At 50.7% G+C, this 105080-nt stretch overlaps 2 protein-coding genes and 1 long non-coding RNA gene across 4 annotated transcripts; 2 read left to right on the top strand and 1 right to left on the bottom strand.

The window, feature by feature from the left end:
* The first annotated feature begins 401 nt into the window (after nt 1–401).
* On the top strand, nt 402–29192 carry LOC116879954. Its single transcript, XR_004385140.1, has 2 exons — nt 402–495; nt 28341–29192. It is a non-coding gene; the product is annotated as an uncharacterized LOC116879954 (long non-coding RNA).
* GPR68 (G protein-coupled receptor 68) lies at nt 25909–27082 on the top strand. Its single transcript, XM_032878640.1, has one exon. It carries the CDS (start codon nt 25993–25995, stop codon nt 27073–27075), a length of 1083 nt encoding a protein of 360 aa, XP_032734531.1. The 5' UTR covers nt 25909–25992; the 3' UTR covers nt 27076–27082.
* A 4127-nt stretch (nt 29193–33319) lies between the features above and the next one.
* DGLUCY (D-glutamate cyclase) lies at nt 33320–104878 on the bottom strand. 2 transcript variants are annotated; one of them, XM_032878637.1, is made up of 13 exons: nt 104707–104878; nt 73363–73491; nt 69328–69481; nt 67375–67573; nt 64104–64251; nt 62857–62979; nt 58896–59099; nt 54724–54984; nt 50248–50347; nt 46698–46846; nt 43892–44011; nt 38991–39142; nt 33320–33826 (listed from the first exon to the last, which is right to left on the bottom strand). In XM_032878637.1, exons 1-13 carry the CDS (start codon nt 104795–104797, stop codon nt 33677–33679), a joined length of 1980 nt encoding a protein of 659 aa, XP_032734528.1. In that variant the 5' UTR covers nt 104798–104878; the 3' UTR covers nt 33320–33676. The 2 variants fall into 2 exon arrangements, with proteins under 2 accessions (XP_032734528.1, XP_032734529.1); XM_032878638.1 differs by lacking the exons at nt 69328–69481; nt 104707–104878 and having other exon boundaries at nt 73363–73443.
* Nucleotides 104879–105080: the final 202 nt, after the last annotated feature.

Below are 105080 nucleotides of genomic sequence, written 5' to 3'. Positions count from 1 at the left end.
TGGCCGCACTCAGACCAGTCCTCCCCTTCCCAAGTTCTGGCTTTTCCGTCCAGCCCACTGAGGTTAAGTTTATGGGCGATCACATGGCCCCGGCAGTCCTTGTCCGTCTGAGATCTGGCCGAGCAAGGCCAGCCACCTGCGCCCCCCACCATCCCCTCTCCCAAGAGACCCCTAATAAACAGCGGGCAGGAACCCCCCCGGGCCCCTAGGTACCGGCAGCGCGGCGGTTCTGGAGCAATGGTTCTGGAAGCCGCTCCCTCCCGGGCCCCTGGAGGAGCCCCCGCCCCCTCACCCTCTCCCGAGGCGGCGGGCGAGCCGGAGCCCAGCGCTGCGCAGGGCCGCCCGCACCACGCCCCCAGCCCGTCCCCGCCGCCCCCGCCGTCCTCACACGGTCCCCGCACCGCCGTCGCCACCGCGCGTCCCTCCGCTGCCGCCCGCCCGCCGCGGTTCGTGCTCAGCCGCCGCCAGGCTTCCTGCGCCGGGAACCCGAGAGAGGTGAGTGGCCCGGGCAGCCGGGGTTTGGGCCCGGACAGCGGGGCAGGTAGCACGGGGGTGACGGCGGCCGAGGGGACCGCTGGCCCTTCGGCAAGACCGGCTCCCGGACATCTCCTGCGGCGGAAAATTCAAAATCCAGTCTCTGGATAAAGGCCTTTGTGGGGAGTGGAGGAGGAGAAGGGCTGGGAAGCAGGTCCTGTCATTCCAAGATCCACATCCATAGCTCTTTGGGGGCTCAGGGACCTACCACCCAGAGGATGTGTCACAACGCTGGCATTTGGGGGAGGGAGCAGGAGGCCAGAGGGGGCTGCCCTGCCCAGGGTCCCTGCGATGGGGGCAGATCCCAAAAGTCCAACACCATTCGGGTCCTCTGGGGACATGCCCTGACCCTGCATAACTGCAGCTAAGGCCCTGGGAAGGAGCACTGCGGGCAGAGTCGAAAGACCAGGTCCCAGGCTGGAGACTCTCCTGATGCAGAGGCGGAGAGAGCAAACTGACATCTCCCGAGTGCCTGCTCCTTCGGTGACAGTACTTCTCCGTCAGCATTCCCACCTGCCTCAGCTGTGCCCCCTCCACTCCCTATCACTCATTCAGGAGATGGGCCCTCTGCCAGGCGGAAACACGAGATGGGGGAAGCTGATCCCTACCCATACAAATCACACTCTAACTGGTAGAACGTCCGCTGTGCTTCTCTTTCCTGCCCTAGGGGATGAGAATCTAAGGCAGTATTATCCCTGAACTGATGAGAAATTCTTAAGCCCCTACCGTCAATATTCACAGGACCCCTTCCACAGCACCCACACACCAGTCACTGGGAGGATTCCCAGGATGCCTCCCCATCCTCTTGCGTGTTTCAGTTTAAAAATCACCTATTCCAGGAAGGCTACCCTGACTGCCCTCCTCTTGATCAGGCACCCTGGCCCTCCCTGCCCATCATCCTCTATTCATAGCTGTAATCAGAGTATTGTCATTGCTGTGTCAATCCTAGTTTTCCCCGCTAAGTCATTTACAAAAACTTAGTCATTCGAGTTCCATTTTATTATACACATAATATTTTTCTTGAATATTTTACTTTGGAACTGTATTATGGCAGAACCTCTACTCAGGAAACAGAAGCTTAAAACTTAATCTGTCGCTGCCACTATTTTCAGATCTCCTCTAGGCTGCTTCACAACTTCTGATGCAGAGTCCATCAGTTTTTTGGTAACTTAGGGACAAGCCCTGATACCCCAGAATGACCCCTGGGGCACCTGACCGAGGACAAAGAGAACCTATATTCTGAAGACAGGACAGGGACCAGGGCCCCCTCCTTCTCATTCCTCTAGGGCCTGACTCCCTCTCTTTATTGGGGGCAGGAGGGGCCAGGACCGTGTCCCATTTTGCAGGCTTCCCCTATCGATGTCCTCTCACTGTTGGTCATCCCTTCTCTGGCCAACCTGCACTGGCCCTGATGGCCCCTGGGTGGCTCCTCGGGGACACCATGCAAAAAACCCCTGGAGTCTCCGTGTTGTCCAGATCCCTGACACGGCGCCTTGGCTCCCACCCCACCAGACTGCCCTATGGGAGCTCAGCTCCTGTCCTCCAGATCCACTTAGCCACACCAGCCCGCAGGACAAGTAGAGGACATGCAGGGGTTCAGTCTCCCCTGGCCGGCTCCTGCCTTTCTCCAGGCTTCTTTTCTTCCTGACCAAAAAGGCACACCGAGCTGATTAGCATCACCTGCTTCAGCAGACAGAGCACTGGGCTCCTCTCTCCGGAGCCCCAACCCCACTCCACGAGAGTTCACTTGGAGAATCTCAGCCTCTCAGGGCTCACCCTGAGTTCCTGCTCTCCCTCCCCAGCCCTGCAGATGTGGACCAGGGACCCGGATTAGCACTGGAAGCCCTGGAGCGGTCAGGCCCACTGCTCAGGGACATCCTGGGTGCTCCTCTTGGTCTTCAACTGGACCCCAGTGTTCAATTGCAGAACAGGAGGGAGAACCTTCCCACACACACACTCATGGTTCTGGGGCACTTAAATACCCTTATTTTTAAAAGGAAATTGTGTTCCACTCAGAGAAGTAGGAAATCAGTATCCTCTGCCACAAAAGCAAGGTAATTGAACAAATAAAAACAAGGAAAACCAAGCAGTGTTGGTTTTAAACTTAGATTAGCACCTGTTGCCTGCAGAACACACCTAAGGCTAGTTCCCTAGCTTACAAAGGGAGATTAACAAGAATTAAGAATTAAAGGCATACGGACACCCAGCTGAGACTTCCTCCCTAGTGCAGAACAGGTTAAGAGAGAAATGGATAGGGAAGAACAAAATACATGGCCAAACTTCTATCAGTCCGCCCCTACTGAGTTCAGAGCACCACACTACGCCTGAAGTGATGCAGAACAAGCCTTCAGTGTATCCATCCCTGAAGGGTCACTTCCTCCAGGAAGCCCACCCAGATGGGCCTCCTTAGCCAGCTGTGCTTCTCCTGTTTTAAGGGTCATTATGATTCACTGTAATGGGGTATTGGCTTCTACTCCCAAGCAGAAGTTCATAAGAACCACCACCAGGTCCGTCTCACTCACTTCACTATCCAGGTGTCTGTCCCCACGGGGCCTGGAGCACAGGGGTTGAACAGGTGAATGAATAATGAATGCATAGCTGAACTGACCTTCTTGACTTTGGTCTTGCTGCCCCTCCCACCTCCGGCAATGCTTTTCCTTCCTCCTCCACTTCCTCCTCCCTGCCCAAACCCCACACCTTCCATCCTTCAAGGCCCTGCTTGAGAGCCCAGTTTTTCCAGGCCTTTTTCAACCCACTGAGCCCATCCCAAGCACCCCTGCTGTTGAATCTTCGATCCCTGGCACTGCCTATGCCCAGGGGACATTCGGTTCCATGGTACAGTGCGTTCCCCACACATGCACGGGACAAGCAGTATGGGTGACACCACAGAAGCTTGATATCTAATGTGGAGTGGCTCAGCGTGGTTCCCCCTTCAAGGACGTGGCTGTGTTGGCTCGGGACACTGTATGAGTTCCCTAGCGTTGCTGTGACAATCACTATAAGCTTAGTGGCTTAAAACGCAAATTTAATCTTACAATTCTGGAGGTCAGAAGTGGGTCTCGAGCTGTCAGCACAGTGGAGTTCCTTTATGGAGGCTCTAGGAGAGAATCCATCTCGTTTCCTTTTTCAGCTTCTAGAAGCTGCCTGCATTTCTTGACTGGTGGCCAGCTCCCATCTTCAAAGTTGACTATTGCTGATTGTGTCTTTCCCACCCGTGGAAAATCCAGGATACTCTCGTCGCAAGATCCTTAAATGAATCACACCTGCAAAGTCTCCTTAAGAAAAAAGAGAGAGGCCCATTTATTCATTAGAGAGAGAGAAAGAGAGCAGGGGGAGAGACAAGCAGGCTTCCCCTGAGCACTGAGCAGACACGGGGCTTAATCCCAGAACCCCAAGATCATGACCTGAGCCAAAACCAAGAGTCAGACGCCAAACTCACTGAGACACCTAGATGCCGCATCTCTCTCTTTTAAATTAATTAATTAATTAGTTGAGAGAGAGCGCTCATGAGAGTGGGGGAAGGGACAGAAGGAGACCATCTCAAGCAGACCTGCCCCCCTACCCCCTCCCGCCGCTGAACGTGGATCCAGACAGGGGTCTCCATCCCATGACCCATGAGACCTTGACCCGAGCTGAGCTACCCAGCCCCTGCAAAGTCCCTTTTGCCATGAAAGGCAACGCAGTCACAGGTCCAGGGGATTGGGACATGGACATCTCTGAGGACGAACATTATGCAGGCTGCGTAACAGCTGTCCCGGTTCGTCACAGGGCACTGTGGCCAGTGGTGTATTAATAATAACTGCCATTTGCTGAACATTGACTCTGGACCAGGGACTGTTCCGAGCACGTTCCCCAACACCCTGAGGCGGGTGCCATCATTATCACCCTCACTGTACAGGAGAGGCACCGAGAGATTAAATACCTTGGCAAGTGGCAGAGCCAGGATTTGAACCCAGGCAGTCTGGCTCCGCCATGTGCATCCTCCTTACCTCCTCACCTCCTAACTGCCACTCTGTCACCACTCTCACCTCCAGGATCCCAGCCCAGAGCCTGGGAGAGACCAGGCAAGGTCTGAAGCCCAACACAGAGGGAGAATTGTCACCGAGATTTCTGGGGGAGACCCCATCTGGGTCACAGATTCTCTGCCAGTCCCCTCCCATGTCAGCCCTTTCTCCTCCCCATTAGAGGCATCCAAGCCTATCCCAGGGAGCAGCAGGGAGCTTTCAAAGGTTCTCTTTGTGGGGTGGAGGCAGGTGAGTCTGGAAGAGCTCCTGGATGCCACCTGCCAGTCAAATTAACCTCTGCCCTGCCCCCACAGCCACACCCCAATCATATGAGCCCCACAGAAAACAAACCAAAGACACTAAACCACACTTCCCTAGCTCGCCATCACGGAGAAGCCTGCATACTTGAGCCAGAGGGGAACACACAAGCCTTCCACAGCCACTGGTTGGAGAGGGGTGCCCTAACATCCCCTGAGCACCCAGGAGGGGCAGGCATATTTCTAAGAGTTTTATACTTACTAATTCATTGACTACAACAACCCTGTGAGGTCCTGTTATTATCCCCATTTTACAAATAAGGCAATGGGGACAGAGAGCAGTCAGGTAACTTTCCGAGGTCCCAGAGCCAGTATGAAGATCCAGGATTCCATCCATTCTCCATAAGCAAGAGAACCAAGGCAGAGGCTGGTCAAAGCTGGCTGAGCAGTCCCGGTCTGACCCACCCGATGACAGTGGCCAAGCCCCCTTTGTGCCTTCCTACCATAACCTGCTCTCTTAGCACCTGCTGGGCTGGGCTCCTGGTTTCTATGTCAACAGATTTCTTGAGAGCACTTTTATATTTCATGCTTACACCGACCTTCATTATTGCCCCCATTTTTAAAGGAGGAAAAGCAGGCTGCAGGGAGCCTGAAAACTTGCCAGAGCTCCCCCAACCACAAAGCAACAGGTTTGGGATTTGAACCCAGACATTCCGATGCTCCCCCACTCCCTCTCCCAACTGCCTGAGACAGAGCGAGCCTAGCCTGAAGGCCTCCTCCAGAAGTCTGCAGTCCAGCCAGGCACGCAGCAGCGTTTCCCCAGCGTGCCAGATGTGTGCACTCACACTTCTTCTGGACTTGCACTCCCTCTCCACCAGCCTCAGAGTTTCCTGCCTTCGGGTGGCCCCATTAGTCACACTGTCTGAGGGCCCAAGGATTATCTGAGTGGGAGCGGAAACAACCTTGTGTTAATCCGGTCAGTCTGATCAATCAGTTCAGGCCCAAACCTGCCAGAGTATGGCTGGTGCCAGGAAAGAGAATTCTCAAAAAAGCCAGCTTCTTGCTGCTTGAAACTGTCCAGGGAGGAGCCTGACTCTACCGTGACAAGCATTTCTCAAAAGGAAAGTCAGACACACCAAAAGGAGTAGCTAGGAGGCTCACGGCCACAGGAAGCACAGGGCAGGGGAGTCCGCCAGAGGCGGAGCCCCGCAGCTAAGCAGGGAGGACAATGACGAGGAGCTGGAAGCAGGGACCTCATTCTGCTATTCCGGGGTAAAGACAGATTTCCTCTGAGGCTGGCCAGCTGTGCTAACTGGAAGAACGAACTGGAAGAAATAGTAATTTTTAAAAGTACATAATCTGTGCACATTCTAAACTGTGTGCATGTTGTTCCATTCGTGCAAGTTTGCAGGGAAGAGACATCTGGTCTCCACATGTGTGTATCAGTCAGGGTCTTGGCAGGAAGTAGAGGCACTGTCGGGCAGGGTGACCGAGGAGAGGTTAACCCACGCACGGTTTTTCCGAGGTGTGGTTGGAGTTAAGGGAACCGCGGCAGGACGGTGCACAAGCCTGAGCCAAGCATCTCAGGGCAGTTGTCACTCCCCCAGGCTGGAAGGAGAGGGAAGAGTAGTGCCGGACAAGGACTCCAGCACTAGCTAAAGGCAGGCAGCCAGCCTGGCAGGGGGAGAAACACTCCCTCCTCTCCACTCTCCTGCCATCCTCTGATCCCAGTTGGCGCCTCCCATTGGCCAAACCCAACAGAAGCCAGAGGACAAGGGAGGCCGCGGGCGATCCAATCCATGGAGTTAGGAAGGAGAGAGGTAGAGAGGGGATCTGGATGGGCTGATAAGAAGTCCTCGGCACACTTCTGGCCCTGGTGCGACCGTCTTTCATCCATCCCCTCTGCTGCCATTTCTGACCACCTGCAAGGGCTTCCCTAACCAGACACTGCGAAAATGCAAACGCTGAGACCAAAAATTCAGGAGAGGCTCTTAAAGAAGCAATGGACATAAACGTCACTTATGCAGGGTATGGAGAAATTCTGCCCACGTCTCTGGAGGCCAGCCCATTGTGGGAGATGATTGCTGTGGGCAAGGAAGATGGTTATTAGTACAGTGTCTCAAATCAGCATTCCAGGAGCATGGGCCATAATTTGCCATCCCCTAGAACCAGGAAGATTCTGGAAAACAATGCATGCATCATTTTAACTTAGTGAGCTGTTTGTTGTTTACAAGGCCAGGTTTTACTTACAAAAGAACAAATTTTGCTGCCCCTGCCAAGGACTAGACATCTTCACACCAAGAAACAGAGCAAAGTCTAGCCAAAAGGGGACATTGTGGGCAGCCTGATGAATCTCCACTTCTCCAAATCTAGCATCTTCTTAGGGAGAGCAGGGCCAGAGATGCCAGCCCTTTTCCACTGGCCAATTTCAGATCTTTAAGTAACTAGAATAGGTGCCATGCTGTTCTGTCTTTAAAAAGTGAAGCATGAATCCAAATGGAGCTTGTTTTCATTGAAGAGTATTGACACTTGTAAAAGGTTCTGGGTTTGGAGATCCCTACTACTAGGCGGGGAGAGAAGGGGCCATCATCTTGTAAGTTACAATGTGTATGCCTCCCCGCACCCCCCACCCTGAATTGTGCACCTGGCAGCCCACAGGGGATTCACTTTGTAACAAACTTCCTACACAGCATGTACCCTTAGGAGCCAGAATCCTGGATCTGGCAACTGACCATGGGCTTTAAAACACCCCACTTGCCTCCTGGGGGGATAGGATGAGGCAGATCATAACTGCTACATGAAGCAGCTTTAGTTAGGGCTCTGTTCAAGTCCTGGTTCAGACACTCAGAACTGAGTGCCCTCAGGTAATTCACTGAAGCTCAGTTTCCTGAGGAGACCATTCATAAGCACCAGGAACACAGTAAGCATTCAAAAGTTAAGAGCCATATATAAGAGTGTGTGTAGGGGGGACAGTAACAGCGAACATCTATGGAACTCTAATATCTGCTGGGTGTTGAGCTAAGAGCTTGTCCTGATTTAATTGCGGAGTCCTCTCAACTCCCTTTTGAACAAGTGTCCCCACTTCCCACATAAGGAACTAGGCATAGAGAGGTTAAGGGATTTATCCAAGGTTGCCCTACTAGTAGGTAGTAGAGCTGGGGCTCAAACTCTAGACACTCTGGCTTTTGAGGGCAAATTCTTAACAACTATTCTCACCTTGGTGATTTTTCAAAAGCAGATGTGCATTTTTATGGCAAGCATAGTTAATCCAGAAAACTCCATTTGTGAAGATTTTGCAAGGAGGAGGAATTTCAAAATGAGGACCAGCCAATGGTTTCATGCAGCCTCTGAGAAGAGCTTGCTGGGAGGTTCTGGGTTCCCTCTGCTTCCCCTGCCTCCCTAGCCAGGGTAGCTTCTCCCCTCCCCTCTTGTCACTGTCCATTTCCCTCCAGAGACTCACTGGGTTCCCTCTGCTTCCCCTGCCTCCCTAGCCAGGGTAGCTTCTCCCCTCCCCTCTTGTCACTGTCCATTTCCCTCCAGAGACTCACCGAGCAGGCAGCTCTGAGCCACCCGGAGAGCTTAGCTGAAGGTGAGACGTCGGTCGACTTCTCTCTTTACCTCTCTGCCTGCTCTCTGGTTGCCCTCCATCCTGCCACCTGATCATCAGTCCTGATGACCATGATGGCATGAGATTCTGCAGACTCCCATGGTGACACTCCAAGACACTCATTCTGCAAACAGGAATAGGGTGCTCTCCTTGGAGCCAGGGGCTAGGCCGGGAGTGAGTGTCCTGCGCAGAGACCACTGGGTGCCAGTGACCCCAGTGGAAGGTGCAAAAGATGCTGGAAAGGGAGCCAAGAGAGCATAGCACAAATTGCCTGGGAGAGCCAAGAAGGCTTGATAGGGAAAGGGATTTTTGGGTCTAAAAACTGGGGCTGGAGTTCCAGAGATGAGGACAGGAGACACAGAGTTAAGATCTGCAAGTGTGAAAGAGAAGAGATGCTGGAGGAACAGCTGAGGGTAGCTAGACTGGGTAGGATACTGGCTCTGGACTCACCTGCCTGGGTTTGAATCTCAGTGCCTCCACTCACCACCTGCGTGGCCTTGGGCTCATTACTTGACCTCTGTGTGCCTCATCCCCCTATGTGCAAAATGGTGATGATAACAGCACGTACCTAAGAGAGGGGCGAGGATCAGTTGTGTTCCGTACCTCTAAGTGCTTGGCATGGTGCCTGGCACACACTACGTGCTCCACAGCGCAAGCCCTGGCTATGGTTATTGCTGTTCTCTGGGAGATTGTGGGGCAGAGGGCAGGCAGACCAGCTCTAACACCTCCTTGAATACTCAACAAAACCAGCAGGAGGTCCTCTGTGTTGTGCCTGGCCACCCATGACTCAGGCATACTCGGGCCAGGAAGCACCAGGGCAGGGATCCAGGAGGCAGAAAACCTAAGGGCAGACTCCCAGGCTGGGCCACTGGGGCTGAGCTAGAGGCTCAGGGCAGCCGCTACAGACTGCATTTACTGAGTGGCTACCAGGTGCCCGCGCTGTGGATAAGGACTTGAAAAGTACAGAAAGGTGCTTCCTGTTGACCTAGGGATGTGGCTAAGAAGGACCCTTGTCCTTTTGCAAGCAAGGCCCGTCTGAACCCACACTCAGGCGCTCCAGAGCCTGTGCCGGGGACACAATGGTAGCGGGGGTGGGGAGGGCTGTACCTCTAGGACAGGTCTGAGCGACTGTGGTTTTTTCTGGCAGGCGCCTAGCCTGGGGCCTGTGGTCATGAAGGGCAGGGAAAGGACCTGCAAGGGCTTGGTGTGCCCGACGTGGTGGGGGGGAGGGGCAAGGAGGGGAAGAGGAGAGAGGATGGGAGAAATCAATCGGGACACCAGGAGGAGGAGAGCCCGGCCAGGAAATGGACCCGCCGGCGTACCCAGACCGCCTCTGCCCGCAACCAGAGGACGCAGTGCCCACCCTGCGTGCTGCGCGCTGGCCCTAGGAGGGGGCGCGGACAAGGCGCGCGGGGTAACTGCGACCGGCACCCCAGGCCCTTCAGCGCGCAGGTACGTGTTCCCCTGAGCCAGACCTCTTCCCCTCGCCACAGTCGGTCGCAGAGTCCCTGGCGCCCCAGGAAACCGCTTGCGGAGAGCGGCCCGGTGCCAGGCACGGGCAGCCAGTTCTGCGCCTTCCCCGGGCCTGGCCCCGCGAGCGCGCGCTGAGGCTGCGGACCCTTGGGGACCACGTGTACGTGCGCTGGGCGCACCGACCAAGTGCGGGAGCCACCGCGTGCGTGCGTGGGTGCGCGGGGCGGGGCGGGCCAGCGCGGGAACGGCGGCGTGTGCGCGTGCGCTCGGGGCCGGGCGGAGGCGGCCAAGTGCGGGCGCACCCGGGATGAGCGCCGCGGGCCCCTAGCGGAAGCGGGCAGACGCGGTTGCGGCCAGCCTAGTGTCTGCCCCCCAGCGCCGCCGGCGCGTCCCGGTCCCTCTCTGGGGTGGAATGTCTGTCCGCGGTTGCTGCCCGCTTTGGCAGCCACCCCCTCGGCCGGCTCTGTGACCACCTGGTAATTACACACACACACACACACACACACACACACACACACCACCCCCCCACCCCCACCCCCCCCACCCCACCCCACCACCCCCCTTCATTTCCCAGAGCTCGGCAGGCAGCACAGTGACGCAAAGATTCGCCAGGTTTTCCTTTCCTTCTCCGCACACCGTGGAGGGATGAAGGGCAGGTGTCGGCCTCAGGGCAAGCTTGCCTGCGACTGGCCGAAGGAACGCTGGATGGGGTTGGCGAGGGCTCCTGCCCGGCAGTCGGTGGGCTCAGGTTGTCCTCAAGCTGGAAAAGAGTGACGTGGTGGCCAAATGGCAGAGGAAGACACTTTGGGGATTTAGGAGGAGGAATAGAGGGAGCGCTGACTTGGAGCCAGAGGCTGTCACTTTCTGGCGCCGGGCCTCTGTGAATCAGAAATAACTACTAGCCTGGGCCACCGCATGGGCATGGCCGGTGGTGAGGACAAAAGAGATGTGAGAATGGCCCAAGTGTCAGATGATGTGATTGTCTTGCTCCCCCTGCCTGCAGGCACAGGTAAGCTTCCGAAGAAGAGAAGGCTTAACAGAGGAGTAGGGGCTAGAGCAGTGTGGAAGCTATAGACTAGGACAACTGTAGCTGAGAGCTCCATTCCAGAGCTAGAGGACTCCAGTCCACATCTCAGCGCTTCCTTTTATTAGCCCTATTACCTTAGGCCAATCCGAGACTCTTTTTAAGCCTCAGTGTTACTTTCTGTCAAATGGGCATGATGGTGGAGCCTGCTTCCTAGGGTGGTCCTGAGATCACACAGCTGCAGACCTTGCCTTGAAAGCCTTGCAGTGCCCCCTAAACATTATGTATGAATATTGTTATTGCCATTATGTCGCACCCTTCTGGGTACAGGAACACTGTAAGGAGAGAAGCCTCATCCAACAACAAACAGTGGGAAAATGGGTTTTGTCCTTCCTAGTTGACTGGTTTTAAACAAGATGCCTTCCCTCTCTGAGACTTAGTAGCTCATGGGGAAAATTATTGTTATTGTATCCACCTCACAATGTTGTTTAAAAAATGAAAATAACTGTATGAATGAATCTAGCCCATGATAAACCTTCATCTGATTTTGGGAAGAAAAAAAAAAAAACCTAGAACTCGTATTCTAGTTATCGCCTCCTGTAAAACAAACCACTTTAAAGACAGCAGCTTAAAATAAGAGCATTCATCTTTTTAGCACAGGATTCTGTGATTGGGCAGGGTTGTGGGGGTGGGGTGGTGTATCTCTGTTCCTTGTAGCATCGGCTGATACGGCCAGCTGGGGCGGAAGCATCTTCTTCCAAGATCACACGCTCGTGCAACAAGCCAGGTGATCCTGGTCTTCATCTGGGACCGTCTTTCAGGCTTTGTGTTCCTGTCAATGTGGGCCACTCCAAGAGGCTGCTTGATCCTCCTCCCAGCATGGTGGCCAGGTTTTAAGGGCAACTATCCCACATGATAGGAGATGGGAGCTTCCAGTCTCTTCAGAGTTGGCCTCAGTAGTAACAGAGCCCACTACGATTCAAGGGGAGGGGACTTCGAGGCTGTCTCTCAATGAGAAAGGCATCACATAATTTCTGACTATCTTGAATCTACCCCAACTTGAAAGCCTTCCCTGTGCATTGGCTTCCCCCCTCCCCGCCGCTGCTGGGTGCCATGGTGACAAATTCATTCAGCTTTGCAAAGAAGACCAGTAAAGATCCAGATATCCCTAACGAGGGCCTTATCACAGAGCCTGTTTTGGTCAGGATCACTCTCTGGGCCTGATTCCAGGCTGATGAAACAGGCCCTTTAAACATTGGCTTCTCTAGTGTCTGTGTCTTTGGACCCTTGGAGGCTTTAGTCCCCAGCTCTGCCAACCCCTTGTCTTTAAAACAAAAGGGAGAAGCCAGGAAGAGGGTAGGTAATTTGGATTCAGAAAAGTGGATTTTAGCAGGTGGCTCGGGCTTAGTGTAATGAGCACTGACGTATCTCTCAGTTCCCTGGAAAAATCTGTTTGTTTTCCAAGAGGGTTGCTGCCTGGGTGTTCGGAGTGACTGTTGTCCTACATTATTAGGTTATTAACTGATGGGTTGGAGCACCGTGGGTGGGGAGGCAGGAGGCCGGAGAGGGCAGCAGGCCCCGGGAGTAGCTATGGCAACCTCCAGGACTGTGGTTTGTGCTTTGGCTCCAAGCAGGAAGGATGTCCAAGACAGCTGAGACCTTCTCAGAAAGACCACAGACGCTCCAAAGAGAGAGGTTTCCACTGTAATGTATTTTCGCACGACCACCCACCCATGTCCTCAGAGTCAAAACCAACCCTCTTTCCTGTTGCCTCATCCCAGAGCCTGACTGTCTGGCACAGTCCGTCATCTCCTGACTTCAGTTTCAGCCACACTGGGCTGAAGGAAGAAGTGGATTTGAGATGCATGTATTCATTCACACATTCGACACTTTTGTGTCATGTGTTTATTTGGGGCTGACCCACCTCTCCCTGGGAGAGAACAAAACAGACCCCGCTCCTCCTTCCTCCTGGGGCTTACTGTCTAGAAGGGGAGAGGGGCATGAGCAAATATTCATACAAATGCCCACTCATTGCCTTGTTAATCTTTGAAATATAGTTAATTTAGACTTGACTTGAACCCCGGCCCTACCATGAGCCAGCTCTGTGACCTTGGTCCCTTCGGTGGTAAGGCCAGGATAATAATATTTACCTTACAGGGCTGCTGTGAGGCATCACCAAAGCACACTCTGGGATGTGCAGTGTCTGGCACATAGCAGTAACTCCAAATATGTAAGAATCGTCCCCCCACCCCCGGCGTCCCCTTGTCCACCGCCGGATGGTCGTTCGGAACTCGCCAGCCGCCTTCTCTCTGTAGGAGGAGCCCTGGTCCCAGCTCCCTGGCAGTCAAGGCAGTGGAACACCCAGACCTCATCTTTCAGAAGTCTCGAGTTGGCCAAGGCAAGACAAAAAGAACCCAAGGAGGGCTGTGTGGAAGAAGTGGCATTTGAACTGAGCCTTGAATAAGCTCCGGTTCTCAGATTTCGGCATGTGTCAGACAATCCCGAAGGAATTGCTCCAAGGCCAGACTCTTGGACCTCATCCTGAAGTGATTCTTTTTGAGGGAATCCAGAGCAGGCCCAGGATACTGAGGTGGGCTTCCTAAAGTTCTTCTGGGAGCTGCTGCCTTGAAGACCAGAGCAGGCATTTGGCCTTGAAGAGTCGGAAAAAGAGGTCAGGAAGTGGTTGGCCATGGGCTGGGCCTCAGAGCAAGGGCTGATGGGGCCTCCTCATTTCCTTCACACTTTAGCCACCTTCTGCCCATCTTGCCCGCCCTCCACTGTGGGGTCACAGCTCCAAGCCCACCCCCCTGCCCAGAGGCTCTATCCTAACTCCCCACGCCTCTCCAGGTGGCTCTACGGATTGGGCACATGGCTTTCGTTACATCACGCTCCCTTCTTGGTCCTGAATTCAGGGTGGGTATGGGGGAAAATGCCCAGGTCTTTGTTTCCTTCCTTACCTCCTCCACCCCCGAGCCCCTCACCCCAGCTGCGCCCCCCCCCCCAGTTATCAAGCATTTATTAGAGCCAGCCCCTTGGGCAGCATGGTACCAGGCACTGTGGGGCTACAAAAGAGGGAAAGGCAGGCCTGACTCAGGGGCCTGGGAGCTTGTTAGATGTGCTCAAGCCTCACCCCAGACCTACCAAAACAGATTCTGCATGTAAACGAGATTCCTGGGAGATTCACACCAACATTTGTGAAGCACTGCTCTGTAGGGTTTTTAATAAGGGCAATGTGGAGGCATGGTCGGCAGAATAATGACCCTCCCTCCAAATGATGTCCAGTTCGTAGCCCCTGCAGCCCGTGAATATGTTACCTTACGTGGCAAAGGGAAATTAAGGGAGCAGGTAGAATCAAGCTTGCTAATTAGCTGACCCTTAAAGAAGGAAACATGTCCTGGATTACCCAGGCAGGACCAGTACCATCACAAAGATTGTTAGAAGTGGAGGAGGGGGGAAGCAGGGTCAGAGTCAAGAAGGAGGTATGAGGCTGGGAGCAGAGGCCAGAGTAAACAGCTAGAGACAGGCTCAACCCATCCCTGCTGTCTTGGAAGCTGAAAGGGGGCTGAAAGCCAAGGAATGCCAGAAGCCTCTAGAAGCTGGAAAAGACAAGGGAAGGGATTTCCCCCTAGAGCTTCAAGAAGGAACGCAGGGCTGCCAATACTTTGATTTCATCCCAGGGAAACTATGTCAGACTTCTGACCACTAGACTGTAAGACAAGAAATTTGTGTTGTCTTAGCTACTAAGTGGGTAGGGATTTGTTCCAGCAGCAACAAGAAACTCATACAGTGATCCAGAGTCTTTGGGGTCAGACAGCTCTGCTCTTCCCTAGTGTTGGGGCCCCGGGCCAGCTGCTGGCACTCTTGAGTCTCCGTTGCCCCAGCTAGAAGACAGGGATAAACCCACCACACAGGACTGATGCAAAAGTTATAACAGGAAGCATCTGAAAGCACATGCTCCCCAACTGGCAATGACCGTGCTCCTTGATGCTCTTCCCTGACCCTACCAGGGCTATGGTGCCAGGCACTCTGGGAGGTTCCCTACTGGTTCTTTTTTTTGGTCCTTGAAGCCATCTTAACCTCACACCTGGCCACCTTTAAATGCAACAATATTGCACCTTGCATCAGCTCCTCTGATGTAAGCCTGTGGGAAAGTAGAAGGCCTGGGGAAGGCCAAGTCCAGCCTTCAAGACCCAAGTCAACAAAGGTCCTGCAGTCAAATAGCAGATGGCTCACGACAAGACACTTGTACTTGTCTGAGCCCTCAGGGAGCCTCCAAGGCCTTTCCTCCAACTAGCCCCAGATTGGTAGAGTAGCCAAGGGAACCAGGTAGTGCACTGTAACAAACACCTCACCAAGCTGGCCTGCCCACCCTTCACTCCTCCCAGGGTGAATCAGATCATGGGGCAGGACCTCCTATCCTTGTTTCCACCATCATCACCAGGCCCATCATCACTGTATCCTGACTAACATCTAAGGATCTTCTAGGTGCCAGGTGTTTGCTGGACCTCATCTTCTTTGGTTCTCACAGAACACCATCGGTCAGCAAGGTCTGAGGTTTCTCAAGGTCACTGTCAAAGCTGGACAGTGGCAGCAGGGGATTGAGGCTGTGCGGTCTGTCCCAGAGCCTCCGCTCTTGACCTTCACCTCTTGCCCCGGGCTTGCTGCCACGTGCTACCAGCTCAGAGCAGACTCCACGGCCCTCCCTATGGTGATTCTCAAATTGCCTGGACTTCTAGGGGCCAGTGAGTGCCCAAGAGCCTTACGGCTTACGGTGCTATTGCCCTCAAAATCATAGGCTCCAGAGTGGCTCGGAAAAGTCCACCAGCCCTCCAGAGTGAAGGTTCTTGGAGGAGATGTTTATGTTGGGGGCAGACAGGGATGCCCAGGGCTCAGTCCGACCTTCTGGGTTTGCCATTCTCGTGGGGACCTACAATGCTTCCTGACTGCTGTCACCGAGGGCTGAGAGCAGGAGACCGTGATTATAGGTGGCAGGCCTGGCGCAGTTTAGGCCCTAGGTCTTTCTAGGATGGAGGGAGCCACAGAGGTGTACCCTGGCAACCCCTGGGAGGTCACCGTACCCCATGGAGCTCAGGCGCCCTTGCCCTTCACTAAACTCCCCCCTCTGCTCGACGGCCGCTCCAAGATACTGTCACTTTGGGTGTAAGGACAGAAGTATGAATGGGGGCAGGTAGGCCAAGGGCTTCTCTGGAGGCTGTGTTTTTATTACAAACACATTACTTTGCACTTAGTTGTAGGTTTACTGAGTGAGGTTTAGGGGAGTTGAAGTGATGGGGTCCCTAGGACCCCTCAGGCCACTGCTCAAGACGTGGCGTCATCACACTTTCTAGTCGTTCTTTCCTGTTTTAGGTTAAAGACGAAATCGTGGCACCAAAATAGAACACAGCACGGGCTCCATTTTCTCTTCCTGAGTGGGTGTCTCAGAGGATGTGGGCTCAGCTGATTTGAGTTAAACTAAAGTAAGCATCACCCCTGCACCTACAGTCCTGAGGGCCCACTGGGGAGGAAGAGGGGATCTCTGGCCCTCGAGAGAGGAAGGTTCCCCACTCCAGGTAAAATATGGTGTCTATGGCTTGCAGAGGGGGCTGGGCAGCCTGGAGGCAGCTCTTCTGGGGGTCCTGGGGTGGGGGAAGGGAGGCAGTGGCATCTGTGGCTCCCGCAGGTACAGACAGTCTGTCTGGGTTTGTCTGGTTAGGCAGGGCAGGCCTATAGAGAGAGACAGAGGCGTTCTCCCCAGCCTGTGTGTCCGCCGGGGGCCCGGCATTCACCACTAAGTTCACCATGCTCCCCTTGCCCACCCGCTCCTCCTGTGACATGGGGGAATGCCAGCCATACTTCCATGGCTCGGGAAAAACCTCTGGGTCTAACCTGCTCCACCCCTCTCTCATGAGATGCAGCCTTTAGCAGCAGCTGGCACAGAAGCATTTACTTGGAGGGCCCAAGCCCCACAGGAGGGGATTTTTTTTCTGACTCTCCTACCAATATAGCACCACCCCCCCAAGAGACTGTCACAGCAATTCGTCCTCTGGAGAGGATGAGTCCCACAGATCACCCGATGGGACAGAGAGAATGCACTTTCTCAATGGCCCCAAGGCATGGTGGATGTTGGCTTTCTGGCTCCAGCCATGTATCCGACCAGCAGCTTCCAAGGAGATCACGTCAAAGGGAAGGAGGCTCTCCCGACCCAGCACGGCGCCTGAAGCCAGCAGCTCTCTCGTTTAGCGTAAGGCCCTGGTCTAGAGCCTTGGCCCCTATGTGCCCGAGTTTCCCCGTTTGTAAAATGAGGAGCCTGACCTGGGTCACCTCCCGGGGTTCTTTCAATCCCGCTGCACTGAGGAAGTTTAATAAATGCTCCTGAGAGATGCAAGGCCCCCGTGAAGCCAGAGCCCTGGGCCGGCCCCCTGCTCGGGGTTTACAACACTGCCGTTTGCCTTCTTCAGCACCCAGAAACTTCCTGTGCCGCCCTGGCTCTGTTGGTCCACAAAACAGGACCCAACTCACTTCCACCCCATCAGCATGGCTGCACCTGGCTGCCAGCTGGGGTTGTCCAGAGACGTTTTGAAAAACCCTGGTGCTCACGCCTCCCTTCCAGGAACGATGACTTCATCCATCCGAGGTAGGGCATGGGGGCTGGCATTCATTTTTATCAGCTCCCCAGGTTTTTTCTTAGGTGAGTTGTGACCCACTGACCCAGATGCTCTTTGTGAGCAGCTGAAGGGTGACAGGCAGGGAATGGGAGCAGAAATAGCCATGCTCCCCTGTCCTTGGCCGTTATCCCATTGTCCTTGCCCATGTCCACAGTACATTCTAGTTGCCGGAGCCCTGGCTTGTCTGAATGGCTCAAGCAAGGACCCCTGGGGCAGGGGTCCAACCTCCTGCACCCCCATTCCTGGTATTGAAGGTGCTCAAGGTTTGATGGGTAGAATAAGTGCCCTTGGCTTCTCCCGGCATCCCCAGGCCCCCTGCCCCTAAGTGCAGCTTGAACAGCCCTGGCAAGGTTTCTCCCTGCCCACCTTGGGGTGTGTAACAAGCATTCCGAGGATGCAAGGATGCAGTCCCCTGCTCTCATCCTTGGCTGGGGAGTGTTTCTCGGCAACCGCCCAGCCTGATACCAGATCGGAGTTCACATGATTCTGCCTCAGCTCAGGAATGGGCAGCCTCCAGCTGGGATTTTCTAGACCGAGCTGGGGAGGTGTGGTCTGTGGAAAATCTCCGGAGGGGAAGCTCGGGTCCTGGGTGCAGGGTGGCCGGCTTGGGGCGTCCACCGGGCCCAGCAAAGTGGGTCCGGTCTCCTCCTCCAGGCTTCTCCGGAGCAGCTGGAGGGAGCCCGGCTGTTTGAGGTTTGAGGGCAGAGCTCAGCCTGGCTGGACAGTCAGAGAAAAGCCAGATTCCCCCTTCGCCTCTGCTCCCTGCCTGCTCCTCACCTGGTGGCAGAGATTGTCATCGCCTTCCTGGGGTCTGGAGGCCGAGCAAGGCGGGGGATCAGCCCAGCTGTTTCCAGACTGTTTCCAGACTGAAGATGGTGACTCATTAGTGGGTCAAGAAATCAATTTAGTAGCTAACGACCTGCATTTCAAAAATGAAATAGAAATGATCAGAGCGCGTGACAAGCAGTAGGGTAAGTATTGCTTTGGGGAAGTTTGTTTCTCAGTATGCATGTGTATAACGTCTGTGCGGGTTTGGTTACAATGTCAAGTGTGTTCTTGCTGTGGCTTGTGGTCGAAAGAGCTTAAAAGGCAGCAAATTCATGCCGTGATGCTGGGTTCTGGATTCAGATCCACCTGACTTACTGTCTGAACTTGAGCCACTGGGTTAGGCTCTCTGGGCTTCAGGTTCTGGGAAAGGGATAGTGGTACCAGCCTCACCCGCCTTAGAGAGACCGCTGGAGCCCCAATGGGACCAAACTTCGAAATAGTTGCGAGGGCTTTAGAAACAACATTGTCTCCTCGTTGGTGGTGCTGAAGTGAGGATATTTGGGAGCCAGATGGGACCAAGGAAGACTGCGGGCTGATTTTCTACTTTTGCCCTGGAGGGAAATATCAGCCTCCAAAAGCATGTAGAGGTTTGACGGCTGAAGGGAAGGGAAGCTGGGCTTGCCGGAAACTCCCCACTCCGTGGGCTCGGGGCTCCATGAGTAACTGCGTGCGTGCCTGTGTGCAGCTCACGGAAGAGAGGCGAAGATTAGATCACTGTTTAGGCATCAGATCAAGGCCAGCGTCAAGCCCCTCCGCCTTCTGACTGGGAATGTGTAGGAGACTCTGAGTTTGCCTCAAAGAGGTGCTTCCTTCCTCTCAGGGCTCATTTCTCATGGTCGTTAAAGTCCTCGGAGACCTCCCTGCCGATGGGCATTTGTGTAAAGATTTGCCTCGAGGTGTTGGGTTGTTTTGTGTGGAGTCTCTCGGTTTCCTAGCTGCGTGATGAAGCATTCGAGGTCGACGCAGGGGCTCCTTGTGTTGGTTCTTTGCCCCGACCTCCACCCCTTGGGCAACCACGGACTGGGCACACCATGGGCTTTCCTCACAGGCTGCTGAGGAAACAGTTGGCCTGGTAGAGCACCTGCCAGGTGCAGGGAGCTAGCCCAGGACTAAGCCTGGGGGCCTTCCTGGTGGCATCTGAGGACTGGGGCTCTGGGAGGCCTGGAGGTGGGGGGTGACTGCTCAGTGATAATGTGATGGAGAGAAAGAGAACGTGACGCAGAAGAAAGTGTGGGCCGATCTGAGTTCAAAACCTGCCTGCCACATTGTGACTGTGGAATCTGGAGCGGGTCGGTTCCTCTCTCTGAGCCTCAGTTTTTTGGTCTGTAAAATGAGCACTGATAAGAGTGGTGTTGAAAGAGAACGAGTGTAGGGGAATGTTACTGGCAGGTGGAGGGCTCTCCGCTGACGTGGCTTGGTTCTGCCACTCTGTCTGCGTTCTTCCATTTACAGATTACTTTTGCACCCACTTGATTTTTGAGGAGCGAGTTTCCTATAGAGGCCAGGTAGAGAAAGTCACTCCTGGCAAGGCGTAGTTGCCATCTGAGGGTACATGTCATCAGGAACCAGTAGAAGGGGCGGCTGGCTGGGATTAGACCCGGGTGAGAAAACTTCCGCCTCGGACCAGCTCTGGAGCCTTGGGTAGATTCCCGGCTGCTGGAGTGAAGGCCACAGTAAATCTTCCTTCTTCCTTTTCCCTTTCTATGAATGACATCCCTACTGTCCCAGCACCCAACCTCAAACCCATCTACCCATCCACTCACCCATTCATTCACCTCTCTACCCATTAACCCACCCATCTATCCATCTACCTAGCACCCATCTAGGTGTTTACACATCCGTCTACCCATCCACCCCCCCGTTCCTCCATCTCTCTACCCATTCGCTTACCCATCTGTCCATCTACCCTCCTACATTCAAGTCCTCATCTACCTGCCCCTCCATCTACCCACCCACTCAACCCACCCACTCATGTACCTCTGTACCTCTCCATCCATCTACCAAATAATTTCTGAGAGCTCATAAGGACCCAGCACTGAGGAACATCTCAGATTTGCCGCTGGTTCCGATTTATCCACCTCCCTTGTCAGTGGCTACAGCTTCTTCTTTTCTCCTCTCTGGCCACACTTCCTCATACCTAGACCCCATCATGCCAGGCTACTCTCAGTTCCCCAGAAGTGCCCATTATCTCTCAGATTTGGCCTGTTGCACACATTGTTTCCACAGACAGAAACTTCCCTCTGCTGGGGCAGCCCTTCCCCCCTTCTTCTGTCTTAGCCTGACTTACTGCTCAGGAAAGCTTTTTGGGCTGGGCCGGGTTACCTCCTACGAACTCCCTTAAAATCCTGTGCTCTCCTTAGGAGCTGGTTTCGCTTGTCTTCTTCACCGTCCCATGAGAGTAAACGCAGCTTGAGTTACACTGAGTGACAGTGTCTGGCGCAGTGGCTCCCATACAATAGTTGCTCAGTAAGTTTCTGTTGCATGAACGGATACGTGAACGGACGGATGACTTGATGGAAGGAAGGAAGATTGGAGAACCATTGAAGGATCTGAAGTAGGAACGGTTATGTTAGATTTGTATTTTAGTGGATGGCTTTATGGGGGTAAGGTGGAGCCAAGAAATCCGATAGGAGGCCACTGAGCTGATTCTGGGGATGATGTCTTGACCAAGCCAGTCTAGGGCACTGGTGAGGAAACTAAAGAGGAAGAGAGTGATGTGGGAAATATTTAGGAGTTGAAAATGGTAGAACAGGGTAGTTAACTGGAGGCCTTGGATGAAAATAAGGAAAGAAGCAGAAGGCCCTTCAACTGGAGAGGTAGGGATGCCCCTTCCAAGAGCAGATTCGTGCAGAAATGATGGAAGTGGTGTGGGTCTCACTGAGCCTGGCCAGTGAGGCAGGAGGACACCGGTGATGTCTGCCATCCACCTGGCAGGACAGAGGGATGCTGTCCCCCAGAGGGTGTGTGTGGAGTGAAAAGAACAAACCAACATTAAATGTGAGCGTGAGGGATGCTTATGGCACCGCCATACCCTACCCTGTTGTCAGGTGTAGCAATTTGTGCATGTGCTGCTCCTGTCCTGTGAGATTGGAGGCCTCCTGAGGGCGGGAGAAACACAGGAGAGCTGGACCCTTGGGTAGGCCACTCCATCTCTCTGGGCCTCAGTTGCCTCGTCCCTCAAAGCGGGGAAATAACAGGGCCGTTGCGAAGACGGGGGCGGGGGCAGGTGTGAAATGCTCTGCAAAAGATTTTGCAAATACGAGGGCTGATATCCTGGCAGATCTAGTCACTGCTTCTTGAGAGACTGAATCAGGCTGTTGACCTCGCACGGGCCATCTCCTGGTTCTGCCCGCAAGGTCCTGCTGGGGCTTCGGTTTCCCCTCCAGCCACCTCTGCTCCCCAGGTTGGGAACCTGTGTTTTCTGGGTGCCTATCCTGCCACTTGCCAGGAGCCAAAACCCAGACCTTCTAGAATGCAGAGTGTGCTCCATGGGCCAGCCACACCAGCATCAGCTTAGGAACATGCTAGAAATTCTCAAGCCCCACCTCAGACCCACTGACTTAGAAACCTTGAAGGGGAGGCTCAATAATCTGTTTTCAACAAATCTTCCAGGGCATTCGTATGTTACCTAAATTCGAAAGCCGCTGCTCTTCGAACACCCAAATCCTGTTTTGGCTACAAGTGAACGTAGGAGGTACTTGAATCTAAACATAGTAAATGTTTCTTCTATGCCCTGCAGGCTTGAATATTTTTGACTCTGGTCGCCAGAATTCGATTATTGTTGGCCTAGGAGGGAGGAAGGGACAACAAGCCCGTGCCCCAGCGCTGTCCCGCTCCCAACCCCCCTCCCCTCCTCCCCCTCCCACACACACGTGTACACTCACCGCTAGTAAACAATAGGCTTCAGCCTAGTGACTGTCAATGAATTCCTAAGACCTGACAGGATGTGTTTTTCACTCTGGCTTCGTTCGCCCTGAGTGAGTGCTCCGGAGGACTGGGGCCCTGCGCTGCGGTCCACTTCTCATCTGGAAGCCAGCCAGACCGTTCGGCCCCACAGGTGTGGGCTTGGGATTCGGGGATAGGAGGTCTGGCAAGAGGAAGGTGAATGGAGACATGGTTTGACACACTGAGCTGAGTTTTGGGGTCACAGGCCTCAGCTGCCCCTTTCCCCTTCCTCTCACCATCAAAACGTAGAAGCAAAACCAAAACACACAAAGAGCAAAAAACAAGAAGATGCCCTTGGGCGCCATTGGTGGGAATGTAAAATGGTGCAGCCGCTGTGGAAAACAGAATGGCAGTTCCTCAAAAAATTAAAAATAGAACTACCATATGATCTAGTAATTCCACTTCTGGGTATCTACCCAAAAGAACTGAGAGCAGGGACGCAAATAGATAACTGAACATCCATGTTCGGAGCAGCCACAGCCAACAAGGAGGGCAGAAACAACTCAAGTTCACTGACAAATGAATGGAAAAGCCAAATATAGTAAATACCTACAACAGAATATTATTCAGCCTTAAAAAGGAAGGAAATTCTGCAAATGCCACAGTGGGTATGAATCGGGGACATTCGCTGAGTGAAATAAGCCAGTCACCAAAAGACAAACTCTGAACGATTTCCTTAGACGGGGGCCCTAGAATCATCACATTCACAGGAACAGAGAGCAGAACGGCGGGTGCCAGGGACTGGGGGCTAGAGGGGGGTGGGGAGTTAGCGTTTCGTGGGAACAGAGTTCCAGTTTGGGAAAATGAGAAAGTCCTGAAGACGGACAGTGGTGCTGCGTGCATGACAGTGTGAGTGATCACCTGTACACTTAAAAATGCTCCACGAGGTAAATGGTATAATATATATATATATATCCCCACCATCAAAAACACCAAGAAGCACTCCCCTCCACCACCATCACTGAGACTCTAGGCTTGTGTCCTGGAGAGGATGGAGAGCTGAGCCAGAGCGGGAGTCCTCGTCTTCTAGAGACTGAGGGGTTGGGAGTGAGTCTCGGGTGGGGGCAGGGAGGTGGGACATGCAGCGGGGAGACCCCCTCAGTCTGGCATCTGGCAACCTTGGTGTCCTCACCCATGAAATGAGGCGGCGGTCTTCACTTATTCCTTCCAGAAGTGTTCGTGAGTACATGTGAGATGCCAGGCTGTGTTCAAGGCGCCCCTGGCCTCTGGCCTCTTGGGATTCGCATTCCCGTGGAGGGGAGAGACCAGTAGCCGCAGACAAGCAAACCGGCAAGAGCGATCTTGCGTGCTGCTGGGGGCTCTGAGGAGGGGTCAAACAGCAGATGTGAGGGTGGTGGGGTGGGGGGGCTGCTTATGTGGGACAGTCAGCAGAGGTCTTGCATAAAGGGAGCCAGACCTGAGGTAGAGGTGGAGGTAGGGGGAAGGCAGGAGACAGCACCCCCGAGAGGCCATCGCTTATGCAGCCGAGGCCTGAGCCACGGACAGCAGGCCTTTGTTGCTAGTGCATGGCGTGTGGTGGTGGTGGGCGACGACGCTGAGCCTTGTAGGTCTTATGAGGAGTTTGGGTTTTACTGCAGGTGTGATAAGAAGCCATCTCAGTGGCTTTTAAGCAAGGAAGAAGAGGCCTGGTTGTTTTAGAAAAAGAGGGCTGTGGCTTCCATGTGGGTCATGTTCGGGGACATGGACGGGAGAGCTGCGGTGAGGGAGGGGTGGTGCTGGAGAGAGCCACAGCGAGCCCAGGCGAGGAGGGTAGCTTTGGTAAGACCCATCTCTTGCCCGTTTAGGAGAGACCTTTATGAAAGCTGCAGGGAACTTTCCCAGGGACAATGCCCATACTTACATGTTTATAAGATTGAGCAGGGGGTTGTAGGGGAATCCCTCGAGTTTTCCCTCCATGCACCCCAGGACTGGAACTGCTGGGCTGGGTGTCTCTGAGTCCCTTCCCAGCATGCTGCACCCCCTTCCAGGCTGAGCCCTGGCCCCAGGGGCCCCAGGGCCAGGCAGGGGCCACAACAGAGCTGCAGGGGGAAGGCGGTGGGCAGAGGGGCCGTGGTCAGCAGGTGGTGAGGTGGCCGCCCAGCAGACTCTGAGGGGTCTCCCTTCTGGGTCCTCGAGCTCAGCTTGACTGTGGTGGCGGGACAATGCAACGGGCAGAGTGGATCTCCTGATACTTCAAAACAGCTTCGTTCAAACCTCACTCACTCAGAATTTGCAATCATGTGGGCCGTACATGCTCAAGGCAGGGCTGAAATTGGTTCTTGGGTGGGGTGAAAAAAAACCCTGAGCTATTACAATGATTTGTCACCCTTCAAAGGGCCCCAGTACACAAACAGATGTGCAATATATTTGGGGTATTAAAATTTCATGGAAAGGGGGCAGTCGGGGGATAAAACTGTCTAATGAGGCTTTCTGGGAGGATGATTCTTAAACAAACAAAAAATTGAGAAGTCCTGATTTAGAGGCAGTGAGATTTTTCTGTGGAGCCAGAAGAGTTCGATCAACAGAGTAGCTTAGGCCTTTCATTTCGATATATTAATTTATAAAGTGGACTTACAACAGAAATCTTTGTTCTCTCTTGTTCAAATGTATCTGTACACATAGCAATAGCGTTTTCTTCATTAAATTCTCAACAATATGGGCTTTTCACCAATGTAAGACTTCCCATCTCTTACTCCGCCCCTTTGCCTCTGGCAAAACGATGCTGTGGATTTTGGCATCCATATCCATCATTTTACGTGGCCCTGATACTGACCTGAGGGCAGGTGTTTCTACAGCCGGGTTACAGAGGAGGACAAAGATGCTCAGAGAGGGGAAATCACTCTCTCAGCCTGTAAGCAGCTGACCCCGGCCTGGTGCTCGTTTCTGTTGCTTCCTTATGCTGTTCCCTGCGCTGTGTCCTCAATTCCACAGAGAGGAGGTGAGGTAGCACCTCCCCATGAGCACCCAGGAGTCCACACCATGCCCTGTGGGAAGTGTGGCCTTCCTTTCTTGCCAGAGCCCACTAGGATGTGGCAAGGTGGGGCCACTTCCGGGCTCTCTGGAGAGGCTCCCGGAAGAGGCTGTGACCTCAGTGCTGACTGACCTGGTGCCTTCCTGGGAGCAAGTAGAAAAATGTGAATGATGCCTAGTGCTGTCATGGTGGAGAGTGGCCGGAGCCCTCACTGTTGTGTGTGGGTTGGAATTGATCTTCACCTTGGGCGTCCCTTGGAGAGTGGGGCTCAGGGTGAATTTGTGCTCATAAGAGCTCCTCCCCTTGCTTGCTGCCCTGAGTGACCAGGAAAATGAATAAGGAACAGGAAGCCAGGGAAGGGGGGACAGGGAGGCATAAACCGCCATTTAGTGTCTTGGCATGTGACCAAGAGAGTCAACTAGATAGTCGAGTTGGGTTGAGGTTGGTCCATCTTCTCCATTAAGGAAGGCCCTTAGAACAGTACCTGACACACAGTAGGCGCTACATAAATGTCAGCAGCCGTTATCCGAAGCCTTTCCCACCTTTACCTTTCAGGGGTTTACCCACCACTGAGGAGGCCCAGCTTTCCGTACAGCTCGAGCCGTATCCGACTAGCAAGATGGCCGTGGAGAGACCTGCCCATTCCCTGCGCCCGTGAGGGGTGAGGTGCTCTGGGGCCCAGCGATGGGGAACGCTACCGCAGAAAACACCTCGCTGTGCAGCATTGACCACACCATCCACCAGACCCTGGCCCCGGTGGTCTACGTGGCGGTGCTGGTGGTGGGCTTCCCGGCCAACTGCCTGTCCCTCTACTTCGGCTACCTGCAGATCAAGGCCCGCAACGAGCTGGGCGTGTACCTGTGCAACCTGACGGTGGCCGACCTCTTCTACATCTGCTCGCTGCCCTTCTGGCTGCAGTACGTGCTACAGCACGACCACTGGTCGCACGGGGACCTGTCCTGCAAGGTGTGCGGTATCCTGCTGTACGAGAACATCTACATCAGCGTGGGCTTCCTCTGCTGCATCTCCATCGACCGCTACCTGGCCGTGGCCCACCCCTTCCGCTTCCACCAGTTCCGCACGCTCAAGGCGGCCGTGGCCGTCAGCGTGCTCATCTGGGTCAAGGAGCTGCTGACCAGCGTCTACTTTTTCCTGCACAAGGAGGTGGTGGAGGACGGGGACAGGCACCGCGTCTGCTTCGAGCACTACCCTCTGGAGCCGCGGCAGCGCGGCATCAACCACTACCGCTTCCTGGTGGGCTTCCTCTTCCCGCTCTGCCTGCTGCTGGCCTCCTACCGCGGCATCCTGCGGGCCGTGCGCCGGAGCCACGGCACCCAGAAGAGCCGCAAGGACCAGATCCAGCGGCTGGTGCTCAGCACCGTGGTCATCTTCCTGGCCTGCTTCCTGCCTTACCACGCACTGCTGCTCGTGCGCAGCCTCTGGGAGGCCAGCTGCCAGTTCGCCAGGGCCGTCTTCAACGCCTACCACTTCTCCCTGCTGCTCACCAGCTTCAACTGCGTGGCCGACCCCGTGCTCTACTGCTTTGTCAGCGAGTCCACGCACAGGGACCTGGGCCGCCTCCGAGGGGCCTGCCTGGCTTTCCTCGCCTGCGCTGGTGGTGGCCGCGGCCGGGAGGCCTACCCGCTGGGCGCCGCAGACGCCTCCGGGAAAAGCGACGAGCCCGAGCTGCTGACCAGGCTCCACTCAACCTTCCAGACCCCGAACTCACCCGGAGCCGGGGGGTCCCCTGCAGGCGGCTTGGCCTAGTTCGGGGGCGGTGAGTGTCTCACCATCGGCGGGGGCGCTGGTGAGGGCTGAGCTTGCTGGCTGCTGCTGGCCACTGCCCTTGGCCAAGGACAGGTGCCTCTTTCTGCTGGAATGAGAACCTCTTTGGCCCGGGGAGCCCGCTCCAGCTTGCTGAACCCGGTGGGGATGGGCCCCGGGAGTTGATGGGTGTCATCTGCTGCTGGTTGGGCTCCTGGGGAGGAGAAGAGGGCAAACTGTCATTTCCACGAGGTTCTTGAAGAGAAGCTGATGGGAGGGGATTGGTGCAGAGTGTGAGGGCATGGAGGATGGGACTGGGGCATGAGGGCAGGTTCCTGGGTGTACCTGTGAGAGGACCTTCCAGTGCCGTCGTCACAGATGACACCTGTCCTGAGGCCCCAGTGCTTCCTGGGGTCACGACATGTGAAGCTGTGTTGTCATCACTGACAATTGGCCTTACCCCTTTGCTGGAAGAGGACCGGATGGGAGGTTGGATGGGGAGAAGGGAGGTGGTGTTTGGGCACTGGAAGTGTGTGGTGGGGGACAGTGAGGGGAATGACAGCAGAGGAGAGACCCCAGCTCCAGGCTCATCTCACGTTCAGAGGGAGAGCTGAGTGGACTTCCCAAGCCCCAGGACTGATAGGAGACAAATCCCAGGGCTCCGCAGAGCTCCCTGGGGCCATGTCTGTGGTCCTTTCAAACAGCCGGTACTGAAAGCTCTGTGTCAGTACAGAGTTCCCAGCAAGCAGAGTCCTGCTCATTAGTTTTCTGTTTCCATCTGCCCAGAAGCACCGGACGCGGAAGCTAGGGATGTGTGTGTGTGTGTGTACGCACACACGCATGTGTTCATGGTTCAAATGCCAGTCTCCATGACAGCTGTGTGCCAAGACACTGAGGCTGGGGTTGTGTGACTGATGGTGGTGTTGCCTCCCCCTGCCCCCTAGTTCGCACTTTGTCCCCCTCCACACCCTGTGGAGTGTCCAGCAGTCTCATGATATCCTCTCGCTGTCCTCAGCTATAACAAAGTAAAACAGAGACACATTCTCTAGCATCTCTCAGCCCAAAGCCCTGCGGTTAAGCTCCATGATGGTTTAAATAGCCCCTGGGACAAGGAGAGGAGGGAGCCCCAGGCTTCTCCTGCCGCCCTTGTTCCCCAGCACGGCTCCTCTGCCAGGTGGCCCACCTCACTCCCTGGAAGGTGACAGCAGATTCCAGGGGCCGCGTGTAGCCCAAGGTACTGACTGCTCTCTCTCGTTCTATCCCTGAAGGCTCAGTACAGGTCTCATCTCTCCTACACCTTTGTGCCCAGCCATGTTGAGCCTCCACCCTGGTGCACATGCCAAGGACCAGAAGAACTTCTCGCTGCTCCAAGGATCTGGCCACTTTTGCACAAATGTTAGCCCTTCAGGTTTCCTGGCCGTGGGCTGGGGCCAGCTCTGACTTCCCTCAGAGTTCTGGGATTCAAGCTAAGCTCCCCACACTCAAGGGGCTGGGTGGACTGGGTGGTCAAGCCTAGAATGGGACCAGGGATGGGGAGATTCAAGCTGGCATCCACAGAACATTTCTGGAATCTGCTGAAAGGAAGGCCAAGGAGAATATCTCCAATCTCTCTTCCCCTTTCCTCCCATCCTTCTCTGAGAAGTCCATTTATCCTGATTCTCTTACCCTCCAATCAGGGCTACCCAGAGGCAGAGGCCCCATGCTGGAAGTGACATTGGCTTTGACTGGGTAGCCCTACTGTAGCTCCTTAGGGAGGGCCTCCCATAACCTGGGGAGCTTCTCTTCCCTTCCTGAAGGAAGAAGTGACCAGATATGAAGGTGGCAGAAGTGGCTGTCCTGCCAAGAAAAGTCTACCTAGTCTCACCCCAGAATCTTACTGGGGCAGTGGCACTGGTTGAGGCCTCCATGCCCCCTCATCCCAAATTTCCTCCTATTTTGACCTTAAACATGGGCATTCCCACTGGGATGGACTGGGGTGAGCTGAGGGTGGTTCCTTTTACTATCAAGAGTTGTATTTTTGTATTGTCCTCTCTTTTATGCCAAGTATGTGCGTGTTGGACTGTGCACTGGATTTATGTAGCAAACTTGAGTCTGCAAATAAAGCAAAGTAACCAGCCACAGCTGGAGTGTGCTGCAGTCCTTAGGTGAAGTTGGGTCTTCTCTCCCTCTTCTTGAGAGTCACAAAGTGTCTTCAACTCTTTAGCACATTGTTGCAAATCCACTCTGGGACTTAATTTGGCCCCCTCCCCTTTGAGGACAGAGTCCAACCCTGTGATTTGGAGACTTATCACTCTGTCCTTGGACACATGACCCCTTCTGCCCTCTAGGTGGCTTTTCCCCACAGCGAGGACAGGCTTGATCAGACAGACCACCCTCTTCATTAATGAAAGACAGCCAAAGTAGAAAGACCTGTTGAGTCATCTCCAGGGGGTGTCCTCACCACTTGAGCTTTGTTTGGGGAGGCTCACATTTGTTGACCAGCCCTTTTAGGTTTTAGCTTTTTCTCAACAGTGACAGGCTACATGTTTATTGCTCAAGATCAGCTGCATCATATTAAAACATAAATTTGGTTTTGGTTACTTAATCCTTTCCTGAGTCAGATTCCTGGAGTCCTGGAGGATTCTGCAAGAATTGATCCTTCTTCCAAACAGATTAAGTGAGGACATCATTGGGGATTAAGACTCGTTTCTCTCCTGAGAGAATGGATGGAGGAAAAGGCTCATCTGGTTTGGACAGAAGGTGACAGAGTGATTAGATTCCTTTCTCATTCACCAGTGTTGCTTAGCAAGATGAAGGCTCATCTTCCTGTTTATATACACTGGTCTGTGGGTTGGCCAGACAAGAGTGGGAGAAATTTTCAGCACGGAATACATCCCCATCTGCTGCTTTCCTCTGACGGGTATAACCAAGAGAGCCAGAAGGTGGTCTGCTTGGTTCAGTGCTTTTCTCAAAAACCTGCTTCTTGAAGCTGGTGATCCTATAGCCTCCATGCCTGGAACTCATCTAGCAAGACAATGGCCTTTGATGCCAATCACCCTCAGGTCACAATGGTACCCAATGATCAGGAGAAATGGTAGGATTTCAATTCCATCTGCTTTAATTCAACAACTATCGGGACACTGCTAGATTAGACATTAGATAGCAGTGCTGGAATATACCATAGAGGTCATGATATCCAATTTCTTCTCCATTGAATTATCCCAGACATATCCCTCCCCCCCCCAAATGATGGTCCAGTTTCTGAACAAATACCACTAATGACACCAATTTGCTACTAACCAAGATAAATCATTCCAAGGTTGGGGAGAAAATCTTAACTCCGAATGAGCCAAGGTAGATCACTTTCCCCACTGGCCTTAGAGCACATGAACTGTGCCTCTGGGGCACATGGTCCTTCAGGTACTAGCATCTAAAGACAGTTTTCTTACCCCACTTCTCAGTATTAAACTCTCTAAATTTGAATTAGACAAAGCTGCATTATACTATAGTAACAAATATAACCCCCAAATCACAGTGCCTTAAAACAAGAAAAGTTTGTCTCCTGTTCACGCCAAGTCCAATAAGAGGCTGCCAATTCTGGCAAGTCTTTATCCAAGTGATGGATGTGATTCAGGATCCTTTTGTCAAGAGGTTCCAACATCTTGGTGTCTTCTTCCATCCACACAGGGTAGGGAAGCAACAAGATCTCTCTGCGCATTTGTGGCCAAGTCTGGAAGTGGTTGATATATATTACTCACACTCCATTGGCCAGATTCCAGTCACATGGTCCAACCCAACTGCAAGGGAGGCTGGGAAAGGTAGTTTTCCTATGTATGCAGGAAGAGGAAGCAGAAGTGGTGAGCATCCAGCCCAGTCTCAGACAGCTCTTTAAGCCACCTCCCTCCACTCAACAGGTTTTAAGCTCTCACCTTCGTGTACCTCACCTGAACAAAACTCACACCTTCAAATGTGATGCTTGGATCTGAAGTGAAATTAAGCCTGTCTGATATGCACTGAGGAGAAAGGGACCATTTACCTCCCTGTGCTTCTGTTGACACATTAATTTTTCTGGCAAACAAATCATCATGACTGACATATGTTGAGTTTGTGGGAACTGCTGTTAAGCCACATCTTCTCCATCCTGCCTGGAACGGGGGTCTTCTGAGACTTAGACTTCATTGAGGGGCAGAGGAACCTACACGGAACAGGTAGGAAGTAGCACAATGTAGAAGGCTGGACTGAGGGGCTGCTGGCCATCAGCAGGGCCTGGGCAAAGAGGGGCAGGAAATGAATTCAGAGGAATGTCTTGCCCAGATGAGCAATGGGACAACATTGGACCAGAGGACAGCAGGGGGCTAAGGAACCCTGACCCCATTAGCGGGCTTGCTTGCCTTTGAGTCTCACCTCCTGCAGGGTCTACAGGGTATGTTCTCCATTATATGCCCAACGTCTCCAGCCTGCCCTTGAACACCCAAAGAGCACCCTAGACCCTGCTTGCCAGGAGACCCCTAAATTCCTGGAAATGACCAGAGATGTTCACCTGCTCCACAAATCCAATCTACTGGATGCCCTAACCCATCTCTTCTCCTGAGCTGCCCCACCATTCCCTGTGGGTCACTCTTGTCCTGCTGTAACTGGCTTCCCCAAGGTCAGAGCCATGCTCACCATGCTACCCCAGACGAAGACACAGGCTCTTGATCAAAACATGGCCAAGATGAGACATATTTGAGCAAAACTTTACTAAAGGCTTGACCAGGAATCTCTACTGTGGGAGAGGAACACATGAAAACCGAATCCTGGAGCTCAGAGCTCTAGTGGTCCCTGGGCTAGGCTCAGCTAAGGGGTATACTCCTGGCTCTCTCTTGCACCTGAGCCCCTTTCTCCCTGCAGGGGGGCCTCTGGGTGCCTCAATCCAGAGCGAGGACCCCCCACTCTCAGCCTTCTCTGGGCTCCACCTGGGTCTCAGCCTCTTTCCCAAACAAGTTCATCATCTCCCCATAAACTTCTGGCCACAGTGCAGATAATCTATTACATGGTCCTGCCTTAAACCACTGCACGTCAGAACAGAACTCTCTTATTACTATTGTAAAACCAAAGGCCCATTAGTGTCTTTCTCCAAAATATGAATCAGAAGAGTGATGGCAGCTTTACCGAAGTGGGGTTTTTCTCTCTCCTAGCCATCGAGACTTCAAAAATGCCAGGGGACGCTCTCAGGGGCTTGCCTGACATGGAGCTTTGCCATCGCAAATCAGGACCAAAACTGTCCCTGGAGGACCCCCAGCCCATGAAGCCTGGGGCTGGGAGGGACTCAGCGAGCTGTGAGAAACTGCAGGTGGAGGGAGCATGAGCTCATTAAATGAGCACATCAGCTCCGAGCTCACACCAGCAGAAGCACAGACCTGTAGGTGGGGACACTTGGCCAAAATGACAAGGGGAGGTCTGGACGGTCCCCACCCCAGCTGCTTCCGGCCAGGGGCTCTTGGCCATGCCCTGGTGTAGGGTGCACTGGAAGTGAATCCCAGATTGCTTACTGTAAACTCAGGCTTTAACTTCTACAGCTGGTAGACAATTTGGGGTAGCATGTGTTCCACGCTTTACAACCAAGGCCCCTTAAAGAACTGGAGTAGATGTGTTTAAGGAAATAAAATGAAGCAGCCGCAGTAAGCATTTGAGGCTATGGCCAGGAAGCCAGACTCCGCCATCTGGATGAGTCAGCCATCACTCAGCCGTGAGCCAGCACAAGGTACTGTCCCCGTTCAATACGGGACTGCAATGGGATGTGGTCAGTGACTCTACTTCTAATTTTCTTGGGAAATATGCAGTGCAAGATGGTGAAGGAGATGTGTGCCAGCTGACTACAGTTTTCCGGAAGGATCCCATGAGGCACCTGAGCCCAACACCATCCCGACCCAGCCCCCAGCTCAGGAGGGTGCCTGCCCTCCTCTGTGGGAAGGTCAAAGCCGATGGCTCCTGGCTGGGGCTGAGCATATGGGGAAGGAGTGGGAGAAGTGTCAGGCTCTGCGGGGAGGGTGGGTGGGGGCGGTGCCAGGACCTGTGGGGGTAAAGAGAGGCAGGAGGCATACAGGAGGTGATGGGGAGAAACGTCAGGTTTGAAGGACCACATAAACAAAACATTGTTTGAATAAGAAAGCTTTCAAAGGTATAAATATTTTGGTACTTGTGGTAAAGTCCCAGAACTTCGTAAATAGGCACTACATATTTGTACATTTTAGTATTTCTTAATTAGCCTGTGGGATTATTCACCGGTCATGCCTACTCTTGTGTCTGCCTGGCAAGGAATATTTTTGCTGGTGTCCCCATACGTGACTGATCAGAAGACTCTCAGAGCAGACCACGTGGGTGCCCAGGGGGAGGAGGGTTGAAATCAATGCCTCCACGTACTCGGGAAGAAAAGAAAAAAAACAGAAACCCCAAAGAACGGTTCTCCTTGGTTCTGTATCATCAGCACGACCCTGTCCCAGGCAGTGGTCATGTAGGACCCTGGGCAGGGCTCACCCAGAGCCAGGGTTCATGTGCAAGACTCTCGTGGAAAGAAGCTGGGACCCTTGGGTAACACTTTCTCATGTCCAGGCATGACCATCTGGTACGTGGGCCACAGGCACAGTCACATACACACTGTGGTGACATCCACCAGCTTCTGGATCATCTGGGCATGAGTGCCGTGGAAGGGCAGCCCGTCCACCTCCATGCCCACGACCCCCGACACTCCACTCCGGACCTTGTGCCGCACCAGGATGTCCAACATCTTCTCTTCCTGGAAAAAAATGAGGACAGAGACAGAAGTGGTGGAGGGAGGGGGAGGAAAAAGAAAGAGATGCATACATTTACAAGGGGAGGAAGAGCTTTTGACTTGGTGTGGTCTCTTTTTTAAAAATAAAATTTCACTTAACCATACGGATGCCACTGAGAGACTCATCATGAAGATTAGGTGTCCTACATCATGCCCCAACTGCCCCAAGCCCCTCCTCAGAAGCAGCCACTTCAAGGAATCTGGGGTGTTCTTCTGGGAGTTACAGTCATGTAACTAAATGTGGTTATTATGGAAAATTGCATTTAACGTTTGTCAAAAACACGGAAGATTCACTTCTGTGGGTACAGTGTGGGCTACTTTCTGCAAACCAGCCCCTGCTTGGCTCTGATCATCTGCTGGTGTGGGCCATGTCCCATCTCCCTTAGCATTCTCCAGTGCGGATGGGGGAGCAGCTAGAGGGAGCAGGGCCCTGCAGGAAATACAGCCTGATCCTGGGCCCGGCAGGCAGGGTTTGGGATCAGACAGGTCTGACTTGGGTCTTCCCTGGCTTCTCCGTGCCTCAGTGTCCTCATCTGTATAATGGGGATGTTAATGATAATAATAGTAGTAATGTCTCCTGAGTGGGTTGTTGTAAGGATTAAATGAGCTAATGCAAGTAAAGCACCTAGTGTGGTTCTTGGCACACAGTAGGTGCTCATGAAATCAAGTAAATTATTATTGGCATGGTTGGGTCCCCTGGCCTTTAACCCAGAGCTTTTTTCCTTTGCCGTACTTGCTGAAATTTTTTTTTTTTTTTAAGTGATTCGATTCTCCTCACTTCCTCCAAAAGTAAGGTCCCAAAGAACTACTTGCCTACTTGCCCTCCATGCGTCTCCCTCTGGTTAGAAGGTTCTGGTCACCCTGAGAAAGGTGGATCTTTAGTGAAGACACAAGGAGGATGGTACCCCAGGGGCGGAAGTCCAGCCCATCCTCTCCCTCCTCCTCCACCAACAGAGGAGGGGGATGGGTGGAGGAGACCAAGACTCTCCAGCAGAGAGTCTCTGAGAAGGGCTCTCACCTTCCTTCCCAGGCACTTGCTCAATGATCCCACCCCCGTCAAAGTCAAAGTTTTCTTGCCTGCTACCTGCCACGCCCTGAACCGGGGATACAGAGGTGAATGGGACATGGTCCCTGCTCTGGGGGGTTCACAGTCCAGATGACTGATCAGGCAGGAATGGTCCGTGGAGATCATGGCACAGGGCAGGGGCATCCAACCCCCATTATCAGAGTGGCTCAGGAAAGGCTTTCTGGAGGAGGGGCATCTAGGACCACAGGTGATAAAAGAGCAGGAATGAGCCAAGTCAGGGGTGCTTGAGGAGCACTCACTGCAAACTTGTCCAAACAATGGAGAATGAGCTGGCAAAGGTCACCTGGGAATGGCTCTCCTCTCAGCTGGCCTGAGAGCCTGCATTTCCATTCTGCCCTGGGAGGAACACCCAAGGGCATTTCCTGGCATCTCTTTGTCCTCCGGCCCCTTCCCAGAGGCTGCCTGGCCCAGAATGCCATTTCCTGCCCTTTGTTTGGGTTTTATTCTTCCATTTCTCTCCCCATTGTGTCATATCCTCTCTTTATGGGGGAGTGCTTCTAGGATCCGGGAGTAGGGGGGGTGCGTTTCCTCCCACACACTGCCTGCTGGCACCATTCCCATCCTTCTGGGCCCCAGGGAGGGTCCTTGGGGTGTCAGGGTGCATGTGAGCCATCAGCAGCTTAGGAACGGGCTGGAACTCAGCCTCTAGGAAGAGCCACAAGGAACAGCTGGGCCAGCAGGGACAGCCGGCAAATTTCCAGGAATCACTGAACCATCTCATCATCTTCCAAGAGACTCCACCAAGTGGAGGAGGTAGCAGAAGGAGAGGAGAACCAAGCTGGAGGCAGAGAGTACCTCCCGTGACATCCCAGGCCAGGCAGAGACAGCGTGGCATGTGGGGAGAGACAGTCTGAAGTGAGACCGGGAGGACAGGGCCTGGGGCGCAGGGCACTGTGAGCAGGGAAAGAGGCCCGGATGAGTTCTGGGCTTGGAGGCTGAGCATGGAGGTGGTCTCGGGGGTTCACACGGGGAGCCTGGCAGGCTATATGCACAGTGGGGGATGATGTCGCTCTTCAAAGTGGGGTGGGAGATAGGGGCCCTCGGGGAAGTTAGAACTGTTCTGTGCCATGACCTTGGCAATGGCTGCGTGGATGTGTACATACGGAAAAATCCACCTACTGTCCACTTATGGTTGAAGCGCTTCTCTATTCCATGTAACTCAGTGTTTCAAGCTAGCAAGAGAAATGGAGTGGGATGGGAGTGCTGGAAGAGAACAGGAGCCCAGGATGAAGCCACATTCCTGCCTTGTCCATTATCTGCGTTATCCATCCGTCCATCCGTCCATCCATCCGTAGTCCCTCCTGTAAGTTGTCATCAGTCAGCTTGTAGCTCCTGACAAGGTCTGAGACATGCATTCAGATAAACCTCCCGGGCACAGCGAAAGGCCAGAGCGGGCAGGGTGTGCCCTAGAGGGTGGCGGCTGCCTTCCCTGGGCTCCGCCGCATGGTGCCCACACCCGACACGGTCATGATCAGATCAGACCCCTGATACAGGAGGCCCCGCTGACAAGCAACTCACACTGCCGAGATGAAGGACACTCCTCATGCCCTAGCCAATCCAGCTGTACCACCCGCTCAGGCCACAGCTCTGCCCAGCAGTCCTTGATGACTCAGGGATGTGCAGGGAGCGACGTACAGAGCTCCGCTGTGATGATTCCAGTTCTTTCTCCTGTACGCAGCATTGCTTCATGCCCCTGCACCTTTGTTTTGTGGGACTTGCTGCCTGTAAGGCCCTTCCCACCCTCTCCTACCTGGTTACTTAGAGCCTACTCACTCTCCAAGACCCAGCTCAGTGCCACCTCCTCCAGGCAGCCTTTCTTGAGCTCTCTGAATGAGCTAAGGGCCTGTTCTCTGTCCCCATGCCCTGCACACTTCTATCCTTCTACCCTCCATCCACCTGCAGTAGATCCCGAGTTCCCTACCCAGGGGCTGGGTCTGACCCTCCATTTCCTCCCAGAGCAAAACTGCCTGGCCCAGAGGAGGGGCTCAACACACATGTGTTTGTTACTTTTGTTTTGAAAATGTTCCCTTTTATTTTCCTCCTAAGGGTGATACATTATTAATGTATTTATGAAGAATGGTGTGGAAACCCAAAGGGAGAATTTTCCATCCCTGGAGGGTAAGCGTTTGGGTTGTATGAATTTTCCTGGCTCTGTTCATTCTTTTGTGTCTGTGTGAATCAGGAATCATGCGTGAGGCAGGCCCCTGAGGCTTTTTTTCCAGTTCAGATCCGGGAAATGCAAAGAAAGTACCCAAGGCCCTCTGGGCACCACTGGGGCAGGCCATTTCCCTTGAAAATATCCTTCAGCAAATCTAGTCCCCCCACCCCACCCCATGTGGCACCCTGGCATTACCAGGAACCGGAAAACTTCTGAGCCCTGGAATGAGCCCAGAGAATGGAGTCAGAGAGACCCAGACTCAGGTCCCAGCTCCCCCTCTCAGCTGGGTGTGTGGGACAAGCCACCTCCCCTATGGGAATCCCAGCTCCCTCATCTGTAAAGTGGGCACAATGTCAATCCAGAGAGATGTTAGGGAGAAATGGGCTGGCAGGAGGCAGAAAGAGAGAAACAGAGGGAGACACCAGGCTCTGGAAACTCATGCTTCTCAGCAGTGAGGGGCTCTGGGCCTCAGCCACTGGCTGCCTGGGCACTCATCACAACTGCTCTTCCCACCTGAGCTGTTATGTCCAGGCTCCACGCTCAGGAACCTTCCTGCCCTTAGACTGCATTCCCGTCTTCCCAGACCAACCGTCGAATCCAGGGTCTCCGAGTGTGATCACCCAGAACGTGTCAGATAGGCTGCTTGTCTGGCCTACTTCAGGCCAAATGAGCCAGGAAGCCTAGGTTGGGCTTTGCACTCTGGGGTTTAAGATGACCCTGAGATCATTCAGATGCCTTTGAGGTTGGGGAACTGCTGTCCTAACAGGGCATTGCATCTGTCCGTCCGTCCATCCAACCAACCATCCATACGTTCATTTGTTCATTTATTCATTCATTCTCTAGAATTTACCAAGCACCCTGTTTCCCTCTGCTGGTTGCTGGGAAAGCAGACACAAGAAACTCAGTTCCTGGTCTTGCATTTAGCAGTCTAGACCTCTGGGGGACCAGACGGGGAAAGTGAGGCGGGAAGGTGCAGGAGACTGCTTTTGGACTGGTTAGGAGTGGCCGTGAGGTTAGTGGCCCAGCCTGACCTAGCACAGGAACCCTTCCCTCAACCCTGACTGGGCCCCTGTCAGGGCCTTCCTCCTCACAGGGCCGGGCAGCTCTGCAGAAGGCAAGCTCTTCCTTTCCGTGAACCATAGTCTGCTCTTGTGACCTCTGCCCCTTGGCCAGCTTTTGTCTCTCTCAAGTGGCCGAGGGCATGGTCTGTCTCCGCCCCCCGCCACCCAGGACACCATTCAGGTGTGAGGCCTCAGGCCCCCCAGTCTTGTCCCTTCCAGGCCACACACCCCAGCTCCCTCTACTGATTCAGGCTCTGTCAGCCTGCTGCCTGCTGTCAGGTGAAGGGGAAGCTCAGGCGGAAGTTACAGCTCTCAGGGGAAGTCACCTCAGGCCTGGAATTTCGACATAAAGTCAGGGCTTTGGTGCCAATTTCCCAAGATCCAAATTACTCTGGAAAATTCCCGCAGAAGGTGCTCCAGGCTCTGGGAGGAGCAGGGCATGAAGGGGTGGGTTTGAGCCTGGAATCAGAGTCAGCAGATGGGACCGCAGGAACTGAGGCCCAAGGAGGGAATGGCGGAGTCATTGAGTCCTTCTGTTTTTTAAAAATAATCAGCCTAAAATAATCCACATGTCAAAGAGCCACATTGTGTGGTGGCAAATTCTGCTTCCCTATAGAGGCAGGCTCTGCTTCTAGCTGTGGTGGTGCTGTGGTACTTCCAGCAGTGGTGCTGGCCATCAGTTTATAACCCAGAACCCTCGACTTATAACCTGGAACCCTCTGTTTATAGCCTGGAATCCTTGGTTTATAGCCTGGGACCCTCAGCTTATAGCTGGGAACAGGCCTGCTCGTCATGCCAGGATGTGGCCATCTGGTATGTTACCTTGGCAACAGATGGAAGGGCTTGAGTCCAATTCTGCTCCCCAGGTGATCTGGAGGGCCCAACTGCCTTCCTGAGGTAATGTCGGTGGACCTCACACGAGTTTAGGATGTACAGCGCACAGGCCAAGGCATAGCCTCCCCAGTTAGAAACACCTAGAACAAAAAACGATTCTATCATAGAAGTGGAAAGGTAATGGGGTCCGTCACCCTGCCACTCAGCAGCTAGAACTCAACTCAGAGAATGGCACCAAGGTCAGGGGCACGCATGGCACCAGAGAACTTGTAAGAAATGGATCCGTGGGTCCCAGTGCAGACCTACGTCAGAGGAACTCCGCAGGAAAGACAGGGAGCACTCGGAGTAGTAATCAGCTCTCCAGGGGATGCTGATTCAAGTTAAAGGTCGAGAGGCATTGCTCCAAACCACCTGGGTTACCTACGATTACCCACCGACCAGCCAAGAAGCTTCAGGCTCTCCCCCTAGGAAGCCGCTGCAGATCTTCTGACATTAAGAAACTCTCCTGCAGCACCTGGGTGGCTCAGTGGGTTAAGCCTCTGCCTTCGGCTCGGGTCATGATCCAGGGTCCTGGGATCGAGCCCCGAATTGGGCTCTCTGCTCAGCGGTGAGCCTGCTTCCTCCTCTCTCTCTGCCTGTCTCTCTGCCTACTTGTGATCTCTGTCTTTCAAATAAATAAATAAAATCTTTAAAAAAAAAAAAAAAAGGAAAAGAAAAGAAACTCTCCTGCATGGCGGACCTGTGTCCGTCATGCTGTGCAGAAGCCGGTCCTTGGAGGGGCTGGCTGACTGTACTCAAAGAGGGTTCCTAGGTTAGCTTCTACCTGCCTTCCTTTTCTGTGAGCCAGCCCCAAGGCGCCTATTCCCCAGCGCGGGGACAACCTCCCGGGCTCTTCTCTGACACCTAGCCGGAGTTCTCCCTTCAACTGAAGAAGGATTGATGAAGGACCTGCTAGACTCTGGGCGTCAGAGCTAAGAAAGAAAGAGGAGCTCCAGACCCGGGGAGAGAGGGCCTGTGCATGCAGCCGACGCACATCTAGGGAGGTGCTCACGGAGGGTGATGGGAGCACTCAGGAGGGACCACTTGTCCCGCCTGGTCTGGGAAAAGTTCACAGAAGAGGGGTCATTTCATACCGGAGCTTGTAGGCTGGGCAGGATTTATCAGAGGAAGGGTGGAGAGTAGGGGCCCTGGAGGTAGGGAAAAGTCCCAATATGCAGTGAGTACAAAGGCGTGTGGCACATAAATAGAAGACATACATCAGAACGAGGCAGGGGAGGGGCTGGTGGGGGGAGGGGCAGCAGGAGAGGGAAACAATCTCAAGCAGGCTTCGCGCTTAGTGTGGAGCCCGACATGGGGCTTGATCTCACGACCCTGAGATCATGACCTGAGCTGAAATCAAGAGTCAGATGTTTAACCCACTGAGCCACCCAGGCGGCCCTCAATTATTTCCAGCTAGTTAGATGGTGTTGTCGATTTCAACTATGCCCTTACTCATTTTCTGCCTGCTGGATCTGTCCCTTTCTGACAGAAGGCTAATAAAGTCTCTGTAGATTTTAGAGTAGAATCACCCATTTCTCTTCGTGTTTATATCAGCTTTTGCCTCACATATTTGACACTCTGTGTTAGGAGCATACGCATGAAGAATTTTATGTCTTGGGGTGCCTGGGTGGCTCAGCGGGTCGGGTGTCCAACTCTTGGTTTCCGCTCAGGTGGTGGTCTCGGGGTCATGGGATTGAACCCTGAGGAGTCTGCTTGGGATTCTCTCCTTCCCCTTCTGCCCCTCCCCTAGCTCACACTCACACACACACTCTCTCTAATAATAAATGAATAAATAAAAACTTTAAAAGAAATTGTTGTGTCTTTGGGGCACCTGGCTGGCTCCATCAGAAAAGCATGTGACTCGACCTTGGGGTTGTGGGTTCAAATCCCAACACTGGGTGTAAAGATTACTTAAATAAAACTTGAAAAAAAGAATTGTTATGTCTTCAAAACCAAAACAAACAAACAAACAAATTGTTATATCTTCTTGGACTATGACCCCTTTATATCATGGACTGCCTTACTGATAACTTTCCCTGCTCTGAAGTCTTCTCTGTCTGAGATTAATATAGGGACTAATGCTTTCTTTTGGTTATTGTTCGCCTGGTAGATTTTCCTCCCTCCATCCAGTTTTAATCTATGTGTGTTTTTATAGTTAAAGTGGGTTTCTTACAATTATAGTTGAGTCTTATTTTCTGATCTGCTCTGACAATCTCTGCCTTTTAATTGGGGTAGTTAGACCACTGACATGTAAGGTGTTCAGTGATACGGCTGGATTAATATCTTCCACATTGGTTACTATTTTCTGTTTGTTGTTCTAGCTCTTTTTTTTTTTACCCCTATTTTTGTCTTCCACCCATTTTCTGCCTGTTGTGGTTTTAAATGAACATGTTATAGGATTCTATTTTCTCTCCTTTCTTAGCATATCCATAATACCTCTTTTTTTAAAAAAATTATTTTTAGTGGTTGCCCTAGAGTTTGCAATATACCTTTACAACAAATCCAAGCTCACTTTCAAACAACCATTTCACAGTTAGGGCAAACACTCCTCATTCTTCCTTCCCATTGCTTGAATGATTGCTGTCAATCACTTCACTTACATACAGGAACGTAATTGAATGAGTCATTCCTATTATTATTTTGAATAAGGTGTTATCTGTTAGACCAATTTCAGAACAAGAAAAATTAAAATTATTTTGCCTTCACTTATGTATTCTCCAATGCTCTTCTTGGTGTAGATCTGAGTTTCTGACCTATGCAGTTTTCCTTCTCCCTGAAAATTTCTTTTTACGTTTCTTGCAAGGCAGATCTACTAGAAACAATGCCCTGTTTGAGAAATTCTTTCTTTCTCTTTCACTTTTGAAGGATAATTTCACAGGCACGGAATTCTAGGTTAGTGGGTTTTTTTCTGTCAACGCTTGAAATATGTCATGCTACTCTATGGCCTGTGTGGTTTCTGAGGAGAAGTTGGATATAATTCCTACCTGAGCTCCTCGTTTATCCTGCTGGTGATCTCTGAGCTTCCTGGATCTATGGTTTGGTGTCTGACATTAATCTGGGGGGGGGGGGAATCTCAGTCATTATTGTTTTATTTATTTATTTTTTTTTAAGATTTTATTTATTTACTTGACAGGGAGAGAAATCACAAGTAGACAGAGAGGCAGGCAGAGAGGAGGGGGAAGCAGGCTCCCTGCTGAGCAGAGAGCCTGATGGGGGGCTGGATCCCAGGACCCTGAGATGGTGACCTGAGCTGAAGGCAGAGGCTCAACCCACTGAGCCACCCAGGTACCCCTCATTATTGTTTTAAATATTGCTTCTCTTCCTTTCTGTCTTTCTTCTCTTTCTGATATTCCCATTACATGGATGTTTGTAATAGTTCCACAATGCTTGGATATTCTATTCTATTTCATCCAGTCTTTTTCTCTTCGCTTTCTAGTTTTAGAAGTTCCTCTTGTCGTATGTTCAAGGTCAGAGGTGATTTTTCTCAGCTGTGTCCAGCCTGCCAGTGGGCCCATCCAGAGCATTCATCATTTCTGTTGCAGTGTTTTTGATTTCTGGCTTTTTTTTTTTCATTTTTCTCAGAATTTCCATGTCTCTGCTTATATGACCATCTGTTGTTGCATGTTGACTACTTTTGGGTGTTTCCCTTCCCCCCAGGTAGGTTGGGATCTGATAAAACCCCAGCCGGCTAGGCTCAGGTAAAACGGTTTTTCCTGAGGGCAGGCCTTGTTAAGAATGGAGTGCTCTGGGGGCGCCTGGGTGGCTCAGTGGGTTGAACGTCTGCCTTTGGCTCAGGTCATGATCTCAGGGTCCTGCAATCAAGCCCTGCATGGGGCTCCCTGCTCAGTGGGGAGTCTGCTTCTCCCTCGTCCTTCTCCCCTGTTGTGCACACCTGCTCGCTCTCTCTCTCTCTCTCAAATAAATAAATAAAATCTTAAAAAAAAAAAAAAAGAATGGAGAGCTCTGATGTATTTCAAAACGGCTTCTTCCCTCTACCCCCAGAAGCACAAGGGGATTTTTCTCTGACATCCATGGTGTGGACCAGGTAGAACTAATGGGGCAAAAGTCACAAAAGTGTGGGGACTGCTTGTGACCAGGGCCCCGTGGAGTTTTGAACTCTTAGACCTGTCCACACTGAACCTCCAGCCATCCATCAGTTGCAGGTTTTCCTACCCTGGTACTAATTCCCTCAGAGATTTCTACTCCTCTCCAGGCTGTTTTGAGGATGAAATAGGAGAGCCTTTCTTGGGTATCTGTCAAAAGTCCTGACACTTGTGGTGCAGTCAAGGGAGGAGAGATGGGTTCCTTTCGGACCTGGACATGGGCAAGGTTGGTCCTGATGGGAAAGAGAGGGACAGGGCAGCCTAGGGCAGAGGTAAGTCTGAAGAGAGGTGGGAAGAATTTTGCCCCCTCCGAAGATTTACCAGATTGTTCACCTCCTTTCCACCATGCAGGAGGCACAGAGGAAAGCATGGATGACTCCTCTTCAGAGAGATCTTCCCTGACCACCGATCTAAAGTGGCCTGCTGGCCCTGTCTTTTATCTCCCTGTAGCTCCTCATACTGCTTAGCACGAGCTGGTGTATTTCTTTCTTAGGGCTCCTTGTCCATCTGCCCCCACTAGAGCAAGAGCCCTGTGGAGCCCGACACTTGCCACACTAACTCCAGGACCAATGTTTGTTGGATGACTGAATGAGAGGCCTAAGGCTGAGAACCAGGTCCCCATCTTGACCTGGCACCCTGGAGACTCCACTCACAGGGGAGGGAAGCTTCTGGCTGGACAGGCTCCAGGCCTCCAGGTCCCTCCTCCTGGGGAGCCGGGCCTGACTGGCCCACCATCTGAGCACTCACCAGTGATGATGGCAAAGTCAGCCTCCACGTCACAGGCGATCACATCCCCATTTCGTATGTGTCTCTTCACAGCCTCCTTGACTTTGCCCATCCCAAGCTCATTGCCCCCATCACCAACCCCTAAACGGAAGAAGAACCAAGTCAGTCCATGTACAGGATCCGACAGAACTGGGGCGGGGGGACGGTTTGGGGGCAGGGGAGCCCCTTCGCATGTGTTGTGTTGCCTCAGGAACGGGAAAAGAATGGGCTCGGGGTCTATTTTCAGACAACCGGAAGATGTACTTCTCCTTCAGGTCTTCTAGAGGCCTCTTTAGTTAAAAGTGAGTTGAAGTTTGGAACTCACCAGCGTGCAGCCATGTCCCCTACTGAGTCACGCTCTCTAGTCACAGATAGGGACCCCTATGCTGGTGCTACTAGGCCCATGGGAGAAGCAGGTGTGGCTTTCCTCAACTTTTGAGTGGCTCCTGCTCAGGGATGGGCTACAAGGTCGTGAGCCCCATCTGTGTGGCAGCGAACAGGTAGAGATGGTTAAGGTCAATTCTGCCATTTACTTTAAAGGTTTCTGGTGAAAGAGGATGAAATACAGGGTGTCAGTTCATCTTCGTCTACGTTAGAGGGGTGCCCGGTGCCCTGGGAAGTAGCTGAATCAGGACTATGTACCACAGGGGGAGTTGGTTGGCAGGTGAAAGAGACCCCATCTAAAGGCGGAAGAGGCATCCGAGGGTTTGTTAATTCGCACAATAAATGCTAGAACAAACATGCTAGAATAAATCAGTGTTCGAAATTATTTAACTCTTTGGGGAATGGTGTTGAAGATAGGGGCGTTGGCTAGAAATAAAAACCAGGGTTCCCACCTCACAGGCACACGGTGAAAATTATCTAACCAACCCCACAGCCTGCCGCCGTCTCGGGTGGTGCTAGAAGACCTCCATTGGTCCTGTGTCCTGCTGTTTCTGGAGGATTCCGTGGGTCAGAGGTCAGCAGGGAGACAGTTGTCGCTGCCTCAAGGTAACAGCTCCCCCAGGCGCTGGCCTGAGGCATGGTTGCATGGCAGTTTCTGTGTGGATTTCTATGGAGGCCTGAAACGCCTGCAAGAAATCCACCTGAGGCCACATTCATCGTGAGGTATGGACGGGGATGAGAGCTCCCCACCTCGAGCACCAGAGACCTGGACACAGCCGAAAGAATCAGACGGTCTCAATGGCCTGGTGCCTCAGGTCCACACCCTGAGGACTTCTCTTTTCATCAGACTAAGACAGACTGACACACATCCTTTTCTAGGCCCATGGCAGTGACAGAATGAAGGGAAACCATGACAAAGCTAGCACTGGTGTTTGTCTACGTCTGCCTCTGGTCTTTTCATACTTTATGAATTTTGTCTTGTTTGCTCCCCAGGTCAGTCCTGCCCGGGCCTTGTTTTCTTCACTTGAAAGCACTCCTGGGGTCTCTGAGAGGGGCAGGAGCTGGGTGCAAAGTGGCAGGTCAGTGTTATGTCCATGACAAGCCAGCGGCCTGTGGAAACTGAGGAATGGGTTGTCGATGGAACAGAGGAGAGAAAAGACAGGGATGGTCCTACAGGGCAGGGGACCGTGGGGACCACAGGAGAAGGCTGGGCTCCTGAGGATAAGAGAAGGCTCCAGAGGTCCACAGAGGGAGCAGTTTGAAGGCACAAACAGCTCTACTTGCTTCCTCTGCAGTCTTAGGGGCAGCCTTGGGAGGATCAGCAAAGATTGGGGGTCCATTTGGCAGGGGAAGAACAGCACCTTCGGATCCTAATCTCCCCTTTGACTGGGAAACCCCTTCCTTCTCCACTCTGGGCATTCCTTCCTCCAGCCCTCAAGTCCTTGGCCTGTCCAGCCCAGAGAGGCAGGAAGCTGAAGCCAAGTGTGCTGTGGGTACCACACCCAAGGCCTCTTCTGGGAAAGACCAGGCGCTTTGCAGAAATTTTCTACTCAACCAGGAAGACTTTCATTGTCTCATCAAAACCTCAAAAGCCAAAGGTGACTAATGAGTCCGGGAACCACTCTGCAGTGTCTGAACAAAGAGAACAATTAAACACAGAACGAGAAACTTGCCTTCATTACCCGAGGGTCTATACCCACCCCCAGGGGAGGAACGCTGTTCTGGGAGTTGTGTCAAGCCTTTCAGAAATTCATTAAGGCAACAGGATTCCATGAAAAACCTGTCGGAAGGGATTCTGGGAGTCTGGACTCCTAAATTCTACCCGCATCACTAATGGGCTAGGTGACCTCGAGGAACCTCCCTGGGCCTCATTTTTGAACACTCTGCCTGCCTTATCTACCTTCCAGGGTTTTAAAGAAGCTTCGATGACATATGGATGTGAAACCTCTTTGAAGACCATGCAGTTCTGTACAAACACAAATGGTCACGTTACTATATCATTAGCAGTCAAAATATTGCACTAATCACCTATTTAAGTCATATTAAAAATGAGTGCACTCAGAAGATGAAACAGTATACGTGGTACCTGTGTCCTGTATGACTGACAGTATACACCCTGTGTCGATTTTATTATTGTTATTATTTGATTATTAGTTTTAATATTTTAGAGCTGGGCCAGTAGACACGCTCGATTAAGTGTCATCTCCCTTTCTTGCTTGTGGGAATGTTGGATTTCTAAGTGATGGTGTCTTTATCATCTAGACTGGCCATAATAAACAATGCTGGGGCAGAAAGCTGTGGTCCCCATAGAACTCCTCCCTGTCATTCTGTAGTGCTCTATAGTCAGTGAAAAGGCAGTTAGCGCTGACACATTCTTGCTGAATTCTCAGTGCTCCCCACTTACCGGTGGATGAGATTCCAGGAATCTTCCGTGTTGCCAGGAAAAGGTCATCAATGGGGTCAACCAAGTGCTTGATGTTCATCTTCCTGGCGTTGTAGTAATTGCCATCGGCAGCCCTTCCTGCACGCTCTATTGCCACCAGATGGTCAAACCTGCCAGGAAGCAAGGACATGGGGGCCTTATGGGGAGAGTGGCTGCCTGGCTGGGTCCTGTGTTTGTGTGAAGGACCCTTGCATTTTTTCTCCGATTCCTTCACTCCTACAGAATTTGGCTGAGCCTTTAGGTCTAACTGCCAGGGCTTGTACTGGGGGCTTCTCTATCAGATTATTTAGAAAAATATCATCAGAATCTTGGGGCACCCGGGTGACTCAGTTTGTTGAGCATCCGGCTCTTGATTTTGACTGAGGTCTGATCTCAGGGTTGTGAGATCGAGCCCCGCGTTGGGCTCCACGCTCTGCTCAGTCTGTTTGAGATTCTCTCTCTACCTCCGCCCCTCCCCACCGCACATGTGCATGCGTGCACACGTGCTCTCTCTCAAATACACAAATAAAATCTTTAAAAAAATGAAAATATCATCAGAATCTTTAACAGTTCATTAGAGTCAGAGGCTGTGAAACTAGGAAGGCTGACAGTCAGGGTCACATGCTGGATGCTGCCAGTGTCCTGGCCCGATCTCCACCAGCCGGTGGGCGCCAGCACCCAGAGGTCTGAGCGTTGCCTGCTCTTGGCGCACCACTGCCTTCTCCCAGGATCTTGTTCCGTTTATGTACACAGACAGACTTAAAGAGTTGAAATGGAAGACAAATGAATCTAATGCAAGACCGAGATTAGATAGGCGGCATAGACAGTGACAGTAGGCTTGTGGGGTGCGGAATCAGATGGTGTAGGCTCCTGTCCAGACTCTCACACTCCTGGCCTTGGCCAAGTGCTTAGCCTCTCTGACCCACATTCGCTACATCCAATGACCTGACCGTAGGGGCAGTCTCATACAGTGGTGAAAGGAACCTCCCTGGGCCTCACTGTAGGACACTGCATCATCGACTTCACGGGGTTTCAAAGAGGCTTCAACAATATAATGGAGAAAACGCACGCGAGGTACTTTGTGGACAGGCCCGTACCTACTCAGTGTGTGGTAAATGGTGGTCTTTGTGGCTGTTATCATTATCAGGAGGAATCTTGTCTTGATAAACCAACTTGTGAAAATTGCACCTTTATGGCTCTCTAAATCCCCCACGATGGAGTTCTTTATTTTTTGTAAGGTTGATTAACTTATTTTAGAGAGAGAGAGCGAGCAGGGGTGAGGGAGGGTCAGAGGGTGAGGGAGAGAGAGACAGTTTCAAGCAGGCATCCCGCTGGGCATGGAGTCCGAAGCTGAGCTCGATCTCACGAACCTGAGATTGTGACCTGAGCTGAAATGAAGAGTCAGGTGCTTGACTGATTGAGCCACCCAGGCGCCCCATGATGGAATTCTTTAAAATCTTTGCTGTGGAAAACCGTGTGGCTGTTCCTCAAAAAAATGTGAAATAGAATCACCACAGGGTCCAGGGATTGCACGTCTGGGTGCTCACCCCAAAGTACTGAAAGCAGGGTCTCAAAGAGATGCTGGGACCCCCTTGTTCACAGCAGCATTATTCACACTAGGTGACAGGGACAAACAGGGGGACAGAGAGGCAGACTGCGGCATGCACATACAAGGGAGTATTATCCAGCCTTACAAAGGAAGGAAAATCCAGCTGCAACGTGGAAGAATCTTGAGGATAATTCGCAAACTGAAATAAGCCCATCACCAAAGGACAAATACCGGATGGTCTCACTCTTATGAAGGACGACAGCAGTCGATTCATAGAGACAGAAGGTAGGGGCTGGGGTCCTGGGGGAATGGACAGTCGCTGTTTAACGGGTACAGCATTCCCATTTGGGAAGATGAAAACGTTCTGGAGATGGACGGGGGGAATGTCTGCACACAGGTGCAAGTCAACCTTGATGTCACTGAACTGCGCGCTTAAAATGGTTAACATTAATGTTATGTATATTTTACCTTAATAAAAAAAAAAAATCTAAACTCTATGCCCCTGGTTGTGTAGAATGTGGTGACATCATAGATGCCTGGGATCAGGCCACTGAGAAGGTTTTAGAATGTAATCCTGAGACGACATGCCCGGGGCTGAAAAAAAGCAACCACCGAGAAGCAGAGTCAACAGGAGGAAGGAGCCGTGACCTTGAATTTCCCCTACACCTATATCCACGGTGATGAAAAGGCTGTTTGGAACAGGACCTCCGACTAAGATCAGTATGTTCTCTGTCCATCAGGGAGAATACCACTTCTGGACCTCCCCCCCACCCCAGGAGAATGTCAGTTATATACCTTATGGGCAAATTGATTTTTTTTTTTTTTCAGGCCAGCAGGAACCATTTAGCTACAGTAGGAAGTAATGCACTCCTGAGAAGCTGGCTGCCTGAGAAGAGTTAACACATATTCTCCAAAGACAGCACATGCCTCTCTCGCCACAATAATCTGATCTGTCTGGCCCCCCTCCGCTCAGCGAACAGAGCAGCACCTGCGTTAACAGGCATTGGGGATCCCACCCAAGAGAATTTTCTAGCTTCTCCCTGAAGATCCGGAGCTCTGTTTACATGTCAACCATCTGGAGAATAGAAACATCTCTAATAGGAACCACACATGTTTTTGCAGTTTTAAATAGCATATGGGAGCCACAATTGAATTTTGTCTTGGGTGACTCGTGGTCCTTGTTATGATCATCAATTCTGCTGTGAGCTGCAGAACAGCATGCCCGCCAGGCCTATGGAAGCAGTGTTTTTAAGCTCTAACAGGACACTTATTAGTGGGTTGTGAAATAAATTTATCAGGCTGTGTTGACCTTTCCAGAAAAGTAAAACAGAACACTGTAGAATAGACTAGAACAGACTGGGGTAGAAAACGTCAGAATATATTGCACATAGCAAGGGTAAATACTGTTTTCTGAATCTTTGTTTTAGTTGTGCATATGTGTGTGCATGTGTGTGTACACGCGTGTGCATACCAGTTTACAGTGCAAAAGGTATCACCGTTGTGAAAAAAGTTTAAAAAACACTATTAAAAAGATAAGATCTGAAATACACCCTACATACAATAAAGATGTATTTTTCAAAATATCTGATCACAACACACAGTAAAAAACACACCCACTTGCACAAAATGTCACGACAGCGTACTTACGCTTACCACACAGGACGGACGATGGTATGTCTGCTTCTCATTCTCCTTGCAAACGTGCCGGTGACCCCACCAAAATGACTCCCTGTTCTCTAAGGGGTCATGACCCTGTTTGACCCATGCTAGGTTTTGGTTCTTGTAATTTTCCTCTCTTCTCCATCTATGGACGTGCCATCTCTCAGGGAGCTGCTATGCCCAGAGATGCCGTGAGAAGCCCCCAGGACACCCTGAAACTCAGAAGCCTGCCCCATTAGACCCCCCAGGCTCATGGCTCTGTTCTTCCTGGAGTCATGAAAGTGACAACCATCGCCGGTTTACACTGGGATGGGACACACGTACCTCGGTGACTTGGGGTCCCCATCTTTGCAGAGAAATGTTTGAGCAGCTCCCACTGATTCACCTTGGAAAGTTAGCAAGGGGACTGCTGTCTTCAGAACACCTTGAAAATAAAGGCGAAGGACGGACACGTCAGCCCTGGTGCTGCATTTTGGGAATTCATGGTGGCTTTTCAAAAGCTTCTTTGGAAAATATCACTATCCTTACGGAGCTGCACCTACCTGTCAAATACTTTGTTAGGAAACCCGAGACCTCAGCACAAGAATATTTGCTTACTTTTAGTCCTGAGTAAACCCTAGTGTTGGCGGATTGTGTGACCCTGAGTGGCGTGGAATTGGGCTATTTCACCACTCTTGGGGGCAAGCAAATATGCTGCCTGTTCACGGGGTCACGAGACCCCCGTGAATGGAGGCCTATTCTGGCTCACTGCCGTCGTGAGTGCCAGGGAACATGGTGCCCATGGTGGCGGGGAGCTGGCCCTCCGCTAAGCACGGGGCATGCATGCTCTCACTTAATCGTCACAACAATTCTCTGTGATAAGAACCATTAGTAAGCCCATTTTACAGAAGAGGAAAACAGAGGCTCAGAGGTACTGCATAAGTTGGGTGAAGCCAAGAACAGAGGTCAGTGTCCCAACCCCAGAACACTCCAAGTTCTCACCTGCTCCCCCCCCTGCTCACCTTCAGAGAAGTTCCCAAACAACAGTGGAGAGTCCCAGAGGCTGGTGTGGGATTGGCTACTGGTATCGGAGTGATTGCCACAGTGAATTTGACTCTCAGAAACAGCACCTCCCCTAATTACACTAACAATACATATTAACATAGAATACGCAGGAAGCACACACAGACCCCAGATTAAAATAAGAGTGACTTGGTTCTTATGAAGGAATCCACTTCCTAGCAGTTGGGGGTAGAAGGCTTGTGCATTCCCAAGCCCAGGATGAGGTCTCCACGCAGATGGTTAACAGTGGGCCTGTGACAGGGACGGACCCAGCCCTTACGGTTCCCCTGGTTCTACAGGACCCTCCCACCCCCCACCCGCCCCCCGTCGCCCCGCTCTGTAGCCCACAGCCCAACAAGCACCCCGTCTAAGTTAAAACCATGGGCTCATGTTATAAATGCTGCTTCCCACCCCGGCTTCACAATAGGGCTGCCCCTAGCCCTTTGGGAGCTGCCACTGCCTCCCCAGTGGGTGGAGGAGACAGAATCATTATCAGAGACCCTAAGGGGCCCCCCGTGTGACTCCCTCCATCCTCCCTCCCCAGACCCACCCGCTATTGAAGGGGGAAAGTCAACGAGAGAACAGTCAGTCCATCGGGGATACTCACCGAGCACATTCTACAAGGGACAAGGGACTGGGGCTGGGCTGGGGGCGTGGTCACAATATGAAAGACCCCGCCCCTTTCTGTGCTGGAGGAGCAGCCTGGTGACCTGGCAAGGGGACTGACCACCGCCAAATAAAATTCCCAGCTGTGTGACCTTGGACAAGCCACAGAGACTCCCTTAGCTGGGGTTTCCTCCTCTGCAAAATGGGGTTAGTCATGTGTCCCCTGAGCCAGGATTGCTGTGGATGCGATGGTGTGAGCTGGGGGTCTGGCATGTAGTAGGTGCTAGGTTAAGGCTGGTGTGTTCTTCCTTCCTGACATCGGATCATGGATACAGGATACTGGTCAGAAGGGGCACCGGGGAGCCAAACAGGGCAGGGAACATAACATACCCCTCAGGGGGCACACACAGAAAGAGCCTCTGCAAAGGAACATCGGCAAGATGGAAACCCGCACCTGAGCTGCAAAGAATCCATTTATCCATTTAGTCCATTGAGGCCCAAGGTAGGGAAGAAATGACTAAGCTTTTTGTTCTTTAAACATGTGCAGCCTCTGGTTATAAGGGGAACTGAACTAATTTTCGTTAAAAGGCCAAATCTCTTTCCCTTTCTTCGTCCACATGTCACAAAGGTTCTGCAAAACCTAATAGAGCAGATGCCGCCTTCGAAACCACCCCATGGGTGAGCCCCAGTTCTGAGCTCCCGGGCAGCAGGAGCCTCTGAGCCGGGCCAGCCGTGAGCTGCGAGGGCAGACTTGCTTCTGGGAAAGTGGACAGCTAAAAATATCCAAGCCACTTGTCAGATGGGGGAGGCTGCTGAGCCTGCTGGCAGTGGCTGGCAGCAGCGCTATGGCCCGTGCTTCCTCCTTGTTCACCATACCGTCCTTCAGTTTCCCTTGGTCCTCCGTGCAGTTCCTTCCCAACCTCCCTGGCTGGCTCCCTCTCTCCTCCTTGACCTTTCAATGTGGAGCGTCCCAGGGTATAATCCTGGGACCTTCTCTCTGTCTCTTTTTCTCTGGGTGATCTCACTCCGTGTCTGGACTTAAAAGGCCATCAATATGCCATCAACATGCCAACTGGTCTCCAATTTATCTTTCCAGCCCAGACGGCTCTCCTGAACTTGACTTGTAGATCTGTCTACTTGATGTCTCCACTGATGTGGGTCCCCTGCCGCTGCACCCTCTCCATCACCCTCCCTGAACTGTGGAGGCCTCCTCTTCTCCCATCTCACCCCTGCATCCAATCCACCCAGAATCATGACCCTACGTTCAAAATAGAGACAGAGCTGTCTACTTCTCGAGACCTCCACCCACACCATTCGTCTGTTTGGGGTTCTCTGAAACCAGAGTCTGACCCAAAGTCTTGGGTGCAGGCGGTTTATTTGGAAGATGATCCCAGGAGGCAGGTGATGGGCAGAAAGTGAGGGTGGGAAGGAGGAAAACCCGACAGGAGGGAATGGGCACATTCGAGGTCACTGCTCTAGGCAATGGGGTCCCAGTTCTACGGGGACCTGCCTGTCTCTGAGAGACAAGAGGCAGGGATCCCTCCCGGTTGAGGGGTTCCCAGAAGCATCAGTCCCCTTACTAGTGGACGAAGTGGGTTTGCACAGCTTTGAAGAAAACCTGAAAACACCAGCTTGCCATGGGGTCTGGTCAGGTCCGTGTGGTGCCCCATGTGGTCATTCCAGCGGTGGCTGAAGTTACTGGCGACCAAAGAGACGGGCACCCCAAGCCACCCCATCTCCCCCTTGCAGGGACCTCTGCAGTTTCTACCCTTGTCCCTACAACGACCTGGGCGATTCTTTAAAGCTGAAGCCAGAATGTGGCCCTCCTCTGCTCGGTGCCCTTCTAGGGCTCCCCTCCCACCTGGAATAAAAGCCCAGTTGCTCCCATGTCCCTTGAGGCCCTTCCAGGCTGCCCCCATGACCCTTCTGTCCTCCCTTCTGGCTTCTCTTGTCCTCATGTGTACCAGGCCACTCAGCTGGCCGGTAGCTCTTTCTTAAACCTACCAGGACTCCCAGACTACCTGGCTTCTGCTTTGGCCATGGTCACAGCCCAGGGCCTCTTCCTTCAGCAACTTCATCAGTCTTGGCTCTGCTATCACCCTTCCCACGAGGCCTTCCCTGACCATCCTGTTTAGAACAGCAGCCTACCACCTGGGCTGTCAGTCCGCTTGCCCTTATCCTGGTCTGCTCCCCCACCCCCAGCATTACACCTGCTTACAGACCACACACTTCCCTTTATCCCCATGTGGTTTGCCGCCCGCCACACTCCCCTGGGATGCGCTTGCCCATGAGGGCAGGACGGTGTCAGTCTTAGCCATCGATGGCTCTCAACATTCCATGACAGTGCCTGGCACAGAGTAGGTGTTCTGTACACATTTGTTGTGTGACATGGCTTCTGTGTGCTCAAATACAGCCTTTGGGAAGCTTCCAATGTCATGGTGCTATAGGGCATGCCTTACTGGGGTTGAAAGCCCATTGAGAGGCTAAGATGGAAAAATGTGTTTCTAAAGAACGCATTTTCTGGACACTGAACAGTGGGAAGTAGGTTAGTACCAGGCTCTCCACTGATGCCCCAACAACCCTGGTAGAAAGAGGAGAGCTGAAGAGCGTCCTCTCACAGTGCACCCCAGACCGATCCTCACCCGGGACCAGAGCATCACGGCCTCACGCCAGCATCCTCTGTAGTCATGCACCTGTGTGCTCCAGAAACCTGGGCAGCTGCCCACCTGGCCCAGCGGGGGCGCGGAGGGGGGCACTACCATCTCTGTTCTTGACTCCTCCTACCTGGGGGGGGCTGGGCTGGCCTGGGTTGCTGAGTTCCCTGCAGGTCACACAGGGAAGGGAGCAGGTGCACAGTGGGACCCGGGGCTCCAAAGCCTGGAGGACCCAGGTTCAAACTCGAGCTCACCATTCCCACCCGAGGAACTCGCCTGCCTCTCTCAGAGACTCAGAGTCTTCATCTGTAAAATGGGGCTAATGCTGCTGATACCAGAGAGGTTTCAAAAAGGAAGGAAAACGCCCCCTGTCCGGTGCATGGCCCTGAGCTGGGTGCCTGGCAGGAATTGCACACACAGTGGTCCCCCCTACCTCCCACATCCTCTGCCCCCAAAGGCCCATTTGGGGGAAACGGACTGTCCTCCTCTCACTCTTTACCTTGCTCGACAGCCTCTTCCATAAGCTTCTCGAACAAACTCAAGGCTCTCAGGTCAACGATCATGGAGACCCCCTTCCCCAAGGCCTGAAGGAAGGCGGCGAGGGCCACGGCTCCTGGTGGCCCGTCCGTCTCTTCTGGGGGCTGGTGGTTGAAGTGTGTGGGGAAGCCAGTGGTGACGAGTACGGAGCGGGCATGGGACAGAGACAGGGAGGCTCGAAGCAGCTCATCTCTCCCAAGCAGGTGTCTGATCCCCCGCTGGCCTAAAATTTGTTAAAGATTCATTTATTCACTTTAGAGAAAGGGGAAGGGCAGAGGGAGAGAGAGAGAAGCAGACTCCACACTAAGTGGGGAGCCCAGCGCGGGGCTTGATCTCATGACCCTGAGATCACGACCTGAGCTGAAACCAAGAGTCGGTGACCCAGCTGACTGAGCCACCCAGATGCTCGTTATTTTCATTTTAAAAGTCATACAATAACGTCGTGTGTTTTAAGTGGAAACTTACACGTAAGGAGCAGTTTGGTTTTTAATTTACTCTTGTTTCTGGAGAGGATTTGAGGGGATGCTCTAACGTACTCCAATGGCTGCTAACCTGGTCCCAGCTGGGCAGCACAGCCCCCCAGGGCCCATTACGTATCATTGTGGCCCTGTCCATACACAGGTCACCTCAGAGCATATCTGTGCCCGGTGACGGCAGGATGTGACTCAGAATTTCCCCCTGGCTGTGGCTGAGTTGACAGGTAGACCGAAGGATGTGGCTAGAGGGTGTCAGCTTCCCCTTGAGGTGTCAGGAGAACACGAAAGGACACAGAGTTGGGGTTCCTGTTGTAAAGAGACAGTTCCAGACTTGGAATCTAGAAACTTAACATTCAAGCCCAAAGTAGCTGTGTGACCTTGACCTCGTCCCTGGATTGCTCTGGGTCTCCATTTTCCTACATGGAGCACGGGTGGGGTGGGGGTGGGGGTTCCAGGTGGAGGGAGGCTGCAGGAAAGGGCTCTCTGCATGCCTGCTGTGGGAGTGGAGACAGGAGCCCCTGTCTGGAGGGTCATTAGTACTCAGATTTGTATGTTCCACTCAGATTCGTACTTTCCAGCCATTCACATCCAGGAATTTATCCTGATAAATTGATCACAGGGAGGTCCACACACGTGGTCATTGCAGCCTTGACTATGGTGTCAAATGATGGATGTTAATAAAAATGGTGGGATGCTTGCAAAATGGAATTCTATGCAAACATTAAAAAGGATGTTGTAGAAGATTAATGACATGGGAGGATGTTCACAATATATTAAAAAAGGAAATATATATTCTTTTTTCAGCCTTACAGACTTAGGACTGAAGAAAAAGACTTTAGGGGCAAATATGGAACTGTGAGTGAATTGTGAGGGGATTCTGCTTATTTTCACAGCCTCTTTACGTTCATATATTTTCTGATATTTCTACAACCAACGTGAATGGCTGTCAGTGGAAGGGGAGAAGTATAACACCGTACAAGAAAAAAATCAGAATGTAACCTATTTCATAGGATGGGATAAGCCTCAAAAGAGAGAGGAGGAGGAGAGAGAGAACTTTGTCAAATTTAGGACAATGATTTTATCACTTGTGATGGTTTTAGCATGAGGGCCGACATCATCACTATGAACTCTGCGTTCCTTCTTGTTCTCAGGCACCTCAAATGCAAGCCAACATCCTCTCAAAAATGACTGAAGCAGCTCTGTTATTAAGCCCAGTGAGCAATGCTCAGTATAAAGCTATTAATCTTATTTTGTGCTTATTAACTACAGCAGGACCCAAAGCATCTCTTGTTCTTGAGGCTGGACGATGCTCTGTAATCTACGGTATTGGCATTTCTGAGCCGTCGTAAATCTGCCCTTTCCTCCCTCATGCTGCAAACCTAGACCCCGTCTGCATAAGCCCCCAAGGGGGCGTTTTGTGGATGACCTCCTGGGTCATTTTAATTCAGCTGGGATGCCCCAGGTCTGCTGTAAATTTACTTCCCACTTACTTTTTCATCTGAGCTAATGGCAGAGTTAATAATTCTTCTTCCCCCACAACCCTTGTGCTGGATGGAAGGGCTGTTAGCCTGGGTAAGAATGTTCATGAGGGAGAAAGGATTGCAAAAATTTAGAAAAATATATCCACCCAGGAGCTCAGCTATGTAAGAGGCTCTGTACACCCAGCCATGAGCTTCCATCCCTATGGGTGCGTGTGTCCCAAAAGAGGAATCGGGACGGGGGGAGTAAGCATAGATCCCGAATTTACTGGGGGTTTATATTCAAAAGAAACCAGACTCTCTGCCAAATGAATGAATGAATGAACAACCTAACAGACAAATAAAACATCCAAAAGCTAGACTTTGTAGTTCTGAAGGAAGTTTTGCTACTGCAGACCTTTGGGTGTGCAGGGAAGGGAGAGAGCAGACATTTTTAAGGCCGTTCAGAATTGTTCAGTTCTGGCCATGATCTTTGTTCACACAAAAATACACCCAGCTTGGTGGCACTGTGGCTCCGCCCAGGTGCTGTTCTCTGTCCCACTGTCACTGTCATCAGCTCTGTCTGGGTGCTGGGACTCTGGCCAGGAGGCTCCAGCTCTCCGGGCTGACCACCCCGCTCTGCGTCCCACAGGGACTGGCCCGGTGATAATACCAGGCAAACCCAGATTCCAATTTCTCTAGTACTTATTGGTCGTGGACCTTGGAGTCAGTGGGCGCGGATTCAACGTCTGCTCCCACCATGTACCAGGTCTGTGGACTTGGGCAAGTTTCTTGACCCTGTATGCCTCCGTCTCCTCGTCTCTTAAAGGCAGTTAGTCATAGTGGCCTCATAGGGTCCGCGGAAGAATTGAAGATGAAACTTCCTAAAGCTTTTAGGACATGCCTGGCCCATGGTAAATCTCAGTAGATGATAGCTGTCATTCTTATTTCCTATCACACCCCCCAAAAGGAGGTCTAGGTGTTATTTCTCCTCTTATACTGATGAGAAACTGAGGCAGAGAGGGGCAGGGAAGGCTGCACTTTCATTCTCTCTGGAGCCTTTGCCAGCAAACGGATCGTTTCTGTGCCCACCAGCGCCCTCTGCTGGCCGGCTTGGATAAGACATGCGGCTCTTCCATGACCATGGGGTGGTCAACTTGCTGGTGGCCAACTTCCTCCTAACTGCAACTAGAAGACCCCTAGTGGATTCCATCTCTAGAAGCCAGCGGGGCGCAAGTCACAGAAGCGCTGTCCTTTGTCTGAGATGCAATGCACAATATTGATTGCAAAGTCTTGTGAAGCTGTTCACTGCAGGGTCCTGCCCCACCAGCATTCCTGGGAGAGTGGGGATCCAGCCCCCTGCCCCAACCTCTGCTGCCCAGCATAAAAAAATGTATTCCACATCCAACCTCAGGGCAATGGTGCGAAAGGAGATTGGAGACACAAGGATGACTTCATTTAAACGGTGGCAGTTGATGACTTAAGAACCATATTATGCCCTTTTTTCTTACCATCCCAGTCCCAATGTAATTGCGATGGCAATGTGCCCAGCTAATAAGCTCGCCTTCCAAACTCCCTCTTATGTTTCGTGTTGAAAATTTGGGGGAAAAACATAAATAAAAACCCCAAAATTACTCACAATTGAACTGCCCAGAGATCATCAACATCCGGATTTTGGTCCATTTACTTCTTTTGGGGATTCATATGCGCTCTAAGCATTTAGCAAAATCACACCGTGGGAATGCACAGTAGAGGCAAAGAGAGTTTAGGCAGCTGACCCTTATGAATGAAGGTGGAGGCAGAGGGAAAAGAGGACTCAAGAAAATACCTTAATTATTCCCAAGGAACTTTTTAAAGAGTTTGGATTCTAAATACCTTGAAGCCTTGTTATAACATTGGTTTTTGAGGTTCGTGCTTTAGAATGACCTTACAGGTGGAAACTTAACTCTCATTGGATGAAGTCTTAATCTTCATAATTTAATGAAAAATGTTGTAGTCATCACATGACATTAAGGCTATGCCTGCTTTCTTGATAAAATATCAATCTCTTCTCTTTGATAGTGTTAGCTAAATAAAGAGGAATATATTCTTCTCTTTTAAAAAAAATTCAGCAGGGGGTTTGCATGTGGCCTTTTTCACTGACCCTTATGCCAGTGATGAATTTCTCCAGGTCATTAAGGTGAGAACACTTTGTTTCTTACCTGGGTCTATGGCAATTATAGCCTCTAGCTCTCTAATCTTCTGAACAGCTGAAGCCGATGCCACGCTGTAGTGCAAAGGATCTTGGGAAATGCGATGGACCTCTGGAATTCCCTCAGGGGTAAGACAACCGGCTGGAGCTTCTGTATCCTTCAGGTTGGTCATGATGGTGCAACCCGGTGAACTGGTGAAAGCCAGCGGGGTCTCTAAAACACACAAGAGGAGGGACTGAGCCTGCCCACGTCATCAAATTCAGCCCATTCTCTAGCTCACAGTTGATGGGCAAGATGGTACCAGGCGTCAATGCTGTCAACAACGTTCCTCACACGGCTTGTTGCACCAAATCAGAAAAACCAGCTGATGACTAAATCAAGCCCCACTTAAACAGGTGCTTCCAGTGTTGAGCAAAGTGAAGATGAGCTGAGTGTGGGGAATGAGGGAGGTACCACCACAGCTCCAGAAAGGGCTCTAGGAATTTCCATCAGCTGAATCCCAGGGGTGTCAGAAAGTACTTCCTGAACGCTTTCAGATGCATGAAGACACCTTTCTGGACTTTGCTAATAAAGCGCTCTCTCTGAACGTAGCATCTGCTTTTCCCACAGCACTTTTACCTTGCTTGCTAATTTCATTCTTTAAAAAACTCTCCCGTACTCAATTCCGGGCAATGTGAAACACTCGAGTGTCGGTATTAAGAACATGGTTTTCGTGTGCCAAACAGAGAGATGAGACTTGATTCTCTCTAAGCCTGTTTCCTCAACTATAAAATAATGATAATGCTTCAGGTGTTTGTTGTCAGAGCTAAACTGGAAAACGCACATAGAAGTGTTTTTCGCAACGTGGTTCAGAGCCAGCCCTCGGTAAATGAAGGTTCGCGTTACTGTGTCTCCATGTCCTTTTGCCTGGCCCATTAGGGGCTTCATATTTACGATACTTAATTTACACCACCTGCTTTCTTCAGTGTTGTTATTATCCTTGGGTACGTTAACTCCACGCAGCTGTGTGCTCCCCAAAATGAGGACCGTTGTTTACTGATCTCAGAACACCACATAGTACCTTGCACAGAAAAGGGACTCCGTGTGAACTGGTGGGAATTGAGTAAGTAACAATGCCATGAATGTCACCGAAAACAGTAACATTTTTTTTTTTTCAAATTCAACAGAAAGCCAGGTGAACACTTCAGAAGGAAAATCTACTGATAATTGCACGAAGCATTCTAACTTAATTTTTAGAGAGGCAAGAATTAAGGATTTTGATGAATGCGATCACTGTTTTTCTGTGTTTTGGACAGCACCTAAAACTGGTCATTCTAATGCCAGGCGCACACCAGGTTAGTCAGCTTCAAGTGTGACACAGGCTTTTGCCTCATCAGCTGAGAGGTCTGTAATGTAGCACCTGATCTATCACCAAGAGAAGTTTATTTTCTTTATTTCTTATTTTAAAAAAGATTTTATTGGGGCTGCCTGGGTGGCTCAGTGGGTTAAGCCTCTGCCTTCGGCTTGGGTCATGATCTCAGGGTCTCTGGGATCGAGTCCCGCATCGGGCTCTCTGCTAGGCAGGGAGCCTACTTCCTCCTCTCTCTCTCTCTACTTGTGATCTCTCTCTCTGTCAAATAAACAAAATCTTAAATAAATAAATAAGATTTTATTTATTTATTTGAGAGAGAGAGAGAGAGACAGAGAGCATGAGCAAGGGGAGAGGGAGAGGGAGAAACAGAAACAGACTCTCCGCTGAGCAGGGAGCCTGATCCCAGGACGCTGAGATCATTACCTGAGCCGAAGGCAGACGCTTCACCAACTGAGACAGCCTGGCCCCCCACTAATAGAAGTTTAAATAATAGAAGTTTAGGGGCACCTGGGTGGCTCAGTGGGTTAAAGCCTCTGCCTTCAGCTCTGGTCATGATCCCAGGATCCAGGGATCGAGCCCCACGTCGGGCTCTCTGCTCAGTGGGGAGCCTGCTTCCTCTTCTCCTTCTGCCTGCCTCTCTGCCTACTTGTGATCTCTGTTGGTCAAATAAACAAATAAAAATCTTAGAAAAAAATAATAGAAGTTTAAATATTATATAGAGGTTTGAACAAGATTTTTTTAAGAAGATTTATTTATTTTTAGGGAGAGAGAGAGCACTAGTGGGGGGAGAAGCAGAGGGAGAGGGGGAGAGAGAGAGAGAGAGAAGCAGACTCCCTACTGAGCTCAGAGCCTGATCTCACAACCCTGAGATTATGACCTGAGAACAAATCAAGAGTTGGATGCCCAACCGACTGAGTCACCCAGGGTCCCAGCACGATTTTTATAAAACTATTCAGAGTTGTCCCTAAGCCTATGATGTCATTTGGCCTCAGTTACAAAGCAGTATGCTATTTTAAGCCAGAGCTAATGCCTGCAGTTCGCCGGGATGCCCAGGCAGTGAGCCCTCTTCTGCAGCCCATCCCCCACGGCTGGTGCAGAAGATGTGTGACGCCATCTTGCTGGACCATATTTACCACCATGTGTGGGTGTGTGAACACACATGAGCACACGCACACTCGGAAATGACCACAAACTCCCTGAGAACGGCATCTTGTTTGGTGTAACACCGTGTTCCCAAGATCTGGGTCCTTGCCTGACACATAGCAGGTGTCCAATACATTTAATGTTAAATAAACAAAGGAGTAGGGGGGCCTGGGTGGCTCAGTCAGTTAAGTGTCTGCCTTCAGCTCAGGTCATGATCCCAGGGTTCTAGGATCGAGTCCCGCCTCAGGCTCCCTGCTCAGTGGGGAGTCTGCTTCTCCCTCTCCCTCTACCCCTCCCCGCTCTGCTTGTGTGCGCGCGCTCTCTCTCTCTCTGTCAAATAGTCTTTTAAAAAAATAAACAAACAAATAGAATTCCATGCATCTTGCATTTATGCCTCACTGCCATATTAGAAGTAATCTTCCTTTATCGTGAGGCCATTCTGATAGCTAAACTTATATGAATGCTTTAAAAAATAATAATAATAAAGTAACATTAAATTCTGTGATTTGTCGTGCAAGTGTGGCTGACCTGGCTAGAATTTTCTGGTGTCTACGAAATGCGCTGCCATAGTTACTCTTAACGTTTCTAGCACTTCCCTACCTTACAGCGAGCTAGTTAGGGCGCCCTCGTGTGTGTCTTTGTTGTAATATCACCCTATGTCTTTGAAAAAAACAAATGGACAGTACTGCCTTAAAATGCAGAAGTCCCCACCACCTTATAAAGATACGTTCCAAGACCCCTGGTGGACAAGAAACAGTGCATAGCACTGAACCCTGTATAGATTATGTTTTATTCCTATCTGTACATCCCTAGGATGAATTTTAATTTGTACATTAGGCCCAGTAAGAGATTAACAGCAATAATAACTAATAATAAATAGAACAATTAGAAAACATACTATAATAAAAGTGTTGTGAATGTGGTCTCCCTTTCTAAAAATACCTTACTGTACTGTCCTCACCCTTCTTCTTGTGACAACGTGAGATGAAAACATAACCACACGACTCGAGGAAGAGAGGGGAGTGCAGTAGGCATGTGTCGTAATCTGAAGCCGCTATGACCCTCCGATTCATCAGAAGGACGGTCATCTGCTTCTTGACTCAGCTGATTGCAGGTAACAAACCTCAGGAAATGGAATTGTGGGGAAGGGGGGACCTTGCACTCTGCAAATACCACGTGAAATAGGATGTTTAGTGCCGCTGTTTGCCTTCACTCTTCTTTTCAAAGCCCTACAAACCTTCAGAATGTCTCAGAAAGTCAAGCTAAACATTGATCTTTCTGCAGGTGGAAATATATCTCACCAAAACGTACAAGCTGCTGGTGAGACCCAACCCTGGGAGAGCTGTATGTTTTATGTTTTGTTTTGTGACTCAGTTTCCTAAGCCACTACACTGCAGCCCTGTGCTTCCAAGAGCTGGAGACCCAGCCGTTTCCATCCTGGGTCATAGTCATAGCCCCCTTCAAGCCCCGACATACTGCAGCTGCTGACGGCTTCAAGACTGGTCATCTGAGAAGGCCAGAACACTGGGACGTCCCCTGGCTGACACACCACAGGATCCCCATAGTCAGGTTTGGAAAGATCTTTGATTCCCAGCCATTCTGCAAATGGAAAAAAGAAAATGAATTCCTGCGGGTCCTGCCCTGGCAGTTCATATCCAGATTGAACACATCGAATAGTTTATGTTTCTTTCTCCCAGAGAAACTCTAATCATAGGATTGCCGTCGATGGTACCAGAGAAAAGAATTCGGGACCTTAAGGACCCAGGATGCTGGCTAAGTTCTAGTGCATTCTGAGTAGTACAGTTTCAGAACACGGATCTCAGACACCTGCTGTGATTGCTGGAGGAGCCCGGGGTGCACTGAGCCCGACACTCCGTGCAGATTGCTAACCCAAACCAGTATTTGTGAGCTAGCATTTATCTTGGCACAGGCTACCGGTCACATAACACAGACATAAGCTCTGTCGCTTGACTACCAACAACAGCGTCCCTACCCGTGGCCCGGCATCAGAAGGTTCACAAGGACAGCAAAGATGGATGTGTTGGGCCCAACCCAGCTCCACTAATGAGAAAACAAGTGAAGGATTCAGCAATACACTTTGCTTTGGCTGCTCCTGAGATCTTTCTATGCGGGAGGTGGCCAGGGCTGACTGCATCGTTGCAGAACGCAGGCTTTGTGTGATTCTGAAATCCAGGTACACCGAGCTCTGTCACCTGAGACCAATCCCAAATTTTCATCAGGCTCTCTGAGAACCACAAAGAGGCCTAGACGCCGCCAAGCTGGGATTTTCTCCCTCGCTCTCAGACCGAGTTGATACACGGGGCATCAGTTCAAGTTAACAATTGGAACAGAGCCCTCCTCTGCCCAAATATGTCACTGAACAACAGCCTAAATTAGAGGTGGCTCAGAGCTCAAGTTCCAGGACCAATAGCTCAGCTGCCATCCTCTGCCACCGGCTCCTCCCACCCCAGGTTCACCTGAAGTTCACAGGAGACAGTGGGTGAGGCTGGCTCTTCTGGCCGGGGCGGCACTTTCAGACCTGAGGGGCCCCTGTAAACCTAGCCCTCCTGCTGTTGCGGGAGTTCCGCCTTGTCCAGGACCCCCAGGAACTCTGGGGAGGAGAAGGACAAGCCAGGGGAGTTCAGGAACATAGCAAGTTCCCGCCTTCTCAGGCTGAAGTTCATGGGTGGCTGTCAGAATCATGAAGGACAGTGGACACTCACCTGGGTCGCCGATATGAATGGGTTGTCCCTTGTTTCCCATGGAGCCACTGGCCTGCACCAGCCTTTCCAGCTTGTCCTTGGGGATGGGCCTCATTGTGACCACCAGGGGGCAGCAAAAGCCAGCCATGGAGGCACAAGGCACGGTTGTCTGAAAAGAAATGGAGGAAAAGGGCAACTTGGCTCGAATGGGGACTAACACAACACAATATTTATTTTTTTTTTTTTGCTTTAAAAAAAAAAAAAGAAATCAAGGAAAAGATGTTGAAAAACAGAACTGACCCGGATGGAAACCCTGAGCACCGAGTTCAGGGCCGTTGAATGAAGGAGGGGGTCCAAGTAGCTAGCATAAAAATACAGCTTCTACTTTCATGTGACATAGAAATGAGAAAGGCTGCTGGTAGTGATTGGTTTAAAACAAAGAACCTTCACTTTGTGCGGTGGATCCTTCTGGTAGCGTGGTGCAGCTAGGGACCCCCACTCCGAGTAAAGTTTTTGATTGCATAAGAGGAAATGCATAGGTTTACAAAGGCAACCAGTTATATTACAAATGTGCTTAACAAATTATGAAGAGGTGTGATAGAGAGATACGCATGCTTCATTAACAGCTTAAGGAACAAGCTGGCAGATGTACCGATATGAATATGAAGTAGTGACCAGCATATAGGATATTTCTGGGCTCTCAGGAAGAACTGCTGTGGGACACGAAAATATCTGGGCATAAGGGGTCCTTTGGGAAGCCAGGGTCACGGGATCTGCTGATGCAACAGCAGCTTGTTGCCTGCATTTGGAATGGAAGGAAATGCTTAGTCTCCGTGTGAGGCTATGAATAGCAAAATGTAATTTTTTGCATCTAATTCCATGGGCCTCTGAACTTTCTCCACGGACTTCAGGAGGCCTGAGGACCACAGGTGAAGACCTCCAGGAGAGGCAGAGGCAGAGCAACCCAAGGGACAAAGATCTCGCAGGAGGCTCTGGGGTCTGCTTTTGCTCCTGAGTCCACACAGGGGACTGCCGGTCTGTGCCCAGACCCCACCGAGCCCTGCCTCCCTCCTCCTGCCTTGGGATGACCTGCCTGCCTTTCTCTGGTGGTGGTGTTTTCTCCCTTGAGTGGTTTCTGGTCGCTGCAGTGGGGCTTACGAAAGATTTAGGACATGGCCAGGATGATGATTGGCTGGGACAGTCTTGGCTGCTGCCCAAAGGGCTTGCTGTTGGTGCTGAGGGGGGAAATAGGCCACCGGCAAACACACCACTTCAGCATACTCTTATTCTGAATTCAAGCTACCTGAGAAAATGCCAGTGCAAGAAGAACACTCTGATACCCTTCCCCCCACCCACCGAAAAGCAAGAAATAAATGTCCCACGTGAAGGCGCCTGCCCTGCACCAGGAGGGTAGAAGGCATCCTTGTCTCCAGCGATGGGACATCCAAGCCGAGAGAGCTCTCTCAACAACCTTGGGACTTCCTGGCTGATTTACTACCCCAAGCCCAAACTTCTCCATCTTGTCAATCCTTCCCAAACCCACTGTTTGTCTGAAAAACACAAAAGCCACCTGCTTTGGTCACTTCTTGGAGCCTCACCCCTTTGGGGCTCCTGCAGGTCTGACACTAAACTTGTTCTTCTCCTGTTGATCCATCTTAGGCCACTTTAAGTAGTAGAGCAGCCGAAGGACCTCGAAGGGAAGAAGGGGCAGCTTTCCCTCCCCTGCAGCACGCTGGCTGTGTCTGCCCGGTTGGTGTGTGAATCACAGCACTTGGGAAGGGACGCAGGTCAGGGACTTTCACAGGGAACAGGCCGAGTTCCCCTCAGGGCCAACACTGAATCCAGGAGGGCTGGCGGGCCCTTGTGGATAGAGCCCTGGGCCAGACGCAACCGTGCTGAACCAAAGCCCATGGCTAGGTGCAAGGTCATGGGTAAAGGACGGCTCTGCTGAGCACGGACTAGGGGCAGTGACAAGCACTTAGTGCCAAGCATCCCTTCCTCGTGTTACACGCTCACCGGTGACATTTACAGATAGGAGTTGGGGTCCGGGGTTCCAGGCTGGTTTGGGGAGGCAGGCAAGTCCTTGTCTCTCTCCGGGCTTTCAGCTCCTCATCTAAATGAAAGACTGAGCGTGGGTGTCTGCTACACATGGCCATGTGTTTGGTGGGGGAGGACAGACTGTGCCCAGGACCCCTGCCCCACTCCCGTAGCTGCACTTCTGCCCCCCGCCCTCCCCTGCCTGTGAAAACCGCTCAGGCACACACTTCACACATGAAAATTGCTTCTCAGGGCACCTGGGTGGCTCAGTTGCTTAAACTTCCAACTCTTGGTTTCGGCTTAGGTTGTGATCCTGCAGTTACAGGATCGAGCCCCGCGTCGGGCTCTGCACTCCGTGTGGAGTCTACTTCACATTCTCTCTCCCTCTCCTTTCTGCTCACTCTTTCTCTCTCACTCTCAAATAAATCAGTAAATAAAATCTTTAAAAAAAAAGAGAGAGAGAATAAAATTGCTTCTCATCAGAGGCAGCTCAGGCCTCCCTGGCAGGAGCCCCCACCAGGCCAATTTTAGTCAGCGCCCAGCAGCCCAGGACAACATCTGTAGCCCGAGGTCTCCACAGAGACACCCGCAGCCGACTGTCCCTCCAGCACGGTGGCCTCAAGGGCTTCACATAGATGTCCTGGGAGGGGTCAGTGGCCTGAGGGAATCTGGTTTTCTCTCCTTGACAACCAGGGGCTGGGATAGAAGCTCAGAACACACAGCAGGGGGGTGACCCCCAACAGCGTGAGGGTCTTGAGAGGCGACCACCAGGGGCCACCAGGGGCCACCATGGGCCGAGAAACCCAGCCCGGCCACCAGCGGGCTGGCCCAGGCTCTGCCACAAATCCTCGGGCCTTTCACGGGCCAGGCATGCTCTCCCCGATCCCGGCAAGGATTTTGGAGCTTAGGAGGATTTTTCAAAAAGCTACTGACATGCTCCGAGTTAAAGGAGCCAGACAAAACTCCAAACGGGTTCGGCGTACACGGCAGCAACGACCCTGCTGTAAGGTCTCCACTCCTGGGCCCAAGGCCACACGGGGCGCTCACAGTGATCCCACGGCGGCAGGGGAGAGGCTGGACATCCCATTCCCCAGCTGAGGGGGCGAGCGCGGGGAGGCTGCACACCTAGGAAGTGGCTGAGCTGGGGCCACGTCGGTCTCCTCCCTCCCGTGTCAGCGTTCTCTCCCCGCCACGAGAAAACACAAGGCGACCCACCTGTTCAGGTCATCCTGCCCCTTGTTGATTGTGCCCTTACCTTGTAGGCCCCTGCGAGGCCGTGGCCTGGGGAGTCTCTTCTGGGGAGCCCCACCTTCTCCAGGACTGCTTCTGGGGAGAAGCCGCCGTCCAAGCAGAAGGCCACCATGTCCTTCAGGAGCTCCCTGTGTTCCTCCAGCGAGGTCAGACTGCCCGTGCAGGCACCGAACTCGTACTTCCGGAACTGGGGACGGCCCGTCCTGGGGACACAAGGGAAGGCTCACAGTCCCCAGATTCAAGACGGCCCCTGACCGTGCATTGCTTAAACAGATGAGGGAGAATGAAGAGGATGTCTGGAACTGAAATTTCGGGCACCTTCCTGGCATCCTTCAAATCACGCCAGAGTGGAAACTATTAAATCAGCGTGTGTATAATGTACTGCCTGCTCCCACCCCATTATATTTCCTATAACCTCCACCCAGGACCAACCACACCAGCAAGGAAGAAAAGATGGCGGCCTCTCTGCCACTGAGGCAGGGCCAGCAGACCAAAGGGACAAAGGACACGTGTCTCAAGAAGTTTCCAGGGCTAGCAGTGGGTGAGGCCTTTCTCTTCCCTTAAAGAAACTTTTCCATAGAGCTGTTATAAGCTTATTTTTCATTCACTCCAAAATCATTTGCTGAACCATTCCTTCATGCCAGGCACAAGCCAGGTGATGGGACCATAGCGATGGAGAGGACACCGGCCCAGCCCCTAAGAAGCTTGCCATCCTACATTGTCAGCAGAGAACACTTGCAACACAGAGCAGCGAATGTTAACAGTCCAGGTAGAGGAGTGACTCAGAGAAGGGAGAAATCCGTTCTCTCCCACAAAGGCGGTGGTGACGGAGCTGGGTCCTGAGGGACGAATAGGAGTTCGCCAGTCGGACAAGGAGGAAAGCACATCCTAGGCAGAGGGAGCAGTATGGGAACAGCAGGAGGCCTCAAACATGTGACCCATCAAGGGATGGTCTGCTCTAGGAGTCCCTGAGATGACAGCAGAGGGGGTGCGAGGGAAAAACGTAAGGAGCTGACCTCAGGTCCCCGGGCGGGTCTCTGAGGGACCCTCCCACCCCACAGTCCACAAAATGATAAAAGCAGAATGTTTTTGAGAAACTTTCTCTCTGGGGAGAGGACTGGGGATGGTTGGAGTGTCAGGGGTGGGGAAGAACACGGAGCTGAGGCCAAGTCACTACAGGCCTTTTAAAGATTTTGTTAGAGAGAGAGAGTGAGAGTGAGCGAGCGCACATGTGTGAGAGCAGGGAGAGGGAGAGAGGGAGAAAAACAGTCTCCCTGCAGAACTCAGGGCCCAAGGCGGGCTCAATCTCACAACCCTGAGATCATGACCTGAGCTGAAATCAAGAGTCAGACGCTCAACCCACTGAGTCCCCTCCCCCAGCCACCCCACACAGGTCTTGCCATCAGGCTAAGATGCAAGGCATGGGAAGGCACTGAAGATTTGAAGTGGAAGAGTCAGGCGACCAGATGTCTCATTGGGAAAAGTCGCTCTGGTGGGCGAGTAGAAGCCAGAGAAGATGGAAGCCTGAGCCGGGGCGGTGGGAGCACAGGGGGCTCCCTGCAATGCTACTGTGGAAGCAGTCTGTGGGGCCGTGAAGCTGTATGTTCTATTCCTGAGTCTGGGGGGACACACCGCACAGGGTCAGCAATGGCTGTCTCCAGGGATGGTCCCTACGAGTGTTTCTGTCTTCTTCCGCAGGCCGTGCCGACGGTTTCTGGCCTGGGTGATGAAGTGGGTGGGTGACAGCATCAGCATTTCCGCAGCCAGTGCGGGACTTTCTGGGTGGTCCCCAAGATTCTTCCCGGAGCAGGGGCAGAGGACGGGAATGGGGTAGGGATGGGAATGGAGGGGAGGACAGCTCGTTTCTGAGAGAGTCATGAGCAAGGCTCTGTGCTGGGCATGGAGGGTCCCTGTGGCTGGACACAGAGGTCCCTGTTGACACTCCCAAGCATTTTACCTGGGGTCCGGGACTGCGTTCGGGGCAGGCAGGGACCACGTGCCTGGCTCGCAGAGACCCAGCAGGGGCAGAGGGCCATCGTTGGCTTGGCAGAACTTTTCAAAGGCTGGAGCCAGGGACCGGTGCAGGACCACCACACTGGCTGGTCGGAGCCCTGGGTTTGGGGCGAGAGAAGAGACACATGCCTCGTCAGTTGCTTCTTGGTGGAAACTTCATTTGAACTCTTTCTTGTAGCCCAGCACAGAAAAATGCCCTTCGGTATACAGCTTGGTGAATGTTCAGGAAATGAACCTACCCAGGTCACCAGCACCTAGGTCAAGAAACAGAACATTGTCAAGGTCCCAGTATCCCTCTGGGCCCCTCACAATCATCACCCCCCACTTCTAACACCACGGATTACTTCTGCCTGTTCTTCCTCTGATGGAATCCTACAGTGTGAGCCTTCTGGGTCTGGCTTCTGTCACTCAGCCATGAGTTCTGGAGAGCCATCCTTTCTGCTGCGTTTGACAGTAGCTTGTTCAACCTCGTTGCTGGGTGATACCGTCTCTGCCGCGACGTACTTACCCAGCCCTGTTGCAGATGGACATTCGAGTGGCTTCCGGTTTGGGGTTCTTATCAATGTTGCTCTCACGAGCATATTAATAGATGGAATTCGGGGCATGCCTGCGCGCATTTCTGTTTGGCATAGACCTGGGGTGCTAGGGTGTGTGCACGTCCAGCTTTAGGAGTTCAGCAAAGCAGTTTCCAAAATGGTTGTGTGGGTTCTTCCTGGCTCCTTCTCTTCCCCAATGCTTGATGTTGCCCATCTTTGCATTCTAGCCCCTTGGCAGGTGCACTCTGGGGTCACATTGCCCTGAGGCTAGAAACAGCGGGGAGCCCTCCCGCACATTTTATTAGCCATTTGGGTATCCTTTATGGGACAGAGTACTGCTTGTGTCTTCTGTCTGGGCAGATTCTTGGCTGGGCAGCTCCCAGGATCCTTGACTCTCCCTCCAAGCAGACGGGCTTGCTGCAGCCACGGAGGAGGACCCCCTCACCTTGCATGCCATGACTTCCTCTGGGGTAAACAGAACTGTGTTTGAACCCTGATTCTGCCTCCGAGCAGCAGTGTGACCTCTGCCTTGGTACTCCCACGGACAAGATGGCCGTAATGACACCCACCTCAAAGGGAACCCCGTGAGTTCGTTCCTGTGCGTCAATTACCCAACACACAAACGTACAGGAAGCAGGAGTTGGAGTTACATTCATTCAGTGGAATGTGGTGTAGACATTTAAAATTATGGGACAGAAGGAATGTTTAATGATATGAAAAGATGTCGGTAGCATAGGGTTAAAAAGAAACAATACCAGATAACAAAACAGTATGTTTGGCATATTCTCCTTTTAATAAAATTGATGAGAGAAAGAACTAGAAGGAAATACATCTGCATGTTAATCTGGTGATCTCCAGTGACAAGACTGGGTGCTTTTTTATGTTCTCTTTTATGCTTTTCTCAATATTCTAAAATTTATGTAATAAATAGTATCTTTCTGTAACTAGAGAAAAAACAAACAAGAAAAAGTTATGTTTTTAAAAAAAATTATTTCCTTTAAAAAGACCATCCCAAAGAAAAACATAATCACGCCGTTTTGAAGAAATGAACTTGGTGACAATTCTAAATGCTCAGTTTGCTGTATTAACGTGTGGCCCTCTGTTTTCCACCATGAAACTGTCAGCTGGTACTTTCGGAGTGCTTACTACGTGCAGAGTCATTTATAGATGTAGTCACTTGTATTTTATACACGAGGAGAACAAGCCTCGAAGGGATGAGTGACATCACACAGCTGGCGAGTGGCACAGCCAGGAGTTAAGCCTGAGATGGGGGGAACCCCTGAGTCCCTCTTGGGTCACCACATGGCTTCAGGCACCGTGCCTCCCGAGGATGGGTCCACCACCCCCTCTGGCACCTTCCTCCTTGGGGATGGTAGAATGAAGCAGCTGCAACCATCCGCAGGGAAAGTTCTAGAACAAGCCTTTGCGTCTAACAGCCTGGAACTCTTGACCTCAAACCCTCAGTGCCTGCCCACGCTGCAGACTTTCAAAATGCGGACAGACCGGACACTCCCAGCTCCTGCAACCCCAAGGAAGCCGACTGCATGTCTCAAGCAAGCCCAGTGTGTCTCCAAAAATACTCTAGAGTGGGGTAGAAGGGAATTCAGCCAGCCTAGAAGCCCGGCTTTCCTCAGCTGCCCTCTCTCACCTCCAAAGCCTGTTGGGAGAGCAAACTGGATTTTGAATACCACAAATCAGAGAGGTATTATGTGCACAAAGCTTCTTTGTTTCCTTTTTAATTAAATGCACTTCAGAGGGCACTGTGTTTGGGGTTTGTTCATCTCCACTGCTAATCAGAGAGAGTCCCCTGAGTTGCCCCCATTAGTGACAGGACACCAAGAGAGGACTCTGTGACAGGTGGCTCTTTGGAGGGGGTGATGGACGCGTGAGGGGAGGGTCCGAAGTGATCGCTGCAACCCCTGGGTAGCTCTAACTAAGGTCCTGATGGCTTTTTCTTTGTGAAGAAAAATGAAGTGAGTCTTCTGAGTCCTGTTACCTCAATGCAGTATTTTCCTTTTTCTTTTTTAATTTAATGATGAGAGAGAGGGAGAGAGAGAAAAGCCCCTTTAATGTTCCTAATTTGATGTAAATCCCTGGAAGACAGTCCCAAACTGGGGTGTTTCAGATGTTCTGCAAAATGAGCGTCTTTCCTTGTGGCACATTCCATGACAGCGGCCAACTTGGATGGACCATCTTACCCACGAGCTCCTTAGAGAGGATTGTATTGTTATTTCCAGTTCCCAGGTGAGCTTAGAGAGGTCACACAGCTTACCCACAGCTTTGGTCAGTAAGGGGCCAAGTGGGGACTTGCACCCAGTCTCTCCGATACACGTGGCTCTCTTGGCTCCCGGAAGTTCTAGGGAGCTGTGGGATACAGCTGGTGTTCCCTGGTACGTCGTGTGCATGAAGGGCTATGGGAGATCATAACCTTGGTGGCTTTCAATAAGGCACATTCCCCCATGTTCGCAGCCCTGAGCGGCCCCTTCCCAGTTGATTCTGTCCTTGGCCACATGCCTTGCTTTGACAATGGGATGCTAGGAAGTGTGACTCAAGCAGGTGTTTAATATGTGCTAATTATGGCCCATCCTCCTGGAATCCTGAGCTACCTTGCAAAGAAGTTGGGCTGCCATTGCTGGGGAGGCTTCCTGGCAAGACAGAATCACGAGGCCAGCCCTGGCTGCTCCAGATCCTCCCAGGGGACACTCCACAGACACATGAGGGAAGGAGCCCTCATAGACAGTCCAGCCCCAGCAGACAGGACAGCCCGTGAGGCAGAAGAACCACCCACTCTGCACAGCCTCATGGCAGAACATGGTTTAAGCTGCTTAATTTGGGGGCGCTTTGTTATGCAACAATAGATAATTCTACTGGCCTGAAAATAGCAGCAGAGCCAGACGTGTCAATCAGCAATGAAAACTGTCCTGCTCTAGCACTTGAAACCATGCCGCTGGCTCTCCCTCTGGCCCTTCCCATCTCCAGAAAATTCTTCCTTGTCATGAAATTTTGCTGGGACTCAGGTCAATGACGACTTGGATGTCTGTTTTCTCTCACAGGAGACGGTGCACCCAGAGGAGACCAAACCAGGGATAACTGGTCTGAATCAAAGCCAGATTAAAATGCAGTGTGATGTGGGGACACCTTTCCCCTGAGGGAAAACCCACTGCATGATCTAAGGCCATGGGCGGTGGCCCCCGTGGAGGTGGGGAGGTGACCGGGCAGAAGTGCTGGTGCTGAGCCGTCTGATAAGGTTTTCATACCCGAGTCTTGGCCCAGGTGCCACATCTCCTTCTGCGAAATCAAGTAGCGACTGGAAGTTATAGCCTCCTGCCCTTACTTCCTGTTTCCCAAGCAGAAGCCAGAAATCTCAGGGATTCCTGGGCCCGGGACAGCTCGTATTTCTAGGGAGTTTTTCTTTCTTTTTTAAACCGTCTGGCACTACTCACCCCCAGCCATGCCGGACACACTCCTGATGTTTGGTTTCTTTTGTAGAATCAGGGTCCTGATAGCAGGCGGAAGGCAGGACTTCAGGTGGAGTGTGAAGGATATCATGGTGTCCTTGAAGGGGCCAGAGTCTGGGCGAAGGAAAGAAGGGGGACAAAATGAGGGGCACAGCTTTCCCGAAGATGGCAGACTCGGCCTCGGGTACCTACCACCTCCCCGCTGGCCCTATCCTGGCCCTGCCCTGGGTGGGCATTGTTGGGAGTAAACTCCCATCTTATATCTCAGTTACTTCCTTTCCTCTTTCTCTTCTTTTTCCAGATTTTATTTATTCATTTTGAGAGAGAGAGAGAGGAGGGGCAGAGGGAGAAGGAGAGAATCTCAAACGGACTCCCCTGCCCGGCCCAAGTGTGCAGTCAACAAGGGGCTCGATCTCTTGACCTTGAGATCATGACCTGAGTGGAAACCTAGATCCAGATGAGCCACCCAGGGGCCCCTCATGTCTCAGTTTTTAATGAGAAATGCCCAGAACTTCAAGAGTTTTGCTCAAGCCCTTTCCCTGCCCTGGAAAGTCCTCTATCCCTCCCTTCTGAAGGCCTTCCCATTCCTCAAAACCAGCTGGCATCTTCCCCGCCTAGGCAGCAGCCCCGAGGCCCACACCCGCTGCTGCTGGGCCTCTGTGCCCCCAGAGTGTTCTCTGAGCCACTGACTTGGGCCTGACGCTTCACTTGACTCTGAATAGCCCCTTTCTCTTTCCCAGGGAGACTCCCACGTGTCTGGAGAGCAAGGCCACCTCCTGGACCTCTCCAGGACTTACGCCGCTGAAGCACTCCCGCACCAGAGAACAGACAATGGCATACCACGCGCACTCACAAGCGAAATGAGAGGCCAGATGTTCTGCCCACGTGTGACTCCTCTTACTTAGATTGGGGTGCCCAGAAGGAACAGGTTTCATGTTTTCTGCTTTATACTCCCTGCTCCGCCCCCACGACTCTAGGTACCATGCCTCACAGAGACTTTTGGTGAATGAATAAAATACTGTAGATTTTTAAATATGGAGATGGTGTCCAAGCTCTAGGAAATTACACCCAGAAAGGAATCCTGTATGTTGACTTCCCTGTGAAAATTCTTAAACCGAAACCTTCCGTTTACTTCGGTTTATAGTTTGGTTTAAAAATGGAGCTGGGAGGCCAGCAGGGGGCGCTCTCACACCCTACCCTTGGCCCACCCAACAGAAGCCCTCCACCTTGCACTTCCCAAGTTCGATCTGAGCTCCTATTTCACCACCCCAGTAGGAGGAAGAAAGGTTCCCTCCTCTCCCACAACAGCCCAGTCAATGAGGAGCCTCAACCCCGAGTTTACTCCAATGACTGTTTCTGTAACAGCCTTTCTCTGGAAAGGAGCTACCTCTCTCCTTTGCCCCCCCAGACTCGCCTCTGGACTTGCCTGTGATTTGGCCACAGCTGGCTTGCCCTGAATTGCAATTCTCTGCTATCTCCAAATAGGCCCATTTTTGCTGGTAAAATAGCTGGCAGTTTTATTTTTAAAATCTAGGGCTAGGTAGGTGAAGAAAGGGAAAAAACGAGGTGAAAAGTACAGCATAGAGAATATGGTCAATAACATTGCAGTCCTGTGTTGTTGACAGGCAGTGACTATCACTCTTATGGTGAGCACTGAGTAATGCATATCAATTATTGAATCAGTATTTGTACACCTGAAACTAATACAACATTTTATGTCACCTAGACTTCAATTACAAAACAATCTATAGTTAGACAGTCACATCGTGTCAGCCTCCAAGGCACAGTCCAGTCTTCTACCTCTCAATATACCGTGTGCCTAGCAACGTGCTTGACACAAAAGTGGGAGTTCAGTGTTCGTTGAATGACTAGCTGACTGCAGAATGGATGACGGCAGGAATCCAGGGCAGTGTCCACAGTGAATGTTCTGGACAAGCAGGATGTTCCACAACCCCTTCTGTGTTTTTTTTTCTTAAAGAATTTATTTATTTATTTGAGAGAGACACAGAGAGTGAATGAGTGAGAGAGAGAAAACACAAGTCTGGGGTAGGGGGGAGAGGAAGAGGGAGAAGCAGACTCCCTGCTGAGCAGCTAGCCTGATGTGGGGTTCAATCCCAATCCCAATTCCGGGACTCCAGCATCATGACCTGAGCCCAAGGCAGATGCTTAACAGACTGAGCTGCCCAGGCACCCCTCCACAACCCTTTCCATCTAGAGAAGACCCCAATGAGATTGCAAACCACCAATGTATGTTTTCAACTCCAAGTTCATAGATAGAAAACCATGCGAATCCCATAGCCATTTTAATGGAGAATTTCAGATTGCATGAAAACTCTATAACAAACAAAACATAAGAAATCATCGCCCTGGAAAGGGTAGAGATGTATTTTAAACCGATGGTGAGTGCTTTCATGGCTACAGAACAAAGTGCTTCAGGGATACAGAGGAGAGAACAGTTGGTCCCATAGGGTTGAGGGGTCTGTGTGCCTGGAGGGTCAGGCCAGGTAGGATTCCATTTCCCAGGGGAAGATACTGAGTGTTAAAGCAGCTGCTTCCACAGGTCAAGCCTGAGCTTGCCCGCTGTGCTGAGAGAGCCCTCCTGGATGTGGCAGGCCTGACCTCTTGGCCAGCTGCAGGCCTGATGTCTGTGGTTCCCCCAGGGTCACAGCAGAAGGCTTAGCACATCAGGCAGGCAACTCAGCAAAGGTCAAAGAGAGAACCATTCCATAACCCAGTGGGGACGGTGGCCAGACCACACTGATAATGGCCTTCACCTCAAATCTATTGAAGAGAATGGATTTTACCCCAAACCTACCAAAATGAGAGACCCCAGGGGTACCTGTGAGCCCTTTCCCCTCATTATTATTACTCAAGAAGATAGCCGGTGGGAACGGGGTGCTGTTTTGCCAACAAATTATAGCCCAAACACCCAAACCTTCTCTTTTTTTCTTCTTTTATTTATTTATTGTTTTAATATAAATGTAAGTAGATCTAGGTCATTCCTGTAATAAGGTTGCTTTCCTGGCCTGCAGATAAACGAGGGCAGCTTGAAATCCTGCCCTGTGAAATGCACACTAGGAGGGTGCCCAGCACACAAATACCATCCACTGAGTATGTCAGGAGGGAAAGAAGACGAGACCCCTCCCTCACAGAGTCATCCCCTGGAGGCAGGGGTCAAACAGGGCATGAAGCGCGTGCTCATTGGCTCCTGCCAGAGAAGTGCCTTCACTACACTAACCAGAGAATGCCTGATCATGTAATAAATGATAGCAGTCACCAACCCACCATATATGAGAACTCTCTGTGAGCCAGACCCTTTCTTCTCACTGGTTTACAACCATTGCTTCCTCATCACTGCCTCACAAAGAAGACATTGTTAACCCCATTATGGACAAGGAATGAGTCTTGGGGAGACCAAAGAAACTCCCTGAAATCCCATAACTAGTAAATTGTAGAGCTCAACCCCAAGAACAAAGTCTAAGTGCATGCTTATTTGACTGACTCTACCTTCCTATGTCTATGTATATACATATCCATCCATCCATCCATCCATCCATCCATCCCACCATCCATCCTCTGTATTTTTTAAAAAATATTTTATGTATTTATTTGACAGACAGAGATCACAAGTAGGCAGAAAGGCAAGCAGAGAGAGAGGAAGGGAAGATGGCTCCCTGCTGAGCAGAGAGCCCGATGTGGGGCTCGATCCCAGGACTCTGGGATCATGACCTGAGTCAAAGGCAGAGGCTTTAACCCACTGAGCCACCCAGGCGCCCCATCCTCTGTATTAATAGGAATCTCATCCTGGGGCTTGGGTGGCACAGTTGTTATGCATCCCACTCTTGGTTTCTGCTCAGGTTATGATCTCAGGGTCATGAGATTGAGCCCCATGTCAGGCTACCTGCTCAGAGCAGTCTGCTTCAGATTCTCTCTCCCTCTCCCTTGGCCCCTCCCACTCATGTTCTCTCTCTTTAAAAAAAAAAAAAAAAAAAGAATCACTTCCTCAGTAGGAATAGCAGGGACCTTCCCCTTTTCCCACATAAGGTGATTCCAGAGCCAGAGTCTCTTGGGTCTCTATGTGTTTTGGCGGGATTGAACTCAAAGGGAGAGAATAGGTTCAAACCATTAGACCACACAAAGTGAAGTTTCTCAGGCGTTCCATCAGGGCCTCCAGTGAACTCACTGCTGAGTGGCCCTGGGTGGTCCAGGTGCCTCAATGCCCAGTGAGGTCTTACTCTAAGTAAGGGACTAATCAGTGAGCACTGGTTGGACCCTAAGAAGCTACTTTAGACTGTGAATTCTTTTCTTATTAGAGAATAACAAACTTCAGGTCCACAAATATCATTCTCTAGCCTCGAATATACCAGAGAGGGGCCCACAGCCCATCAGTTCCTTAGAAGAATCTGACACGCCCCAAAGATCAGTGTAAAAATATCTCAGCTATGTCTGTCACAGATAACTGAAATTCCGCCATTAGAAATTCATTTCTCTGCTTTACCCAAGTAATCCAGTTGTAGGAAGGCATGCTCCAGATGTGCTCAAGCAGTGGGGCCAAATGATGGGAGCACATGGCAGCCCTATTTGTAATAGAAACAATTTAGAAACAACCTAATAGAGGTTGATCAGATACATGGAGGACTGGTTAAATAGAAGAGTAACTAAGCTATGGTACATCCCTACCATACAAAGAGATACTATGTAACCATTACAAAGAATGAGGCTAGTCATTACACTTCATGAGAAACAACTTCCCAAAGACATAAAATGAACAATGGAAAATGGATAAAATGAATAACACATGGCAAGGTTATTCTATGTTAAATAACACCCATGATGCATTTGAGTGTATTGGACGATCTCTGGAAGGTTGGAGAAGAGCTGCCTGTAGAGAGGGAAATTAGGTGGATGGGGTCCTGAGCAGGAGCAGTGGCAGCCACACTGTATTTTATGTGAATGGCACCCTCTGGAGTTGTGCCATGGGGTGGCCCTGAGGGAAGAGGTATCTTTTGCATCTATCCTTCCTGCACCTTTGAGTGGGACAACATGGACATATTATGTGATTAAAAAATGACATTTAATTTAAACATATATCAAGAAGTTAGAATCAGATCTTTTTAAAGTCATCTCTATACCCAGTGTGGGGCTTGAACTCACAACCTTGAGACCTGTGGTCGTATGCTCTACCAACTGAGCTGCCTGGGCACCCCAGGACTAGATTCTTTATAAAGGAATAAAATATTATGATCAAATAAGTCATTCCTGGGAGCATTGGGGGGCTCAGTCGGTTAAGCATCTCTTTTCTTTTTTAAGATATTTATTTATTTATTTGAGAGAGAGAGAGAGAGAGAGAGAGAGAGAGAATGAGTTGGGAGAAGGACAGAGGGAGAAGCAAACTCCCCACTGAGCAGGAAGTCCAATGTAGGGCTCCATCCCAGGACCCTGAGATCATGACCTGAGCCAAAGACAGATTCTTAACTGACTAAGACACCCATGTGCCCCTGCATCCGACTCTTCATTTCAGCTCAGGTTATATCTCAAGGGTTGCGAAACTGAGTCCCCCATCGGGCTCTTTTGTGGGCACAAAGCCTGCTTAAGACTCTCTCTCCTTCTGCCTCTCTCCTCCACCCATCTCCCCCTCTCTAAAATCAAATAATAATAATAAAATAATAATAAATATGAAGTCATTCCTTATACGTTTGTCATAAGTTTTTCACTCATTTGGGAAACATTATTTAGTTCCTACTCTATGGGTTGCACTGAGTACACAGAGGTGAGTAAAGCAAAACTTATCCCCATGTAAAAGTCCTGCATGCCTGGGAGAGTGGACAGCATGGTGATAACAATGACAGCTGTCACTTCCTGGGTGACCGCTAGGTGTCTAGAGTCCAGGTACAATCCATCCTCCAACTGTCATCCAGCAGGCATGGTGGTAGAGAGCACAGATGATGGGGGAGGCTGTGAGGATCCCAAACCTGCCTCCACACGCGGCAGGGGATCACCGACCTCCCCATGTCCACCTTCTCCTCCGTAAACCGGGGCTAATAACAATCTGTGACCCACTGAGTGGTGGGAAGAATCCGAGGAGCTGGCACATGTGAGAGTCTTAGAACAGTTCTTAGCCAGGGATCCACACTTAGCACCCTGGAAGGGCCACCTGTTTGTCACTTGGCACCCAGCCTGCGGCAGGGACTTCGGGGAAAAAGACAGCCCCCACCCCCACTCACGGGGGGTTTACCATCCCCGGAGACAGACGTGAAGCACATAATTACCGCCCTATCTGTCTTCTGTAGCTGCAACACCACGTGCTAAGCATTCCCGGGCCACGTGGACTAGGAGGGGAGGAGGGAAAGAGGCTGGGTCTACCTGCAAGAGTGGGGGTCAGACTAGCAGACAGGTGGGGAGGGGGCTCTCTAGGCCAGGAGATAGCATGAGCAAAAGCAGGAAGGCCTGTGAAGGGAACGGGCTTCCTGTGCTGCTGGAATATTTGAGGTAAGGGAGGAGGTGGGGGAGCAGGGGCTGGGAGGGCAAGCAGAAGTCAGCTCCTGGGCAATCCAAGAGTGAAGGGAAGTCATGGTGTTCCATGGTAGAGGGACTCGGTAAGACTCGCCTTTTACCAGGAAGGTTCCGGGGACAGGTAGGGGACTGGACCACAGGGCAAGCTAAGTAGGAGGCTGGCAGAGGAGAGGGGAGACCTGCTAAAGGATGAGTGTCCAGAAAGTCTCCCTCCTAGACAAGAACCCTGAAGGAGAGTGGGTGCCTTAACCCTTCATTTGCTGGGCTGAATCAACCAGGGCTCAACACCCTTCTGGGGGTCCATAACTGTTGCTCCTCTGAAATGGGGATAAAAAAATTACACACACACACACACACACAGAGGGAGGCTTTCGGTTGTCAGGGAAGGACTTCTGATCTGCTTTATTCCTTGCTGTATCTTGGAAAACACCCAATAAAAGCCCGCTCTTGGGGGAGACAAGCAGAGCAAGTGACAGGCACAAAGACAACCATGATGAGAAAGCCCAGGAGGCAGGAGAGAAACCATACAACTCAGAAACCCAGGGAAGCAAGTATTGCAAGCAGGAATTTGAGATCATGGAGGTCAAGGAGGATAACATCCATCAGCATTTGAAACTCACACCTTTTCTCCCTCACTGCCATGATGAAGTCATCATGGTTCTGTCGGCTAACAAGCACGGGGAGCACCCACACCAGAAGCAGGATGGTGCTTAGCCCGACTTTGAAGGGTATGAAAAAATTAGTAGGAGACCTAGTCCATTTCCTTGATGTTCACAGCCCTGCCAGGAGTATCTCATTTACTCACAAGCACAAGCCAATTCGCAGTAATACAAAACTCCATTTCTGGTATCTTTCGAGGCCCCTGGGTCCCTTGCATAGAGTCCTACAACTTGATAATGGGAGAGCAGAGCAATAGGTGTATAGAACTTTTCTTCACTCATAAATTTTTGTGGTGGGAGTTACTCAACATTTGCCAGGAGAGTGGCTGATGACAGCCCAAATACAATGGTACGTTTGGAAATAGATGCCGTCATAGGGAAGAAGCATCCTAACTGTAATAAATAACTCATACATTTAGTTTCATTATAATCACAGAGACAAAAGATCAGGGGAAATGCTGGCAGTCATGTTTAGTATTGTTTGTCTAAGAGGTCAGATACGCATGCTCGCAATAAGCAAAAAGATTGTTAACAAAACAGTTTTCTCAACCAAAGCCAATGGTGGTCCCTTTTACTTCCCCTTCCTAAACAATCCAGTCCTACCTAAAGTCATTAGGTCCATGGTGGGGGAGAGAAGGAGGGAGCCATGGTGGCCCAAAGCAGGGGATTGGAGCTCAAGTGATGAGAAGGACATCCCCAGGGAGGGTGGCCTGGCCTGTGGTGTCACTGCCTGATTCAGGGCAAGGAGGGATGCTTCCTAGGGTCAGAGAATGGTGGCCTAGTATGTAGCATCAGAAGGTAAGGAGTGTACCCACGTGTGCATGTATCTGTGTGTGTGTGTGCACCTACATGCAGGGAAACATATATTCCTTAGCTCTGCCTGGGAGCAGCAACATTTCAATAGGCACGAGCCCATCTGGTGTCCCACTCTTGGATTCAAAATACCATCTTCCATTAAAATGAGTGATGGAAAATTGGAAAATTGGAAAAATGAGTGATGGAAGATTGGAAAAATGGTTGATTCCACAACCAGGGCCAGGAAGTCGGAAGATGAGCCTAGAACATCTCGTTGTGCTAGAAAGTGAGGACATGCTCAAAGAATGATGGGGCCATACAGAATGGACACAGAATGAAAGAGGTATCAGCAGTCAAATTGGGGACAGTGTGAGCTTTAAATTAAATAATGATGGGAATGGATATAACCCACGAACTAATATAGGAATCCATATTCATGTGGAGATAGAAATAATATAAGTTGATGAGGAAGGAGATAGTGACAGTTTTGAAGTTCCTCCCCATAAAATACCTATCCATTACAAAGAGGAAAAGACTAGTTTTATCTTTAGACCTTGGAGACACCACCTTGATCATGTGGTCAAAGTATAGGAGCAAACCAAAATGGCGGATCCCTTGGTAGGGTACAAGGAGAAGGCAGTCACTGTTACGATATTCCCGCCACGATGCATAACTTAAATCTGATCTTAACTGAGGGATGTTCTATAATGTCTGTGATCTTTAAAAGTGTCAAAATCATGAAAGTCAAGGAGACACCAAGAAGCTGTCCTTTTAGACAGAAGAAGACTAAACAGACATACCTAAATCCAAGAGGGATTTTGAACTGGATCCTCTTGTGGTAAAAGACACGACTGCAAAAACTGGTTGTATTGTGGTTAGGTGGGGAAGTGTCTTTGTAGGAAAAACATAGGACAGTATTAGAAGATGATGGAGTTATTGGGACAACTTATTCCTGAGAAGTTCAAGAAAAAAAAAAAGAGGGTTTTTTTGTTGTTGTTGTTTTTGGTACCACCCTGGTAATTTTCCTGTCACTTTGTGATTGCTTCAAAATTCAGAAATGATGAAAACAAGTATTGAAAAATTAAATTGTAATTAAACAAAATGTGACATATACCTACAATGGAATAGTATTTAGCCTTTAAAAGGGAGGAAATTCTAACAGATGCTATGACAAGGATGAAGCTTAAAGACATTAGGATGAGTGGGGCACCTCGATGGTGTAGTTGACCGAGCATCTGACTTGGTTTCTGCTCAGGTCCTGATCTCAGAGTCATGGAATTGAGCCCTGCATCAGGCTCCATGCTCCGTGCAAAGTCTGCTTGGGATTCTCGCTCACTCTCCTTTTGCCCCTCCCACTCGTGCTCTCTCTATTTCAAGTAAATAAGTAAATCTTTAAGGGAAAAAAGGCATTATGATAAGTTAAAAAAGCCCGCCACAAGGGACAAATACTGTATGATGGTACTTATGAGAGGTACCTGGAATAGTCAAATTCACAGAGACAGAAAGTAGAAGGGTGGTTGCCAGGGGCTGGGTTGGGGGCAATGGGGAGTTAGAGTCTATTGGGAACAGACTGTAAGTCTGGGATGATGAAAAGTTCTGGAGATGGAGGGTGGTAATGGTTGTAGGACTACATGGATGTATTCAATGTCACTGAACTGTACATGTAAAACTGGTTAAGAGAGTAAATTTTATGTTCTATCAGTTTTACTACAACACGAAATGTAAATTGAACAAAGGAAACTGTGATTGTTAAGGTGCATTCACATTAAATGTTCAGTTTCGGACTGTTGCTGTGAAAAGTGACACAGGTGTCAGTGTGTGTCTTGAATTCAGTGTCAAATATTCTCCAGCTCAGGGTTCCTGTTCCAGCTCCATGAGAAGGAGCGTATCTTGGAAAAGGAAAATTTTCATGTCTATGCTTCACATGGCCAAGCAGTAACTTTACGACTCTGTAGAAATTTAGGAAAAACTCTCTGCCAAACTGTGAATGTCCGTTCTTAGAGAGTTATAGAATATTTGAGAGCTCATTCTTCAAAGTAAATCTGCTTTTGGTTACTTAGCTAAATAAAGCAATCCAACCTAGTGGCAGAACTCCAAGGTATGAGATTGCTATGGGCAAACAAGGCAAACCCTTCTGTTTCATAGTGTGCTTGGCCCTATAAAACTAGAACTCGCGTGTCTGCATATTTAATACAGAGGTACTGGAATGCTCTGTCAGAGCAAATTCCCACAGCCATTAAGTGCGACACAGCCATCCAGATGCAGGTTAAGTATACAATGTTAGTAACAGTAAATGCTGTCACGTAGTTCCATGGGTGAATACTAGGGATAAACCTAACAGTTGCTTTAACGTCACTGCACAGCTCAACCAATGGCATGACCTACAAGCCTACTTCAGGGTCATGGTGGGCACAACTCTCTGGCTGGAGGAGCTGGTGGCTCCACGCACTTCCACTGCTGGGAAAGGTCTTGCCTAGTGGTAATACTCTGGCATGGTGTAGAAGAAGATACGGTTACCCAAACAGAAAAGCCCTTTGACACTTTGGGCCATGGTCCCTTTGTGTCAAATGCCAGATATGCCAGAAGAAACTTTTTTTTTAAGGTTTTATTTATTATTTGAGAGAGAGAGAGAGCGAGAGAGCATGAATGCATGAGCTCGAGCAGGGGGAGAGGCAGAAAGAGAGAAAGGGAGGAGCAGACTCTCTGCTGAGCAGGGAGCCCGATGTGGGGCTTGATCCATGGGCCCTGGAATCATGACCTGAGCTGAAGGCAGACACCTAACCGATGGAGCCACCTAGGGTCCCCAGGATAGACCCTTCTTTAGTGCCTTCCAGTTCTACGGTTTTCATAATCTGTAACTACTTGGCAATAATTTATGAGTTGATGGAGGTATTGATTATTAAAGTTTTTTTTTTAATTCCTTTGTTAGGGGCATGTGTGTGTGTGTCTTTGAGAGTAAAATTGACTCTTAGTTGGTCAGTTCTTGGACTGATTGGTCTGAGAACCATACATTAGTCCAGAATTATACTTGCCCTTCCCTCAAGGAAGCATGCCACCTGATAGCGTACTTGTACGGCAACAAATACTATAGGACTAGAGCCCCGTTCCAGAACAGATATTGTGGGGCAGCTGGAATAACACAAGCCCTTTAGACTTAACCCTCTTATGCCAGGCCCAGTACAATTCAGGTTTAAAGGACATATGTATCTATGGGTCACATTTCAGAAGACACTGTAATTGGTGTAAACCCAAGTAAAAATGAGCTAAGCTTGGACCCATCTCATTTACGTACATCTCTCGACAGCTGTGCGGAGACGGTTGTGTGAACACCCCGGGATGGCCTGGGCCACTGTTTCAAAGGGTCTTTCAGTCCCATTAAGGCCGTGTCCAGAAATAGTCAAGGCCGGGCCTCGGACCTGATGACCGGAGCTTTCACGCACTGAGAACCACGCTCTCAGACGGGATGATGCCCTTCCCTGTACTGGGTCATGGCTGAGATTCTTGGAGGTTTCCTTTTATGAGTATCCCTGACACCAGCCATTCGGGACCCAGAGCCCACAACGCAAGCTCCTTGTTGCCCATCGCGAGACACCGAGTTTCACGCCGGTGCCACATATGGGCAGGATGGGAACCCTGCAGGGGACGGCGCACTGCCAATGGCAAGGCGTTAGTTCAGAGGCCGCTGTTGGCCTCGGTGCTCCCCGTGCTGGGCAAAGACCAATCCCCCAAAGGGGGTCCAGTGGGATCTCCAGAGAGAAGGCCCCCACTGGTGCCCTTGGATGGATGCCAACCAAGACCTCGGACAGTCACAGGGAGAGAGTTAGGAGCCTCGGCAGGCCAGCCTCCTGTGGTGCCTTCTCCCCTAACCGAGCGGTTGGCAGGTGTGCCAGGCCCCTGGGGGGTCCTGGCGGGCGGGCAGCCAGCACACAGCCGAAGCCCGGGCTCCCCAGCTCTTGGTGCATCTCCATGGGAACAGCTTGGCAGCCCCACACTAGGCGGGGTGCCCCATCTATTTCTATGGTACCTGTCACCATGGCACCTACTTGCTCTGAAAAACACAGGCTAAAAACAGAACCTGAAGGAAAGGGGGGCAATCCACTTCTCCGCAGTCAGTCCCCTTCTCCCGCAGCTGGTGTCAGACCTTTCGTGTGCTCACGCAGACCTCATGCTTTCCTGGTTTCCACGATTTTGTTGGAGGCGGCTTTGAAAAATAAAAGCCTTGGTCTCAGCATCCGCCTCATCTTGTGGGTGATGTGGCACGAGGCTCTGGGGAGTTTGCGCTTCACTTGACCTGGGGGTAAAACTCTCAGGCCCAGGCAGCCTCTCTGAAATGGCTCCTCCCAGGGTTTGTTCGAGACCTCCTGTGAGGTGTTTGGGGAAGGCGGGGAAAGTGGGGCACAGGGGAGAGGGAGAGAGAGGTGACATCAGTGTACACAGATGACCCAAGAAAGGACACGCGCTTATTCCAACAAAGTGGACCACGAGCTTCTCTGGGAGCATGTGGGACACTCTTCAGGGGGAGATCCATGAGGCCAAACAGCTTTCCGGAAGGTTTTCCTTAAGTTAAGGGCCATCCTTTCCAGCCCAGGCCTCATACCAGGCTCTGGAGTTCAGCAGAGTATGAGTCTGAATCCTGCTTCGGGCACCTGCCAGCCCTGTGACATCCGTGGGGCCACCTCTGAGCGCTGGGTTCATGTGCTCATCTATGACATGGGGAGCAGAAGACACAGCCCTCAGGGACAAGCCATTTCCTGTGACCTCAGCCTTCACGGTTCTTCCTTGGTTTGCCCAGCTATGAAATGGGGGCATTGCCAGCCTTAAGAGCTTTGCGAGTGTGGAGGAAACACTGTGTGTAGAGCACCAACAGAGAACGCAGAGCTGCTCGAGAGGAAGCTGTGAGGAGGGGGGCGGTGACAATGTGACAAAGGCCAGGACAGGGTGCTCAGATTGCCCTATTTCTCCCAAGCCTGATTTCCTGCCTCCGTCCTGGTGGGGCAGGTATGAGCAGGGCCCCTGGGCCTGAGTTGCCCCCTGCCTCCAGACCCCCACCTTCCTCAGTGTCCTTGGGCACACACGTGGCTGAGGACAAGCTCACCCTTCACAGCAGGTGTCGCCAGGCAGAAGGCTCATCAGCCTAGCATTTACTGGGACACACAGGACAATGAAATCCCCCTGAACAGGAGAAAATCCCAGCCCAGTTCTCTGCTTGTGGGCTTTTGGAGTCAAGCAGCCCCTGGAGACTCAAATCTCCCCTCTGCCTATCTGTTGCCTGAGTGACTCAACTTCCCTTCCCTTTCCTTCCCCATCCGTGAAATGGGGTCACGTTTCCTGTCTCAGAGGGAGGTTGGGGCACTCAAGGAGAAGAGGCAGGAAGAGCCTCCAGCCCAGAGTCAGCCCCTGGTGGGCTCCCCTCTTCTCTGTTCCCCCACTGAATGTTTTAAGGTGAAGTAAATACTCTCTTTAATGAATTAAGGGTTAGCCTTTATAATAGAAGGAAACCGGTGTGTTTCCTGAGTTTGCTGAGGTCCTGGTAGATGCTGAAACTTCCAAATTCACCCAAGGCCAGGCCTGGGGTTGGCATGGCTGGCTCCGGGGCCTCTGCTGGCTGCCCTCCCTCACCACCACCTCTCAAGAACACTCTGCCAAACAAAATGGTGGGCTCACTCTCACACATGTCTTATTTGTGCCTTTTTTCTTTTCTTTTCTTTTCTTTTAAGATTTATTTATTCACTGGGGAGGGGGGAGGGGCAGAGGGAGAGAGAGAATCTTCAAGTTGACTCCCTGCATGGGGCTCGATCTCAGAACCCTGAGATCACGACCTGCGTCGAAATCAAGAGTCAGATGCTTCGCTGACTGAACCACCCAGGCGCCCCTACTTGTCCCTTTTATTTTGTAAAAGTAATTTCCCCGATGTAATTTCCCTACAATGCTTATCTCCCTGACAAGTCCCACCCCCCAGGAGGGCGCACTTTTCACTTGAGGATTCATGTGCTTCCAAGAAACTGGACCCCCCTCCAAGGTGCTGGGGACAGAGCCTGTGGCCGGAGGTAAGGCGATCACATATTTCCATCTCCCGCATCCAGGGAGTGGTTCATGGGGCCTCTGTGGGTCCAATCAGAATGTCCCTTGGGATTGTCTTGCGAATGGGAAACAGAAGGTCCACAGGGGCTGTAGACGTGAGGCCTGGACCGCTCCAGTCATCTAACTTTCCTAAGCAAGACCAGCCTCTGGGCAGAACAGACACATGAAGGGTGACGGCCAAAGCCCCACCCAGACCCGGTGCTGGTGCCATGATGGCTTTAGAACCCCTGGACCGCACTGCATCTCAGACGGGCTCCCCCTCTGACTCTGTTGGGTCCAGAGGTCAATAAATCCCATTCAGTGTAAAGCAATTTGAGTTGGGTTTTCCATAACACGAGGAAAAATGCACCACGAACATGATTTCCTCTTGGGAGTTCCAAAGCAGCCATCACCTTCAGACCTCAGTTCCCAAGCTAGCTCTTGAAGAAAGCCCAACGAATCCCATTACCTCCTTTCCCCTGGGCTCCTGTGTGCTATTTATTTAGGACTCAACCATGCACGGAAGCTTCACAATAAAATTGGTAGTGTCTCCATTTTTCCCACCGAGAACAATGAGGCCCCGGTGAAGTTTTCTCCATGGCTACCCATTTATTAGTTGGTGAGATTGGGACTAGAAATGAGGACCCTGTATGATAGGGAGGCTATGAGTAAGCTTTTATTCCTTTTTCTAAAAATGAAATTATTTTAATTCCCCAGTTAGGATTCTAACTTTCTTGAGTCCAAAGCCATGTTTTCTTCCTCTTTGGACCATCCATTGGAGTCACGTGGGATGTGTTTGTTACCCAGTGGCCAAGGGAACCTCCTACAGCCAGGAACACCCTGGCCAGGGGCCCGACGATGCCCAGAGATCTGCCGAGTTATTTAAGAAGTACCAGGTGCTGGGCAAAGCGCTTGACATTATGTATTCTCATTTTTAATAAAGGGCTCACTATATTTACATTTTCTTGGGCCCAAGGTCAAGTGGCCTTTCACCAAGGCCTGTGAGCAGAACCTGTTTGGACTGAAAGTGTAAGCTCTCTCCCAAAGAACAAACACAGAGGGCAGGGTCCCTTACTATGGCACACGGAAGGGGCCAGGACTCTGGGTTCGATTTCCGGCTCTACTTCTTATTATCTGGCTTGTCTTGGGCAAGTTACTCAGTGTATTTGTGCCTTGGTTGTCTCATTTGTCAAATGATGATCTAATCCCAACCCCTCTGTGGGCTGTGGGAAGATTCCATTGTATTGAACACCCAGCGCAATGCATGGCATCCTTTTGGCTCTGTTCTGTTCTATTTCTTCTTTGCTGGGCATGAACCAGCGGCCGGTTCTCACATAGGTGTGTGTCCACACCCTTGCTCCATGGATGCTGGCCAGCCCTACCCAGGAGCCAAAGAGATAGAGAAGTTCAAGGAAACATGGGCCACCAGGTGGGGAGAACTTTCCATCCCCTTCCTTGCCAAACATAGATTCGTAGCTGGAAAGCCAGAGCGTGCCGAGGAGGAATGGTTATGGCCCAAGCTGCTTTGTTTCACGGCAAGTTCATTGTGTTTGGATTATAACGAAGTGTTTCTCCTTTTGTCTCTGCCCAGCAAACCGTGAACAGTTCCAGATCTGACAGCCTGAGCCCTGGGTCTAACTTATTAAAGAAAGGAAAGGGGATTTGCTGGGTGGTTCAGTCTGTATTTTTTCAATTAAGAGGTGACACTGTTCCTCAGAACAGTCAGACTCCCCCTGAGGTTTTAAGCGTTCTCGTATAACCAGCACACACTTGCTCAAGGCTCTTTGTCAACTGGAGGGGAATGTTCTACCTCTTTCGGTAAATGAGCGGCACTTCTCTGTGGCTAAGTCGGGGAGAGGGGCAGGGAAGCCTGAGGGACAGGAAGAGATAAAATGCCCTACATGTTATCAATTCTTCTCATCTCCTCCTATATTCAGAGAAGGCGGGTCTGCCCAGCATTTAGTTCCACCCCAGGATGAGGCTTTTGGTTAAAAGGCTTCTGTTAAATGGTTCTTTGTTTCTGCTGGAAGCAGTTCTCTATCTGTTTATGTGAGGCGGCACTCTCAAAGTATAGATCCCCAGGACACAGTGCTTGATAAAATTGCAAACTTCTGGCTCCATAGGATTCCCACTGATTTAGACAGCTAACCAAAGATCGAGAACCTTGGGTCGCAGATGAAGAGCTTGGATTTTACAGTCAGATCAGTATGGACTGAATCAGTATGGAGCTTCAGCTCCACTCCCTACTACCTGTGGACCTTGGCCAGGTTATGTAATCTCCCTGGGTCTCAAGATCAGCACTTGCACAAGGGGAATGCTGAACACTCAAGAGGGATGGTGCTTCTGTGGTTATTGCAAGGATGCAGCGAGATAATGCTTGTTTAACCCTGCTTGCAGTCTAGCTAACTCTTCTTTTTATATAATACTGCATTCAAAAAGTCTCAGGAGCTTATTATGTACAAAAAATAAACTTGGCCATCACAACCAGTGTTAAGAGTCTACCAGTACAGGTTTTGACAAGTCTACAGACCAGCAACCGGACGGGGAGGTATCATGATCCACAGGAACTCCACCAGGACTCACAGCAAATTCTCAACAATGAGCCAGCCAGGAGAGGGCAGCAAGAGAGAGCCAGAGTCTTACTGTAGCTTTTTCAGTCACCATGCCTGAGTGTTAGAAGCACTTGGTGTGGTCCAGGTGGGTACTATTTGAAAAGACACCAGATCTGGTGGGTGGAGACACAGTAGTGTGAATTTCACAGCTGGGTGGTGTGCATTAGCGTGGTGGGTGGTGACTGTGTCTCTGACTCAGCACCTCCGAAGATATTTACTTTAAGAAATCACACAGGCAATCACTCTATTGTAGGAAACAGGAAAACTTCATTGAGATGCGGTGGTAATCTAAACCAGGGACTGGCAAATTCTTTTGCATAGCCTGTGAGCTAAGAATGGTCTTTATATTTTTTAAGCATTGTTAAAAAAAAGAGGAGGAGGGGAACAATATCAATAGCAAAGAATGAAATAAAAACAATAAAATAGACAAGTAACAAAACCAAGAATATTGTGATAGTTAATTTTTTCTGTCAACTTGATTGGGTCATGGGGTACCCAGAGAGTTGGTTAAACATTATTTCTGGGGTATCTGTGAGGGTGTTTCCAGATGAGATTAGCATTTGAATCAGTGGGCTGAGTAAAGTAAACTGGCCCTCATGGGTGGACATCATGCAGTTCCTGGAGGGCCTGAATAGAGCAAGAAGCGGAGGAAGGGAGATCTGCCTTTTGCCTGACAGTTTGTGCTGACACACTGGTCTGCTCCTGCCTTCTAATTAGGACCTCATCCCTGGTGCTCCCGGTTCTCAGGCCTCTGGACTCGCGTAGAGTGAAAGTATACCGTTGGCTTCCTTGGGTTTCTGGCTTGCAGATAACAGACTGTGGGACTTCTCAGCCTCCACGATCCCTTGAGCAATTTCTTATATATTATACATAAGGTACAATAGATAATACAGATATATTTCCTATTGGTTCTGTTTCTCAAGACAAGAAAAAAGAACAAAAAGCCCCACAGCATACTTAATGATAAAATGTTGAGAGCACTCCCTTTAAGATCTGGAACAAGGCCTAGGAAGTCCCATTATCAGCTCATTATACTGGTCGGCGTAGTAGAACACGGGGGAAAAAGGAAATTGAAATGTGGAAGGATTGGAAAGGAAGGACAAATACCCTTGCAGCTCTTATGATTGTCTGGATGGAAAACCCAGCGTGATCTACAAATAAATTATTAAAATTGGTATGAGAGCTCAGGAAGTTTTCTGGATACAAAAGCAATATGTAGAAGTCAGTTGGATTTCTATTTACCCGTAACTGTTAGGAAATGTAATTTAAAAAGATACCACCTATAAGAGCATGAGCAAATATCAACCCTTCAGAGTAAATCTAACAAACCATGAGGAAGCCGTTATGGAGAAAATTGTAAAACTTTACTGAAAGACTTTAAAGGACCCAAGTAAGTGGAGAGACAGCATGCTCGTGACAGAAAGAGTCAATCTTGTAAATATATCCGTTATCCCCAAATTGATATACATATTCTAGGCAATTCCAATCAAAATCTGAATAAGATTTTTTAAAAGATACTCAACAAACTGATGCCAAAGTTTATTTGGAAGAGCAAAGGGCCAAGAAATGCCAGATCATTTTTTAAAGGACAGACACGTATGGGTCTGTTTGGCGGCAGAGGACACTTCCTTGATCAGATATCAAGACTTCTTAGAAAACCATAGCAATTAAGAGTAAATGAAAGAACTCCCACAACTCAAGAGCAAAAACAAACAAGCTGAAAACAAACAAAAGAATACAAGAAAAACAAAACCTCAACCCAATGAAATAATGAGAAAGGACTTAAGACATTTCTCCAAAGAATTATATAAAGAGCTAATAGTCACATGAAAAGACTCTCAAATCACTAATTGTTACAGAAATGCAAAGAAAAACCAAATAAAATGCTGCTTCAGGAGTGCCTGGGTGGCTCAGTTGGTTGAGCATCTGACTTCTGGTTTTGGCTCAGGTCAGGATCTCAGGGTCATGGGATCAGGCTCCACGCTTGGCCAGGAGTCTGCTTAAGACTCTCTCTGTCCCTCTCTCTTGCTCTCCCTCTCTCAGTCTCTCTTTAAAATAACTAAATACATCGTAAAAAAATAATACCACTTCGCTCCACCACCCATTAGGATGGTTGTTATTAAAAACAAAACAATACATAAAAACTGAAAATATCAAGCTTTGATGAGGATGTGGAGAAATTGGAACATTTGTATATTGCTGGTAGAAATGGAAATGTAAGATGGTGTAGGTAGCCTTTGTGAAAACAGTATAGCAGATACTCAAAATCATTAAACGTTAACTACAGCCCCACTTCTGGGTATGGATCCAAAAGAATGGGAAGCAAGAACTCAGACAGATATTTGTACATCCATGTTCTTAGCAGCATTACTCAACAGCCACCGTAGGTGGAGTAGTCACAATATTATTATTCACAATATTCTATAATAGGTCCAGTGATGGAGGAATGGATAAACAAAATACGGTACACGCATATAACGGAATATTCCCAAAAGGAAGGACATTCTGACACGTGCTACATGGATGAACCTTGATGACATTGCACTTGTGAAGTAAGCCATACACAAATCCCATGTGATCCCACTTATTCCACTTTCTAGGGCTAGGAAGAGGGGGGGAATGGGGAATTATTGTTTGATGAGGACAGAGGTTCAGTTTGGGATTCTGACAAAGTTCCGGAGATGGATGGTGTTGATGGTTGTATATTAAGTGAATGTACTTAATGCCACTGAAATGTGTACTTAAAAATGGTTAAGATGGTAAATTTGAAGTTATGGATAGTTTACCACATTTTTTTAAAAGATTGGGTGAGGGGTGCCTGGGTACCAAGTCAGCTGGGCCTCTGACTCTTAGTTTTGGCTTGGGTCATAGTCTTGGGGTCATGGGACAGAGCCCCACATCTGGCTCCACTCAACATGGAGTCTGCTTGAGATTCTCTCTCTCCCTTTCAAGACAGAAAGTTTGGGAGCTTAGAGGAAAAAAAAGCAACCGCTCACACATAGAAAGTTGATTTCTGATGGAGAGGACATTGCAAATAAATGGGGAAGAAAGTAAAACTGGGAGGCAAGCATCTTACAGCAAGCACAAAAATCAAATCCAGGTAGATTAAATACTTAAAACACGAAAGATTTAACACTTAAAATATGAAAGACAAAATAAGAAATTCTTAGAAGATAGTATCGGGAAATACCTTTATGACTCAGCTTGGTAAAGGTGTCTTGGATAAGAAAAAAATCTCACATGAAAATGAACAGCTTCTGTTCAAGTCACCATAAATAAAATGCAAAGGCAATCCCAAGCTGCAGGTAGGTATCTGAACGTACAGAACTGATACCGGATTATAATCCTGTAAACCCTTAAAAAGCTCTTAGGAATCAATAAAAAAAATATCAACAGCCCATTCAAAAATAGGCAAAAGACATAAACAGGGCATTTCACAGCAGAGGAAAAGCAGATGATACATAAAAATTACAACCATAAGGAGCCACAGACCACGCCCACGCGACCGACAAAAATTAGAGTTGACAAAAATGAGATCAACCAAAACACTACCACTGACCACTATTGGAAGCATAAATTATTACAATCTCTTGGGGGGTTGGAGGGGGCTAAATTAGCATCATCCAGGAGACTTGAAGTTGCGAGCACCCTTCAGATTGGCCATTCCACGCATCGGTATACACTTGAAAGAATAGAAGAGCTCCACGCAGTGTGGGATACTCCCACAGTGGACTAGTATGTAGCAGTAAAAATGAACTACAGTGGGGCGCCTGGGTGGCTCAGTCATTAAGCGTCTGCCTTGGGCTTGGGTTGTGATCCCAGGGTCCTGGGATCGAGCCCCATGTCAGGTTCCTTACTCCACAGGAAACCTGCTTCTCCCTCTTCTACTCCCCCTGTTTGTGTTCCTGCGCTCTCTCTCTCTCTCTCTGTATCAAATAAATAAATAAAATCTTAAAAAAAAAAAAAGAACTACAGTGACTTGCATCAACAGTAAGGAATCTCAAAAAAGTAATGTTGGATGAAAGAAGTCACAGAAGAATATGTATTGTATTCTATAATATAGCATTAAAGTAGGCATCCACGCTCTGCGAGATCAAATAATATACTGCTAGAGATTTAAGTGTGTGCATGCATGTGTGTGTGCGTGCATGTGGGTATGTGTGTGGGGGGGTGGGGTGTAAATCTATAAAGGAAAGCATGGCAGATGAATTCTGTGTAGGTGCTCCCTGATAGAGAGAGGAGTATTGACTGGGGAGGGGCATTCTGAGGCTTCTAAGAAACTCACACTGTTCTATTTCTTAATTTGGGAGGTGGGAATGCAGGTGTTTGTTTTGCTATTCTTTAAGATGAACATATGCCTTATAAGTATGCATGATACATTTCACAATTAAAGAAAATAACATAAAAGATAAAGAGCCTCTCCGTGATGGTTAAGGATGCAGGAGAAAAGTCAAATCCTCTGAAGGGCAGGCAAAGGCAGGGCAGGCTGTCATACTCTGGACCAACAGGAAAATGTAAACCAAGAAGGCTTAATTTCTGAACATCTATTTTTGCCTCTCAAGCATTTTTCCCTTTCTGAAACTGCCTTTCCCTGCAACCCAGAGGGGCTGTCTGGTGGGCATGCGACTCAGGACAGTTAATCAGGGTACCTCCTCTTGCCTGGCCTCAGTGGTTAATACCGGGATGAACAGAGGTCCCAAGCCAGCCCAGTCAGAGCTGTCCATGTCTCTCTGTTGGAAAAATCAAGAAAGAGGTAATATTGCTATATGTAATGCATGGTGAGGCTAGAGCTCCATGAAATCAGCCTGAAAATGAAGCCAGCAGAGAGAAAAGCAGAAATGAGGACTGGGGAGTCACAGAGGGGCAGAGAGAGGGTAAGAGACAGACAAAGTCCTCATCCTGTCATTTGAGGGCCTTGATCCAGCTATTCCTGATTCCCATCATGGAGACAGTTGTGGATCCAGCTGTGATCAAAAACGTGCTATGTAACACAGAATTTTGTATCAGGAGCAGGGGTTTGCAAGCAACAAGTCCTAATATGTGGCATGGGCTGTATTGGGGTGGGGAGCAGAGCAGTGTGGAGCTCCCCCTCCCAGACCAGGAAGTGAGCAGTGTCTGATACGTGGAGCAAAGCCGCTAAACCCTCTCCTGTTGGGTCTGGGGATTCAGACTACAATGCTCAATGAGTTTGGAAATTCAAAGACCTTGTTAAAAAAAAAAAAAAGCCAGGTAATGGGTGTGCGATGGCTATATCTTCAGAATTTTTAAAAAGATTTTATTTATTTCTTTATTTAAGAGAGAGAGAGAGCACACATGAGCCAGGGGAAGGGCAGAGATACAGACTCCCCACGGAGCAGGGAGCCCAATGTGGGACTTGATCCCAGGACCCTGGGATCATGACCTGAGCCAAAGGCAAACGCTCAACTGACTGAGCCACCCAGGTGCCCTTGTTCTGCCTTTAGAAAGGTACTCTAACAAAAGACACACTTGAATCTCAGCTCGCCTTTCTGAAAGCAGGGAAATGGGAAAACAGAGCCACGAGATCCTCCTTGTGCCTGTGGCCAGTAATTCAACTTAGCCTAGAACCAGAACACCATCTTTTGGTATTGCAAAAGTCAGATCCCTGCGTGGGGCTAAGGTTGGTGCCAGCACAGTCTGGGAGAAGGAAAACACAGTGGGAGATAAGAGAGAAAGGCTGGAGAGGGCTTCTTCCCAGCAGCTCTTGCTGGGCCCTCCTGGTCTGGCCAAAGTGACTATTCCCCCCCAGTGTGGACCGGTGTCCATTGGGAAAGAGCCTGAGGGCAAGCAGACTGATTAGCCCCGCCCCCCTCCCAACCCTCCCCTGCCCCACCAGTGTGTCCAGGGCAGAGGCCAAACGGCTGTAAACCTAAATGAGAGCTAGGGAAGGGCAGAGCCCAGAGATGATGTTAGCAGACAGACGGGGTGAGGACAGGGTCCAGATTCCAGAGCCTGACTTGACCCGGCTCCAGCCCCGGTTGCCAGCTCACAGACTTATCAGAAAACTCACTGCTCAGCAACTGTCTTGAGTTTAGAGACTCATGCTGCCAGAGACACCCCCTCTAGCAAACCCAAGCACGAGATTGCTCAACCGCTGGGGCCCGGCCCAGACCTCTGGGCTGAGAGGCTCGTAAAGGGCCTGCTGGAGGATACCGGCTCCAGAAGACACATCCTCTCTGATACCACTCACGGAAGGCAGTGAGCCAGGGAAAGTCTTCCAGAGAGCAGAGCCCCAGGCACCCTTGGAGGATGGAGGAACTCCTGTCTTCCAGTAGGTAGGATCTGGCTTCTTGCCAGCCATCTTCTGCAGCCTGTTGGCGGAGTGATCACAACAGGCTGTTTCCCTCAGTCCCTTTGTTCAATGCCAAGTGGCTTTTCTTCCCAGGGTCTTATTTTGTTTCCGCCACCATTAAATGATGCCGGGGTGTTGAACTTGATCGTTAGCTGTCAGCTGACAGATTCTTAACAGTAACATCCAGACCCGACCAAGAAGAATGTGCAGCCGCCAGCTCTGCTGCAATGTGGGCAGCCCGTACCAGGCTGGGTGACGCATTTCTGAAATTGTATGCTAGGCAGTCAAGGGGTACAGTGCAGTGGCTATCTATTAGTTTCTTTCTGCCCTGTAATGAGTTTGCTTATGTTCTCCCCCCGCCCCCACAAAAGTATGTCTAAGTCCTAACTCCCAGCACCTCTGAATATGAATTTATTTGGGAAAAGGGTCTTTGCTGATGTAATTAAGGGAAGGATCTCCAGAAGAGATACTTATAGATTAATCCAGTGGATCTTGAATTCAGTGATGCGTGTCTTTACAGGAGGATGAGACACAGAATGAGAGAAACACAGAACGAGCAGCCACAGCCCGGTAGAGGCCGAGACTGGGAGGATAGAGCGGTAAGTCAAGACTGAAGACTGCCGGGGGCCAGAGAAGCTGCAGGAGGCCGGGAAGGGTAATTCCCTTGAGTCTTTGCAGGGAATGTGGCTCTGCCAACAACTTGCCTTCAAACTTCTGCCTTCCAGAATGGCGAAATAATATATTTTTGTTGTTTTTAGCCACCAAATTGTGGAAATTTATTGTGGCAGCCCTGAGAAACTCATACACGCCCAGACATTTGACTGTCCATCCCCTAGCGGGGCTGTCAGTCACTCTCTCAAACCCAGGGAACCTGTCAAAATGCCCCGTCCCCAAGATCACATGGGTTGGTTTGGGGATGGTCACTCCAATGGACTATTCATCTGTCCCCAAAATTCGTATATTAGAATCCTAAACCCCAGGAGATGGGCTTCTGGGAAGTAATGACGTGATGAGGGTAGAGCCCTCGTGAGTGGGATTAGTGCTTTTGTAGAGGAGACCCCACAGAGCTCCCTTTCCCCTCTGCCTTGTGAGGTCTTCATGAGAAGATGGCCATCTGCCAGCCAGGAAGCAGGCTCTATCTCGACATCAAATCTGCCAACACCTCCATCTTGAATGTCCCAGCCTCCAGAACCGTGAGAAATAAATGTGTGTTGTTTAAACTCCTTGTTTGTGGTATTTTTGTTTTAGCACCCCAAACAGATTCAGACAGTCACACGACCCAGAATAGACAATCGGAGTTACCTTTTGTATTTGTATAGCTGTTGGGAAAGAAGAGTTTCTTGCCCTGAAATCACCAGATGCAAGGACAATTTCTCTCCCTCCATAGAAGGAGCTGCCCTGAGAAGGGAGCCAGCTGAGAAGGAAGCAGGGCCAAGGGGTAGGAAGGGAGAGGCTATCCCTGACCCTACAAACAAGCATAGCTAAATACAGATTTCCCTCTGGGACTTTTCGGCCAGTAAATTCATCTTTCTTACGTAAGTCATAAGTTGGGACTGTCACTTGGAAACCCCGGGGCCTGATCTGCACATTCAGATAGGTAGCTGAGTCCAACCGATCTCCTCAGCCACGTGGAGCCCAGACTTGGGGGAGCAGCAGAAGTAGAGGTCTCCTCGGGTGACAGGGTTGAGGCTTCTGGCATCTCTGGCGCTCATGGTCTGGGCCATTGGACCAGGCCCAGTCTGCCCAGCTGGACAGCCAGCCAGTACCTTATCTGAAATGCTGAGGTGATTACCACAGACAGAATCCCGGCCATTCCAAAGAACAGATTTGTCAGCAAGTAAAGTTCAAGCACGGAGGTAAAATCGCATCATCACGAACAATGAAAGTTTCTGTAAATGATGAAGATTTGCTTCTACTGAACCTCAGAATCTGAGGGAGATGCCAACAACGGATCTGGAGCACAAGGCGTTCCCTGGCCCGGGCAGCATCGCCTTCCACCAGTGCTTTCTCCAGCCTTCTGTGCTCCTTGCTGAGGAAAGTCACTGCTCACAGAAAGTCCAATCCACCACAAACTCACCAGCTGAGACCTGTTTCCTACCTGAAGCCTTAAATCCTGCTGAACCGTCAACCCCCCAGGCCAAATGCCATAACTGAAGGAATTCAGAAACCCCAGAGAATAAAGAACCCCTGGGCAAATGCAAAAATCCCGTGTATTCTTACAACCCAGAGGAAAGACACAGTGGGGAGGAGGGACTGTGGTGTTTCTTTCTTTTGCTTAGCTCCTGGAGGGCGGATTAACCCTGTCCTCAGCTGACTGGTTGTGCAGTTTCTACATGTCTGATTGTCAAGGCCAAAGCGCGCTTCAGTTAAAAAATTTGGATACACCCTGAAGAGTTTTTTTTTACAAAGGACCTTAACCTGATGCCTCAGGCTTCCTGAGTGAGAGTTAGAAGTTTCTGAAAAAACAGTCCATTCCTTCACCATCTGTAGAGCACCTTCTATGTGCTGGCAACGTGCTTCCGCCCTGGAGTTGCTGATGGGGAGACTGGTGAGTGAGATCATGAGAGCAGAGCCAGCAGTCGTGGTCTGCGAGATGCTGCTTGAGCTGAGCTTTGACAGACAACTGGAAATTAGCCCCAGGAAGAAGGTAGAAGAAGGCCCTGCCGGTGAAGGCATGTCCTAAGGCATGAACCTGCAGCCCCTCGAGTGGTGGGCACACTTGTCGTCAAGATGGAGTGGGGCGGAAAGGTAGGCAAGAAATTACTCGGAAGGGTCAGGTGATTAACCGAAGGTGTGTAAACTTGATCGGAGGTCTCTGGGAGCACTGACGAGCAGGAAAATGCCCTGAGCCAAAGGCATTAGAGGGATGACTATGGCAGGACTCCAATGGAGGACAGGAGTAGAGGCAGTCCTTCAAGAGTCTTTTCCTTTGCCATATCTGGGAGAGAAGCAATAAAGTCTTTCCCCAATGGTAGGGGAATGGGGGGAGGAGGGGGATTACAGGAGTTGGAAGAGCTAGATTCACTGGAATTGTTACCAGATTGAAAGCAAAAGATGCAATGAGAAGTGGGATTCCAAGATAATGACTAGATTTCCTTGTTCTGGCACAGGCAGCTGGCGTAATGATACCATTCCTGAAAATTAGGGACATAAGAAGATGGGCAAGTCTTAGAAGAGTCTGATGAGGAGTCTGGCTTTAGAATGCTAAGTGGGAGGAGCCTGGGGACAGCCACAGCAGCAGTCCATGAAAAACTGGACACTCAGGACCCAGTGGCAGGAGGGAGAGCAGGGAGGACACCAAGGACACCAAGGGAGAAGGCAAGAAGAGGAGTGAGTAAGACACAGAGGTGCAGGGGACATTCAGGGAATGAGTGGAACAGGACGTCTCCATAAAGAGACCATAAGGAGATGGAAAACAGTGTCCAGGAAAGTAACGTGGAAACCTAGAGAGCAGAGGCACCTCGAGAGAGAGGCTCAAAATGTGGGGGTGTGCAATAGTACCAATGTTCTAGACAGATGGAGTCACCTCCGGGAAGAAAAACACCAGCTGGACCTGGAGAATGGCTGCCTTTCATGACATCTGTCTTGGCATTTGATCATGGGAACATATACCGGATCACAATGGGTGATGGAGGTCTGAATGTATAGGTGGACAGTGTTGACAGCTAGTGTAGACAATTCTTTCAAGAAGCTTGGCTGTGAGGGGAGAGAGAAAGGGAAACTGAAGGGAGAAGTTAGACAGAAATATGGGATCAAGAACGGAGTCCTGTTCAGATGGGAGAGACTGATGAGAATATCGGTAGACAAGAGGGTAATGACGTGAGCAAGAGAACACAAAGGCGGGTTTCTGAGGGAGATGGGCATCAGCAGCACACAGAGAAGGTCATCCATTAGCAGGGGCACACCCCTCTCCTGGTGTGGGAGGAGCAGAGAAGCAGAGTAGGAGACACACTGTGGGAATGACCAGGGAAGATCTTGAGAATTTCTTGGACCCTCAGTTTTGTTCAGTTTTATCAGTGGACAGGATGGATCCTCTAACATGATAATGACAGACAAAGCAATGGAGATTCAAACAGGGCTTGATGGAAAAGGAACAGTCAGGAGGAGACACCAAGGACCAAATGGGACAGGGGAGGGTCTAGGGACACTTGGAAGGGTTTCCCGGCAGCCTTGGGAACCCAGGACTCTAATGGTCCAGATGATGTAATGGACAATTCCTCCTACAGCAGTCAGAGCCCCAGGAAGGAGTAGGGTAGTTTAGCTTGATAGATTTACAGAGAAGGAGAAATAGGCAAGAGGGATGAGAGAGAGAGAGATGCAGACTAGAGCGAAATCCCAACCACCACAGTCAAGTGAAGCCAAGCCCTGAGTTAATAGCAATAACTGGTCCAGGTGTTTAGCACAGGGGCCAGGTCACATCTGTGTGTAGGCTTGAGTCCCTCTTCAACAAAGACAGTGTCTGCGGGCAGACAGAATAAAAATGGAAAGAACAGGAGTTTTAGAATCAGGCAGACATGGGGTTAAAACTGTCCCTACCATTTCCTTTACTTACATTTTTGGTCCACAAAATAGGAAAAATACATGCTTTGCAAAATGTACAAGGATTAAATGAGATGGTTAATGCAGAGCAAGCCTGCTAGGCTGTAGACTCCATCAGGTGCCTGTTTTGTTATTCAGGGCTCTGGGTCTGCCTTGAGCAGGTGCTTGGCACGTGGTAGGGCCTCAACACATGCAAAGTTCCTCCTTCATCTGTTAGGCAATATACTTCAAACTACCTTCTCTGTCCCTAGAGACGGGATTTCCATTGGTATTCCCTTTTTTGGCCCATCCAAGCTGTTACTTTCAATGATAAGAATGGAACGTTGATCTACACTTCCTTTCTTCGAGCCAGGTTGCTATTGAACTCAAGCACTTTCAGAAACGCAGGCACCATGGAGGTTGACCTCTAAGACCACAGAACTGCCAGACCACATGGCTGCCCAACCACCCACCAAACGTGTGGCTTGATCACGTCATTACAGCCCTGTGGGCTCGTGGGTAATCTTTGATGATGTGGGGAGAAGGTTCCCTCTTCCGCACATGCAAGGGTGGACTCCAGGAGAATGGAAGGAGCTGGGACCTTTCCTTCATCAGATACCCCGGACTCAAGATCACAAGGAATAGTGACTCTCTGGAGACAACCTCTGGAGTATGAATTTGACATTGCAGGTTGGGGAAGTTGTTGAAAGATCCAGAAGAAAGCAAACAAATAAACAGAGCCAGTGCCACCCTTGCTAGGAGGTTTGGGTGGTAAGGGGACAAGGCTGCCCAGCCCAATGGACAGTCAGTCTGACATGCCGACAGGAGATAACCATGCTGCCACCAGAGGTGTTTGTCTGAAATGTAGAGCCAAGAGCTGTCCCTGGATTTCGCTAAAGAAGAAATCCAAGAGTAAATCAGGCATCCCTAAGAAGTGGAGCTCAGGTAGGCTGAGAATCTGGCAGCCTGAGCAGGCACTAGCCACTCCAGATTCAAGTCCAAAGCACACCTCTGGGACGTTACGGCCCCATGACCGTGACCTGCTCCCAATTTTTGCCCTCCCTTTCTTCCTTTTAGTAAGAGAACTCCTACGTGTTCGTTGGGCACATTTAGTTAGCTCAGCTACAGACTACGTTTCCCAGACTCACCGGCAGCTAAGTGTGCCCCAGTTCTGGTCAAAGAGCGATCCGAGTGGAAGGGCCTGAACAGCTTCTGAGAGACGTCGTCGAGAGGGGGCTGTTTGCCTGCAGGCAGGAACAGAAGGTGGACATGGTTGAGAAGCTACAACTAGGGCAAAGAGGGGGACACCCTAGGCCCCGAGCGGGTGGGAAGAAACACAGGTCAAGGAACCTGGGTTCCTGAATGGCCCTATGGAGTAGAGTTGTTTCCCTGTCCTGCACTGACCTTCTACCTCCTGGCCAGTAGGTGAAAGGGAAATACACTTCTATCCTTTTGGAGTCAATGTATTTTGGGGTCTTTTTGTTACAACTTACTCTGTGCCCAAAGTCCTACAGAGAGTTTCCCAGAGATACAGATACTAACAGTTTGAGTACCCAGTGGGATATTTATTAAAAAATTACAGTGTACCAGGCACGGTTCTAGACACCGTGCATATGTTACCTCATTTAATCCATCCAGTGCTCCTTAGATAAGGGCTGTGGTCTCCATTTGACAGAAGGAGGCCCTGGGAGATACAATTCTTTGTCTGAAGATGCTTAGCTACTGAGTGGCCTAACTAGTAGTCAGACCAGTATCTGGATGGAGAGCCTACCCTTAGCCACTATGCTTTTCAGAGCAGAATGTCTTTAGTTCTATGCAGTGTAAAGGACACAGCTTACTTTTACTAACTTTTCTTCAAAATCATTGCAGGGCCAAGGCAAGTCATTTGGTTTCTGTGCTGTCAGTTTTCTCCAAGAGAGCACAGGAAGGGGACACAAACTATCGATCTCACAGAACTGCTGGAAGGAGAAAATGAATTCACGTATGTTTAAGGAATGCTTTTAAAACTACCAAGTGTGGCACAGGTGAAATAGCACCTTAATGCAGGCCGGGAAATACTTAAAATCAAGATAAGTAAATGCACTCATGGCGTGCCTGGGTGGCTTGGTCGTTAAGCGTCTTCCTTCGGCTCAGGTCATGATCCCAGGGTCTTGGGTTCAAGCCCCCATCAGGCTCCCTGCTGGGCAGGAAGACTGCTTCTCCCTCTCCCACTCCCCTTGCTTGTGTTTCCTCTCTCTCTGTGTCTCTGTCAAGTAAATAAAATCTTAAAAAGAAAAAAAAAAAAGAAAGAAAATGCACTCAAAAATTTTTTAAAGCAAATGTCATCTAGCAATTTGGCAGATCGCCTGGAAAGGCTGTGGAATCTGCTAAGGAGAGGGGTATGCTGGTTTTGTGCATCTGTCACCCTCAACAGAAAAGGGGAGAGATTAATTGAAATTCATTGAAAGAGAGCACACCTCTGTGCCTGGTGTGCACGCACGCACAGTCACACACACACACACACACACACAGTCCCATGCACACACACTCAACAGAAGGCTCGATATAAAAGAATCATTATTATCAAGACCAGGAGTAGCAGCAATTTGCAATGCCCATGGGAACTGGGCAGGTACAGAGATCGGGGAGTTGGGGGCGGGGAGCCAACATGTTTGTGTGTGAGTGGGGACCGCTGTGTAAGCCTGGTGTCCAGGCCTCTCAGAGTCAAACATGAAATCTCCCCATTTTCCAAGGAAGCTCCGATTAATCAATAAATAAAATACTTCAGGGGCCAGCAACTGATCTCTGGGACTTAGCCCTGCTGCCGGATGTCATATCTGGCTCTTTCAGATACTTCATCATCATTTTGGATAAGCCACAGTCGGCGCCAGGACCCTGCCCTGCCCTTCACCCCAGGCCACCTTCCTCTTCCTTCTTCCTCATCTCCACTCCACCTCCTGGTAAAGCCAGCTTTCTCTGTGCTCCCTACTCTCAGACCTCCCCTTCCCTTCCTCCTAGCGCATACCCAGTGATCTTGAAGACACAAAGCAGCTTCCCTCCTCTGCGTGCCAATCAATGCCAACCTTCTCCTTTCTGCCAACACAAGCTCAACCTGCTACCCGCCCCCAACGCATGATAATTTTTGCACACGGTCTCGGAAGCAAGGCGGATTATAGTTAGCTCTCCATTGTCTGCAATAAAGGAGGGGGGCAGGGAGGCACAGATAACATGAGAGAAGAGACACTCCAAAGTCACAAGGCTTTGCTTTTAGCATTTGGTGGCGCACGGCGCACGGTCCAAAGCGTGTCACTGCAGCCCCCAGTGGAGACGGAGACAAGCCTGACAAGCCAAGTTGTGCAGCCTGGAGAGAGCCTGGAATGGGATTCACGGAGCTCAGCCTCCAGTGGATGATCGGGCTCCTGCCTCCACGCCCCTTTCCCTCCTTCAGAAGCCCTGCCTAGGTCCAGGCCAACTGCCCCATGCCGGCCACAGCCCCCATGGCCACCCCTGTTGTGGCCATTAGCTTCACTGCTGTGTGCCAGGCAAGCCTGCGGTCCCAAGACCGACAGTTACACTGACAGGTTTCAGTTTTACTTTCTCTGCTTTCACAGGACCTTAGCCTTCTGGGGCACAGTGGCTTGGACCTCCAGGCCCCTGCAGGAGGGGGGACAGAATGAGAAACACCACCCACACCTGAGGTCATCAGGTACTGCCTGTCAGGAGCTGAGCCCTGACCTTCAGAGGCTCCCCCCACACCCACCACCCAGTGGGGAAAGAATTTCAGGGAAAAGCCTCTGGGTGGTGGCGGCGCGGGGGGGGAGGGGCGTATGTGTGCTGTCCTGGGGGAGGGGGCCGTGTCGTGTTCTGCGCCCTCCTGACTTACTGTTGGTTTGGGACGTCGGGACTAGGGCTACAAACAGTTCCTCTCTTTGTTTCCACGGCCTCGCAGAATGTGTGCCTCCCCCAAAAGGCATAAAGGTCCCCTTTCTTCGTCTCGCCCGCGCCACCGCGCCACTGGGGCTGTTCGTGGGGCTCGGGTCCGGAGCCCAGGCCAGCCCCAGCGCTGACCGTGGCAGCCTGCAGCCCTTGCTCACTTGGTCCCCGCCCTGGCAGGGTGGCCTCCCGCGGCCTCCTGGGCCGCCGGCCAACTCCGGTTCTTAAAGTGGCAGAGCCTCCAATGGCGCTTCCTGCAGGAGTCAGCCCGCCCTCCTGGAAAAGAGGACGCAGAATTCACGGGGCTTGGGGGAACTTTGAAAA

This window comes from Lontra canadensis, unplaced genomic scaffold (genome assembly GCF_010015895.1).
Source record: "Lontra canadensis isolate GAN:19392208 unplaced genomic scaffold, GSC_riverotter_1.0 scaffold64, whole genome shotgun sequence".
Lineage (NCBI taxonomy): Eukaryota > Metazoa > Chordata > Mammalia > Carnivora > Mustelidae > Lontra > Lontra canadensis.
The sequence above is the reverse complement of the archived record's forward strand: the minus strand, read 5'-3'. Positions and strand labels throughout refer to the sequence as shown.

Bases quoted from the DNA above. Each gene is read 5' to 3' on its own strand.
- GPR68 (XM_032878640.1), top strand. From the start codon at position 25,993: ATGGGGAACGCTACCGCAGAAAACACCTCGCTGTGCAGCATTGACCAC.
- DGLUCY (XM_032878637.1), bottom strand. From the start codon at position 104,797: ATGCCTTTTGGGGGAGGCACACATTCTGCGAGGCCGTGGAAACAAAGA. The intron at 59,100-62,856 runs GTATGTCGGGGC...TGTGTGTTTTAG, and splicing joins TGAAGCCGTCAGCAGCTGCA to AGACCCCGCTGGCTTTCACC. The intron at 50,348-54,723 runs GTAAAGAGTGAG...TTTATTTTCAAG, and splicing joins GGAAGAGGCTGTCGAGCAAG to GTGTTCTGAAGACAGCAGTC.